At 38.8% G+C, this 144,179-nt stretch overlaps 7 protein-coding genes and 7 long non-coding RNA genes across 15 annotated transcripts in view; 3 read left to right on the top strand and 11 right to left on the bottom strand.

Moving 5' to 3' along the window:
• The window catches only part of LOC116731638 (zinc finger protein OZF-like), a 46,528-nt gene extending 3,747 nt beyond the window's left edge, over positions 1-42,781 (bottom strand). Inside the window, exons 1-3 of the mRNA XM_032581453.1 lie at positions 42,739-42,781; positions 42,197-42,661; positions 20,792-21,091 (exon numbers count right to left, since the gene is read on the bottom strand). Coding sequence (XP_032437344.1) covers positions 20,792-21,091; positions 42,197-42,661; positions 42,739-42,781 — 808 coding nt within the window. The remainder of the gene's footprint in view (positions 1-20,791; positions 21,092-42,196; positions 42,662-42,738) is intronic.
• On the bottom strand, positions 21,384-25,448 carry LOC116731013 (uncharacterized). The gene is made up of 3 exons (XR_004341467.1): positions 25,225-25,448; positions 21,825-21,967; positions 21,384-21,608 (listed from the first exon to the last, which is right to left on the bottom strand). It is a non-coding gene; the product is annotated as an uncharacterized LOC116731013 (long non-coding RNA).
• On the bottom strand, positions 34,745-40,446 carry LOC116730910 (gastrula zinc finger protein XlCGF57.1-like; the record flags this gene model as incomplete). Its single annotated transcript, XM_032580476.1, has 2 exons — positions 40,209-40,446; positions 34,745-36,243 (listed from the first exon to the last, which is right to left on the bottom strand). A coding segment is annotated over exon 2 (1,260 nt), but the record flags the coding sequence as incomplete, so codon positions are not given.
• A 14,882-nt stretch (positions 42,782-57,663) lies between the features above and the next one.
• Positions 57,664-62,329, bottom strand: LOC116731028 (uncharacterized). Its single transcript, XR_004341483.1, has 2 exons — positions 62,278-62,329; positions 57,664-57,848 (listed from the first exon to the last, which is right to left on the bottom strand). It is a non-coding gene; the product is annotated as an uncharacterized LOC116731028 (long non-coding RNA).
• A 6,910-nt stretch (positions 62,330-69,239) lies between these two features.
• Positions 69,240-71,188, bottom strand: LOC116730957 (gastrula zinc finger protein XlCGF8.2DB-like; the record flags this gene model as incomplete). The annotated part of the gene is made up of 1 exon (XM_032580531.1): positions 69,240-71,188. A coding segment is annotated over one exon (1,128 nt), but the record flags the coding sequence as incomplete, so codon positions are not given.
• A 4,933-nt stretch (positions 71,189-76,121) lies between these two features.
• On the top strand, positions 76,122-77,874 carry LOC116731020 (uncharacterized). The gene is made up of 3 exons (XR_004341475.1): positions 76,122-76,734; positions 76,803-76,835; positions 76,899-77,874. It is a non-coding gene; the product is annotated as an uncharacterized LOC116731020 (long non-coding RNA).
• A 1,452-nt stretch (positions 77,875-79,326) lies between these two features.
• LOC116731636 (zinc finger protein 850-like) lies at positions 79,327-90,360 on the bottom strand. The gene is made up of 3 exons (XM_032581452.1): positions 89,180-90,360; positions 81,184-81,257; positions 79,327-80,313 (listed from the first exon to the last, which is right to left on the bottom strand). The coding sequence occupies exons 1-3, from the start codon at positions 90,282-90,284 to the stop codon at positions 79,408-79,410; spliced, it is 2,085 nt and encodes a 694-aa protein (XP_032437343.1). The 5' UTR covers positions 90,285-90,360; the 3' UTR covers positions 79,327-79,407.
• LOC116731058 (uncharacterized) lies at positions 80,520-80,790 on the top strand. Its single transcript, XR_004341516.1, has 2 exons — positions 80,520-80,572; positions 80,657-80,790. It is a non-coding gene; the product is annotated as an uncharacterized LOC116731058 (long non-coding RNA).
• On the bottom strand, positions 81,107-85,915 carry LOC116731057 (uncharacterized). The gene is made up of 2 exons (XR_004341515.1): positions 85,864-85,915; positions 81,107-81,257 (listed from the first exon to the last, which is right to left on the bottom strand). It is a non-coding gene; the product is annotated as an uncharacterized LOC116731057 (long non-coding RNA).
• A 6,418-nt stretch (positions 90,361-96,778) lies between the features above and the next one.
• LOC116731036 (uncharacterized) lies at positions 96,779-97,634 on the top strand. The gene is made up of 2 exons (XR_004341492.1): positions 96,779-97,206; positions 97,375-97,634. It is a non-coding gene; the product is annotated as an uncharacterized LOC116731036 (long non-coding RNA).
• Positions 97,635-97,774: 140 nt separating this feature from the next.
• LOC116731018 (uncharacterized) lies at positions 97,775-100,331 on the bottom strand. The gene is made up of 2 exons (XR_004341472.1): positions 100,278-100,331; positions 97,775-98,233 (listed from the first exon to the last, which is right to left on the bottom strand). It is a non-coding gene; the product is annotated as an uncharacterized LOC116731018 (long non-coding RNA).
• Positions 100,332-105,695: 5,364 nt separating this feature from the next.
• On the bottom strand, positions 105,696-106,894 carry LOC116730962 (gastrula zinc finger protein XlCGF8.2DB-like; the record flags this gene model as incomplete). Its single annotated transcript, XM_032580536.1, has 1 exon — positions 105,696-106,894. A coding segment is annotated over one exon (1,038 nt), but the record flags the coding sequence as incomplete, so codon positions are not given.
• An 8,062-nt stretch (positions 106,895-114,956) lies between these two features.
• LOC116730868 (gastrula zinc finger protein XlCGF8.2DB-like) lies at positions 114,957-121,867 on the bottom strand. Of its 2 annotated transcripts, XM_032580401.1 has the most exons (2): positions 120,928-121,867; positions 114,957-116,070 (listed from the first exon to the last, which is right to left on the bottom strand). In XM_032580401.1, exons 1-2 carry the CDS (start codon positions 121,865-121,867, stop codon positions 115,049-115,051), a joined length of 1,962 nt encoding a protein of 653 aa, XP_032436292.1. In that variant the 3' UTR covers positions 114,957-115,048. The 2 variants fall into 2 exon arrangements, with proteins under 2 accessions (XP_032436292.1, XP_032436293.1); XM_032580402.1 differs by lacking the exon at positions 114,957-116,070 and having other exon boundaries at positions 120,691-121,867.
• Positions 121,868-128,205: 6,338 nt separating this feature from the next.
• LOC116730932 (zinc finger BED domain-containing protein 4-like) lies at positions 128,206-129,943 on the bottom strand. Its single transcript, XM_032580504.1, has 2 exons — positions 129,455-129,943; positions 128,206-129,188 (listed from the first exon to the last, which is right to left on the bottom strand). The coding sequence occupies exons 1-2, from the start codon at positions 129,772-129,774 to the stop codon at positions 128,519-128,521; spliced, it is 990 nt and encodes a 329-aa protein (XP_032436395.1). The 5' UTR covers positions 129,775-129,943; the 3' UTR covers positions 128,206-128,518.
• Between the last annotated feature and the right edge of the window lie 14,236 nt (positions 129,944-144,179).

Here is a 144,179-nt window from a genome sequence, read left to right as displayed (position 1 = left end):
ACTGACTCTCCTTCTGACAGAAATGCCAACAAAAAGGGGCTCTGACAGAAATCCTGGGCCCCATGACAAAAAATGTAATCCGCCCCCCCACACACGCAATTAGTTGTAATAGTCCTTTTGGAATTTCTCGAATCGGAAGCTACAACTGGAAACTAACTTCAGCTTCGTGCAGCCCGTGGTGTCACCGAAGCTGGAAGCTGCAGCTACTAAGCTGTGGCAGGTCCACCGGAAACCGTGGAAGGTTGTGGCAGGAGTCACCGGAAGTGCTGCTACCGCTGCCATGATTTGAACTTTATGAATCTCTCTTTTTTTTTAACCAGAGCAGGAGAGGAAGTAGGAAAAAATGAAAAGTTTTATCTCCGTTACTAGCTTGCCAAACTGGAAAAAATAAACCACAATAGCAATCTTCAAGTTTTTAAAAGAAGGACTTTTTTACCTTCTTTTTAGCAACACTTCACTGCAACAGTGGTTTGTTGATTGGACTTTTATAGGATGTTACTACAATTTATTTATTACAAATTATTATTAAATTTTACACCTACTAACACCACAATTATTTCTCTACTGTTTACTAGCCCTGCGATGCATTAATGTTCATATATTTCCTATTTTCGAATGAAAGTCTCAGGAATTACAAAGACAACTGAGGTCATTGGTTCCATTTTCTCTATTCATAAATAAGACAATTTCACAGCATAATTGAGATTTCTGCGTTCATGTGCAGGTTAACAAAACATTTATAAGGGAAGGAAACCGTTACTAAAATGACCCCCACATAGAAAAGCTTCAGACATTTAGACCTTAACGCTGGTGGTTCCTACCTATTCGGTGTAAGATTATCTGGGGCCTCCGGGAGAAATCCAGCAGTCTGCGATGATCATCCATCTCTTCCTCCAACTTGACGATGATTTCTTTAAACTCTGTGAATGTTTCTTCAGCAGCAGTTAACGGCTCGTTGATAAACTTTTTAGAAAACTCTCCCACATTCGACGAAACAAACCAGACGCCATCTTCTCTTATTTCCGCTTCCTCATCGCCCCTCTTCTTCTTCTTCTTCTACTTTTGATTTTATCGGCAGCTTGTATCCATTATTGGTGCACTACTGCCACCTCTTGGATCTCAATACTTATTCCTCAAATTATATTAATAAGCCGAGTATTTTTTAAAAAGTATTTAAGAAAACAAAACCAAATATCTTTCCTTTTCCTTCATTACTATTTAACTGAGCAACCACATTCTCAGATTTCAATTTTCTATTAAAACCTGTTTCCATATTCAGTAATCTTCTTTGATTCACATATTTTTACTACTAATAAAAACATGTTCAATCGTTTATCCAGCATTACACCAATTACATAAACCAGAAACATCTTACTTAAACTATGACCAGTTCTTATTCTATTTATAATTATCTTCTCTTTCCTGTTTATTCATCTAATTCTCATAATATAAACTGTATTTTGTATCCAAATGTCTTCCATTTTTTTAAATTTGCCCACCTCATTTTCTATAACTTCTTTCTTTTGCCTTCAGATTTAGATCATTTTATTGTCATATCAAAATCTTCTTTTTTAACAGCCTTCTTAGCCAACCTGTCTGATCTTTCATTACCCAAAATATCTACATGAGCAGGACTCCAAAATAATATTACATTTTTGTTTTGTTAGTCTATGATGAATAACCATAACCTAAAATAATATATTTTGGGGATTATTTGTACTTCCGTTTTCAATATACAGTCAACATTGCAGATAATGAATCACTACAAACTATTATTTTATTAAATTAGTATCCTCCACCCTTTCTAAAGCTACTAATGTAGCACATAAATCTACTACATATATACTCACATAATCAGATGTTCTTTATTAAATGTTAATCTTTAATCCAGGAATCACTACTGTAACACTAGAAACTTCAGTTTTTAGAGCTTGTGAACCATCAGTATACAATTACAAATAATCATTATATTTATTCTGTAGTCTATTGTAAAATTCTTGGTAAATATCTGTAATATTTCTTTTCCGAATATCTGATAATCTGATTCACCTGTGTGAATCATCATGTGCTGAGTTAAACAATATTTTTTACTAAAATATTTTCCACAGTTCACACATGAAAAAGGCTTTTCACCCGTATGAGTTCTCATGTGAGCATCAAAAACAGATTTGAAAGTCAAATCACAGATGACACATCAGAATCACCCAAATTTAATTTAATTTTAATTCTATTTAATTTTGAGACTTTGGTTGTTGTTTTTTTTTACTTTATGCATGCAAAAGTTTTAAAAAACTTGCATAATTTACAATAGTATGCTATGCTATATAGAGAGCACAGCAGAGACAGACTTATAAATGGAAACACAAAAACATTACAGATACAGTATAAAATATAATAATAACTAAAACTGCAACAAAGGGATGAATATTTTAGGTTTAACGTGTATCGGTGAGCAATTCCATTAACATTTCAGTCCGGTATTCATATATTTCAATATATTTTAGAGATTCCAAATACAATTACAATTTGGATTTTTAAAAAATGTCAAAAACTGGGGATGATCTTCGCTCTCTTTGCTTACGAATAAAGAATTTTGCCAGACAAAATATCAGATTACAACAGAGTTCTAGATTTTTGTTTTTCTACAATACTTCAAAATTTCACACATCTCTAGAAATAGTTTCCGAAAGTGCAATCAGTTGTTTCTCTTGAGTTTAATGTAAAATTCTTCTAACCCTTCAAAGGATGCTGTTCGTTTGGTTTTTGTTGAACATATAAAGCCAGGATGAACTGATGGCACGTCAAGTCTTATTTTATCTCTTATCCTGGATTCTGTAATCCTACTTTTGTGAATCAGCCTTCTGCTGTTTTCCAATCCTGATTTGGATCATTTCAGTGCAACAAAAAGCAAAGAGAGGAAATCTGTGTGGAGGTGAACTGGTTTTTACAGCACAGTATAAAACAGCAACAGAACCCTCCTCAGTGCAAATCCAGTAATGGGTTTGCACTATGCATTAGTGCATCCATTACTGCACTATGGTTTAAATGTCATTACTCTCTTGAATCCTAAAATCATTCAATATATGATATTATACTTTACCTTTGTAAGCAATATTATGCAACATTTTGCACTAAAATTCAAATATCCCTGCAATATTCTGCAGTAGCATTCAACAAATACTGCATTTCCACAGGAAATGCCAGTGTTGTAGTTTCTTTTTAAGCCATTAAATACATATCTGCATGTGTAGAGATTAAATTAGTTTCAGCATTAAAAGATAGTCATCTTGAATAAGACAGCTGCAGCAAAAAAAAGACAAAAATAATACAAGACAAGATACACTCCAAATTATTGTAGACAATAATCACTTGTACAATCAAGAATAATTTTATTCTTGATTGTACAAGTGAAATGCATTTTAAAAAGTGAGTGAATATTAAATTTTCTGTTCAGTTCAAAGGTATTTTAACTTATTTGAAAAGCTTTTACATAAAGGCTGGTTAATATTTGAAACAAATAACAGCATCAATTTCTATCTAGTTTTGCTTTAAACACATCAAAGATTTTTCTGTATATAAATATTTGAGAATGCAAAGCCATTAAGGAAAAATTATGATTAGTGCACAACAGCACATTATATTTTTGATTATAAATGTATTAAAGTAAATCCCATCGACCCACGTCCATGTCCGGTCAAACTCTCTTAATGTCTCCCATATTGAATGGAGACGCCTTTCAGGGATGCAGAAGGACAACAGCAAATAGATCAACATTTGTGTATCGGAGGCTCCATAGACAGTTTTAAAGCATGAACCTTTGCCAGCAAAAAAAACAAAATATCACTCAAGGAAAAAGTTTCAGGGATGCACATCTCTAAGCATCCAAATGTTCAAGATTCAAAATATCACATTTAATAAATTACACAATTTCTCCATTTTATAGAAAAGAAAGCCCTTCATTCTATAACTTTAGTTTTTATCCAAATTACTTTTATAGTAACTTTAACACAGCTCATACATGAAAAACACTTCTACGGCTTTTCACCAGTGTGACTCCTCATGTGCCAATTAATATGATGTTTTAGACGAAAACACTTTCCACAGATGACACACACAAAAGGCTTTGCACCTGTGTGAATCATCATGTGCTTAGTCAAAACGTGTTTTCTACTAAAACATTTTCCACAGGTCTCGCATGAAAACGGCTTTTCATCCGTATGAGTTGTCATGTGAGCATTGAGAACACATTTGAGAACAAAACGCTTTTCACAAATCCCACACACAAAAGGCTTCTCGCCTGTGTGAATCTTCATGTGCTGAGTTAAATGGCTTTTTAGACGAAAACTTTTTCCACAGGTCCCACATGAGAAGGGGTGTTCACCGGTGTGAATCGTCACGTGCTTAGTTAATTGCGCTTTTTGACGAAAACATTTTCCACAGTTCACACACGAAAAAGGCTTTTCCCCTGTGTGAATCGTCATGTGCTTAGTTAAAAAACTTTTTAGACGAAAACTTTTTCCACAGGACACGCATGAAAACGGCTTGTCACCAGTGTGAATCTTCATGTGATCAGTTAAAGACTGTTTCTTACAAAAACCCTGTCCACAAGTCACACACAGAAAAGGCTTTTCACCAGTGTGACTCCTCATGTGGTCAGTTAAATTCCGTCTTTGAGGAAAGCTTTTACCACAGGTCCCACAGGAAAATGGCTTTTCACCCGTATGAGTTCTCATGTGAACACTGAGAGTAGATCTTAAAGCGAAACGCCTTTCACAAGTCACACACATGAAAGGCTTTTCACCTTTGTGAATCCCAATGTGCTGAGTTAAAAGCTGTTTTCGATGAAAACATTTACCACAGGTCTCACATGAAAACGGCTTTTCGCCTGTGTGAATTATCATGTGCTGAGTTAATTGAGATTCTTCTCTAAAACATTTTTCACAGTTGACACATAAAAACGGTTTTTTACCGGTGTGAATCACCACGTGACAAGTCAAAGTACGTTTGTCACAAAAACATTTGCCACAGGTCCCGCATGAAAATGGCTTTTCACCCGTATGAGATCTCATGTGAACATCGAGAGAATGTTTAACAGTGAAACACTTTCCACAGGTCCCACAGGAAAATGGCTTTTCACCCGTATGAGTTCTCATGTGAACATCGAGAGTAGATCTTGAAGCGAAACGCCTTTCACAAGTTACACACATGAAAGGCTTTTCACCTGTGTGAATTGCAATGTGCTGAGTTAAAAGCTGTTTTTGATGAAAACATTTACCACAGGTCTCACATGAAAATGGCTTTTCACCTGTGTGAGTCCTCATGTGCTGAGTTAATTGAGATTTTACCTTATAACATTTTTCACAGTTCACACATGAAAACGGCCTTTCACCAGTATGAGTTCTCATGTGAGCAACAAAGCCAGATTTGAAAGGAAAACGCTTTTTACAGGTGACGCATGAGAAAGGTTTTCTTCTTTTCCGATCTTGGTTCTCAGCTTCAGCAGCTTCCTGGACGACCACTTTGTCATCTTGGTTAACCTGCAGAGGTCCCAACTCCTCCTTTTCCGGAGTGGAGCTCCTCTCCTGGCTATGAACTTTATGCTCCAAGCAATCTGGACAAGAAAACAGAAAAAAGAGGAATTGTTAACTTTATTGTTGACCTGAATAAACATACCATTTATTAAAGTAAATGATAAAAGACTTTTAGCGTGTCAGACTGAAATGAACAAAACAACGCACTTGAAAACTCAAGAGTGCAGACAGATCATTTGACATTTAGAAAATTATCAGATGACCAGATTTCATAAATTATTTGTTATTTATTATGAAATCATTTAGTGTTCATTAATGATATTTAAAAGTAAATGTTATTTTTAGATATTACTTATTTTTGAGCTATTCTTTATTTTTATTACTTTGAAATATCTTAACATTTATTTTTTGTCCACTGTATATTTTGGGGGTTTATTTGCAGTTTATTTGTATGTTGCCAATTAGTTATTTTATGCATTTCTTTAGAACTGTGGGTCCATTTTCTATAATTACAGGGACTGGCATAAGACCAGCATGCAGTAGGTTGGGCTTGTGGATTTCAACCAGAGACGGAGAGGCAGCAGGAAACAGTGAAAAGTTTGATCTTTGTTATTTGCCTGGAAACTGGGAAAAATAAATCATAAAAACAACCTTCAAGTTTTTTGGACATTGGACTTCTTTTGCGTCACCTTCGGGCAGCAGTGGCTTGTTGACTGGGCTTTTCTAAGATATTATAAGATCTTAGACTAAGTAAACCGATAAATAAATTAAATGTCGATCTAAGACTTTATAAGATGTTTTGACGAACAATCGGCACTACAATTTATTTAATACAAATCATTATTCAATTTTACAACTACCAACACCAATATTATTTTTTATGCTTCTTACTTTACCAGTCTTGCGATGCACTGTTCATAACTCTCCTGTTTTTGAAAACAAGTCTCGGTAGTTACACAAGTGGGAGAGATAAAAAAAAAAAGGAATTACAGCCAGTAGCACAGCTGAGGTATATCTTCTCTATATATAAATAAGCGATTTTCACAGCATTGTTGTGATGTCTGCATTCATTTGTCTGTTAACAAAACATTATACAGGAACAGTTACTAAAAGATAATAACCTATTCTTTTTCCCTGTAGGTGGGATTGAAGGGGTTAAGCCAGGGATGGGCAACTCCAGGCCTCCAGGGCCAGTTTTCTGCAACCTTTAGATGTGTCTCTACTTCAACACACCTGAGTCAAATAATAAGGTCGTTAGCAGAACTTGACTGCACTTAGGAGGTGATTCAGCTGTTGGATTCAAGTGTGTTGGACCAGGGAGACGAATAAGAGATGCATAACATCGGCCCTGGAGGACCAGGATTGCCCAATCCCTGGTTAAGACCTTAAACTGCATCCAAACGCTCAGGTTTCCTACCTATTCGGTGTAAAATTATCTGGGGGGATCGGGAAAAATCCAGCAGTCTGCGCGGATCATCCATCTCTTCCTCCTATTTGACGATTATTTCTTTAAATTGTTATTGTTCCTTCAGTTAGCAGCTTGTTCATAAACTCCTCTAAACTGGATTGAAGTCTTTTTCTTCTTCGTCGTCGTTTTCTTGATGGCTGGCAAAAAACTTTAAGTAGTATTACCGCCACCTACTGATATGGAGTGTAGCTCGTTTGAAGACATTTTTAAAAAACGGGCCGTGGCCCGGTGCGCGACAGGCCATGCGTTTCTCGGCATAACACCGGGTCCAAACGCTGGTGGTTCCTACCTATTCGGTGTAAGATTATCTGGGGCCTCCGGGAGAAATCCAGCAGTCTGCGATGATCATCCATCTCTTCCTCCGACTTGACGATGATTTCTTTAAATAGTCGTCAACAGGAGTTAACTGCTCGTATATAAACTTGTTTAAAGAAACACTCGAAAACTCAGCAAGGCAGACTATACACCATCTTTTCTTTTTCTCCTATTTCTCCTTCCTTCTCTTCTTTTTTGGGGGATTTTATGACTGTCGCCTTTCATATTGTTGCATTACTGTCACCTTCTGGATAATATGATCATCACATCTAAAAATTTCTCATATATTGCTTTGAAGGACGCTTAAATTAAACAAATACAATATTAGTATTGCAGTTCTCTGCAAATCTATTCATCCATCCATTTTCTTTGCACCTTTGTCCCTAGTGGAGCTGGGAGGGGTGCTGGTGTTGGTGCTGGTGTTGGTGCTGGTGTTGGTGCTGGTGTTGGTGCCCATCTCCAGCCAGACATTTCAGGCGAGAGGCGAGGTCACCCCGGATAGGTCGCCAGTGTGTCTGCAAATTCAGGGGTCATATAGTCCTCTGACTCATATTTTCTACATCCTGCAACATGTTTCACTTTTACAGTTTATTTATAACTCCACCAAATAAGAAGAGCAAGAAATTCAAAATCTACACATAATTATTTCTTAAACCTGAGATATTCATCTGCTCCTTGTACACTCATATTTATTCTGACATCTGTATAAATGTAGTGTTGATGCATTATTGCTCAGACTGGAACACTTTTAACTTTTTTATCAACATTAGCTTTTTTTATAGCCTAATTTTGCTGGTTTGGGGGAGTTGCAGGCCATCTGGGGGTCTGTGGCCCTCTTTGGTGACTCTAGGGATGACTTCTAGCGTTTAGAGGAGAGTGCAGTTGTAGCCGCGGTGGTGCTCCTGGGGTTCCACGCTCAGATCTCTGTAGCTCCAATCTTTCATGTCTGTGGCTCCCTACACCCATTATTGAACATTTTATGGAGAAACCTTATTTACACAAGCACACTCACACAGAGATTAGCTTGCAGTGTGTTCAGATACAGTACGTTGGGCTGCAAATGTCAAGCACATTTTGTATGAACCAGTTCCATTCACTTTCCAGTTATGTGCTATTTTTAGTTTGTGGTGAATCTTGGATTTCTTTTAAAGTACAAATGTACACTCAACTATCCTAGTAGATTCTATTTATGATTAAAAAAAAACTACAAAATGTCTCTATTCAACAAGAATAATTCAAATCAATCAAATCAAAAGTCTAATCTTGTGAGAATGTTCTGGAAGGGAGTCCATGTCTGGTCATTACAAAGCACACCATACATGGGGAATACTTCTACGTATGACTCCTCAAATGTTCAGCTATCTGATGTTTTAGATCAATGTTTCTCAAACTTTTTCAGGCTGAGGACCACTTAACCCATTTAGCAAACAGTCAGAGGACTACCTAACCTGACATTTCCCCCACAATCATACATCTTAATATCTGATATCAGCTGCAAGCTGAAATGAAAATATTAGACTCTTAATTCACATATTATTGTTTTCTTTGTTCATCCTAATGAGAAGAGTGGTGCTGTTTGGTAAATGTGACTGGCCACCAGAAAGCCATGAACAGGTCTACTTGTTCATTTTGAATTATTCACTGATTCTGAAAGTGTCTAAACTTTCCAAAGGTGTCAAACAAATGGAAATAAAGAAGTTGTTCTTTACCACCAAGTGTTGTGTGCATTAATAACATTTAGGGCTATTTGTGATTTAGAAGCACAATTAAAGAAAAATAGACTTGAGTTGCTTTGACAGAAACAAAAAACTATTTTCTGCACCATTGAATATTAACCAGTTTCTAGCAATTATATTTATTTACTGTATTTCTTTAATATTTTTCAATTAAATAAAAATAACAATAGCTGTTGACCTATTCATTACAAAGCAAAGTCATAAAAAACAAAGAACAGTTCTGACTAACTGGAGCAATTCCAGCCGCTAACCGTTCAGGGGAATCCAATTGCCAGTGAACGTCACATCAACACTTAGCAGCTGTAACTCGGCTTCGTCTGGTCATATAATATACCTGGAGTTGTTTTCTTTCCATCGGTATCTGCTGCTTTTCTTTTGAGTAACCCGGTTTTAAGCCATTATTTTAAAGACAATCCTTCGGTAAGCTAGCCGTAGCGTCACGGCACGGCAGATAAACAGTTGTTTACATGCAGTACCTCGCGGACCACTGGGGGGCGCCTGCAGAACACCAGTTTGAGAAAGATTGTTTTAGACAAAAACACTTTCCACAGAAAATGGCTTTTCACCAGTATGAATCAACATGTGCTCAGTTGAATAATGTTTTCGACTAAAACTTTTTCCACAGGTCACACATGAAAATGGGTTTAGGGCATCTGGGGGTCTGTGGCCCTCATCTGGAGAGGGTCATTGGTGACTGCGGATGACTTCTACCAGCCGCATATGATGCGTTTAGAGGAGAGTGCAGTTGTTCCAATCTCCTTCATGTTATTACAACTAAGACGAGAGAAAAAGTCATTTATGGAAATCAGTCACACATACTTTGTACAATCAATGAATGAAAATTAGTTTGTGAGGAATCTTGAACTTTCTTTAAAGTACGAATGAATTTCATTTAATTTGAAAATATTTTAAATAGGTACAGTAAGACTGGGTAATATAACTTGAACTAACTGACAGCGTCAGTTTCAATCTCATCTTGCTTTACAGACAAACCTATCACAATTATATTTTGTATAGATTCATTAAAAACAATCACGCATTCCAGTACGTTCCATTTTTTCTTAAAAAAAAACAAACTATAAACGTAACCCCCAAAAAATGTCTCCAGTGTACAGAATAATAAAAGTCAATCCTGCTAGTCCAATCTCATTAGGATGTTCTGGCAGGGAGTCCATGTCCGGTCAGACTCTGTTAACTGTACTAAACACTACTAAAATGAACAATTTTCCCTCAGAATGATAACAGCTCATAGATTCATGTTTCTCTTTTGGATTCTCCACAGATTTTCAGTTTTTAAGAATTTTGCGCTACAGAATATGCCAGCAAAGAAAAAAATTCAGGGTTGCTCATCACTAAGTAGGTGACACAAGTCATACAAGGAAAATACTTCTACAACTTTTCACCTAAGTGGCTCCTCATGTGGAGAGTTAAGTCGTATTTTTGACGATAACTTTTTCCACAGTTCACACATGAAAAAGGCTTTTCACCAGTGTGAATCCTCATGTGCCGAGTTAAATGCTGTTTTTGACGAAATTTTTTTCCACAGATCCCACATGAAAACGGCATTTCATCTGTATGAATTCTCATGTGAACACTGACAGACAATTTGAAAGTGAAACGCTTTCCACAGGTCACACATGAAAACGGCTTTTCACCTGTATGACTCATCATATGCTTACTTAAACTACGTTTTTGACAAAAACTTTTTCCACAGGTCCCACATGAAAACGGCTTTTCACCAGTGTGAATCCTCATGTGCTCAGTTAAACCTTGTTTTTGACTAAAACCTTTTCCACAGTTAACACATGAAAAAGAGTTTTCACCTGTGTGAACCGTCATGTGCTGAGTTAAAAAACGTTTCTGACTAAATTTCTTTCCACAGGTCACGCATGAAAAAGGCATTTCACCTGTATGACTCCTCATGTGGTCAATTAAACTATGTTTTTGACAAAAACCCTTTCCACAGGTCCCACATGAAAACGGCTTTTCACCTGTGTGACTCCTCATGTGCTGGGTTAAACTATGTTTTTGACAAAAACACTTCCCACAGGTCGCACAAGAAAATGGCTTTTCACCGGTGTGAGTCCTCAGATGCTGAGTTAAATCCTGTTTTTGACAAAAACCTTTTCCACAGTTCACACATGAAAATGGCTTTTCACCGGTGTGAATCCTTATGTGCTTAGTTAAATTCTGTTTATGACTAAAACTTTTTCCACAGTTCACACATGAAAACGGCTTTATACCCGTATGAGTTCTCATATGAGGCTCAAAAGCAGATTTGAAAAAGAAACGTTTTTCACAGATGACACATAAGAAAGGTTTTCTTCTTTCCTGATTTTGGTTCTTGGCTTCAGCTGCTTCCTGGAAGATGTCTTGTTTCTTGTTTGGTTCTGATTCAATGTGGTTTGTTTGCTCATCAACAGGAACCACCATGCAGGTATCAGTCTCTTGTTTTAGCTCAAGCTGCTGACTGTAGTAACCTTCTTTCTCATCCACTTTTTTTTGCTGATGTTCTAGTACCTCCTGCTCTTCTTTTATCTGCTGATGTTCTAGAACCTCATGCTCTTCTTTTATCTGCTGATGTTCTAGAACCTCCTGCTCTTCTTTTATCTGCTGATGTTCCAGAACCTCATGCTCTTCTTTAATCTGCAGATTTTCAGGCCATTCCTGATCTTGTTTCACCTGCAGAGGTTCTAACTCGTCCTTGTCCACAGTGAAGCTCCTTTCCTGGTTACATATCTGCTCCTCAGAAACGTTATGTTGCAGGCAATCTGGGCAAGAAAACACAGAAAAACAAAGAATGGTTTACTTTATTAATGTAAATGAGAAAGGAATTTCATTTAGTAGTGAAATCACCAGATAAACTATTGTTCCCCGATTGCACTATTCTGACTGATTGCTGATTACAGATTTTAAAAAGTCTGACCTGCCGATTCCTATTTTGACCGATACATTTTTTATTTGAAATGTTGCTAAATACGGCAAGAAAGTCACTCAATTGGCAACAGTGAGGGGACTATTAACTGCAAATGTGCAGATATGACCTGTGAGCCACTACATTTTTTTATTTGTTATGAAATTATGTATTGTAGGCATTATTGTTATTATTTAAGAGAACATTTTATTATTGTAAAGTTTTTTTCAAGTTATTATTATATTTTACAACTACTATTATTACTATCACTATTTCATGCTGCCTATTTCACTAGTCGTGCACTGCATTGTGTCTACCCTGGCTTGAGAAGTATTCATACCCCTTGAACTTTTCCATATTTTGTCGCATTCTGACCACACACATAAATATATTTCTCTGGAAATGTATGTTTAAGACCAACATAAAAGTAAGGTAAGGTCATTTTATTTATATAGCACATTTTCAGCAACAAGGCATTTCAATGTGCTTTGCATGAATTAGAGGAAATACAGACAAAACAACAACAAAAGCAAAAGAACAACAAAAATACTCTGGAATTTATAAACTAATAGAAGTTTCTCTGGATCTCTTGATAGTTCTAACTAAATGGTTTGATTCCTGTTCTGGGTTGAGTGAAGAATAAAACAAAATGTTCCTCTGGTGGGTTGCTGGATAATAAGAATAAGTGCTCTAGAATTTATAAACTAATAGGAGTTTCTCTGGCTCTCTGGTTTGTTCTAACTAACAAGAATAAGAGTAAGTAGGACGAAATGACAACATTTGGAAGTATCTGGCACATATAGCAAGATAAGGCATAAACATGGAGCGAATGAAAGGCAGTGACAATCAAGAAGTGTGTTTATATGTTGACTTGGAGTGCGAATGCAATTAGTCTGTGAACCCTGTACAGCCAGATCTCCCAGGCAAACGTCTCTGATATGATGGTGTTATCTAAGAGCAAGTCCTTGGAAGTGCTCTGCTCAACAGTCGCACGGATGTCGTCAGGAAAGGAGCAAGGTGGGAAGGAGCATATGGCAAAGATGGGTAGGGAGGGCTCAAAGAAAAAAAAGTGTAAGGTTTCACTGAGAACCAGAGTGCTTGTTTACAACTGTAAAGTAACACTGACCTTGTGAACTTTCACTGAGACATTCAAACACAAGGGCATCAAACTCATTTCATTTTGGGCCATATTAAAAATCTGAATGTGGGACGTACTGTGGTGGTGCAGGGCGGTAGCAAGCCCCACATTTGGAGGCCTTAGTTGATCAAATTTTCTCCAAGAGAAGACTGGGCGCAGGAGACACTCTGTTGTTTTATAACACCTTGATATAGAGGATACTCATGGTTGTCCATAATGTTCTTTATGTGATGAAGAATTCTTTGCACTGTAATTTTCAGAGGGTCCAGAGTATCTGGCTTGTTAGGCAATTTCGATCAATGGAAGAGATGGTCTGAACATCCTCCTTCTATTCCCTCAGTTTTGGTCCTTTATCTGGCTCTCTGTCTCCCTCTGGACACAACCAGAGGGATACACCCTGGATTTATTCATGATAACAGGATTTCTGCTGTTTGGAGCTTGCAAATAACTGGCTTATCCACAAATTTATGACGGACTTGACCAAACTAGTGAACACTCAGAATATTGGTGTGGACAGAGACACAAGTTGGATGTGAGTCTTGCTGAGACTCGCAGCCCAGCTGAGGACTCAAACTCCCTAATGGAATGGAATCGATCTTGAAGACGTTGCCTGACCTAAGACATTCTATATCTGAATGGGCTTTTCCCGTGTTGCCTTGGAAGGGCTGCATATTTCCAATCTCCTTGAAGATATGTAAACATAACGCTCCTTCCCACCTCACCCCCTCCTGTTATCCATGCAGCTGTGGAGCTGAGCGCTCCCAAGGACATTCTTTGATAACATCTGATCTGACTTCTGCCGGGAGGCTGAGCAACATGGTTTCATGGCCCTGTGATGTCACCGCCTTCACTCATGTCTTTGTTTTGTCCTTTGTTTTGTCTGAATGTTGCCATGTGACCTAATGTGTCCTTTTCTCTTTTTATTTTATTTTGTCAGAAACTGTGGAGTACTCACATTTAACCCAGAAAAGGAATTTGAAAAAACTTGGAATCCAGAAAAACTACCTTAGCAACTACTTTTTAGAGTCCTATTCTTGCAAACCAGAAAATTAATTAGACCAGCGCATACATACTTACTTATACTTATCTGCCAACCCTTAATAGGAGTATCTGGTTTATTTACTTTGGATCAACATTTTTAGGTTTTTCTTCGTTTGCTCTGTCTTTTGGTTTGTTATTTTGTTTGTAATTCCTTTTAAATTCCTGTAAAGCACTTTGTATTGCCTTGTTGCCTAAAATGTGGCTAATTGCTGAAAATGAGTGAGGAGAAGAACACAGGGGAACAGGAAATACTGAAGAATAACTTAAAGAGTAATAACTAAGAAATAAACACAACTGGAAACACTAGTTGTGGACTGTCACAAGGAAAACAAGAACGAGAGATCCAGCCACAATAAGTAACATAAAATAATGAAACTAGAATAACCATTAAGGGCTAAACTACAGTGAACTAGGACATAATTGTTAAACAGAAAAAACACAAAATGAAACAAAGTAATAACAGAGGGTCCATTCTATGTAAGTATAGAGACTGGTACAGGACCAGCATGCACTGGGTTTTCACCAGAGCAGGAGAGGAAACTATGGAAAATTTAATCTTTATTATTTGCTAACGGAAAAAACAACATTAAAACAATCTTCATGTTTTTTTGGACATTAAACTTCTTTTACCTACGTACGAAGCATCACCTCAATGCAGCAGTGGTTTGTTGATTGGGCTTTTCTAACATATTTGCTTTGACAAACAGTCGCTACTACAATTTATTTATTACAAATTAAAGGAGGAAAGCCATAAAAAAGGTGATTTTTTTCTCTACATCAATAAGCCATTCTCACAGCGTAGTTGTGATGTTTCCGTTCATTTATCTGATATCAAAACATTCATACAGGAGGGGAACAGTTGCTAAAATGATCCTCATACACAAAGCTTCATACATTTAGACCTTAACCTGCATCCAAACGCTGCTGGTTCCTACCTATTCGGTGTAAGATTATCTGGGGCCTCCGGGAGAAATCCAGCAGTCTGCGATGATCATCCATCTCTTCCTCGGATTTGACGATGATTTCTTAAAAGTCTGTCGATGTTTCTTCAGCAGGATTAACTGATCATTGAGAAACTCGTTAAGACAAAACTCTCAACAGCTCAACAACTTCTTATTTGCGCCATCTTGTTGTTCTTCCTCCTATTCTTCTTCTTTGGGATTTTATGACTGTCGGCATTCACATTGTTGCATTACCGCCCCCTTCTGGATAATAGGAGCGGGTGACGTGTCTTGGCCAAGGACCATCTACTGGGATGAACATAAGGCGGTAAACATGCTAAAGAAAAACTCACAACTTTTAAATGAAACATTACATTTAATTAGTTTCTAAGACATTAGTATAACTTAGATCTATCTAAATACACATAAACCATTTCAATGTAAAAAAACAGTAAAATTTAAGAGAAAGCAGCTCAGCAGGAAAGACCAAAATATTATTACAATTAAGTTGAGAGAATCGGCAAATTATTGTGGTTAAGGTGTCGACGCCTCAAGGCTGCAGGTGTTCCATCTGTGACCTATTTGTCAGAAACTGCCTGAACTTCTTGTCTTTTTCTATTCTTGTATGTTCAAGGAACTCAGCCATAGGCTGTGTGGTCAACTCTGTATAAGAGGAAGCCCTGAGCGACAGAGAACTCAGAGACTCCTTTGACACTCGTGTGTGTTCACTCTTGACGCTCACTGTGTGTTAATGGGATTTTCTCCAATTGCAATTGCTGTAATAAACTTGTACTTTTGCTCTGATGTCTGCCTCCTAGATTGATGTTGCTTTAACAACCCCTTGAACTTTTCCATATTTTGTCACATAATAAATGCATACGTAAATATATTACATTGGAATTTTATGTGAATAACCAACATAAAGTGGGATACAATTGTGAAGTAATACTGATCATGTGAACTTTGACTGGGCCATTCTAACACATGAATATGTTTTGTTTTAAACCATCGCATTGTAGCCCTGACTTCATGTTTAGGGTGGTTGTCGAGCTGGAAGGTGAACCTCCGCTCTGCTGTATTTTTTCCGTTTTCAAATGTCACTCTCTGTAGTTATAAAGAGGGAAAAGACATGAAGAAAAAAAAGCACAACGGAGGTCAGTGGCTCCCAGGCGCGTGCAGAGGGGGGGCTTTGGGGGCCTTGAGTCCCTGCCCCTTTTATCCTTGATGCCCATAGTGCCCTTTTTGAGTTTTTTTTAATTATTATTATTCTTTAATCTGTATGTCAGAAGGCCTGTTTGCGCACCTCAGCAATAATATTTAGCTAAGTATAATAATTTAGTAAAAATAAACTAGTCTGGCTGCCCTCAGTCTAATAATGACTCTCAGAGCCTCCATGTTGTTCAGACTCCGGGTCCATGGTGAGGAGGAGGCAGATCTGTGTCCTCTAACTATCAAATTATGGGCAAGAATATTTTTTCATACACTGGTTTGTGAATAAAACTGCAGGTCTGATGTTGACGTTAGAAAAACTGTTTCTATTTATATTTTTATAATTGTCCTTGTAATAGCAGGACAAAACCCGCCTCGCCCCTAAACTCAGAAATGCTGCAGAGAAACTTCTGACTTTAACTTCATCATTCTGCTAAAGGCCCGGTTCGCTACAGGCAGCTTGAGTCGGTCCACCGACAGATATAAAGAATATCTGTCTTTATATCAGACATCCTGGTATAAGACATGGTACTGACTGTCACCGCGAGTCACGACGCAGCTCACAGCCCCGGTACCACCTGGTACCACCCGGTACCACCTGGTACCACCCGGTACCACCTGGTACCACCCGCTGACTGTTCGCTCTGCTTCTCCTTAACGTTTCTACCAGGTGGGTTAAAGCTGCTGCTGACGGGATCTGGCTGGAGGTTCGCGGCTGTAAATAGAACTTATTGCAGAACCTCAAGTGTTAAAGGAAGATTCGGCCCATTTAGAGTTCATAAAATAAACATCAGAGAAAATATTGTAGCAATAATTAGAACCGCAGCAAAAAGCCAAACATGCCACAATGAAATGAACCAAAATGTCTCCAAAGCATCAGGGGACTGACATGGGGGCCACCTGGGGGATTCCAGGTAGATTCCAGGTAGATTCCAGGTAGATTCAAGAGATGCGCATCGCAGCAGCTGTTCCTCCAGGGCCGGCCCAAGGTAATATGGGGCCTTAGACTGAAACCTCCTCCCTCCGGAACCCGTCCTACTAAGAACCTCAGCATCACTAACATGTTTAAATATAGATAAGGTGAATCTGTGAGAGGGAGACCATGTTTATTGGCAGAGTTTAAAATCAATCACTGATTATTGGTTATTTGCTGTGATGTATTTGTGAACAAACCCAATTCAAACACAAAGATTACACCATATTGTAGCCATGGTAACACAACAATCAAACTATCAAGATGATTCTTTAAACTTTTAAAAAGTAAAATTCCTAACTAAATCCTAAATGTACAATTTATTTTTCTCAGCTGAAAGCTTTAAATAAAATATAATAACATTGTCATTCTCTGTAAATGATGCTACAGGTTTAGATCTGTGGTCTGTGTTACAATTAAACCATTTCTTGGCGGCCCCTGAGTGTCTGGAGGCCCCTGAGTGTCTGGAGGCCCCTGAGTGTCTGGAGGCCCCTAAATGTCTGGAGGCCCCTGAATGGCCCCTACTAGCATCTACTGAGTTTTCTTTGCCTTGATATCTCAGTCCTATAATTCTAGGTCTCAGAGTTGCTAACATCAAACTATTATATAGCGTTAACCCCTTTGAGGTTTTTGGATCTATAAATCAGTCTGCAGCCAGGTTGTTCTAGAGGTTAAATAGATATTATTAGGGCTTCATTAGTAAAATGGCAGCAAATTAGCTTATTTCATAACTTTATAACCTTTGACCTTCGCTCCTCTGGTCTGTTTAACAGCTACAGTCTCAGATCAGCTCAGCCCTCCAGGACTGTCAGCAGCAGAAACAGAAACTTTATACCTGTTGGGGAAAATATAGACTATATTTGCTTTGCATTTCCCCGCATGATGGCAATGATATAGTAGGATCCAATTAGATTCTTGATTAATATGGGTTGTTGCTATGTTGTAGTACAGAGTTTTTGTTCAATGTGCCCCTTTTTTAAATTTGAGCCCCTGCCCCTCCAAAGGTCTCTGCACGGCCCTGCTGGCTCCATTTTCCCTCTACACAAGTATGCTGTTTTCACAATTGTGATGTCGCCGTTCATTTGCTATAAGCAAAATATTTACAGAACATTTACTAAAATGATCCTCATACAGAAAGGTGCAGACATTTAGACCTTAACCTGAAGCCAAACGCTGGTGGTTCCTACCTATTCGGTGTAAGATTATCTGGGGAGTCTGGGAGAAATCCAGCAGTCTGCATTGATCATCCATCTCTTCCTCCGACTTAACGGTGATTTTTTTGAAAGTCTGTGAATGTTTCTTCAGCAGCAGTTAACTGCTTGTAGATAAACTCATTTAACCTGGACTGAAGATATTTCTAGAGAAACTCGGACATTCAAGTCATTGCATTATTGTATGGATTACATGATGATCACATCTAAAGATTTCTCATACACTTGTCTCTGAAAAACGTAAAATCTTTTCATAGTAATAATAGAAGACAGCTGAAGCAGAAAAGAGAAAAATACAACTAAGACAAATGACACACCAAATAATAGGAGACAACAATAATCAACCATACTTTATTACATTTTCTATAAAGTAAAAAAGGTTTTTTTAATTATTATTCATAATGCTTTTACATAGGTAGAAATAGACTGGTTAATATAATTTGAAACAAATAACAGTATCAGTTAAAATCTCATTTTACTTGCTGAACTTACTTCCTCTTTTTCCAGGAAACCTACTCTTCCTGTTTCATGACTCTCTCTGTCTGACTATGATTTCTTATGATTAGACAAAAAAAGTAGAATTAAAGCAAAGTTTGCAGGAGACAAAAACAACACACACAACCAGATTTATTTTATTGACATTCAAGTCTACTGTTGGGGCCTAGATGTCACTTGAGTGATTCATTTTAAAGATAACTTTATTTATTATTACTGTTAAACTTAAATCTCCAGCATGGGGAAGTGGGATGAGCTCGGGTTTTCTTGACAATAGGTAGAATTAGACTGGTTAATATAATTTGAAACAAATAACAGTATCAGTTAAAATCTCATTTTACTTGAAAGTCAAACCTATCAAAGATGTTTTTTTGTTTAAAGATCATTTTGAGAATGCACAACCATTAATGAAAATTTACAGCCCATTTTAGTATTGATTATAAATGTATTAAAGTAAATAACATCCACCCACCCACTCTTTCTCTGTACAGGGTAGAAGAATACAAATCAATCCCTCAAGTCCAATCATGTGAGAATGTTCTGGAAGGGAGTCCATGTCCGGTCAAACTCAGTTAATGCATGAAATAGTCAGTGGGCCCCCAAGCCTCTTCATCTATCAGCATCAGTACTGGCACTCCTCAGGGCTGTGTGCTGAGCCCTCTGCTCTTCATGTTGTACACACACAACATACAGTTTGACATAAACAGTATGTTAATACAATAACATACAGTTTATCATTATTGTTTTTTGATACAGAATATGCAAAAAACCCCCAAAATAAACAAAGCATCTCCACAGGAAAATGTGTCATGGTGGCACATCTCCAAATATCCAAATGTGAACATTTAACAAATACAAAAATGTTAAGGTTTATAGACATGAAACTCCTCCAGTCATTTATTCTAGTTTATAACCAGAACAATTCCATAGTGAACCTCAACATAGGACATGTATGGAAAATACTTCTACAGCTTTTCACCTATGTGACGCCTCAAGTGCTGAGTTAAAATAACTTTGTGACAAAAACATTTTCCACAGGTTACACATGAAAACGGCTTTTCACCAGTGTGAATCATCATGTGCTCAGTTACCTCCCGTTTTCGACGAAAACTTTTTCCACAGGTTACACATGAAAACGGCTTTTCACCAGTGTGAATCATCATGTGCCGAGTTAACTCCGATTTTCGACTAAAACTTTTTCCACAGTTCACACATGAAAACGGCTTTTCACCAGTGTGAATCATCATGTGCTGAGTTAACGCCTGTTTTTGTCTAAAACTTTTTCCACAGTTCACACATGAAAATGGCATTTCACCAGTGTGAATCATCATGTGCCGAGTTAACTCCGATTTTCGACTAAAACTTTTTCCACAGTTCACACATGAAAACGGCTTTTCACCAGTGTGAATCATCATGTGCTCAGTTAACGCCTGTTTTTGTCTGAAACCTTTTCCACAGTTCACACATGAAAATGGCATTTCACCAGTGTGAATCATCATGTGCTCAGTTAAATGCTGTTTTCGACGAAAACTTTTTCCACAGTTCACACATGAAAATGGCTTTTCACCAGTGTGAATCATCATGTGCCGAGTTAACTCCTGTTTTCCACTAAAACGTTTTCCACAGTTCACACATGAAAACGGCTTTTCACCAGTGTGAATCATCATGTGCTGAGTTAAAGTCTGTTTTCGACTAAAACTTTTTCCACAGTTCACACATGAAAATGGCTTTTCACCAGTGTGAATCATCATGTGCTGAGTTAAATCCTGTTTTAGAGTAAACCTTTTTCCACAGTTCACACATGAAAACGGCTTTTCACCAGTGTGAATCATCATGTGCCGAGTTAACTCCCGTTTTCGACTAAAACTTTTTCCACAGTTCACACATGAAAATGGCTTTTCACCTGTATGACTCCTCATGTGGTCAATTAAACTATGTTTTTGACAAAAACCCTTTCCACAGGTCCCACATGAAAACGGCTTTTCACCTGTGTGACTCCTCATGTGCTGGGTTAAACTATGTTTTTGACAAAAACACTTCCCACAGGTCGCACAAGAAAATGGCTTTTCACCGGTGTGAGTCCTCAGATGCTGAGTTAAATCCTGTTTTTGACAAAAACCTTTTCCACAGTTCACACATGAAAATGGCTTTTCACCGGTGTGAATCCTTATGTGCTTAGTTAAATCTTGTTTTTGATAAAAACCTTTACCACAGGTTACACATGAAAATGGCTTTTCACCGGTGTGAATCCTTATGTGCTTAGTTAAATTCTGTTTATGACTAAAACTTTTTCCACAGTTCACACATGAAAACGGCTTTATACCCGTATGAGTTCTCATATGAGGCTCAAAAGCAGATTTGAAAAAGAAACGTTTTTCACAGATGACACATGAGAAAGGTTTTCTTCTTTCCTGATTTTGGTTCTTGGCTTCAGCTGCTTCCTGGAAGATGTCTTGTTTCTTGTTTGGTTCTGATTCAATGTGGTTTGTTTGCTCATCAACAGGAACCACCATGCAGGTATCAGTCTCTTGTTTTAGCTCAAGCTGCTGACTGTAGTAACCTTCTTTCTCATCCACTTTTTTTTGCTGATGTTCTAGTACCTCCTGCTCTTCTTTTATCTGCTGATGTTCTAGAACCTCATGCTCTTCTTTTATCTGCTGATGTTCTAGAACCTCCTGCTCTTCTTTTATCTGCTGATGTTCCAGAACCTCATGCTCTTCTTTTATCTGCTGATGTTCCAGAACCTCCTGCTCTTCTTTTATCTGCTGATGTTCCAGAACCTCCTGCTCTTCTTTTATCTGCTGATGTTCTAGAACTTCCTGCTCTTCTTTTATCTGCTGATGTTCCAGAACCTCATGCTCTTCTTTAATCTGCAGATTTTCAGGCCATTCCTGATCTTGTTTCACCTGCAGAGGTTCTAACTCGTCCTTGTCCACAGTGAAGCTCCTTTCCTGGTTACATATCTGCTCCTCAGAAACGTTATGTTGCAGGCAATCTGGGCAAGAAAACACAGAAAAACAAAGAATGGTTTACTTTATTAAAGTAAATGAGAAAGGAATTTCATGTAGTAGTGAAATCACCAGATAAACTATTGTTCCCCAATTGCACTATTCTGACTGATTGCTGATTACAGATTTTAAAAAGTCTGACCTGCCGATTCCTATTTTGACTGATACATTTTTTATTTGAAATGTTGCTAAATACGGCAAGAAAGTCACTCAATTGGCAACAGTGAGGGGACTATTAACTGCAAATGTGCAGATATGACCTGTGAGCCACTACATTTTTTTATTTGTTATGAAATTATGTATTGTAGGCATTATTGTTATTATTTAAGAGAACATTTTATTATTGTAAAGTTTTTCTCAAGTTATTATTATATTTTACAACTACTATTATTACTATCACTATTTCATGCTGCCTATTTCACTAGTCGTGCACTGCATTGTGTCTACCCTGGCTTGAGAAGTATTCATACCCCTTGAACTTTTCCATATTTTGTCGCATTCTGACCACACACATAAATATATTTCTCTGGAAATGTATGTTTAAGACCAACATAAAAGTAAGGTAAGGTCATTTTATTTATATAGCACATTTTCAGCAACAAGGCATTTCAATGTGCTTTGCATGAATTAGAGGAAATACAGACAAAACAACAACAAAAGCAAAAGAAAAACAAAAATACTCTGGAATTTATAAACTAATATAAGTTTCTCTGGATCTCTTGATAGTTCTAACTAAATGGTTTGATTCCTGTTCTGGGTTGAGTGAAGAATAAAACAAAATGTTCCTCTGGTGGGTTGCTGGATAATAAGAATAAGTGCTCTAGAATTTATAAACTAATAGGAGTTTCTCTGGCTCTCTGGTTTGTTCTAACTAACAAGAATAAGAGTAAGTAGGACGAAATGACAACATTTGGAAGTATCTGGCACATATAGCAAGATAAGGCATAAACATGGAGCGAATGAAAGGCAGTGACAATCAAGAAGTGTGTTTATATGTTGACTTGGAGTGTGAATGCAATTAGTCTGTGAACCCTGTACAGCCAGTTCTCCCAGGCAAACGTCTCTGATATGATGGTGTTATCTAAGAGCAAGTCCTTGGAAGTGCTCTGCTCAACAGTCGCACGGATGTCGTCAGGAAAGGAGCAAGGTGGGAAGGAGCATATGGCAAAGATGGGTAGGGAGGGCTCAAAGAAAAAAAAGTGTAAGGTTTCACTGAGAACCAGAGTGCTTGTTTACAACTGTAAAGTAACACTGACCTTGTGAACTTTCACTGAGACATTCTAACGCAAGGGCATCAAACTCATTTCATTTTGGGCCATATTAAAAATCTGAATGTGGGACGTACTGTGGTGGTACACGGCGGTAGCAAGCCCCACATTTGGAGGCCTTAGTTGATCAAATTTTCTCCAAGAGAAAACTGGGCGCAGGAGACACTCTGTTGTTTTATAACAGCTTGATATAGAGGATGCTCATGGTTGTCCATAATGTTCTTTATGTGATGAAGAATTCTTTGCACTGTAATTTTCAGAGGGTCCAGAGTATCTGGCTTGTTAGCCAATTTCGATCAATGGAAGAGATGGTCTGAACATCCTCCTTCTATTCCCTCAGTTTTGGTCCTTTATCTGGCTCTCTGTCTCCCTCTGGACACAACCAGAGGGATACACCCTGGATTTATTCATGATAACAGGATTTCTGCTGTTTGGAGCTTGCAAATAACTGGCTTATCCACAAATTTATGACGGACTTGACCAAACTAGTGAACACTCAGACTATTGGTGTGGACAGACGCAAGTTGGATGTGAGTCTTGCTGAGACTCGCAGCCCAGCTGAGGACTTAAACTCCCTAAAGGAATGGAATCGATCTTGAAGACGTTGCCTGACCTAAGACATTCTATATCTGAATGGGCTTTTCCCGTGTTGCCTTGGAAGGGCTGCATATTTCCAATCTCCTTGAAGATATGTAAACATAAAGCTGCTTCCCACCTCACCCCCTCCTGTTATCCATGCAGCTGTGGAGCTGAGCGCTCCCAAGGACATTCTTTGATAACATCTGATCTGACTTCTGCCGGGAGGCTGAGCAACGTAGTTTCATGGCCCTGTGATGTCACCGCCTTCACTCATGTCTTTGTTTTGTCCTTTGTTTTGTCTGAATGTTGCCATGTGCCCTAATGTGTCCTTCTCTCTTTTTATGTTATTTTGTCAGAAACTGTGGAGTACTCACTTTTAACCCAGAAGAGGAATTTGAACAAACTTGGAATCCAGAAAAACTACCTTAGCAACTACTTTTTAGAGTCCTATTCTTGCAAACCAGAAAATTAATTAGACCAGCGCATACTTACTTACTTATACTAATCTGCCAACCCTTAACAGGAGTATCTGGCTTATTTACTTTGGATCAACATTTTTAGGTTTTTCTTCATTTGCTCTTTCTTTTGGTTTGTAATTTTGTTTGTAATTCCTTTTAAATTCCTGTAAAGCACTTTGTATTGCCTTTTTGCTTAAAATGTGGCTAATTGCTGAAAATGAGTGAGGAGAAGAACACAGGGGAACAGGAAATACTGAAGAATAACTTGAAGAGTAATAACTAAGAAATAAACACAACTGGAAACACTAGTTGTGGACTGTCACAAGGAAAACAAGAACGAGAGATCCAGCCACAATAAGTAACATAAAATAATGAAACTAGAATAACCATTAAGGGCTAAACTACAGTGAACTAGGACATAATTGTTAAACAGAAAAAACACAAAATGAAACAAAATTCTAACAGAGGGTCCATTTTATGTAAGTATAGAGACTGGTACAGGACCAGCATGCACTGGGTTTTCACCAGAGAAGGGGAGGAAACTATGAAAAATTTGATCTTTATTATTTGCTAACGGAAAAAACAACATTAAAACAATCTTCATGGTTTTTTGCACATTAAACTTCTTTTTCCTACGTACGAAGCATCACCTCAATGCAGCAGTGGTTTGTTGATTGGGCTTTTCTAACATATTTGCTTTGACAAACAGTCGCTACTACAATTTATTTATTACAAATTAAAGGAGGAAAGCCATAAAAAAATGTGATTTTTTCTCTCTAAATCAATAAGCCATTCTCACAGCGTAGTTGTGATGTTTGCGTTCATTTATCTGATATCAAAACATTCATACAGGAGGGGAACAGTTGCTAAAATTATCCTCATACACAAAGCTTCATACATTTAGACATTAACCTGCATCCAAACGCTGCTGGTTCCTACCTATTCGGTGTAAGATTATCTGGGGCCTCCGGGAGAAATCCAGCAGTCTGCGATGATCATCCATCTCTTCCTCGGATTTGACGATGATTTCTTAAAAGTCTGTCGATGTTTCTTCAGCAGGATTAACTGATCATTGAGAAACTCGTTTAGACAAAACTCTCAACAGCTCAACAACTTCTTATTTGCGCCATCTTGTTGTTCTTCCTCCTATTCTTCTTCTTTGGGATTTTATGACTGTCGGCATTCACATTGTTGCATTACCGCCCCCTTCTGGATAATAGGAGCGGGTGACGTGTCTTGGCCAAGGACCATCTACTGGGATGAAACATAAGGCGGTAAACATGCTAAAGAAAAACTCACAACTTTTAAATGAAACATTACATTTAATTAGTTTCTAAGACATTAGTATAACTTAGATCTATCTAAATACACATAAACCATTTCAATGTAAAAAGACAGTAAAATGTAAGAGAAAACAGCTCAGCAGGAAAGACCAAAATATTATTACAATTAAGTTGAGAGAAACGGCAAATTATTGTGGTTAAGGTGTCGACGCCTCAAGGCTGCAGGTGTTCCATCTGTGACCTATTTGTCAGAAACTGCCTGAACTTCTTGTCTTTTTCTATTCTTGTATGTTCAAGGAACTCAGCCATAGGCTGTGTGGTCAACTCTGTATAAGAGGAAGCCCTGAGCGACAGAGAACTCAGAGACTCCTTTGACACTCGTGTGTGTTCACTCTTGACGCTCACTGTGTGTTAATGGGATTTTCTCCAATTGCAATTGCTGTAATAAACTTGTACTTTTGCTCTGATGTCTGCCTCCTAGATTGATGTTGCTTTAACAACCCCTTGAACTTTTCCATATTTTGTCACATAATAAATGCATACGTAAATATATTACATTGGAATTTTATGTGAATAACCAACATAAAGTGGGATACAATTGTGAAGTAATACTGATCATGTGAACTTTGACTGGGCCATTCTAACACATGAATATGTTTTGTTTTAAACCATCGCATTGTAGCCCTGACTTCATGTTTAGGGTGGTTGTCGAGCTGGAAGGTGAACCTCCGCTCTGCTGTATTTTTTCCGTTTTCAAATGTCACTCTCTGTAGTTATAAAGAGGGAAAAGACATGAAGAAAAAAAAGCACAACGGAGGTCAGTGGCTCCCAGGCGCGTGCAGAGGGGGGGCTTTGGGGGCCTTGAGTCCCTGCCCCTTTTATCCTTGATGCCCGTAGTGCCCTTTTTGAGTTTTTTTTTATTATTATTATTCTTTAATCTGTATGTCAGAAGGCCTGTTTGCGCCCCTCAGCAATAATATTTAGCTAAGTATAATAATTTAGTAAAAATAAACTAGTCTGGCTGCCCTCAGTCTAATAATGACTCTCAGAGACTCCATGTTGTTCAGACTCCGGGTCCATGGTGAGGAGGAGGCAGATCTGTGTCCTCTAACTATCAAATTATGGGCAAGAATATTTTTTCATACACTGGTTTGTGAATAAAAACTAGGTCTGATGTTGACGTTAGAAAAACTGTTTCTATTTATATTTTTATAATCGTCCTTGTAATAGCGGGACAAAACCCGCCTCGCCCCTAAACTCAGAAATGCTGCAGAGAAACGTCTGACTTTAACTTCATCATTCTGCTCAAGGCCCGGTTCGCTACAGGCAGCTTGAGTCGGTCCACCGATAGATAGAAAGAATGTCTGTCTTTATATCAGACATCCTGGTATAACACATGGTACTGACTGTCACCGCGAGTCACGACGCAGCTCACAGCCCTGGTACCACCTGGTACCACCTGGTACCACCTGGTACCACCCGCTGACTGTTCGCTCTGCTTCTCCTTAACGTTTCTACTAGGTGGGTTAAAGCTGCTGCTGACGGGATCTGGGCTGGAGGTTCGCGGCTGTAAATAGAACTTATTGCAGAACCTCAAGTGTTAAAGGAAGATTCGGCCCATTTAGAGTTCATAAAATAAACATCAGAGAAAATATTGTAGCAATAATTAGAACCGCAGCAAAAAGCCAAACATGCCACAATGAAATGAATCAAAATGTCTCCAAAGCATCAGGTGACTGACATGGGAGCCACCGGCGGGATTCCAGGTAGATTCAAGAGATGCGCATCGCAGCAGCTGTTCCTCCAGGGCCGGCCCAAGGTAATATGGGGCCTTAGACAGAACCCTCCTCCCCCTGGAACCCGTCCTACTAAGAGCCTCAGCATCACTAACATGTTTAAATATACAGTACGGACCAAAAGTTTGGACACCACTGTGTGTCCAAACTTTTGATCTGTACTCAAAACAGACGAAAAGTTTGGACACACTTTCTCATAGAATTCAATGAGAAGGTGTGTCCAAACGTTTGGTCTGTACTGTAGATAAGGTGAATCTGTGAGAGGGAGACCAGGTTTATTGGCAGAGTTTAAAATCAATCACTGATTATTGGTTATTTGCTGTGATGTATTTGTGAACAAACCCAATTCAAACACAAAGATTACACCATATTGTAGCCATGGTAACACAACAATCAAACTATCAAGATGATTCTTTAAACTTTTAAAAAGTAAATTTCCTAACTAAATCCTAAATGTACTATTTATTTTTCTCAGCTGAAAGCTTTAAATAAAATATAATAACATTGTCATTCTTTATAAATGATGCTACAGGTTTAGATCTGTGGTCTGTGTTACAATTGAACCATTTCTAGGGACCCCTGAGTGTCTGGAGGCCCCTGAGTGTCTGGAGGCCCCTGAATGTCTGGGGGCCCCTGAGTGTCTGGAGGCCCCTGAATTTCTGGAGGCCCCTGAGTGTCTGGAGGCCCCTGAGTGTCTGGAGGCCCCTGAATGTCTGGAGGCCCCTGAGTGTCTGGAGGACCCTGAATTTCTGGAGGCCCCTGAGTGTCTGGAGGACCCTAAATGTCTGGAGGCCCCTGAATCAGTGTTGTATAAAGTACTGAAATCTCAGAGTCAAGTAAAAGTATAAGTACCTCTCCAAAATATGACTTTGGTAAAAGTCCAAGTCACTGACTGAAATGTTACTTGAGTTAAAGTCTTAAAGTATCTGAAACTTCTTGTACTTAAGTATGGAAATTACTGTAAAAATGGATGTACTCAAGTAATGTAATGAAAAGTACAAGTAAAAAGTAAAACAAGGCAAATGCAGTTTGAATGACATTTTTTATATTTTGGTAAACTTGTCAAATACACTTAAAATAATGTACCCAACCAAGTGCAGGCAAAATTAAACCTGCTAATAGATATACCTGCAGGCATCATTTAGTTAAGAAAATTAGGTGCTTTACCTAAAGCACAAGGTTAACTTAACCTGCTTTACAACTGAATCAGCTTCTTAGTAAACCCTCCAGGACAGAAAATACAAAGTTTTTGTAAGCCTTAAGTTTTCCCTTCAAGTAAGGTCAGTGCTGAAAATGAGAAAAATAAATAGTACAGAAAATGCGGCCAACATGAAGAAAAAGAGCTGTTACGATTACTCTACTTCACAAATCAGTGAACCAGTCAATCCTACAGTCAGTAGGTGGTGCACACAACTGGTCATTATGCAAAAGAAAAAAAGAATTGGGAGGGAAATGCAGCTTATTGGCATCTGTAAACCTGGTTTTGAACTTGCATGCCTTTCCTATATTCGTTAAATTTAGTCTAAATTGCTATCGCTATGGCTTCTGTCCCCCCTTGAACAGAGGAGTCTAGGTAGCCTGCTACAGTCAACATTAGGCATCAGCTAAATACACCATGTGTGGAACTGAAACAATGCCAAACAAAGTTCATTTATGGTCAAGATTTCACAATACAGTAGTGCCTAGTGACCAAGCTATAGTTACTGAAACAGGAGGATTATAACCATTTCATAAGACGTTACCTCAATGGTAGGGTGACCAGACGTCCTCTTTTTCCCGGACATGTCCTACTTTTCAGACCTAAAAATCGTCCGGGATTTTGGTCAACTGCCTCAAAACACATTACATAGCTTACAGTGCATTGTGATTACATTGCCACTCCGTTCCACTACTCCATTCCAGGTTTCTTTATATGGCAAATTAATCACGCCCTTCTCCCCAAATCCAATCACGTTGCATTATGTGTGTGAGTGTGTGTAGGAAAAGTAAAGATACCCCCCCCCCCCCCCCCCCCCCCCTCTCATCAAAGCCTAAATTGAGGTATTCAGCTGGATAATGTTCAGGTTGGCACCTTAACACTTGCTTGTCAACCTCTCTGGATGTCCACTCAAGGCATCACAATACCAAATTATTATTTTCTTTGCAGTTGTGAAACGTTTAAAACTTCCCATATTATTTCATTCCTCATAAATCATTTGCTTACTTAAACAAGCCACTCTAAAGAGAAACCTGTTATCTGAATTTAGAAAACTAAAACTACATCAAAATCTTGCCTTATGCGATGATCATGACTTCTCTACTGTCAGACAGACCACAAAACAATCCTCACTCCCTCCTTGCATGAACTTCCTCTCACCTACTTTTCTTTCCAGCTTTTAGATAATTCATTATTTTTCATTTTGTTTACTAAATCATTTATTTATTTATCTATACTCTATATCTTCAAAATCTTCTTTTTATTTTCTTTCTGTATTTGGTTGCTTAAGAGGAAAGGAGATCGGGCTTTTTCTGTTGTTGCTCCTCTTCTATGGAACAATCTACTTTTCCAAATTAGATCTGCCCACAGCCCGGATCATTTTAAATCGCTTCTTAAAACTCATTTTTATTCCTTGGCATTTAATTGAACTAGTGTTTTGATACTCTGTTTTTATTCATTGGTGTTATTGTCATTCTTGTGCAGCACTTTGGTGCAGTTTTATGCCTGTTTTTAAAGTGCTATATAAATAAATTTGACATTGCTTTTTTCTTATAACTCCTACCTGAGCTCCTCCCTGCTCTGCTGCCTGATCTGCTTCACTCTTCTTGCTCTCCTGTTTTATCCTAACGTTTCTGATTGCCTTCTTCTCTCTTTTTAGCTCCTCCATCCACTTTTCTAACTCGCCCATTCCTTCACTACTCATATTTTTTTGATTTGATTTTTGTTTTCTGTCGTACTTCATCCTATAACTCAGTCAGTTTTTTTGAGTGTTTAATTGGCCCTGAAAGTTATATTTTTCTATCAATTTATTTAAATTCTTTACTGAGTTAGGGTTTTGTCTTTCCATAAACTTCCAGTCCTTACACTGGAGTTTATCTTTCGGTGTTAATTGTTATTCCCTTTTCCCATTTTGAGCAATTTAGTCAATTTCGTTCCAGTCTTAAAAACACATAGGGTGGACTCTAAAAGACTGGATAAATTCTTAGCAGGACGGTGATCAATCCCCTGTTGTGGTAATTCCCTCTTCAACCTTTTCAGGTGGGAAATTCTTGCCTACATGCATCCACCAGAGGTTCACCGTTTGCACTCCTGCCGTTTGGTATGAGGACAAATACCTAGTGGTATTTAAATTCCTCCAAGTACTCTCACACTCACACACACACGTGGTATGACGGGTTTTTCAGTTTACGCGGACTCCGCCGTCCTTCTGTTACGGATTTTTCAGTCCGTCTGTTACCAATGAGTGCCTAGGATTCATGGGGTTTTACACCCCAAAGACCCTCAATCGTTCGCTCACTTTTTAATTTAAACGCTACTCACTTGTCCCCCCTTCACGGACGTCCCGTCAGCAGCTGGTTTCCAGCAGGCGGGTCGGAGACACAGTCCTGGAAAAGATGTGAGACTCCAAGGGGCCTGCCGTGGCCACGGTCTTCTGATGTCCGTCTCTCCCGCTGGAAACCGCAGGCGTATCGGACTCCGGCTTCGAAGGAGCAATTTATCCATCCATCCATCTTCTTCCGCTTATCCAGGGTCAGGTCGCGGGGGTAGCAGCTTCAGAAGGAAGGCCCAGACTTCCCTCTCCCCGGCCACTTCTTCCAGCTCTTCCGGGGGAATCCCGAGGCGTTCCCAGGCCAGCCGAGAGACATAGTCCCTCCAGGGTGTCCTGGGTCTTCTCCGGGGCCTCCTCCCGGTGGGACATGCCCGGAACACCTCACCAGGGAGGCGTCCAGGAGGCATCCTGACCAGATGCCCGAGCCTCAACTGGCTCCTCTGGATGTGAAGGAGCAGCGGCTCTACTCTGAGTCCCTCCCGGATGACTGAGCTTCTCACCCTATCTCTAAGGGAGAGCCCAGCCACCCTACGGAGAAAACCCAATTCTGCCGCTTGTATCCGCGATCTCGTTCTTTCGGTCACGACCCAAAGCTCATGACCATAGATGAGGGTGGGAACGTAGATCGACCGGTAAATCGAGAGCTTTGCTTTTTGGCTCAGCTCTCTCTTCACCACGACGGACCGGTACAGCGCCCGCTTGACTGCAGACGCTGCGCCAATCCGCCTGTCAACCTCCCGCTCCCTTCTTCCCCCATTCGTGAACAAGATCCCGAGATACTTGAACTCCTCCACTTGGGGCAGGACAAACCCCCTGACCCGGAGAAGGCACTCTACCCTTTTCCGGCTCAAAAAAATGGCCTCGGATTTGGAGGCACTGATCCTCATCCCGGCCGCAAACCGCTCCAGCGAGAGCTGCAGATCACGATCTGATGAAGCCAAAAGGACCACATCGTCTGCAAAAAGCAGAGATGAGATCCTAGGGCCACCAAAACGGATCCCCTCAACACCTTGGCTGCGCCTAGAAATTCTGTCCATGAAAGTGATGAACAGAATCGGTGACAAAGGGCAGCCCTGGCGGAGTCCAACTCTCACCGAGAACGAGCCTGACTTACTGCCGGCAATGCGGACCAGACTCTGACACCGGTCATACAGGGACCTGACAGCCCATATCAAAGGGCCCGGTACCCCATACTCCCGGAGAACCCCCCACAGGGCTCCCCGAGGGACACAGTCGAACGCCTTCTCCAAGTCCACAAAACACATGTAGACTGGTTGGGCGAACTCCCATGCACCCTCCAGGACCCTGCCGAGGGTGTAGAGCTGGTCCAGTGTTCCACGACCAGGACGAAAACCACACTGCTCTTCCTGAATCCGAGGTTCGACTGTCCGACGGATAGTTTCCAGCAGGCGGGTCGGAGACACAGTCCTGGAAAGGATCTGTGAGACTCCTAGGAGCCTGCGGTGGTCACGGTCTTCTGATGTCCGTTCCTCCCTCTGGAAGCCGCAGATTTCTGCCTCTGCTCTCAAGCTTCATCTGAGTCTTACCCTGCTTTTGTGGTCATTATTTAATGTTATTTCGAAATTAAAATATCCAGGGTGGCACCCAATACCTCAAAGTCCCTGATTGGTACATTTTGATCTCAGTCCTATAATTCTAGGTCTGAGTTGCTAATATCAAACTATTATATAGAGTTAACCCCTTTGAGCTTTGTGATCTATAAATCAGTCTGCAGCCAGGTTGTTCTAGAGGTTAAATAGATTTTATTAGGGCTTCATTAGTAAAATGGCAGCAAATTAGCTTATTTCATAACTTTATAACCTTTGACCTTCTCTCCTCTGGTCTGTTTAACAGCTACAGTCTCAGATCAGATCAGCCCTCCAGGACTGTCAGCAGCAGAAACAGAAACTTTATACCTGTTGGGGAAAATATAGACTATATTTGCTTTGCATTTCCCCGCATGATGGCAATGATATAGTAGGATCCAATTAGATTCTTGATTAATATGGGTTGTTGCTATGTTGTAGTACAGAGTTTTTGTTCAATGTGCCCCTTTTTTAAATTTGAGCCCCTGCCCCTCCAAAGGTCTCTGCACGGCCCTGCTGGCTCCATTTTCCCTCTACACAAGTATGCTGTTTTCACAATTGTGACGTCTCCGTTCATTTGCTATAAGCAAAATATTTACAGAACAGTTACTAAAACGATGCTCAAACAGAAAGGTGCAGACATTTAGACCTTAACTTGAATCCAAACGCTGGTGGTTCCTACCTATGCGACGTCAAGATTATCTGGGGAGTCTGGGAGAAATCCAGCAGTCTGCATTGATCATCCATCTCATCCTCTGACTTAATGGTGATTTTTTTGAAAGTCTGTGAATGTTTCTTCAGCAGCAGTTAACTGCTTGTAGATAAACTCATTTAACCTGGACTGAAGATATTTCTAGAGAAACTCTGACATTCAAGTCATTGCATTATTGTATGGATAACATGATGTTCACATCTAAAGATTTCTCATACACTTGTCTCTGAAAAACGTAAAATCTTTTCATAGTAATAATAGAAGACAGCTGAAGCAGAAAAGAGAAAAATACAACTAAGACAAAAGACACACCAAATAATAGGAGACAACAATAATCAACCATACTTTATTACATTTTCTATAAAGAAAAAAAGTTTTTTTTTAATTATTATTCATAATGCTTTTACATAGGTAGAAATAGACTGGTTAATATAATTTGAAACAAATAACAGTATCAGTTAAAATCTCATTTTACTTGAAAGTCAAACCTATCAAAGATGTTTTTTTGTTTAAAGATCATTTTGAGAATGCACAACCATTAATGAACATTTACAGCACATTGTATTTTTGATTATAAATGTAATAAAGTAAATAATATCCACCCACCCACTCTTTCTCTGTACAGGGTAGAAGAATACAAATCAATCCCTCAAGTCCAATCATGTGAGAATGTTCTGGAAGGGAGTCCATGTCTGGTCAAACTCAGTTAATGCATGAAATAGTCAGTGGGCCCCCAAGCCTCTTCATCTATCAGCATCAGTACTGGCACTCCTCAGGGCTGTGTGCTGAGCAAACTGCTCTTCATGTTGTACACACACAACATGCAGTTTGACATAAACAGTATGTTAATACAATAACATACAGTTTATCATTATTGTTTTTTGATACAGAATATGCAAAAAAAACCCAAAATAAACAAAGCATCTCCACAGGAAAATCTGTCATGGTGGCACATCTCCAAGTATCCAAATGTGAACATTTAACAAATACAAAACTTTTAAGGTTTATAGACATGAAACTCCTCCAGTCATTTATTCTAGTTTATAACCAGAACAATTCCATAGTGAACCTCAACATAGGACATGTATGGAAAATACTTCTACAGCTTTTCACCTATGTGACGCCTCAAGTGCTGAGTTAAATTAACTTTGGAACGAAAACTTTTTCCACAGTTCACACATGAAAACGGCTTTTCACCAGTGTGAATCATCATGTGCCGAGTTAACTCCCGTTGTCGACTAAAACGTTTTCCACAGTTCACACATGAAAACGGCTTTTCACCAGTGTGAATCATCATGTGCTGAGTTAAAGTCTGTTTTTGTCTAAAACTTTTTCCACAGTTCACACATGAAAATGGCTTTTCACCAGTGTGAATCATCATGTGCTTAGTTAAATCCTGTTTTAGAGGAAAACTTTTTCCACAGTTAACACATGAAAACGGCTTTTCACCTGTGTGAATCATCATGTGCCGAGTTAAATGCGGTTTTTGACGAAAACTTTTTCCACAGTTCACACATGAAAATGGCTTTTCACCAGTGTGAATCATCATGTGCTTAGTTAAATCCTGTTTTAGAGGAAAACTTTTTCCACAGTTAACACATGAAAACGGCTTTTCACCTGTGTGAATCATCATGTGCTCAGTTAAATGCAGTTTTCGACGAAAACTTTTTCCACAGTTCACACATGAAAACGGCTTTTCACCAGTGTGAATCATCATGTGCCGAGTTAAATTCGGTGTTTGACGAAAACTTTTTCCACAGTTCACACATGAAAACGGCTTTTCACCAGTGTGAATCATCATGTGCTCAGTTACCTCCCGTTTTTGACAAAAACTTTTTCCACAGTTCACACATGAAAACGGCTTTTCACCAGTGTGAATCATCATGTGCTGAGTTAAATGCGGTTTTCGACGAAAACTTTTTCCACAGTTCACACATGAAAACGGCTTTTCACCAGTGTGAATCATCATGTGCTCAGTTACCTCCCGTTTTTGACCAAAACTTTTTCCACAGTTCACACATGAAAACGGCTTTTCACCAGTGTGAATCATCATGTGCTGAGTTACCTCCCGTTTTCGACTAAAATATTTTCCACAGTTCACACATGAAAATGGCTTTTCACCAGTGTGAATCATCATGTGCTGAGTTAACTCCCGTTTTCGACGAAAACTTTTTCCACAGTTCACACATGAAAACGGCTTTTCACCAGTGTGAATCATCATGTGCTGAGTTAACGCATGTTTTTGTCTAAAACTTTTTCCACAGTTCACACATGAAAATGGCATTTCACCAGTGTGAATCATCATGTGCCGAGTTAACTCCGATTTTTGACTAAAACTTTTTCCACAGTTCACACATGAAAACGGCTTTTCAACAGTGTGAATCATCATGTGCTGAGTTAACGCCTGTTTTTGTCTAAAACTTTTTCCACAGTTCACACATGAAAATGGCTTTTCACCAGTGTGAATCATCATGTGCCGAGTTAACTCCGATTTTCGACTAAAACTTTTTCCACAGTTCACACATGAAAACGGCTTTTCACCAGTGTGAATCATCATGTGCTGAGTTAAATGCGGTTTTCGACGAAAACTTTTTCCACAGTTCACACATGAAAATGGCTTTTCACCAGAGTGAGTTCTCATGTGAGGCTCAAAAGCAGATTTGAAAGTGAAACGTTTTTTACATATGGCACATGAGAAAGGCTTTCTTCTTTCCTGATTTTGGTCCTCAGAATCAGCAGCTTCCTGGAAGATGTCTTGTTTCTTGTTTGCTTCTGATTCAGTGTGGTATGTTGTCTCGGAAATAGGAACCACCATGCTGGTATCTGTCTCTCGTTTTAGCTCAAGCTGCTTATCACCCTGACTGTTGTAATCTTCTTTCTCATCCACTTTTATCTGCTGATGCTCTAGAACCTCCTACTCTTCTTTTATCTGCAGATTTTCAGGCCATTCCTGTTCTTGTTTCACCTGCAGAGGTTCTAACTCGTCCTTGTCCAGAGTGAAGCTCCGCTCCTGGTTACATATCTGCTCCTCAGAAACGTTATGTTGCAGGCAATCTGGGCAAGAAAACACAGAAAAACAAAGAATGGTTTACTTCATTAAAGTAAATGAGAAAGGAACTTCATTTAGTAGTGAAATCACCAGATAAACTATTGTTCCCCGATTGCACTATTCTGACTGATTGCTGATTACAGATTTTAAAAAGTCTGACCTGCCGATTCCTATTTTGACCGATACATTTTTTATTTGAAATGTTGCTAAATACGGCAAGAAAGTCACTCAATTGGCAACAGTGAGGGGACTATTAACTGCAAATGTGCAGATATGACCTGTGAGCCACTACATTTTTTTATTTGTTATGAAATTATGTATTGTAGGCATTATTGTTATTATTTAAGAGAACATTTTATTATTGTAAAGTTTTTTTCAAGTTATTATTATATTTTACAACTACTATTATTACTATCACTATTTCATGCTGACTATTTCACTAGTCGTGCACTGCATTGTGTCTACCCTGGCTTGAGAAGTATTCATACCCCTTGAACTTTTCCATATTTTGTCGCATTCTGACCACATACATAAATATATTTCTCTGGAAATTTATGTTTAAGATCAACATAAAAGTAAGGTAAGGTCATTTTATTTATATAGCACATTTTCAGCAACAAGGTATTTCAATGTGCTTTGCATGAATTAGAGGAAATACAGACAAAACAACAACAACAAAAGCAAAAGAAAAACAAAAATACTCTGGAATTTATAAACTTATAGACGTTTCTCTGGATCTCTTGATAGTTCTAACTAAATGGTTTGATTCCTGTTCTGGGTTGAGTGAATAATAAAACAAAATGTTCCTCTGGTGGGTTGCTGGATAATAAGAATAAGTGCTCTAGAATTTATAAACTAATAGGAGTTTCTCTGGCTCTCTGGTTTGTTCTAACTAACAAGAATAAGAGTAAGTAGGACGAAATGACAACATTGGGAAGGATCTGGCACATATAGCAAGATAAGGCTTAAACATGGAGCGAATGAAAGACAGTGACAATCAAGAAGTGTGTTTATATGTTGATTTGGAGTGTGAATGCAATTAGTCTGTGAACCCTGTACAGCCAGCTCTCCCAGGCAAACGTCTCTGATATGATGGTGTTATCTGGGAGTAGTGATGGACTCTGACCTGAACCTCCAGAGCCACATAAAGACAGTTACAAAGTCGGCCTTCTATCACCTGAAGAACATTTCCAGGATTAAAGGACTAATGTCTCAGCAAAATCTAGAGAAACTCATCCATGCATTCATCTTCAGTCGTATTGATTATTGCGACAGCGTCTTCACAGGTCTGTCCAACAAATCAATCAAACAGCTGCAGTTGATCCAGAATGCTGCTGCTCGCGTTCTCACTAAAACCAGGAAGATAGAGCACATAACACCAGTTTTAAAGTCCCTCCACTGGCTCCCTGTAGCTCAAAGAATAGACTTTAAAATACTGTTGTTAGTTTATAAATCACTGAACGGCTTAGCACCACAATACATTAAAGATCTGCTGTTGTTGTATCAACCTTCCAGACGTCTCAGGTCTTCTGGTTCTGGTCTGCTCTGCATCCCCAGAACCAGAACCAAACGAGGAGAAGCAGCTTTCAGCATCTATGCACCACAAATTTGGAACAAACTTCCAGAAAACTGTAAAGCAGCTGAAACACTGACTTCTTTTAAATCTCAACTGAAAACCCACCTGTTTAGAATTGCATTTGAAATGTAATCAATTACAAATTTATTGATGTAACTTGACTTAATGATTGATTCTATATTGCATTGTGATTCTGTGTTTGTAATGATGTAAAGCACTTTGAAATGTCTTGCTGCTGTAATGTGCTATACAAATAAAATTTGATTGATTGATTGATTATCTAAGAGCAAGTCCTTGGAAGTGCTCTGCTCAACAGTCGCACGGATGTCGTCAGGAAAGGAGCAAGGTGGGAAGGAGTATAAAGTGTAAGGCTTCACCGAGAACCAGAGTGCTTGTTTACAACTGTGAAGTAACACTGACCTTGTGAACTTTCACTAAGACATTCTAACGCAAGGGCATCAAACTCATTTCATTTTGGGCCATATTAAAAATCTGAATGTGGGACGTACTGTGGTGGTACAGGGCGGTAGCAAGCCCCACATTTGGAGGCCTTAGTTGATCAAATTTTCTCCAAGAGAAAACTGGGCGCAGGAGACACTCTGTTGTTTTATAACAGCTTGATATAGAGGATACTCATGGTTGTCCATAATGTTCTTTATGTGATGAAGAATTCTTTGCACTGTAATTTTCAGAGGGTCCAGAGTATCTGGCTTGTTAGCCAATTTCGATCAATGGAAGAGATGGTCTGAACATCCTCCTTCTATTCCCTCAGTGTTGGTCCTTTATCTGGCTCTCTGTCTCCCTCTGGACACAACCAGAGGGATACACCCTGGATTTATTCATGATAACAGGATTTCTGCTGTTTGGAGCTTGCAAATAACTGGCTTATCCACAAATTAATGACGGACTTGACCAAACTAGTGAACACTCAGACTATTGGTGTGGACAGACGCAAGTTGGATGTGAGTCTTGCTGAGACTCGCAGCCCAGCTGAGGACTTAAACTCCCTAAAGGAATGGAATCGATCTTGAAGACGTTGCCTGACCTAAGACATTCTATATCTGAATGGGCTTTTCCCGTGTTGCCTTGGAAGGGCTGCATATTTCCAATCTCCTTGAAGATATGTAAACATAAAGCTGCTTCCCACCTCACCCCCTCCTGTTATCCATGCAGCTGTGGAGCTGAGCGCTCCCAAGGACATTCTTAGATAACATCTGATCTGACTTCTGCCGGGAGGCTGAGCAACGTAGTTTCATGGCCCTGTGATGTCACCGCCTTCACTCATGTCTTTGTTTTGTCTGAATGTTGCCATGTGCCCTAATGTGTCCTTCTCTCTTTTTATGTTATTTTGTCAGAAACTGTGGAGTACTCACTTTTAACCCAGAAAAGGAAATTGAACAAACTTGGAATCCAGAAAAACTACCTTTGCAACTACTTTTTAGAGTCCTATTCTTGCAAACCAGAAAATTAATTAGACCAGCGCATACATACTTACTTACTTATACTAATCTGCCAACCCTTAATAGGAGTATCTGGCTTATTTACTTTGGATCAACATTTTTAGGTTTTTCTTCATTTGCTCTTTCTTTTGGTTTGTAATTTTGTTTGTATTTCCTTTTAAATTCCTGTAAAGCACTTTGTATTGCCTTGTTGCTTAAAATGTGGCTAATTGCTGAAAATGAGTGAGGAGAAGAACACAGGGGAACAGGAAATACTGAAGAATAACTTGAAGAGTAATAACTAAGAAATAAACACAACTGGAAACACTAGTTGTGGACTGTCACAAGGAAAACAAGAACGAGAGATCCAACCACAATAAGTAACATTAAATAATGAAACTAGAATAACCAACTAAACTACAGTGAACTAGGACATAATTGTTAAACAGAAAAAACACAAAATGAAACAAAATCCTAACAGAGCGTCCATTTTATGTAAGTATAGAGACTGGTACAAGACCAGCATGCACTGGGTTTTCACCAGAGCAGGAGAGGAAACTATGGAAAATTTGATCTTTATTATTTGCTAACGGAAAAAACAACATTGAAACAATCTTCATGTTTTTTTGGACATTAAACTTCTTTTTCCTACGTACGAAGCATCACCTGAATGCAGCAGTGGTTTGTTGATTGGGCTTTTCTAACATATTTGCTTTGACAAACAGTCGCTACTACAATTTATTTATTACAAATTAAAGGAGGAAAGCCATAAAAAAATGTGATTTTTTCTCTCTAAATCAATAAGCCATTCTCACAGCGTAGTTGTGATGTTTGCGTTCATTTATCTGATATCAAAACATTCATACAGGAGGGGAACAGTTGCTAAAATGATCCTCATACACAAAGCTTCATACATTTAGACCTTAACCTGCATCCAAACGCTGGTGGTTCCTACCTATTCGGTGTAAGATTATCTGGGGCCTCCGGGAGAAATCCAGCAGTCTGCGATGATCATCCATCTCTTCCTCGGATTTGACGATGATTTCTTAAAAGTCTGTCGATGTTTCTTCAGCAGGATTAACTGATCATTGAGAAACTCGTTTAGACAAAACTCTCAACAGCTCAACAACTTCTTATTTGCGCCATCTTGTTGTTCTTCCTCCTATTCTTCTTCTTTGGGATTTTATGACTGTCGGCATTCACATTGTTGCATTACCGCCCCCTTCTGGATAATAGGAGCGGGTGACGTGTCTTGGCCAAGGACCATCTACTGGGATGAAACATAAGGCGGTAAACATGCTAAAGAAAAACTCACAACTTTTAAATGAAACATTACATTTAATTAGTTTCTAAGACGTTAGTATAACTTAGATCTATCTAAATACACATAAACCATTTCAATGTAAAAAGACAGTAAAATTTAAGAGAAAACAGCTCAGCAGGAAAGACCAAAATATTATTACAATTAAGTTGAGAGAATCGGCAAATTATTGTGGTTAAGGTGTCGACGCCTCAAGGCTGCAGGTGTTCCATCTGTGACCTATTTGTCAGAAACTGCCTGAACTTCTTGTCTTTTTCTATTCTTGTATGTTCAAGGAACTCAGCCATAGGCTGTGTGGTCAACTCTGTATAAGAGGTGAGATACCACCTGGTACCACCCGCTGATATCTCAGTATCTCATTATAATGAGATCTCATTATTTTAAAATAATGATAGTAATAATTTTCTCATTATAGTGAGATAGTATCTCATTATAATGAGATAATTTTTTTTTTTTTTTACAGAGTGGCGGAAACGGGCTTCCATATGTAGATAAACTCATTTAACCTGGACTGAAGATATTTCTAGAGAAACTCGGACATTCAACACAACAGACCATGTGCCGTCCTCCTCTTCTTCTCCCTATTTCTCCTCTTCTGTGGAGTTGTATGACTGTCAGCTTTCAAGTCATTGCATTATTGTATGGATTACATGATGATCACATCTAAAGATTTCTCATACACTTGTCTCTGAAAAACATAAAATCTTTTCATAGTAATAATAGAAGACAGCTGAAGCAGAAAAGAGAAAAATACAACTAAGACAAAAGACACACCAAATAATAGGAGACAATAATAATCAACCATACTTTATTACATTTTCTATAAAGTAAAAAAGCTTTTTTTAAATTATTATTCATAATGCTTTTACATAGGAAGAATTAGACTGGTTAATATAATTTGAAACAAATAACAGTATCAGTTAAAATCTCATTTTACTTGAAAGTCAAACCTATCAAAGATGTTTTTTTGTTTAAAGATCATTTTGAGAATGCACAACCATTAATGAACATTTACAACATATTGTATTTTTGATTATAAATGTATTAAAGTAAATAATATCCACCCACCCACTCTTTCTCTGTACAGGGTAGAAGAATACAAATCAATCGCTCAAGTCCAATCTTGTGAGAATGTTCTGGAAGGGAGTCCATGTCCGGTCAAACTCTGTTAATGCATGAAATAGTCAGTGGGCCCCCAAGCCTCTTCATCTATCAGCATCAGTACTGGCACTCCTCAGGGCTGTGTGCTGAGCCCTCTGCTCTTCATGTTGTACACACATAACATGCAGTTTGACATAAACAGTATGTTAATATACTAACATACAGTTTATCATTATTGTTTTTTGATACAGAATATGCAAAAAAAAAAAAAATAGACAAAGCATCTCCACAGGAAAATGTGTCATGGTGGCACATCTCCAAGTATCCAAATGATCACATTTAACAAATACAAAAATTTTAAGGTTTATAGACATGAAACCCCTCCAGTCATTTATTCTAGTTTATAACCAGAACAATTCCATAGTGAACCTCAACATAGGACATGTGTGGAAAATACTTCTACTGCTTTTCAACAGTGTGAATCCTCATGTGCACCGTTAAACTGACCTTGTGACAAAAACTTTTTCCACAGTTCACACATGAAAACGGCTTTTCACCAGTGTGAGTTCTCATGTGAGGCTCAAAAGCAGATTTGAAAGTGAAACGTTTTTTACATATGGCACATGAGAAAGGTTTTCTTCTTTCCTGATTTTGGTCCTCAGAATCAGCAGCTTCCTGGAAGATGTCTTGTTTCTTATTTGGTTCTGATTCAGTGTGGTATGTTGTCTCGGAAATAGGAACCACCATGCAGGTATCTGTCTCTTGTTTTATCTCAAGCTGCTTATGACCCTGACTGTTGTAATCGTCTTTCTCATCCACTTTCATCTGCTGATGCTCTCGAACCTCCTGCTCTTCTTTTATCTGCAGATTTTCAGGCCATTCCTGATCTTGTTTCACCTGCAGAGGTTCTAACTCGTCCTTGTCCAGAGTGAAGCTCCTCTCCTGGTTACATATCTGCTCCTCATAAAAATTATGTTGCAGGCAATCTGGGCAAGAAAACACAGAAAAACAAAGAATGATTTACTAAAGACCAAAATTCAAAGTAGTGCTACAGTCCTCCTACTTCTTGTCCACGGTCGACAGCGCTCAGCTACTCCTGTTAACATTTTTTATCACTTGTCTAAACTGAATTTTGGCTGAACAAACTCTCACAAAAAACATCACCTGGTCACCATGGTTTTTTCGAGGTATTGTTGGTTCCTAAAACTACAACTTAAATCATTGCTTCATGATTTCATTGTCTTTAAGTCAACTTACCACATTTGCTTTGTTTTAATTTACTACTATAATTCAATTAATTTAAAACAGTTTATTATCCCAATAGGGAATTAAATGTTGTAACTCATGTTTTGCTAAAAATGTGTTGTAGATGCTCATGGCTGTTGACAGGGAAGCATGTTGACATGTCAAATTTTTATGTGAATTTTATTTTGTATGCCTGCTATTTTGAACATCATTTTAAAGACGCAGCTCGAACAAAAATGTCTCATAATTTCACTTCAACTTCTGTTGAAGTAATACAGAAGCTATATTACTTCAGCTTCTCCAGCAGCAATCTGTATTACTTCAACTCTATAGAAGCCTCTGACAGAAGACACTCTGTTGTTTTACAACAGCTTGATATAGAGGATGCTCATGGTTGTCCATAATGTTCTTTATGTGATGAAGGATTCTTTGCACTGTAATTTTCAGAGGGTCCTGAGTATCTGGCTTGTTTGCCAATTTCTTGTTCTGTTTTTCTCCTGTCTTTTTCTACGTGTTTGGAGCCGTTCTTTGCACATCCTCCAAATCTACAAATTATGGATCTGGACAACCGGTCTCTCAATACAATTGATCAAATTTTCTCGACGAGAAGACTGGGCACAGAAGAGCCCTCTTGTCCTGCAGGGACACAACCGGCAGGATTCACGCAGGATTTATTCATGACAACAGGATTTCTGCGGTTTGGAGCTTGCAAATAACCGGCTTATCGACAAATTTGTGACGGACTTGGGCAAACTAGCGAACACTGGACAGAGACGCAAGTTGGATGTGAGTCTTGCTGAGACTCGCAGCCCAGCTGAGGACTCAAACTCCCTAACGGAAAGGACTCAATACAATTGATCAAATTTTCTCCAAGAGAAAACTGGGCGCAGGAGACACTCTGTTGTTTTATAACAGCTTGACATAGAGCGGGGGTCGGCAACCAATGGCTCCGGAGCCACGTGTGGCTCTTTCATCCTTCTGTTGTGGCTCCCAGTGACTTTGGGAAATAGAATATTTTATTAAAATTAAATCATTAAAAAATTATAAATTAAAATCATTTTAAAATAAATTTCTAAATCTGAAGATTACGGTAAACTTGTAACATTAAAACAAAAGTTTTGGACATTTTTAGCACCCAAAATATACGTCATGTCTGCCTATGCGCGACAGGCATTCCTGGCGAACCCCACATGTCTGGCAGACCGCATTTTTTATTTTATTTTTACTGATATTTATTGACTTTTTGATCCTTGCCTGGAAGATACATCATGAATAAATCCAAGAAAAGGAAACAATCTGAAGATGGCAGAACATTTAATGCTACGTGGACAGATCATTTTGCTTTCACCGCTGATGAAACTCATCAGTCTGCTTAATATGTGGCGAAAGACTGGCAAACAACAAGAAGTCAAATGTTGAAAGACATTTCGAGAACAAACACTCTGTCTTTGCTAAAAAATATCCCGAGGGAGAGGAGAGAAAAAAGGCCGTTTCGGAGCTGATGCAGGCTGAAGCGAGCAGGAGTCACTTCAAGAAGTGGATTCAGATGCAAATTCCGCTACATGTGCCAGTTTCGTGGCTACTCAGGAAATAATCAAGCATGGTAAGCCATTTACAGATGGAGATTATCTACAAATATAAATGCATAACTATATATTGTTAAGTGAAATAGTCTTTTTTCTTTAATTCAGGAGGACAGGTGAGATTTGCTCTAATTCCAAAACTACAACACATAGATTCTTCAAACCTAGATTGATTATTCTCAAATAATAGCAGAATATTTAGAACCATGCTTGTGATTTGTGAAACCTTGTTTTGACTTGTGAAACTTCAGTAAAGGGCGATTTTACCACTTTTTTGCATCTGGATCACACTAGAATGTCTCCAATTCCAAAACTACAACACCTAGACTGGATTATTTTAAACTAAAAGCAGAATATTTAAAACTATGTTTCTGATTTGTGAAACTTCAAGACTTTGTTGTTTTTTTGGGGGGGGTTTATCTCTGTCAAAGTAGAACGTTTCTAATTCCAAATCTACAACACATATCTTCAAACCTAAACTAAATTATTCTCAACTAGTAGCAGAATATTTTAATCCATCTTTGGGATTTGTGAAACTTTTTTCTGATTTGTGAAAATCACCACAGTGGCTTGTTGACTGAACTTTTATAAGTTATTTGGTTTGACAAACAATCGCCACTTTATGCTCGACAGAATTATTTTAAGCATCGTCTTAATCATCCCCCTCATGTTTAAAGCTGAACTTTATGTTATCTTGTGGAAAAAAAAATTCTGGATTTTAAACAGAAGTAGTCTGTGGTTTCACTACAGCTAAAGCAGCCAACCCACTTAAATCCTGCCCACACAAATTTAGCAGATTTTACTCAATAAGTTGAAGACTATAGATAGATTTTATTACAGACTCAAAGTCCAAATTACATAAAAAAAAGAAAACAAAATAAAAGACAAAAAAAAGATAAAAGAATAACAAGTACATAAAAAATGGCTACTACCCATCCAGGAGGCAGTCATACCAATGTCTCCAGAGTACAGATGAGTATTTTACTGCACTATATTTAACGCTCGTCAACAGTATGATCATTCTTATTAGACTTGTTTACACGACAACTAAAATTATACATAAGCTTTCTTAAAACAGCCATCAAAGTGATACAAACAGTTCACTGGCACTGGTCCATCTGGGCTTATTTAACAATAGTCTTAATGCATCATTATAACCCACCTTCAATCTTTGAAGACTGGCTTAGAGAGGTCATTCATATAAAAATTTAAACAATATAGGAGATAAAATGCTTCCTTGTCTGACTCCATTGCCGACACCAAAGGATGCAGACACACAGTTGTCCCATTTCACCTGCATAGTTTGATTAGCATACCAGTAGGACAGACATCTTACTGTATATTTGGGCACACTAGCTAGGCACAATTTTAAAAATAGTTTTCTATTTTTTACACGATCAAAAGCCTTAGTGGCGTCTAAAAAACACAGAAAAACTGTAGATGTTTTACTGGTATAGTTAGTCAGTAATTTTTTTAGGCCATATATACACATATCAGTGCCATATTTGGACTTGAACCCAAATTGATTGTCTGTAGACATAATCTTTACAAATTTTGGCAAAAGAATTAGTTAAAAGACTTAGGCACTAGCTAGGGCGATAGGTCTGTAGTTATCAGAGCTGCCGATTTTACCAGCTTTGTTTATAATCATTGGAAGTAGAAGAACATTCATCAAGGTATCAGGAATAAAATCATGAATAATAAAACCAGTGCAACACAAGGCAAGAAGAGGGACGACCCTTGAACTTGCAAATTTCAGATGTTCAGCTGACATAAGATCCATTCCTGTAGATTTATTTACAGACAGTTCTTTAATTGCTTGATAGACCTCGTGTGTTTTGATAGTTTCTACAGTATTAACCGTGTCAACTTGGAACGGTTCACTCTGTACACAGGTGAATAACTTGCTGTAGTGGTGTTGCCAAAAATCTACAATCAAATCAGTCTAATCTGACCTAATTGGCACCTCAAAGGGGATGTGATCAACAGTGGACATATTGTATAAGATATTAAGGTATACCAAAGCAGCATGAGCATCTGCTGTAGTGATACAAAGGTCCAACCAAGACGTAGTATGTCAGGCTTCACTTATATAAGTGTAGATATCAGTTGGCAAAAGTTCTTTACTTGACAATATTAGATTAGATTCTGTACAAAAATGAATCAGGTGTTTAGCAAACAGCGAGTTTTTATCTGAGATGTCTGCATTCATGTCACCCATAACAGCTATGTTATGGTCAGAAATAAAATGACAAATTAGGCCTCTTCATTACAATTTCTTTTTTGGATGTTTTTGTGCTCTAGATTAATTATTACCTGAGTGATTTCTCATGTGAACAGTTAAATGACATTTTTCATTCAAACCAAACAAATCAGACACCAAAAAGGCCTCTTACTTGTGTGAATTACAACATGCTTAAGTAAAACACGTTTTTGCCTGAAACATTTCCCACACGTCACGCATTAAAAAGAGCTTTTCCCCAGTGTGAGTTCTCATATGAGCATCAAAAGAAGATTTGAAAGCAAAACACTTTCCACAGGTCACACATGAAAACAGCTTTTCACCTGTGTGAATCGTCATGTGAAGTGTTAAATGGCGTTTTTGAGTAAAACACTTGCCACAGGTCACACATAAAAACGGCTTTTCACCTGAGTGAATCGTCATGTGCTGAGTTAAATATTGTTTGCAACTAAAACTTTTCCCACAGGTGACACATGAAAAAGACTTTTCTCCTGTGTGAGTTCTCACATGAACATTGAAAGCAGATTTGAAAGCAAAACATTTTCCACAGTTCACACATGAAAATGGCTTTTCACCTGTGTGAATCATCATGTGATTAGTTAAAACGTGTTTTTGGCTAAAAGATTGTCCACAGGTATCACATGAAAAAGGCTTTTCCTCCGTATGAGTTCTCAAATGAGCGTTGAAAGCAGATTTGAAAGTAAATCGCTTTTCACAGATCACACACATGAAAGGCTTTTCACCTGTGTGAATCGTCATGTGCTTAGTTAAAACCTGTTTTTGACTAAAACTTCTACCACAAGTCATACATGAAAATGGCTTTTCACCCGTATGAGTTCTCATGTGAGCCTCAAAAGCAGCTCTGAAAGCAAAACGCTTTTCACAAATGACACATGAGAAAGGTTTTCTTCTTTCCTGATTTTGGTTCTCAGTTTCAGCAGCTTCGTGGAAGATGACTTGGTTCTTCTTTGGTTCCGATTCAGTGTGGTCTGTTTGTTCATAAACAGGAACCATCATTCTGGTATCAGTCTCCTGTTTTAGCTCAAGCTGTTCATCACCCTGACTGTTGTAACCTTCTTTTTCATCCACTTTTATCTGCAGATATTCTAGATCCTCCTTCTCTAATTTTATCTGCTGATATTCTAGATCCTCCTTCTCTAATTTTATCTGCTGATCTTCTGGCTCTTCTTGTTCTTGTTTCACCTGCAGAGGTTCTGACTCCTCCTGGTCCAGAGTGGATCTCCTCTCCTGGTTATAAACGTTACACTGCAGGGAATCTGGAGAAGAAAACAGAGAAAAAGACGAATTAACTTCATTGAAGTAAATGAAAAACTTTCATCATTTAAGAGAGATGTCACCAAACAAAAAACATTAAAAAAAAACACCTGAAAATTTAAGAGCATAGAAAGAGAACAGTTCACATATTCAGTTGAAGTTTGGAGACTTCTCTAATGGCCATGGCTGTCTTCATGTATGAAAGAGTGCGCAACTTTCACACTAAAAATTGGCGCAAGGACAAACAAAAAACCGCGTACAAAACAATTCACATGCATAAAAGCGGGCGCATGAAAATGGCTGCTCATCTTTCCTTTCTACATCCTAATTTGCCAGAAATAGTGTGCAGCCACTGGTCCGCCTTGTCGCCACCCATAAATACATTTGTAAATTAGTTTATATGCCCAGAATACTTCCACCACATGTCCCAGTAACTAAGGCAATAGTCCTTGTTTTTCAGGAGCTCGTAACAATAATAACTACACATTTTATTTAGAACAGGGATGCCCAAAGCCTCGAGGGCCAGCATCCCGCATGTTTTGGTACGCTCCCTGGTTTAACACGCCCGGATCCAATGATGGCTGGTTTTAATGTATTTAGGCGAATTTTGGCGCTTTGTAGTTTGTTATTTTCCACAAAAACGTTTGCGTGGCTGGCGCACATTTTCATGGCAGATAAAAAGTTTGCGTATATTTATACAAACTTTCACGTGCATTCAATTTTATACATGCCAGCTTTTGCATAAAATATGTGTGAAAACACGCTTCATACATTAAAATGATTTATTCCTCATAGTTTTTTAGTTATTATTTATTCTTATTTTAAAATACATTTTATTATGTTTAGGTGGGGTTTTTTTTTGCAGAGTATTACTATATTTATACAAATGTCATAATTTTTTCCTCTGCTTATTTGACTAGATCTGAGTTACAGATCCCGATTATCAGGACTGCTGTAACAGTAACGTTGCACAATCTGAAGGATAATAAAATCAGTCAGTGAAAGTCAGCAATGACGACTGAAGCGCTGCCGTTAACATCCAGATTGTGTTTATTTTTATTTGTTAACAAACCTTTTACAGTTTGTCTTACCATCGTCTTATAAACCTGGTTTACTTTTCTCACAAGTAATAATGAACTTCACACATTAACCTTTTCACTATTCCATCCTTCACTTAGAGGAAGACAGCCACGGTATAGTGCGTCAAAAAGGAAACAACTATTTTAAAGCTTTACTGCATTTGGCTGTACATTAACTGGAATAAGGATTAAAATGTGCATTGATTTTAAATGAATACCAATCAACAGAGAATTACAAGACTTACAAAAAAAAAAACAGAACTTAATTTAACATAGCGTTGTCTCAAATTTGACCTCAATTCTTACACTTTATGAACAAATAACTAACTTTAACCTTTAACTGTAGTCTTATGCTCTGTCCTACATTGAGTCAACAAGCAACTTGCACTGGATATTATTCAAACAAAAGCAAAATAAAACTCCTAAAACCCAAAGTTACTAAAATATCAAGGCCTACTAAGCACCTCATCTTGCGAGACTTTCGCAGCGTGGACTAGCAAACTGACAAATTTACACGTAGCTGAAGTTGGTTTCCGATTCCAGCTTCCGATTCGGGAAATGGCTAAAAGGCGATTCCGCCTAATTTTTCACTACCTTCCACATCTTTAATCGACTCTAGTTTAAAAACTATAACACCGGGCGTGCCGTGGTGGCGTAGGGGAAAGAGCGACCCATATTTGGAGGCCTTGAGTCCTCGTCGCGGGTTCGACTCCCGGACCCGATGTTATTTGCCGCATGTCTTTCCCCCTCTCCTTCCCCGTTTCCTGTCAGCCTATTGTCATATAAGGGACACTAGAGCCCACAAAAGACCACCTGGAGGGGTAAAAAAAAAAAAAACTATAACACCTAGACTCTTCAAATCAGGCCTGGATTATTCTGCTCTAATTGCAAAATACTTATAACCATATTTATAATTTGTGAAACTGCAATTGTTAGGAAAGTTATCCTCCTGTTCATTTACTCATGAGTTTATTTTACAAGTTATGTTTTCATATTATTCTTTTCATACTCTTTTCATTATTACTCTCATATTATTCTTCTTTTTATATTTACTTAACTTCTCTTTCTTTTGTAGTATGTTATTAACTTTGTTTAGGATGTTTGCTTAGAAGCTAAAAACGTTAAACATTCATGTGTTATTAGTTCCATCTGTAACTGATTAGTTGTGGTCAGCCACATGCCCTTATAAGGGCATGTCCATGAGAGGTTCCAGAATGTAAAGACGGTTGGTCAATTCTCTGTGTGACTGTGTGAAAAGAAGCCCAACCTCCTTTTTCTATACAATAAAGAGAAATGCAAAGAAAGAACTGGTAGAATTGAGTCCGGACAGTGTTTGACAGCGATTCGTCGCGTCTGTTCTCAATTCTCCTATTCTGCAGAAAAGAAATCAAAAGAAACCTAATCTCTGTCTCTGGCTGATTCTTTGCAGGTTGTGACAAAATAAACCTATCAGCAATTAAAGGGTCATTTTCACCCTTTTTTCGGTCTCAGTCACACGAGGTAGAAGATAATTTATCTTTTATGGTGCCAGTAATGCTTAAATTAATAGTAAATAATAAAGATATTGTGGTACTCTGATTTAGTGATGTAATTATATTAGTTGTGTTACCACCCCCACGCCACTAGAGGCAGTAGCAAGCCCAAAAAGATGCAACTAAGGAGCAGATTTAGAAATACACCGAAAGCTATATTTTATAGCTGTATTTGTTTTCCGTTTTCAAATGTAAATGTAAATAAACGGAGGTCACTCTGTCCATTTTCTCTCTACATCAATAAGCCATTTTCACAGCGTAATTGTGATTCCTGCGTTCATTTACCGGTTAACAAAACATTTATACGGGAAAAGAACATTTACTAAAATGATCCTCATACAGAAAGGTGCAGACATTTAGACCTTAACCTGCATCCTGTAAAAAAAGAGGTAATTTAACGCTAGCTTTGGACAAAACGTTTGGCTCTTTTCCTCTTTAATTTTCCCGGATCCTCGGCGAGTGGCGGCGTGCTCTAAAGTGAAAGCAACAACAAAGCGTGTTGACGTCACAGATCACAGAGTTTAATCTCATACAAAGCAATCAACAACAAAGCTGCAGAGGAACAGAGATATGCATTTTCTCATAAAAATCAAGACACACAAGGGGAGACAAACAAACACGAAACAAAGACAAACAAACAGCAAAGACGTCTTTGGAGAGAGAGCCAATGCAAAAAAGCAAAAAAGTGGCAACTTTCTGCAAATTTAGTGGTGACACTAAATTTTATACTGAGTGGGTGTTTTTCTATTTAATTTATGCATTCTAGGCGTTCCTCTTGTTGACCAACTGGAAGCTTGGAAACTCCCCTCAATCTACGCAAAGATCAAAAGACCATCTGCCTTCTACCGAGACAAAAGAGCGGATAGCTGGCCCTGACCCCCTGTGGCTCCCACGGTCATTCTGAGTACAGAAGATCCTGAGATAACACCTCACAGATACCTGAGAAATCTAAAGTCTCTGTCTCCCAAGGAAAATGCTAATTTTATGGCTTCGCCTGTGGCCCGGCCTCACAGTGGGGGTCCCATTGAGAGATCTCCCTTAATCTGCATTTGGTTCCTGCGTCTCTGAATGCTTACCCCTCTGGTTTAGTTTTAAATGCTTAACACAAACCTGTTCAAAATAAGAGTGTTCCATATATCTTCTAAGATTAACTGTATTAAGCATTAAAAATAATCATATTTCCTTAACAATCCAAACGCTGGTGGTTCCTACCTATTCGGTGTAAGATTATCTGGGGCCTCCGGGAGAAATCCAGCAGTCTGCGATGATCATCCATCTCTTCCTCCGACTTGACGATGATTTCTTTAAACTCTGTGAATGTTTCTTCAGCAGCAGTTAACGGCTCGTTGATAAACTCGTTTAGAGAAACAGTCGAACATTCAACCAAACAGACCATGCGCCATTTTCTTTGTCTTCTTTGTCTTTGGGATTTTATGACTGTCGTTCATTCATGTCATTGCATTACCGCCACCTTGTGGATCTTACGATCATCACATCTAAAGATTTCTCATACAGTGCCAGTTCTCTTTGAAAGACGTAAAATCTTTTCTTCCACTTTATCTAAATAAAACAAATACAATATTAGTATTCCAGTTTTCCACAAATCCAAAGTTAATATTGTCTTCTGATTCGTATCTCCTACATCCCGCAACATGTTTCACAGTTTCTTCACTCCACCAGATCAGAACCTTTCCTATAGATCCCACCTACTGATTAGCAAGTAGCAAGCAGGCTACCGAACAAAGTCGGTAGCTTACTTGCCTGGGCTGGTTCATCACCACCAATAGGTTACACCTGTTTCGCTTCTCCCATTAAACACAAAGCAAGTCTCGCAATCAGCAGCAGCCACATGGAGGAGGAGACGGAGACCACAACGACTGCAACTACGTCGGACACGGCTCCATGGGAACCACCAGCTGGTGATGAGAGCCCATGGCGTTATTTAAACACAATATACTCTTTCGTGGGTGTTAAAGATTCGTCGTCATGCAGTTTATGTTATTCCTGCCCGAAGATGTGGAAATTCTGTCTTACAAAAACTCCCCGTCCAACTTGAAGAAACACATCGAGGTAACGTCTTATGAAATGGTTATAATCCTCCTGTTGCAGTAACTATAGCTTGGTCACTAGACACTACTGTATTGTGAAATCTTGACCATAAATGAACTTTGTTTGGCATTGTTTCAGTTCCACATGTGGTGTATTTAGCTTAGGCTTAATGTTGACTGTAGCAGGCTACCTAGACTCCTCTGTTCAAGGGGGGACAGAAGCCATAGCGATAGCAATTTAGACTAAATTTAACGAATATAGGAAAGGCATGCAAGTTCAAAACCAGGTTTACAGAGATGACAATAAGCTGCATTTAACTCCCAATTCTTTTTTTCTTTTGCATAATGACCAGTTGTGTTCACCACCTACTGACTGTAGGATTGACTGATTCACTGATTTGTGAAGTAGAGTAATCGTAACAGCTCTTTTTCTTCATGTTGGCCGCATTTTCTGTACTATTTATTTTTCTCATTTTCAGCACTGACCTTACTTGAAGGGAAAACTTAAGGCTTACAAAAACTTTGTATTTTCTGTCCTGGAGGGTATACTAAGAAGCTGGTTCAGTTGTAAAGCAGGTTAAGTTAACCTTGTGCTATAGGTAAAGCACCTAATTTTCTTAACTAAATGATGCCTGCAGGTATATTTATTAGCAGGTTTAATTTTGCCTGCACTTGGTTGTGTACATTATTTTAAGTGTATTTGTTAAGTTTACCAAAATATAAAAAATGTCATTCAAACTGCATTTGCTTTGTTTTACTTTTTACTTGTACTTTTCATTACATTACTTGAGTACATCCATTTTTACAGTAATTTCCATACTTAAGTACAAGAAGTTTCAGATACTTTAAGACTTTAACTCAAGTAACATTTCAGTCAGTGACTTGGGCTTTTACCAAAGTCATATTTTGGAGAGGTACTTATACTTTTACTTGACTCTGAGATTTCAGTACTTTATACAACACTGGAGAAACCTAAAGTCTTTTCATAGTAATAATAGAAAACAGCTGCAGCAGAAAAGAGAAAAATACAACTAAGACCCAAGAAACACTAAATTATTGAAGACAATAATAATCAACCATACTATCTAAAATCAAGAACAATCAATGTATGAAAATTAATTCATAATGTATATTAAAAGTAATTATTTTTCATTTATTCATTAACCTTTTACATAGGTAGAGTTATACTGGTTAATATAATTTGAAACAAATAACAGAATCAGTTACAATGTCATTTTGTTTTAAAGAGAAGCTTAGAGATTATTTGTACATATAAAAAATAAGGATGTAAGCTTATGTGAAATTTTTATCAAGTTTGATGGATTAAAAAGCCCCACCCAAATACACAATCGAGCGTTATGGCATCGGCCATCTGTTGTAATGACGTCATATAAAACCTTATTGTATCGAACATCTGTTTTTAATGTGTAATTTGACCCTTGTTGCGTATTACAGGACATAGATAGCACAGAATTTAACAGTACAAATTCATAACATAGATCAATTTGAAAGTTCATACATTTTAATAGAGCGAGACAAAATTTAGCATAATGCATGTTTTTCTGACTTTACTGGAATCACATATTTAACAAGCAAAAAAAATACTGTCAACTATTTAAAACAAGTAAATAACTTGTTAAATACACCGACAGCCTTGCGGCCACAGCTCCGATAAGCCGCCTCCGCAACGGAGGCACGGAACACGGTCCACTCAGACTCAATGTACCGCATCTCCACCGGAACATGTTCAAAGTTTTGCCGGAGATGGGAGTTAAAGCTCCGTCTCACAGGGGATTCCACCAGACGTTCCCAGCAGACCCTCACAACACGTTTGGGCCTGCCAGGTCTGACCAGCATCCTCCCCCACCACCAGAGCCAACTCACCACCAGGTAGTGGTCAGTGGACAGCTCCGCACCTCTCTTCACCCGAGTGTCCAAGACATGCGGCCGCAGATCTGATGAAAGGGTGACAAAGTCGATCATCGAACTGTGGCCTAGGGTGTCCTGGTGCTAAGTGCACATATGGACACCCTTATGCCTGAACATGGTGTTTGTTATGGACAATCCGTGACGAGCACAAAAGTCCAACAACAGAACACCATTCGAGTTCAGATCGGGGGGGCCCCTCTGGGTCTCACTGTCACTGCCCACGTGAGCGTTAAAGTCCCCAGCAGAACAAGGGACTCCTCAGAAAGAGCACACTCCATTACCCCCTCTAAGGATTCCAAGAAAGGTGGGTAATCCGAACTGTCGTTAAGCACAAATGACAGTCAGGACCCGTCCCCCCACCCGTAGGCAGAGGGAGGTTACCCTCTCATTCACAAGGTGTAAACCCCAACTTACAGGCGCCGAGATGGGGAGCAACAAATATGCCCACTCCTGCCCGACACCTTTCACCATGGGCAACTCCAGAGAGGAAGTATGTCCTGCCCCTCTCAAGGACATTGGTTCCAGAACTAGAGGCAGGCGTCGAGGTGAGACCGACTGCTTCTACCTGGAACCTCTCAACCTCACACACTAGCTCTGGCTCCTTCCCCACCAGAGAGGTGACATTCCAAGTCCCAACAGCCAGCTTCTGCAACCGAGGATTGGACCGCCAGGGCCCCCTCCCTAGACCACCACCCATCACACATTCCACCCGACCCCTTTGGCCCCTCTCACAGGTGGTGGGCCCATCGGAGGGGAGACCCATATCTCCTCTTCAGGCTGAGAACGGCTGGGCTCCAAGGGGGAAGAGCCCAGTCATCAGGCGCTCGCCATCGTACACCCCCTCCAGGCCTGGCTCCAGAGTGGGGCCCGCTGACCCGTGTCCAGGCGAGGGAACACACAGACAAAATGCAAGTGTATAGTCAATGTTAAAAGTACTTATAGCGATTTATCTAGTGCAGAGGATGCCAAAGTGCTTTACATGTTGATGGTGGTAAGCTACATTGTAGCCCCAGCTGCCCTAGGGTAGACTGATAGAAGCTGCTACAGAATCGGCGCCATCGGACTTCTGACTAACAGCAGACAAGGCAGGTTTGGTGCCTTGCTCAAGGACTCAACAATTGAGATGGATGTGGGAAGTTTGAACCAGAAACCCATCAGTTACAGGAACCACAGTGGCTACAACCAGTACAGGTGTAGTGCCACCATCTACTGGGTTCAAGGATCAGGCACAACGTACACTAAAGGAAAACTCAAAACTTTTAATTTTACTTATGCAAATACACATAAAAATGGTTACAACATAAAAAGAGAGAAATCCAAATGCTGCAGTAGAAAAGAGAAAATAATTACAGCTAAAATTAGAGAAGAAAACAAATTATTGAAAATAATCACATTCACTTTGTGCAATCAATGCATGAAAATTAGTTTGTGTGAATCTTGCATTTTCTTTAAAGTACAAATGCATTTTTTTATTTGGAGAGATTTTAATTAGGTAGAGTAATACAAGTTAATATAATTTGAAAGAAATGAAATCAGTTTCAATCTCATTTTACTTTAAAGACAAAACTATCACACATACTTTTCTTGCAGATTTTTTGAAAACACTCAACCATTATATACATTCTATTGTTGATCTAAAAACTACAAAAATAAACCCCACTAACTCTCTATTGTACAGAATAATACAAATCAATCCCTCAAGTCCAATCATATGAGAATGTTCTGGAAAGGAGTCCATGTCCGGTCAAACTCTGTTAATGCATTAAATAGTCAGTGGGCCCCCAAGCCTCTTCATCTATCAGCATCAGTACTGGCACTCCTCAGGGCTGTGTGCTGAGCCCTCTGCTCTTCACGTTGTACACACACAACATACAGTTTGACATAAACAGTAAGTTAATACAATAACATACAGTTTATCATTATTGTTTCTTGATACAGAATATACCAGAAAAACAGAACAAAGCATCTCTGAAGGAAAATGTGTCATGGTTGCACATCTCTAAGTATCCAAATGATCACATTTAACAAATACAACATAGGACATGTATGGAAAATACTTCTACTGCTTTTCAACTGTGTGACGCGTCATGTGCTGAGTTAACTGTTGTTTTTGAATAAAACTCTTCCCACAGTTCCCACATGAAAACGGCTTTTCACCAGTGTGAATCATCATGTGCAGAGTTAAATGCGTTTTTTGACAAAAACTCTTCCCACAGTTCCCACATGAAAACGGCTTTTCGCCAGTGTGAATCATCATGTGCCGAGTTAACCGCTGTTTTCGACTAAAACTTTTTCCACAGTTCCCACATGAAAACGGCTTTTCGCCAGTGTGAAACTTCATGTGCCGAGTTAACTGCTGTTTTCGACTAAAACTTTTTCCACAGTTCCCACATGAAAACGGAATTTCACCACTGTGAATCATCATGTGCCGAGTTATATCCTGTTTTTGACTAAAACTTTTTCCACAGTTCCCACATGAAAACGGCTTTTTACCAGTATGAATCATCATGTGCCGAGTTAAATGCTGTTTTCGAATAAAACTTTTTCCACAGTTCCCACATGAAAACGGCTTTTTACCAGTATGAATCATCATGTGCCGAGTTAAATGCTGTTTTCGAATAAAACTTTTTCCACAGTTCACACATGAAAACGGCTTTTCACCAGTGTGAATCATCATGTGCTCAGTTAACTGCTGTTTTTGAATAAAACCTTTACCACAGTTCCCACATGAGAACAACTTTTCACCAGTATGAATCATCATGTGCTTAGTTAAAACATGTTTATGACTAAAACTTTTTCCACAGTTCACACATGTAAACGGCTTTTCACCCGTATGAGTTCTCATGTGAACAACAACAGATTTTGAAGTCAAACGCTTTTTACAGATGTAACATGAGAAAGGTTTTCTTCTTTCCTGATTTTGGTTCTCAGCTTCAGCAGTTTCCTGGAAGATGTCTTGGTTCCTGTTTGGTTCTGATTCAGTGTGGTCTGTTTGCTCATCAACAGGAACCACCATGCAGGTATCAGTCTCCTGTTTTAATTCAATCTGTTCTTCACCCTGACTGCAGTAAACTTCTTTCTCTTCCACTTTTATCTGCTGGTGTTTTAGATCCTCCTGCTCTTCTTTTATCTGATGATCTTCAGGCTCTTGCTGTTCTTGTTTTACCTGCAGAGGTTCTAACTCCTCCTGGTCCAGAGTGGATCTCCTCTCCTGGTAATAAATGTTACACTTCAGGCAATCTGGACAAGAAAACAGATTAAAAAAGCAATCGTTATTTTATTGAAGTAAATGGGAGAAATCGTTAATCGTTTACGACAGAAATGAAAAAAATGAAAAAACCCACACCGAAAAATTTAAGAGCGTAGACAGAGAGACAGATCAGGCGACAAATCCAGCTGACAATTGGAGAATTCTCAAATGAATGGATATTAAATATTTTTTATTTATTATAAAATTAATAATAGTTGCCAATGTTGTTAATATTTACGAGTAAATTTTATTATTTCAAGATATTACTTAATTTGGAACTATCATTACTTTTATTTGGGTTAAAATGTGATTTTAGTTCACTTTATATTTTTGGGGTTTATTTACAGAGTTTATTTGTAGGTTAATAATTGTTTAGTTTTTGTTGCTTTGTGTTTATTATTTACTTTTGTAAGTTAGACATTAAGAACTGTGGGTCCATTTTCTGTAAGTATAGGGACTGGTATAGGACCAGCATGCACTGGGTTGGGCCTGTGGGTTTTGACCAGAGCAGGAGAGGAAACAATGAAAAGTAGTGATGGTGAGATGCAGCTTCATGAAGCCCTGAGGAACTCCATCCATCTAAAAATTAGTATCAATGCTAAAGAAAGCTGCAATCATATGAGGAGAATGACCAGAATGTTTACTAACATGTACTTGCACCATTCAGTATGATAAAGTAAGTGTATCAGCTGAAATTAGCCAAAATGCTAATGTTAGCATGAATGCTGTCAGTAGCATGTGGGGCATCACTAGCATGTTGTCTGTACTTTACTTACTCCATTCGGTATACTAAACATGGCTAATAAGTAAGAAAATTAGCTAATAGCTTATTTAAGCTAAAAGACTAATGCAGCAAAGATATTAGCAAAGATAATGCAGGCTAACATTATTTCACTGCCGATGGTAGTGCACTAACCTTAGAAGAATATTAAGGCTTTTATTTTGAAATCTTCAGTAAGCTTCATATTAAATGGCCATACTAATTCAATGTGTATTCAATGTGAATGCTGTCAGTAGCATGTGGGGCATCACTATTCAGAGATGCAATGAGTTTATAGCAGTTGTTTCACCATGTCTGTAGTTCTGACATTCTGCCATCACTGTGGTTCTAAAGAGCAGCTCAGAGAGGCAGACAAAATTCTGTCTATTTTGAGTCTAAGCAGCAGTTATTTTGAGGTGTAGAACAATAGGTGCCTGCCATGCAATGCATAGAGATTGCATCCCTATGCATTGCTATGGGCAGGCCCCAAATAGGCAACGTGAAAACAACATGAAGCTTTACAATGAATAAACAAGTTTAAAATGTTTGTGATTCTGATACATAAATTCTGATTAATCTGGTTGTATGAAACAATGGCTGGATCCAAAAGAAAACTAGAAACAAAAAGAAAAGAGGGTTGTGATTGGCTTGTTACTCGCTATGTCACCAGGGACAACGATTTATTACTAAAAAATAAAAACTTTAACTGCTCAGGTTTAGGTGAGTTCTCCGTCTTACCCGCTTCATTACTCAACACATCACTAATGAAAAATTTGATTTATGTTATTTGCTTGTCAAACTGGAAAAAAATAAACTATAAAAGCAATTTTCAAGTTGTTTGGACATTGAACTTATTTTATCTATGTAACCGTTTGGTGTATTAGTTGAAAACGGCGTAAAAATAAAGAAACGGTAAATTCCCACTCATATTGGGCCCATGAATGCACCTTCGCCTATACGTCATTGTGCCCTTTTTCCCCATAGACTATAAATAAACGCCTCATGGACCGCTCTTGCCTATTGTTACTGAAGAGATTTAAGGCGGCCATCTTGGAGCGGTCGACCGTTCCACTCAGCTTTATGTTTAACAGACTCAATGACGTATCAGCGCATTTATCAATCATAACTCGCTAAATACTAAACAGATATTTACCAATTTTTCTGTAAACCTTATTAAAAGGTTAGCAACATTTACAAGGAAATTATTTTAAAGTATTTTTGAATGACTGATATAAGGTTGAGCATATTTAACTATTCTTAGTGGGGAAAACAGAATAGAGTCAGAATAGAATGTGTTGATATTTCTGTATTATGCTTATTTTACAAAGCACACAACCAGTCATAATTTTTGAAATATGTTATTTAATAATATCAATACATATTCATATAAATATACAAACACAAAGTAATGCAATCAGAGAGAAATAAAGATGCTTAAATAATTATAAATGCTGAATAATATGCATTAAACTACACATATTTATATGGACATGTAGGCCTGTCGTGATAAACGATAAATCGATTAATCGTACGATAAATTAAAACTACCGACTTCATTTTAATTATCGGCATTATTGTCTCTTCTGACCTTTTCTCTTTCTGTTGATGACACTGAACAAAAAAAGGCTCAACTCCGGTGCTCTCCACTGATCCTCCCTTCCTCATTTCCTCAGTGTAAAGCCCAGCACACGACACGATCTTAGAGCTGTCAGCCGATTGTCGGCCCATTTTCAAAACCTGACAGACCGCACATTAGCCGACAGAAATCCTAGCTATAACGGTTCCACCGGGTTCGTTCCTGCCATGTGGTGTCCAACAATGGGCACAAAATAATGGCTACAAGTCCAGTGAACTAATTATAAAACCAGGCATTAATCAATGCTTTACTACAATCTACCTGCAATGCATGTGGCTAGTGTCAGCGTAAAGTCCTGACTGAATGAAAATCATTAGAACCTATTTACGTCACGTTAACGAAGAACTGCTGAAAAGTTACCGGGTTTATCAACTGCAGTAGCAATTGCGCTCCAACTCCTCCCCTTGTCATTTCTATATTCTTTGCATGTTGAATAAACATTAATGTTGTTTCCACATATCATCTCCAATGTCCGCTGGACTTCGGGTTGCTTCGTGTCAGCTGTTTGGGATTCCCCTCCGTAATTTCCCCTCAGAAAACATGGAGGAGAATCCGCGCTTTCTGATTGGCTGCCTGTCACATTCAACAGGCTGCATTAAGATCCCAGTTGGTGAAAACCCCTGATTTAGATCGGAGGACGATCTACCGTAACACACCACACAATCTTAGAAAGACCAGCGTTTTAAGATTGTTGTAATGGGAAAAATAGGAGCAAAAAATCTGTAGTGTGAACTATTGCATCAGGTAGTCGATGTGCCCATCTTCTCTATTTAAATCTAATTATTACTGAAGGGCAACATAATATACAGACTTCATAATCTTTTGATTGAATGCAGTATTTATTTCCACTTTGGCTTTATGTTGTTTAGTTTTTATCAAGTACATTTTTTGTTAATGGAGACTGAGAATCCATTTTGTTTTTGGTTGTTTTGTTTATTTTGTTTATCAGCTCCAGTGTTAAATATTCTGTTGAAAATAAAGTGTATCTATCTTTGGCAGGAAATCACATGCATTATTACGTCATTTCCATTAAATCTGTGTAAAAAGGTCTTCAAACAATATTATCATTTATCGCAATAATTTTTTGAGACGATTAATCGCTGAGCAAAATTTGCTATCGTGACAGGCCTATGGACATGTGTATATACATAATATCTATATAGGTTTTATTCATGTTTTCCAGCCGAGGAGGAGATTAAGAGAGATTCAGCAGCTGAGATTCATCAGTGCAGTGAATCCGTCTCTCCTTAAAGACATTCCCCACTTCTTCCTCACATGGTCTTTATGAAACCTTCAAAACAAAAACAGGAGCTATTTTACTTTAGACAGAGTGAAAGAATTTCATATAAATAAGAGTCTTTCCCACTTTGTGTGGAATAATCTAAATCAGTGTTTCCCAATTCCGGTCCTCAGGCCTCCCTGCCCTGCATGTTTTAGGTGTTTCCCTTCTGCTACACACCTGGATTGAATATATGGGTGATCAACAGGTTTCTGCAGCACTTGATGGTCATGCAATCATTTGAATCAGCTACTCTGGAATAGAGGCACATCTAAAACATGCAGAGCAGGGAGGCCTGAGGACCGGAATTGGGAAACGCTGATCTAAATCAATGTTAGGGAAAGAGATCCAAAAAGTGGTGAAATCAACCTTTATTGAAGTTTAACTAATTAGAAAAAGGTTTCACAAATCCCTAACATGGTTCTGAATATTCTGCTGTTAGAGCAGAATAATCCAGCTCAGGTCTGAAGAGTCCAGGTGTTGTAGTTTTTAAACTAGAATCGAATAAGATGCGGAAGCTAGTGAAAAATTAGGTGGAATAACCCTTTAGCCATTTCCCGAATCGGAAACCAACTTCAGCTTCGTGTATATGAGCCATTTTCACAGCGTAATTGTGATTCCTGCGTTCATTTACCGGTTAACAAAACATTTATACGGGAAAAGAACATTTACTAAAATGATCCTCATACAGAAAGGTGCAGACATTTAGACCTTAACCTGCATCCAAACGCTGCTGGTTCCTACCTATTCGGTGTAAGATTATCTGGGGCCTCCGGGAGAAATCCAGCAGTCTGCGATGAACATCCATCTCTTCCTCCGACTTGACGATGATTTCTTTAAACTCTGTGAATGTTTCTTCAGCAGCAGTTAACGGCTCGTTGATAAACTCGTTTAGAGAAACAGTCGAACATTCAACCAAACAGACCATGCGCCATTTTCTTTGTCTTCTTTGTCTTCTTCTTTGGGATTTTATGACTGTCGTTCATTCATGTCATTGCATTACCGCCACCTTGTGGATCTTACGATCATCACATCTAAAGATTTCTCATACAGTGCCAGTTCTCTTTGAAAGACGTAAAATCTTTTCTTCCATTTTATCTAAATAAAACAAATACAATATTAGTATTCCAGTTTTCCACAAATCCAAAGTTAATATTGTCTTCTGATTCGTATCTCCTACATCCCGCAACATGTTTCACAGTTTCTTCACTCCACCAGATCAGAACCTTTCCTATAGTTTCCGTATATCCACAATGATCGCTGCTGCTTTGTTCGGAGTTACCGCTGGTTCCGCCCATCCTGTGGCTTATTGAGAGCCGATCAGCACCGGCTTGTTCATTTAATTGTGTGGTGCTGGTGGTCGAGTGTAAAAGACTTTTAACGGTTTTATCTATTTGAATTTTCTACCGGTATTTAAATAATACTGTAGTTTCTTTCTACTGCACTAGATGGGTTAAATGCTATTACTCTCTTTAATACTGAAATTATTCAATATATGACCTTATATTTTATCTTTGCAAGCATTACTATGTCATATTCAAAGTTTTATGGAGGGATGTTGGATGTAATTTTAAGTTATTCAGTTTAGCTGACAGATTTGCACTGTTTAACTTTTTCCTGCTGCTTCTACTCATTTCATTTCAGCAAGTGTTCTGCAGTTGAACTCAAATGTTTCTACAATTTTCAGCAGTAACATTCAGCACCAACACGACATTTTCACAGGAATGGCAAATGTTCTACTAACTTTCTAAGACACTAATAATATATCTATGTGTAGACAGTAATAATAGAAGACAGCTGTTAGAAAAATTATCTAAGTTCATTTACTTGTGAGTTTATTTGAAAGGTTATGTTTTCATATTATTATTTTGTGTGTTGTTTACTTGACTCCTTTTATTCTGTGATACATTATTAACAATTTTTGGGATGTTTGCCTGGAGGCAAGAGGCGTTTGCACATTCCTGTGTTATCAGCTCCATGTGTAACTGATTAGTTGTGGTCAGCCTCATGCCCTTTTAAGGGCATGGCCACATTAGGTTCCAGAACACCCTGTAGAAAAAGGTCATTGGTCAAATTCTTTGTGTGACTATGTGAAAAAGCCCAACCTCCTTCCTTGTTTTTTCTAATAAAAGAGAAGTGCAGACAAAGAGCTGGGAGAGTTGATCCCAGACAGTGTTTGACAGCGGTTTTCAGTTTTCCTATTCTGTAGAAAATTTGTGTCTCTGGTTGATTCTTTGCAGGTTAGGAACTAAAATAAACCTATCAACAGCTGCAGCAGAAAAGAGAAAAATACAACTAAGACAAAAGAAACTCTAAATTACTGAAGACAATAATAATCAACCATACTTTCTAAAATCAAGATCAATCAATGTATGAATATTAGTTTATAATGAATATTAAAAGTATTTTTTTCATGTTTTCATTAAGCTTTTACATAGGTAGAGTTAAACCGGTTAATATAATTTGAAACAAATAACAGAATCAGTTACAATGTCATTTTGTTTGAAAGAGAAACTTGGAGATTTTTTTGTATCTAGAAAAAATAAGGATGTAAGCTTATGTCAAATTTTTATCACGTTTGATGGATTAAAAAGCCCCACCCAAATAAATAATGGAGCGTTATGGCGTCGGCTATATGTTTTAATGACGTCATATTAAACCTTATCGTATCGAACATCAGTTTTAAATTTATAATTTGACCCTGGTCACACATTGCATATGGAAATATGACGTCAATACCAGTGATGGGATTTTCGTCTCCTTTTCGAGATGCGGCTCTAATGGCTCTTCTTACTGTGGCGAGCCGGTTCTTTCGGCTCTCCATATATATTTTTGACATTATTAATTAATTAATAGCTTAAACCTAATTGTATAATATTTTGTTTCATTATTGACATTGTTAAGCTCTTATGATGAGTAAAAATGCCGCATAACAATGCTTTATAAATAAACCTTTTATTATAACCAATTAAATTATCACAAAATAGCACCACTTCCACAAAAATAACTTAAAATAAATTAAACAGTTAAATATAAATACAAACACCCACCACAATACGAAAAAGTATCAAAGCAGCTTCATAACAGAAAAGGTGCCACAATACAAATATCAAATACATTGCTATTAAATTAAAGTATAAAACTATGAAGGATAAAAAACATGTGAACAACACAAGTTTTGAACCACTAGAGATGAAGAACTCACTGTGTTAAATCACTCAAAGACTTACAGATTGGCGTTGAGAAACACCAGGTGTCTAAGCTTGGCAGGGCTGATCCTGTTCCTTCTCTCAGTTATGATCTGTCCAGTTTTAGAGAAGATCCTCTCTGAGGGGACGGATGTTGCCACTATGCACAGTCTACCTGCCATCACGTGAGAGAGAAGTGGATAGATCAGTGCCTTTGTCTCCCACCAGCTCAGTGGGTCGGCACCGCGCTGGAAAAGAGGCTCCTCAAGGTAGGACCTCACTTCCAGAATAGCATCAGCTGTAGGATTCCTGGTTGCAGTGTCTCCGCTTGCCCGCTCCTCAAAAAACCTCCAAACAGCCGATGCTTGGGGCTCCTCCAGCTCACGTGCTGCTGCTCCCTCCTCTCCTCCATGACCCCCTTGCAGGTGAGATGACTGCCGATACCTTGATGCTGCTGTAGTTATTCTTTGGAGGGCTCCGTCGACTGCTCGGTTGTCATTAAAGGCCACCTTTTTGAAACGGGGGTCGAGGATGGTGGTTTCGGACAGAACTGTGTTGTGCTCCATCCGGTGGAATTTTGTGTCCATGCTTGAACAGAGAGAATTCACCAACTCCTTCATGCTCTCTGTGGTTACTCTGCTCTGGTGCTCTGCTGTCACTCTCTGAAGACCCCTGCACAGTATCAGCATTTTGGAGGCGGTAACATACCTGAAAAAAGAAGCATCAAAATATTATATTTTATATAATATTTATTTATATAGCCTATTTAGCTATATTATTTTAAGTTTTATTTCTAAATTGCTTTACATACTAATAATTTTATTTATTTAGTAGTGTTATTTTCAGCCACTTCTAAACCTGTTTGTCAAATAAATAATTTAACAAATAAAAAAATTACAATGATAATAACATCATAATAAATTTTAATAGGTATCATAGTAATATTATAGTAAAGTTCAATGAGATGATGTTTGAACACTGTACTTCTCTGCGCTGACCTCCACTGTGACCTGGTCCAAGAGCTCCAGGACACTGCAGGCCTCTTGCAGAGCCTCCCACTCCTCTTGGCTGAGAGGAGCCACAGGTGCATTGATCACTGCCAATGTTGCGATAACCGCATCCTTTGATTCAAGCATTCGCTGGATCATATGGAACGTACAATTCCAGCGGGTGACACACTCCTGTTTGAGCTTAAGCTCTGCCATAGACATCTGCCGCTGGGTGGATTTAAGTTTTTGGGTGGCTGCTGTGCTTCGGTGGAAAAATTTCACTATTGCCTTCACTTTGTCCACAGTGGGCTTCATAGCCCTCAGAGCATTTCTCACAAATAGATTAATGGTGTGTGCCAGGCATGGATGGTGTGTCCATTTCAACAGCTGGATGGCTCTTGTAATGTTGGCTGCATTGTCTGTGACACAACACACAACTTTGTTTTCCACCCCCCACTCTCTTGCCACTCGGAGGAGCTCTTCTGCCAGGTTTCCGGATGTGTGCCTGTCACTAAACTCCAAACAGTCCAGCAGAGATGACACCATACTGTAGTTTTCAATGAAATGGCAGGTGACAGACATAAATGATGTGGTGGCGCGGGATGTCCAGCAGTCAGTGGTCAAGCATACAGCTGAGGCTCTCTTCACCCTTTCTTGCAGGGAGGCCCGTGCTGCATCATATAGGCCTGGGATTATTTTCTGTGACAGGGATTTTCGGCTGCGGAGGGCATACATGGGATTGAGGGCATGGCAGTAACTCCTAAATCCGACATCCTCTACAATGGAACAGGGCTGGAAATCACGTGCCACCATCTTGGCAAGCTCCTCATCGATTGCGCTCTGTCTTGCTGGAGTTAGAGACTTCTGCAGGAACTGCTTCATAGAGCTCTGGGTTGTGGATGCAGGAAGGTGGGATCCAGGCTGGGATGTAGGAATGGGGGCAGACATTGTTGCCGAAGGAGCAGTTGATGTTCTTGCACCTGAAGAAGGAGCTGCAGTGGTTGTTGCACTCGCGCTGTCAGAAAGTTGTGGTTCCCTTTCTGGCCTTATTTTGACATTATCTACATGGGTTTGAATGTCTGTGTGTACACATGAGAATGGGAACATGTGATCTTGTCTCTGTGTGCCTGGTCTGTCTGTCAGGTTTGGTCTCTGGCTCCCTCCTCTCTGTGATCACCTTTATATCAAGTTGGGTGAGAGGAGGGGGCCCCTATAAAACTTTTTTCTCACCTTTCTTTTCTCTCCCGCTTTCTTCTCCGTCTCATTACAATTTAATAAAATAAACCCAAAGCAGTTTCTAATAAAGTTTAATGTAATTATATCAGGGGGAAACCATAATGGTCCACTTGTGCAAGTCTTTAGTGCTTAACCTTGGTACTCGACAATGCTGAGTGTCACACTGTCAGACAGGACAAGTTTAATACAAAACACAACAAAAAGACAAAATGCAAGTGTTTAGTCAATGGTAAATGTATGTATAGCGATTTATCTAGTGCAGAGGATGCCAAAGTGCTTTACATGTTGATGGTGGTAAGCTACATTGTAGCCCAGCTGCCCTAGGGCAGACTGACTGAAGCTGCTACACAATGGGAGCCATCGGACTGAAGGTTATCCTGCAATAGTCAGCCCCGCCCACTCCTCACTACTCCCCAGGGCTGCCTACTGACCAGTTCTCCGTCTAACAGGTCCGGAAAATCTCTGAGACCTGGGTATTACCCTAAAAGTACTCTATAAGAGATAATCTATTTAAACTGGTGGCGAAAGTGACTCGTCTAGCTCTAACTACCTCCAATCCAGAAGTTATGACCCTTTACAGTTAAGAAACAATCAGCTGAGTAGCCCTCGCAGCTGCATAATTCCAATAACCACTTCTGTTAACGGTAGCCCACTTTCTAAATCATAACTTGCACTTGGAACCGGCTAGATTATGTTTAGTGACTTAGATGTAAGTCCCAGGGTCATTATTTACTCTCACCAAAGGAAATTATGAAGCCTCCTATTTACTGGAATCATGTACATTAGTTTTACCTTAATTAAAAGAATTGGACAAAGATTAAAGGACTCTATTAATTCCAATGTCCACCAACCTCATTAGAATTTTATAGTATAAATTTATTAAGCAAGCTTAAGCAGGGATATGCGACATACAAATCAATAATCAATCGTATATAGATCAAAAACAGTGTAATAAAATTTACATGCACAATCATACTACCCTGTCTCCTTTCCCTAAGAGTTAAGTCGCATGTTCTGAAATGGAATTTCAAGGAGCAGATTCAACTCATACCCAGATGATGGTGGATCTTTTGGCAACAGGAATTTCTAGCATCCTTGGTCGAGGTCTTTGCCTTGTGTGGAAAAATCCTCCTTAGAAAGGAAACAAAGCAGAACGGGTCCGAATCCTTTTGCGTAACCCAGTTCTTTATCCCTGAGGGACCTTTGTCCTTCCTCCAAGTCTTGTTGTAGAGTTTGAAAGTGCTGGGTTGAGACGAGACCGACGGTCGAATGAGGAACCAGAGATGGGGCGATGGGACCCAGTCCTTTCTTGGTGGTGCGAAGTCCGAGCTCCTCCGTGGTTCTGAAGGGCGGTCCGTAGCTCAAGCTGCTCCTGTAGGTTGTCTCTCCTTCTGCGCCGCTGGACTGGGAACGGCTGGTTCCTCTTTTCGGTCCCTTTTTATACATTTCTCCACCCTGTGTGTGTATGGGAGGATTTGGGCTACGTGACTTTCCTCACATCTGCTGTCTCTCATGAAAAAGCCCCCACATTTCTCAACCTGTTTTTGCTGACCATAGTGGAAAGTCCCGTGCTTCTCCTTTCTCCGTTGCTTCAGCCAAACTCAACACACCAACCATCCTGTGCGCCCTGGCCATCTGTTCAGAACTGCTTGCGACATTTCCTGTTTCAGGACCTCACCCATACATTCCTCTTCTTTCTCTAACTCACTTTTCCATCTGTTACAATCATTAAACACATTTAACCTGTATTAAACCCATTTGAACATTGACTTCAAATTATCACAAGTTTGATCCTTAGTTAATAATTAATCACATCTCTCACTTATTATAATTCATCGACCATAATCGTTTCATAGTTAAATCATTACAGAAATCAAGTTAAATCATTACAGAAATCATTACAGATCATATTTCAGAAAAAGTGCATTTCAGAAGGTTATTATGTGATTATTGGTAGTCAGTTTACTAATTATATTCATTCATATTCAACTTAATTAACTTTTAATCAACTACAAGATTACTTATTCTCTCTCAGGCCTCTATGCACCTTTTCTGCATGCACCCGGAAGGATCTCACACCCTATGCCAGTTTTCTTGACAGGACTTCTGACTAACAGCAGGCAAGGCAGGTTTGGTGCCTTGCTCAAGGACTCAACAACTGAGATGGATGTGGGAAGTTTGAACCGGCAACCCATCAGTTACAGGAACCACAGTGGCTACAACCAGTACAGGTGTAGTACCACCATCTACTGGGTTCAAATATAATGCATAAAATACACTGAAGGAAAACTCAAAACTTTTCATCTTAAATGAAATGTTACATGTTTATTTCTTTCTAAAATACATATAAACATAAAAATAGTTTCAACATAAAGACAGTAATCTTAATGCTTCAGCAGAAAAAAGGCTAAACATTACAGCTAGAACTAGAGAAAAAAGCAAATAATTGAAAATCCACCCACTGTTCCAAACTAAAAGGTAAGATGCCATGATCAACTGCATCAAAAAAACACAGTCACCAGAATCAGTTGCTAAAAGTATATCATTAAAAACTTTAGAAAGAGCTGACTCTGTGCTATGAAATGGTCTAAAACAGGACTGAAAGACCTCTAAAATGTTATGTTCATTAAGATAAGCCATTAGCTGATTATAGACTACCTTCTCAAGAATTTTTGAAATAAAAGGCAGTTTAGAGGTAGGTCTATAATTCACCAGAACAGAAGGATCCAAAATTGGTTTCTTAAGTAGAGGCTGCAAAACTGCATGTTTCAGAATTTTAGGAACAACACCTGAGGACAAGCTGTTATTTACAAGAACAAGGACAGAAGGACCTATAGTAAGAAAAACATCTTTAAATAATTGGGGTGGAATAACATCATCTGGAGAACCAGTTGGCCTTAAGTGACCAACCACCTCCTGCAATAACTGCAAAGTAACACATTCAAAGCTGTAAAACAGCAGAACAACGCACAACGACTGAAAGGTCTTAAGCAGAGGGAATGATCTGGGCCTTAATAGAACCAACTTTCTCATCAAAAACGTGCAAAAAGCTTTCACATACAGTAGGTGAAGTCTCCATAAAACCACTGTGTGGATCATGTATGGAAAATACTTCTATAGCTTTTCACCTGTGTGATGCTTCATGTGGTGAGTTAAACTAACTTTGTAACGAAAACTTTTTCCACAGGTCACACATGAAAATGGCTTTTCACCAGTGTGAATCATCATGTGCTGAGTTAAATTCTGTTTATTAGGAAAACTTTTTCCACAAGTCACACATGAAAATGGCTTTTCACCAGTGTGAATCATCATGTGCTGAGTTAAAGTCTGTTTTTGACTAAAACTTTTTCCACAGCTCACACAAGAAAACGGCTTTTCACCAGTGTGAATCATCATGTGCCGAGTTAAATGCAGTTTTTGAATAAAACTTTTTCCACAAGTCACACATGAAAATGGCTTTTCACCAGTGTGAATCATCATGTGCTGAGATAAATGCTGTTTATGACTAAAACTTTTTCCACAGTTCACACATGAAAACGGCTTTTCACCAGTGTGAATCATCATGTGCTGAGTTAAAGTCTGTTTTTGAGTAAAACTTTTTCCACAGTTCACACATGAAAACGGCTTTTCACCAGTGTGAATCATCATGTGCTGAGTTAAAGTCGGTTTATGACTAAAACTTTTTCCACAGTTCACACATGAAAAAGGCTTTTCACCTGTGTGAATCATCATGTGCTGAGTTAAATGCAGTTTTTGAATAAAACTTTTTCCACAGTTCACACATGAAAACGGCTTTTCACCAGTGTGAATCATCATGTGCTGAGTTAACTGCTGTTTTTGACTAAAACTTTTTCCACAGCTCACACATGAAAACGGCTTTTCACCAGTGTGAATCATCATGTGCTGAGTTAACTGCAGTTTTTGAATAAAACTTTTTCCACAGCTCACACATGAAAACGGCTTTTCACCAGTGTGAATCATCATGTGCTGAGTTAAAGTCTGTTTTTGAGTAAAACTTTTTCCACAGTTCACACATGAAAAAGGCTTTTCACCTGTGTGAATCATCATGTGCTGAGTTAAAGTCGGTTTATGACTAAAACTTTTTCCACAGTTCACACATGAAAAAGGCTTTTCACCAGTGTGAATCATCATGTGCTGAGATAAATGCTGTTTATGACTAAAACTTTTTCCACAGCTCACACAAGAAAACGGCTTTTCACCAGTGTGAATCATCATGTGCCGAGTTAAATGCAGTTTTTGAATAAAACTTTTCCCACAGGTCACACATGTAAACGGCTCTTCACCCGTATGAGTTCTCATATGAGCATCAAAAACAGATTTGAAAGTCAAACGCTTTTCACAGATGACACTTGAGAAAGGTTTTCTTCTTTCCTGATTTTGGTTCTCAGCTTCAGCAGCTTCCTGGAAGATGTCTTGGTTCCTGTTTGGTTCTGATTCAGTGTGGTCTGCTTGCTCATCAACAGGAACCACCATGCAGGTATCAGTCTCCTGTTTTAATTCAATCTGTTCTTCACCCTGACTGCAGTAAACTTCTTTCTCTTCCACTTTTATCTGCTGGTGTTTTAGATCCTCCTGGTCTTCTTTTATCTGATGATCTTCAGGCTCTTCCTGTTCTTGTTTCACCTGCAGAGGTTCCAACTCCTCCTGGTCCAGAGTGGATCTCCTCTCCTGGTTATAAACCTTACACTTCAGGGAATCTGGAAAAGAAAACAGAGAAAAGGAGTAATTGTTACCTTTACTGAAGTAAATAGGAGAAATTGTTCATCATTTAAGACAGAAATGAACAAAAAAAAAAACACCTTGAAAACTCAAGAGCGTAGACAGAGATACAGATCAGTCGATATATCCAGCTGACATTTGGGGAATTCTCAAATTAACGGATATGAAAAAAAATATTTTATTACAAAATTAATTGTAGTAGGGATTATTGTTAATATTTACCTGCAAATTGTATTATTTCAAGATACTATTTATTTTTATTACTTTGAATTATATTGAAATTTTACTTTAGTTCACTTTATATCTTTACGGTTTATTTATAAACATGAGTTTATTTGTAGGTTAATAGCTGTTTAGTTTTTGTTCCTTTGTTATTAACTTTTGTAAGTTAGACATTAAGAACTGTGGGTCCATTTTCTGTAAGTATAGGGACTGGTATAGGACCAGCATGCACTGGGTTGGGCCTGTGGGTTTTGACCAGAGCAGGAGAGGAAACAATGAAAAGTAGTGATGGTGAGATGCAGCTTCATGAAGCCCTGAGGAACTCCATCCAATCATTCGACTCATGAGCCGATGCACCGCGGTGCTTCATTTGCTCTACTGTGACATCAACTGGACAATATATGTAAAATAGAAAATTCCTGAAGAAATTTAACCGGGGCCTGCCAATGTGTGCCCGTCGGTTTGGACCCAGCGTTCTGATGCTAAAAAATAGCATCAATGCTAAAGAAAGCTGCAATCATATGAGGAGAATGACCAGAATGTTTACTAACATGTACTTGCACCATTCAGTATGATAAAGTAAGTGTATCAGCTAAAATTAGCCAAAATGCTAATGTTAGCATGAATGCTGTCAGTAGCATGTGGGGCATCACTAGCATGTTGTCTGTACTTTACTTACTCCATTCGGTATACTAAACATGGCTAATAAGTAAGAAAATTAGCTAATAGCTTATTTAAGCTAAAAGACTAATGCAGCAAAGATATTAGCAAAGATAATGCAGGCTAACATTATTTCACTGCCGATGGTAGTGCACTAACCTTAGAAGAATATTAAGGCTTTTATTTTGAAATCTTCAGTAAGCTTCATATTAAATGGCCATACTAATTCAATGTGTATTCAATGTGAATGCTGTCAGTAGCATGTGGGGCATCACTATTCAGAGATGCAATGAGTTTATAGCAGTTGTTTCACCATGTCTGTAGTTCTGACATTCTGCCATCACTGTGGTTCTAAAGAGCAGCTCAGAGAGGCAGACAAAATTCTGTCTATTTTGAGTCTAAGCAGCAGTTATTTTGAGGTGTAGAACAATAGGTGCCTGCCATGCAATGCATAGAGATTGCATCCCTATGCATTGCTATGGGCAGGCCCCAAATAGGCAACGTGAAAACAACATGAAGCTTTACAATGAATAAACAAGTAAAAAATGTTTGTGATTCTGATACATAAATTCTGATTAATCTGGTTGTATGAAACAATGGCTGGATCCAAAAGAAAACTAGAAACAAATAGAAAAGAGGGTTGTGATTGGCTTGTTACTCGCTATGTCACCAGGGACAACGATTTATTACTAAAAAATAAAAACTTTAACTGCTCAGGTTTAGGTGAGTTCTCTGTCTTACCCGCTTCATTACTCAACACATCACTAATGTAAAGTTTGATCTTTGTTATTTGCTTGTCAAACTGAAAAAATAAACTATAAAAGCAATTTTCAAGTTTTTTGGACATTGAACTTCTTTTACCTTCGTACGAAGCATCACCTCAGTGCAGCAGTGGCTTGTTGACTGAACTTTTATAGGATGTTTGGTTTGACAAACAATCGCCACTACAATTTATTTATTACAAATTATTACATTTTACAGCTACTAACACACTATTGTTGTTTCATGCTGTTTGCTTTACTAACCTTGCGCTGCATTGTTCACATTTCTCCTGTTTTCAAAAGTAAGTTTGATTAGTTAAAGGAGGAAAAGCCATAAAAAGGTCATTTTATTTCTACATCAATAAGCCATTTTCACAGCGTAATTGTGATTCCTGCGTTCATTTACCGGTTAACAAAACATTTATACGGGAAAAGAACATTTACTAAAATGATCCTCATACAGAAAGGTGCAGACATTTAGACCTTAACCTGCATCCAAACGCTGGTGGTTCCTACCTATTCGGTGTAAGATTATCTGGGGCCTCCGGGAGAAATCCAGCAGTCTGCGATGATCATCCATCTCTTCCTCCGACTTGACGATGATTTCTTTAAACTCTGTGAATGTTTCTTCAGCAGCAGTTAACGGCTCGTTGATAAACTCGTTTAAGCTGGACTGAAGATATTTTTAGAGAAACACTCAAACATTCAACCAAACAGACCACGTGCCGTCCTCTTTGTTTTTTGGGGTTTTTTTTCTTCTTCTTGGATTTACTGGCGGTTGGCAACAAACTTTTAGTAGCACTACTGCCTCTTACTGGTATGGAGTGTGGTTCTTGATGGTCTATTTTTACACACATCTAAATATAATTTCTACAAAAAACATACAAATAATAAATAAATAAATAATAATAAATTAATAAATCCTACCTATACATACAACCACCCCCCACAAACACACACACACACACACACACACACACACATATATATATATATATATATATATATATATATATATATATATATATATATATATATATATATATAACGCTGCGTTTTGTTCCAGCAGCAGCATTTGCAAAGCTACTCCAAGACGAACATGTTGAGTCACAATTATTGTATCTAAGTTGAATCTGTTGCATCATTTTATCCATTTAATTGATTAGTTTTATAATTAAGTCGATACTTTTTTCTTTTTTTACTTTGTATTACCATTAGTGTATATATATATATATATATATATATATATATATATATATATATATATATATATATATACATATATATATATATATATATATATATATATATATATATCGACATCGACTCACTGATCCACACCACCAGGATCTACAGCACGGACATTGGGATGTCATTCGGACTAGAGAAGTGTGGTCGGCTGATCACAAAGAGGGGGAAGGTCATCCGCACAGAAGGGGTCTCACTCCCAGAAGGAACAATAGCAGACATAGAGGACAGTTACAAGTACCTAGGTATACCACAAGCAAATGGCAACCTCGATGAGGCCACAAGGAAAGGAGCCACAGCTAAATACCTCCAGCGAATAAGGCAAGTCCTGAGAAGCCAGCTCAATGGCAAGAACAAAATCCGCGCAATAAAGAGCTATGCCCTGCCAGTAATCAGATACCCTGCTGGAATAATTAGCTGGCCAAAGGAGGAGATAAAAGCCACTGATATTAAGACTAGAAAACTACTAACAATGCATGGAGGATTCCATCCCAAATCCAGCACCCTGAGACTATACACGAGCCGCAAGGAAGGAGGCAGAGGACTAGTGAGTGTGAGAACCACAGTCCAGGACGAAACAACTAAGATCCATAAATACATCAGGGACAAAGCCTCAACAGACAATGTGCTCAGTGAATATCTCAGACAACAGGGAACGGAGGTTGAGGTGCCAGAGATACCATCATGGCAGGACAAGCCCCTACATGGGATGTACCACCAGCAAATAACCCAAGTGGCTGATATCAGTAAATCCTACCAATGGCTGGAAAAAGCTGGACTCAAGGACAGCACAGAGGCCCTCATCCTGGCCGCCCAGGAACAGGCCCTAAACACCAGAGCAATAGAGGCCCAGATCTACCACACCAGACAAGACCCAAGGTGTAGGTTGTGCAAGGAGGCCCCTGAGACAGTCCAGCACATAACAGCAGGGTGCAAGATACTGGCAGGGAAAGCGTACATGGAACGACATAACCAAGTTGCAGGCATAGTGTACAGAAACATCTGTGCAGAATATGGACTGGAAACCCCGAGATCAAAGTGGGAAACACCCCCAAAGGTGGCGGAGAACGCCAGAGCTAAGATCCTGTGGGACTTCCAGATCCAGACAGACAAAATGGTAATGGCAAACCAACCAGACATTGTCGTAGTGGATAAACAACAGAGGAAAGCCGTTGTGGTAGATGTAGCAATACCAAGCGACTGCAACATCAGGAAAAAGGAGCACGAGAAACTAGAGAAATACCAGGGCCTCAGGGAGGAACTGGAGAGGGCCTGGAAGGTGAAGACCACAGTGGTGCCTGTGGTCATCGGGGCCCTCGGGGCAGTCACCCCCAAACTGGACCAATGGCTACAACAGATCCCAGGAACAACATCAGACATCTCAGTCCAGAAATGTGCAGTCCTTGGCACAGCCAAGATACTGCGCAGAACCCTCAAGCTCCCAGGCCTCTGGTAGAGGACCCGAGCTCAGAGGATAAGAACCACCCGCGGTGGGTGAGAAGGGAATTTTATTTTATATATATATATATATATATATATATATATATATATATATATATATATATATATATATATACACAATTACACATACTTATACATAACTTTGTATTCTACCATCTATATCATACACATGTTCACAAACACACCTACTATAATCAGATTCTATGAATTAGTTTAGTTTTCTTTAAAAATCGAATAACTATCTGGATATGTTTTCTCCCCAAATTCTTCCGCAAAATATCTAATGAATACATTCAAACTCTCTCCTCATATATCTTCTCTCTCTTTCATATTTATGACATTCTAATACAACATGTTCTATTGTTTCATGTTTCCACCGTAATCACATTTGCCAGTAGTATGCTTTTGAATTTTATAAAGTTTACAATTAAGTCCTGTATGTCCAAATCTTAACCTTGCACCTACAATACTTCTCCTAATTTTGTCAAGATGTGGCAGTATGCCCTGTGGGCTCTGAACGCACCACACAAGTGCCTGAATTTAATTGGTTGTGGCGCTGTCTGTATATACGTAAAGGGCCCTCCATCACCTGGTGGACGTCATCATGTTTTCCTTCCGGTTCAGATCTCGCTGACCCCGCTTACTAATACGCGCTTGAATGATGATGACTCTAATCGCTGATCGATCCTTCTTGTGGTAAGAAGCTTCTCACACCCTTAATGTCTGTTAGCGTAGCTTTAGCTCAGCTTTACCTGTATACCCAGGTGCCTGCCAGAGACACTACACAGAGCTCAGTGGTGAGTGAAAAGCTCATTCTTCTTAAGCCTCCAGATTCTATTTTTGACATGTATGTTTGATAGATGCTGCTGTTTGTCCTCGGCCGGCTGCTTGCCGGTTGTCCTGTTGTTCCGTTCCTGGCTGGCAGGCCGCCTGTTACCTTGGTTATCCGTCGTCGGCTGCCTACCCGTCGCCCTGGTTGTTGGCTTCATGGCCGCCGTCCTGGTCGGGGTAAAACTGGCTCCTGCCCCTCGTCCAGTGTGGCTGATTCGGGCTGGTTTGTGACCAGCTGGTACTGATCCTTCTCTGGTGCCGCTCTGGGCGGCGTGGCGGTTCGACCCAGGACGGGTTCTTAGTTTGGACTATTGCTGCTTGATTTGTCGTGGACTGAACTGTATAATTATGAAATAATGTACAGTTATTTTATAATAACTGTACAATAAATAATATTTTATAATATTTTATAATAACTGTACATTATTCCTGTCCTTTATTTTGACAGGAACGGTCGGCTCGTGGTGTTGGACTTTCCGGGTGGTGGTACTCCTTCTGGTTTGGTGCACGATTTTCTTGTATTCTTCTTGTTTGTTTGGTTTTTGTAGGCCACTACCCTGATTTGCACAGCCATCTTTGAGTTGAGCCATAACTGTTATTTTAATGTGTGTGGTTTTAAATTGGTGTATTTTTTTCGACTAGAATGAAAACAATCATGCAATAAATTAAATTATTGAATTGGGTGAAATTGTCTCAAGCCTCATCTGTAGCGGGCCTGTGTGCCTTAAAGGTAACTTTTTAAGTAGAATTATTGCGACCTTATATTTATTAAATTTATGGTCTTAAATTCAAGTTACCCATTTGGATCACACTGGTACCGCCACAGATTTTCATCTAGAGGGATCCCATAAATCACTCCAATTTTTTTTAATTTCTCCCGTGATTTTTTTTCTCCAATAGTTTTTTTTACAGATATTATCCACATTCAAAGCCTTATTCTTTTGTCCTTCTTTTGTACAAACTACCAATAAGTTTCCATCTCTCAAAATCTTTACCATTTCAACATCTCCAATTTTCTTTCTCTTGACGCCACAATGGGGCTGATGTTATCCTGTTCTTCTACGTTCTTAATTTTTTTTTTAAAGGTTTTATTGGCTCTAGTGGCCTTTATTTGAGTTTATTGACAGGAAAGTGGGTAATGAGAAAAGGGGAAGACATGCGGCAAAGGTCGCCAGGCCGGGAATCGAACCGGCGTCGAGGACTAAGGCCTCCATATGTGGGTTGTGCTTAACCCCTGCGCCACCACAGCACATTCCAGTTCTTAATTTTTTATATTACTTTAAATTCCTCCCTCACAACTTTCCTCCTAACTATCCTTTCTTCTTCTGAACTACTTCCTTCCAGTTCTTGTTTACTACCATGAATATCGCCAATTTACTTTTTCATCTATCTTATTTCTTCCATGTCCTCTCCCTCTTCCTCTCCCCACTGGCCTTCAAAATCCATGTCTTCCTCATTTCCTATCTCCATTTCCAACCGAACCATTCACATACTAGTTTATGCCCAAATCCGCCTTTTCTAAATCCGATATATTTCTGTGTGTTTTGTTTTTCCTGCGCCACTCAAAGTCCTCCTTGTTCCCATCAGTTACAGGAACCACAGTGGCAACAACCACATACACTAAAGGAAAACTCAAAACTTTTCATCTTGAGTGAAATGTTACTTTTATTTCTTTCTAAAATACACAAACATAAAAAGACAGTACTCTAAATTCTTCAGCAGAAAAAAGCTAAATATTACAGGTAAAACAAGAGAAAAAAGAAAATACTTGAAAAAAATCACATGTACTTTGTGCAATCAATGCATGAATATTAGTTTGTGGTGAATCTTGCATTTTCTTTAAAGTACAAATGATTTTTATTTTATTTGAAAAGATTTAAATTAGGTAGAGTAAAATTGGTTAATGTAATTTGAAAGAAATGAAATCAGATTCAATCTCATTTTACTTTAAAGACAAAACTATCAAATGCTTTTCTTGCAGATTTTTTGAAAACATTCAACCATTCTGTACATTCTATTGTTGATTTTAAAAACTTAAAAAAATAAACCCCACTAACTCTCTCTATTGTACAGAATAATACAAATCAATCCCTCAAGTCCAATCATGTGAGAATGTTCTGGAAGGGAGTCCATGTCCGGTCAAACTCTGTTAATGCATGAAATAGTCAGTGGGCCCCCAAGCCTCTTCATCTATCAGCATCAGTACTGGCACTCCTCAGGGCTGTGTGCTGAGCCCTCTGCTCTTCATGTTGTACACACACAACATACAGTTTGACATAAACAGCATTTTAATACAATAACATACAGTTTATCATTATTGTTTTTTGATACAGAATATGCCAAAAAAGACAAAACAAAACATCAATGAAGGAAAATGTGTCATGGTTGCACATCTTCAAGTATCCAAATGATCACATTTAACAAATACAACAAATTTTCAGCTTTATAGACATGAAACCCCTCCAGTCTTTCATTCTAGTTTTAAACCTAATCAGTTCTATAGTGAACCTCAACATAGAACATGTATGGAAAATACTTCTACTGCTTTTCAACTGTGTGACGCCTCAAGTGTTTAGTTAAATTCTGTTTTCGACTAAAACTTTTTCCACAGGTCACACATGAAAACGGCTTTTCACCAGTGTGAATCATCATGTGCCGAGTTAAACACTGTTTTTGACTGAAACGTTTTCCACAGGTCACACATGAAAACGGCTTTTCACCAGTGTGAATCATCATGTGCTGAGTTAAATTCGATTTTTCCCTAAAACTTTTTCCACAGGTCACACATGAAAACGGCTTTTCACCAGTGTGAATCATCATGTGCTGAGTTAAACACTGTTTTTGACTGAAACTTTTTCCACAGGTCACACATGAAAACGGCTTTTCACCAGTGTGAATCATCATGTGCTGAGTTAAACACTGTTTTTGACTGAAACTTTTTCCACAGGTCACACATGAAAACGGCTTTTCACCAGTGTGAATCATCATGTGCTGAGTTAAACACTGTTTTTGACTGAAACTTTTTCCACAGGTCACACATGAAAACGGCTTTTCACCAGTGTGAATCATCATGTGCTGAGTTAAACACTGTTTTTGACTGAAACTTTTTCCACAGGTCACACATGAAAACGGCTTTTCACCAGTGTGAATCATCATGTGCTGAGTTAAACACTGTTTTTGACTGAAACGTTTTCCACAGGTCACACATGAAAACGGCTTTTCACCAGTGTGAATCATCATGTGCTGAGTTAAACACTGTTTTTGACTGAAACGTTTTCCACAGGTCACACATGAAAACGGCTTTTCACCACTGTGAATCATCATGTGCTGAGTTAAATTCTTTTTTTCCCTAAAACTTTTTCCACAGTTCACACATGAAAACGGCTTTTCACCAGTGTGAATCATCATGTGCTGAGTTAAATGCTGTTTTATACTAAAACTTTTTCCACAGGTCACACATGAAAACGGCTTTTCACCAGTGTGAATCATCATATGCCGAGTTAAATGCTGTTTCATACTAAAACGTTTTCCACAGGTCACACATGAAAACGGTTTTCCACCAGTGTGAATCATCATGTGCTGAGTTAAACTCTGTTTTCGATTAAAACTTTTCCCACAGGTCACACATGAAAACGGTTTTCCACCAGTGTGAATCATCATGTGCTCAGTTAAACTCTGTTTTCGATTAAAACTTTTTCCACAGGTCACACATGAAAACGGCTTTTCACTTGTGTGAGTCATCATGTGCCGAGTTAAAGTCGGTTTTATACTAAAACTTTTTCCACAGGTCACACATGAAAACGGCTTTTCACTTGTGTGAGTCATCATATGCCGAGTTAAATGCTGTTTTATACTAAAACTTTTTCCACAGGTCACACATGAAAACGGCTTTTCACCAGTGTGAATCATCATATGCTTAGTTACATCCTGTTTTTGACTAAAACATTTTCCACAGGTCACACATGAAAACGGCTTTTCACCCGTATGAGTTCTCATATGAGTATCAAAAACAGATTTGAAAGTCAAACGCTTTTTACAGATGTCACATGAGAAAGGTTTTCTTCTTTCCTGATTTTGGATCTCAGCTTCAGCAGCTTCCTGGAAGATGACTTGGTTCCTGTTTGGTTCTGATTCAGTGTGGTCTACTTGCTCATCAACAGGAACCACCATGCAGGTATCAGTCTCCTGTTTTAATTCAATCTGTTCTTCACCCTGACTGCAGTAAACGTCTTTCTCTTCCACTTTTATCTGCTGGTGTTTTAGATCCTCCTGCTCTTCTTTTATCTGATGATCTTCTGGCTCTTCCTTTTTTACCTGCAGAGGTTCCAACTCCTCCTGGTCCAGAGTGGATCTCCTCTCCTGGTAATAAATGTCACACTGCAGGCAATCTGGAGAAGAAAACAGAGAAAAAGAGTAATTCTTAACTTTACTGAAGTAAATGGGAGAAATTGTTTATCGTTTAATACAGAAATGAACAAAAAAAAACCTTGAAAATTCAAGAGTGTAGACAGAGATACAGATCAGTTGATATATCCAGCTGACATTTGGAGAATTCTCAAATGATCGGATCTTAAAAATATATTTTATTTATTACAAAATTAATTTTAGTAGGGATTATTGTTCATATTTAACAGTAAATTGTATTATTTCACGATATTTATTTTTATTACTTTTATTTGTATTAAAATTTGATTTTAGTTCACTTTATATTTTTGGGGTTTATTTACAGTTTATTTGTAGGTTAATAATTGTTTAATTTTTGTTGCTTTGTGTTTGTTATTTACTTTTGTAAGTTAGACATTAAGAACTGTGGGTCCATTTTCTGTAAGTATAGGGACTGGTATAGGACCAGCATGCACTGGGTTGGGCCTGTGGGTTTTGACCAGAGCAGGAGAGGAAACAATGAAAAGTAGTGATGGTGAGATGCAGCTTCATGAAGCCCTGAGGAACTCCATCCAATCATTCGACTCATGAGCCGATGCACCGCGGTGCTTCATTTGCTCTACTGTGACATCAACTGGACAATATATGTAAAATTAAATTAAAGAGGCGATACAGCAAGACTATGGTGGATCAACAAGTTACAGAGACTGTGTTTTTATTATTTACCCCAGAAGAGGTAAATAATGAAAACACAGAGGAGAAGAGGAGCGAGTCGGAGAGGCTGAGGAAGAAACCCCAGGAGAAGAGCTCAGCAAGGCTGCACACCCTGAGGAGGAACAGGAACCATTTGTGTTGAATTATGTGTTTCATAATTTAATGTGGTAAAACATTCATGAGACGTTTAATTCAAGCTCTTCAAGTTGCATGTAAACAGGTGATGACATGAATCACATTTCAAGTAAAAATTTATATTTAAAATATTTCAAGTAATAAACATACATGTAATGAAAGATTATACTTTTCAAATAAACATTTTATATGATTAAAGCAAACAATTATATAATCACATTTTGCAGTAAATATTTAATGTAAATAATCAAACCAGATGAGAGAGCCCATCTTTAAACATTTAATGTGTAATTAAACATTTCAGGGTAAACAATAAAGGTGACAAGTAAATGTTATGAAATAGATCACACTTTAAGTAAATATTTGTTGTATAAATATTTGTTGTTTAACATAATTCAGGTAAGAAGTGAACATGTAATGAAATAGATCCTGTCCTAGAATTTTATGTTATTGAAGATTACAGGTAACAAATGTGATGATCATCTGAGGTAATACATCTTACGAACATTTTTTTTTAAATATAAACTTAGTTAAAAAATAAAAAAGGGGTCAAAATGTAATAAAGATGAGTATGCTTCATCTATACAGTCAGTAGAACAATTTCACACTGATTTTGAGTGAATAGGGCAGACGATTTAGAAGCTATTGAAGAAAACATTACTTAATATTAAAATTATTTAAAATATTGAATATGACTTGAAATTTTAATAGTGGATAGTGTGCCTCATGTAATAGCATGAACTATCCCTTTTTTGTACCAGTTGGTCAGAAGGCAAAGCATTTATTTACAGGAGTGTTTGGTTCGGAAATCTGACGGTCCCCGAACCTCTGAGCGCTTGAGGAGGGAGCGGTAGAGAACAGCTGGCCGGAATTAGCGTTCATAAATCGGATCAACCTTGAGCTTATTCCGCGGCGTGCGAAAATCCAATATCCAACTTGAAAACAACTTTGATGCGGTCGGTAACACAATGAAAACGCCGGAATAAAGTTTGTTTTGGTCTGTGGCCTCAAAAGATGGCGCCGAGCGACTGCGCCAGACATCAGTTCCAAAGCTCTATTGTCTCCCCCTGCATGTCTCACTCACAGCTGACAGTTGGCAGAGAGGATTATTTACCATAGCAACGGAACTCAGGAGGCTATTGGCTGCTGCTTAGGACTACAAATACGCATCACTGTAGTTCTAACTATGGCGGAAGACTCAGTTAAAACAGAGGAGGACTGAGCTGCCATTTAGAACGACTTGCTGCTATGGGCCGTATAGAACTGATCTAACCCAAACACTGTTACACATGGGAGAACGTTGGCCCTTTGAAATGAAGCTTACTTAAAATTTCAAAAATAAAAGCATTGACAATTTTTACATCAAGTAATTGCTATTTTGGGCTTTATGTGACTGGTTTAAACAAACCACTGTTAGACATTGGATTGCTGTGGCCATTTAATATGAAGCTTACAGGTTTTTTCAAAATAAAAGTCTCAATATCCCCCTCAAGCATTAGCCTTTTAGCTTATATAAGCTATTAGCTATTTTTCTGACTTATTAGCCATGTTTAGTATACTGAATGGATTAAGTCAATTATAGAAAACATCCTAGTGATGCCCCACATGCTACTGACAGCAATCATGCTAACATTAGCATTTTGGCAAATTTTAGCTGATACACTTACTTTATCATACTGAATGGTGCAAGTTCATGTTAGTGGGTCTCCTCATGCTATTGCTTTCGTTGCAGCTTTCTTTAGCATTGATGCTAATATTCGGCATCAGAAACCTGATGCTGAAACCGACGTGCACACTTTGGCAGGCCCCGGTTAAATTTCTTCAGGAATTTACTAGTTTATTTTTCTTCCGTCAACCGGAATGCGGCTCATACCGCTGCGTGCCCACCCACAAAAGTTGGTTCGGCTCGATGCCGGGAGGGGAGCTTTTACTTGTAGTGGTATTCGGAGTTACGATGGCGACGAAATCATGCGCCAGGGAAACTGACGCTCTCCCAGATTCACTTCCATGTATTTCTGAAAAATTTCAGAGCTCCGCGCACACCATCTTTGCCTCATCACCGCTATTACTGTGAGAGAGCTACAGATATAAATCGCGGTACTACTGGAGACGACAAATAGCCCTCTCATATGCTTCAAACGGTTTTCAAATACATATCACGGATCCCGAACGGGAAGGAATTGTTTGGACTGCAGGACAGTTAGCAGATGATTAATTACCATAGCAACGGAACACAGGAGGGGAGGGCGGCTGATTAGGACTACAAATACGCCATATCTGTAGTTCTAACTAACACTCAGTAAAAACAGAGGGCCTTGCTGCCACTTAGAACTCCTGTCTGTTTTGGCCAGTATATAATTGATTTAACCCAAACACTGTTACTCATAGGATTAGTGTAGCCCTTTAAAATAAAGCTTGCTGAAAATTTCAAAATAAAAGCCTGAATATTTCTCTCAGGTTAGTGCAGAGAGAGCTACAGATATGAATCGCGGTACTATCAGAGAGGAGAAATAGCCCTCTCATATGCTTCAAATGGTTTTTGGATCGGCCTTACGTTTCCCGAACGGGAAGGAGTTGTTTGTCCTTCTTTGTTCAGAAAAACTAACTGCTTCAAACAGATACGATTCTGTCTCTCCCTGTCTGTCTCAGCTGAGCCGCTCATTAGAACTACAATGACTGAAGGTTAGGACTACAACATGGCGGACACTCAGTGCCTACAGAAGAGGTCTGAGCTGAATGTCAGAACTACAACATGGCGGAACTGTCAGTTACTACAGAGGAGGACTGAGCTGGTCTATAGAACTACTTGTGTTTTGGGCTTTTTATAACTGATTTAACCAAATCACTGTTACACATGAGATTAGTTTGGCCCTTTGAAATGAAGCTTACTGAAAAATTCAAAATAAAAGCCTTGACGATTTTTACATCATGTAATTGCTCTTGTTGGCTTTATGTGACTGGTTTAAACAAACCTCTGTTACACATTGGATTAGTGTGGCCATTTAATATGAAGCTTACTGGGGGTTTTTTTCAAAATAAAAAGCCTCAATATCCCAATCAGGTTAGTGCACCGCCGCGCAGCAAGGCGGTTCATTAGCATTTTACCTTAAATAAGCTATTAGCTATTTTTCTTACTTATTAGCCATGTTTAGTACACTGAATGGACTAAGTCAATTACAGATAACATTCTAATGATACCCCAAATGCTACTCACAGCATTTTGGCAAATTTTTGCTTATACACTAATTTTAACATACTGAATGGTGCAAGTACATGTTAGTCAAGATGCTTGTGACTTTCCACATGCTAATGACTACTAGTTAGCTAAGCTTAGCATTGATGCTAATTTTTAACATACTGAATGGTGAACGTTCGTTCAGGTTTTTTAGCATCAGATCGCTGGGTCCAAACCTACGGGCACACTTTGGCAGGCCCCGGTTAAATTTTTTCTAATTACATTTTACAGCTACTAACACATTATTATTGTTTCATGCTGTTTGCTTTACTAATCTTGCGCTGCATTGTTCACATTTCTCCTGTTTTCAAAAGTAAGTTTGATTAGTTATAAGAGGAAAAGCCATAAAAAGGTCATTTTATTTCTACATCAATAAGCCATTTTCACAGCGTAATTGTGATTCCTGCGTTCATTTACCGGTTAACAAAACATTTATACGGGAAAAGAACATTTACTAAAATGATCCTCATACAGAAAGGTGCAGACATTTAGACCTTAACCTGCATCCAAACGCTGGTGGTTCCTACCTATTCGGTGTAAGATTATCTGGGGCCTCCGGGAGAAATCCAGCAGTCTGCGATGATCATCCATCTCTTCCTCCGACTTGACGATGATTTCTTTAAACTCTGTGAATGTTTCTTCAGCAGCAGTTAACGGCTCGTTGATAAACTCGTTTAGAGAAACAGTCGAACATTCAACCAAACAGACCATGCGCCATTTTCTTTGTCTTCTTCTTCTTCTTTGGGATTTTATGACTGTCGTTCATTCATGTCATTGCATTACCGCCACCTTGTGGATCTTACGATCATCACATCTAAAGGTTTCTTATACAGTGCCAGTTCTCTTTGAAAAACCTAAAGTCTTTTCATAGTAATAATAAAAAACAGCTGCAGCAGAAAAGAGAAAAATACAACTAAGACCCAAGAAACACTAAATTATTGAAGACAATAATAATCAACCATACTTTCTAAAATCAAGAACAATCAATGTATGAAAATTAGTTTACAATGTATATTAAAAGTAATTATTTTTCATTTATTCATTAAGCTTTTACATAGGTAGAGTTATACTGGTTAATATATCTTGAAACAAATAACAGAATCAGTTACGATGTCATTTTGTTTTAAAGAGAAGCTTAGAGATTATTTGTACATAGAAAAAATAAGGATGTAAGCTTATGTGAAATAAATAATCGAGCGTTATAGCATCGGCCATCTGTTGTAATGACGTCATATAAAACCTTATCGTATCGAACGTCTGCTTTTAATGTGTAATTTGACCCTTGTTGTGTATTACAGGACATAGATAGCACAGAATTTACCACTACAAATTCATAACATAGATCAATTTGAAAGTTCATACATTTTAGTAGAGCGAAACAAACTTTAGCATAATGCATGTTTTTCTGACTTTACTGGAATCACATATTTAACATGCAAAAAAAAGACTGTCAACTATTTAAAACAAGTAAACAACTTGTTAAATACACCGACAACCTTGCGGCCACAGCTCCGATAAGCTGCCTCCGCAATGGAGGCAGGGAACACGGTCCACTCAGACTCAATGTACCGCATCTCCACCGGAACATGTTCAAAGTTTTGCCGGAGATGGGAGTTAAAGCTCCGTCTCACAGGGGATTCCACCAGACGTTCCCAGCAGACCCTCACAACATGCTTGGGCCTGCCAGATCTGACCAGCATCCTCCCCCACCACCAGAGCCAACTCACCACCAGGTAGTGGTCAGTGGACAGCTATGCACCTCTCTTCACCCGAGTGTCCAAGACATGCGGCCGCAGATCTGATGAAAGAATGACAAAGTCGATCATCGAACTGTGGCCTAGGGTGTCCTGGTGCTAAGTGCACATATGGACACCCTTATGCCTGAACATGGTGTTCGTTATGGACAATCCGGGACGAGCACGAAAGTCCAACAACAGAACACTACTCGAGTTCAGATCGGGGGGGCCCCTCCAGGTCTCACTGTCACTGCCCACGTGAGCGTTGAAGTCCCCCAGCAGAACAAGGGACTCCCCAGAAAGAGCACACTCCATTACCCCCTCTAAGGATTCCAAGAAAGGTGGGTAATCCGAACTGTCGTTAAGCACAAATGACAGTCAGGACCCGTCCCCCCACCAGTAGGCAGAGGGAGGTTACCCTCTCATTCACAAGGTGTAAACCCCAACTTACAGGCGCCGAGATGGGGAGCAACAAGTATGCCCACTCCTGCCCGACACCTTTCACCATGGGCAACTCCAGAGAGGAAGTATGTCCTGCCCCTCTCAAGGAGACTGGTTCCAGAACCAGAGGCATGGGTCGAGGTGAGACCGACTACTTCTACCTGGAACCTCTCAACCTCACACACTAGCTCCGGCTCCTTCCCCACCAGAGAGGTGACATTCCACATCCCAAGAGCCAGCTTCTGCAACCGAGGATCGGACCGCCAGGGCCCCCTCCCTCGGCCACCACCCATCACACATTGCACCCGACCCCTTTGGCCCCTCTCACAGGTGGTGGGCCCATCGGAGGGGAGACCCATATCTCCTCTTCAGGCTGAGAACGGCTGGGCTCCAAGAGGGAAGAGCCCAGTCATCAGGCGCTCGCCATCGTACACCCCCTCCAGGCCTGGCTCCAGAGTGGGGTCCCGGTGACCCGTGTCCAGGCAAGGGAACACACAGACAAAATGCAAGTGTATAGTCAATGGTAAATGTACTTATAGCGATTTATCTAGTGCAGACGATGCCAAAGTGCTTTACATGCTGATGGTGGTAAGCTACATTGTAGCCCAGCTGCCCTAGGGCAGACTGATGGAAGCTGCTACACAATCGGCGCCATCGGACGTCTGACTAACAGCAGGCAAGGCAGGTTTGGTGCCTTGCTCAAGGACTCAATAACTGAGATGGATGTGGGGATTTCGAACCGGCAACCCATCAGTTACAGGAACCACAATGGCTACAACCAGTACAGGTGTAGTGCCAGCATCTACTGGGTTCAAGAATAAGGCACAACATACACTAAAGGAAAACTCAAAACTTTTCATTTTACTTATACAAATACACATAAAAATGGTTACAACATAAAAAGAGAGAAATCCAAATGCTGCAGTAGAAAAGAGAAAATAATTACAGCTAAAATTAGAGAAGAAAACAAATTATTGAAAATAATCACATGCACTTTGTGCAATCAATTCATGAAAATTAGTTTGTGGTGAATCTTGCATTTTCTTTAAAGTACAAAAGCATTTTTTTATTTGAATAGATTTTAATTAGGTAAAACAAGTTAATATAATTTGAAAGAAATTAAATCAGTTTCAATCTCATTTTACTTTAAAGACAAAACTATCACAAATACTTTTCTTGCAGATTTTTTGAAAACACTCAATTATATACATTCTATTGTTGATCTAAAAAACTACAAAAATAAACCCCACTAACTCTCTCTATTGTACAGAATAATACAAATCAATCCCTCAAGTCCAATCATGTGAGAATGTTCTGGAAGGGAGTCCATGTCCGGTCAAACTCTGTTAATGCATGAAATAGTCAGTGGGCCCCCAAGCCTCTTCATCTATCAGCATCAGTACTGGCACTCCTCAGGGCTGTGTGCTGAGCCCTCTGCTCTTCACGTTGTACACACACAACATACAGTTTGACATAAACAGTATTTTAATACAATAACATACAGTTTATCATTATTGTTTTTTGAAAAAGAATATACCAGAAAAACAGAACAAAGCATCTCTGAAGGAAAATGTGTCATGGTTGCACATCTCTAAGTATCCAAATGATCACATTTAACAAATACAACATAGGACATGTATGGAAAATACTTCTACTGCTTTTCAACTGTGACGCGTCATGTGCTGAGTTAACTGTTGTTTTCGAATAAAACTCTTCCCACAGTTCCCACATGAAAATGGCTTTTCACCAGTGTGAATCATCATGTGCTGAGTTAACTGCTGTTTTAAACTAAAACTCTTCCCACAGTTCCCACATAAAAATGGCTTTTTACCAGTGTGAATCATCATGTGCTTAGTTAAAAACCGTTTTCGACTAAAACTTTTTCCACAGTTCCCACATGTAAACGGCTTTTCACCAGTGTGAATCATCATGTGCTGAGTTAACTGCTGTTTTCGAATAAAACTTTTTCCACAGTTCCCACATGTAAACGGCTTTTCACCTGTGTGAATCATCATGTGCTGAGTTAACTGCTGTTTTAAACTAAAACTCTTCCCACAGTTCCCACATAAAAATGGCTTTTTACCAGTGTGAATCATCATGTGCTTAGTTAAAAACCGTTTTCGACTAAAACTTTTTCCACAGTTCCCACATGTAAACGGCTTTTCACCAGTGTGAATCATCATGTGCTGAGTTACCTGCTGTTTTCGAATAAAACTTTTTCCACAGTTCCCACATGTAAACGGCTTTTCACCTGTGTGAATCATCATGTGCTGAGTTAACTGCTGTTTTTGAATAAAACTTTTTCCACAGTTCCCACATGAAAACGGCTTTTCACCAGTGTGAATCATCATGTGCTGAGTTAACTGCTGTTGTTGAATAAAACTTTTTCCACAGTTCCCACATGTAAACGGCTTTTCACCAGTGTGAGTCATCATGTGCTGAGTTAACTGCTGTTTTCGAATAAAACTTTTTCCACAGTTCCCACATGAAAACGGCTTTTCACCAGTGTGAATCATCATGTGCTGAGTTAACTGCTGTTGTTGAATAAAACTTTTTCCACAGTTCCCACATGTAAACGGCTTTTCACCAGTGTGAATCATCATGTGCTGAGTTAAATCCCGTTGGTGACTAAAACCTTTTCTACAGTTCCCACATGAAAACGGCTTTTCACCAGTGTGAATCATCATGTGCCGAGTTAACTGCTGTTTTCGAATAAAACTTTTTCCACAGTTCACACATGAAAACGGCGTATCACCACTGTGAATCATCATGTGCCGAGTTAACTGCTGTTGTTGAATAAAACTTATTCCACAGTTCCCACATGAAAACGGCTTTTCACCAGTATGAATCATCATGTGCTCAGTTAAATGCTGTTTTCGAATAAAACTTTTTCCACAGTTCACACATGAAAACGGCTTTTCACCAGTATGAATAATCATGTGCCGAGTTAAATGCTGTTTTCGAATAAAACTTTTTCCACAGTTCACACATGAAAACGGCTTTTCACCAGTGTGAATCATCATGTGCTCAGTTAACTGCTGTTTTTGAATAAAACCTTTACCACAGTTCCCACATGAAAACGGCTTTTCACCAGTATGAATCATCATGTGCTTAGTTAAAACATGTTTATGACTAAAACTTTTTCCACAGTTCACACATGTAAACGGCTTTTCACCCGTATGAGTTCTCATGTGAACAACAACAGATTTTGAAGTCAAACGCTTTTTACAGATGTCACATGAGAAAGGTTTTCTTCTTTCCTGATTTTGGTTCTCAGCTTCAGCAGCTTCCTGGAAGATGTCTTGGTTCCTGTTTGGTTCTGATTCAGTGTGGTCTGTTTGCTCATCAACAGGAACCACCATGCAGGTATCAGTCTCCTGTTTTAATTCAATCTGTTCTTCACCCTGACTGCAGTAAACTTCTTTCTCTTCCACTTTTATCTGCTGGTGTTTTAGATCCTCCTGCTCTTCTTTTATCTGATGATCTTCTGGCTCTTCCTGTTCTTGTTTCACCTGAAGAGGTTCCAACTCCTCCTGGTCCAGAGTGGATCTCCTCTCCAGGTAATAAATGTTACACTGCAGGCAATCTGGACAAGAAAACAGATTAAAAAAGCAATTGTTATTTTATTGAAGTAAATGGGAGAAATCGTTCATCGTTTACGACAGAAATGAAAAAAATGAAAAAACCCACACCGAAAAATTTAAGAGCGTAGACAGAGAGACAGCTCAGGCGACAAATCCAGCTGACAATTGGAGAATTCTCAAATGAATGGATATTAAATATTTTTTATTTATTATAAAATCAATAATAGTTGCCAATGTTGTTAATATTTACGAGTAAATTTTATTATTTCAAGATATTACTTAATTTGGAACTATCATTACTTTTATTTGTATTAAAATTTGATTTTAGTTCACTTTATATTTTTGGGGTTTATTTACAGAGTTTATTTGTAGGTTAATAATTGTTTAGTTTTTGTTGCTTTGTGTTTGTTATTAACTTTTGTAAGTTAGACATTAAGAACTGTGGGTCCATTTTCTGTAAGTACAGGGACTGGTATAGGACCAGCATGCACTGGGTTGGGCCTGTGGGTTTTGACCAGAGCAGGAGAGGAAACAATGAAAAGTAGTGATGGTGAGATGCAGCTTCATGAAGCCCTGAGGAACTCCATCCATCTAAAAATTAGTATCAATGCTAAAGAAAGCTGCAATCATATGAGGAGAATGACCAGAATGTTTACTAACATGTACTTGCACCATTCAGTATGATAAAGTAAGTGTATCAGCTAAAATTAGCCAAAATGCTAATGTTAGCATGAATGCTGTCAGTAGCATGTGGGGCATCACTATCATGTTGTCCGTACTTTACTTACTCCATTCGGTATACTAAACATGGCTAATAAGTAAGAAAATTAGCTAATAGCTTATTTAAGCTAAAAGACTAATGCAGCAAAGATATTAGCAAAGATAATGCAGGCTAACATTATTTCACTGCCGATGGTAGTGCACTAACCTTAGAAGAATATTAAGGCTTTTATTTTGAAATCTTCAGTAAGCTTCATATTAAATGGCCGTACTAATTCAATGTGTATTCAATGTGAATGCTGTCAGTAGCATGTGGGGCATCACTATTCAGAGATGCAATGAGTTTATAGCAGTTGTTTCACCATGTCTGTAGTTCTGACATTCTGCCATCACTGTGGTTCTAAAGAGCAGCTCAGAGAGGCAGACAAAATTCTGTCTATTTTGAGTCTAAGCAGCAGTTATTTTGAGGTGTAGAACAATAGGTGCCTGCCATGCAATGCATAGAGATTGCATCCCTATGCATTGCTATGGGCAGGCCCCAAATAGGCAACGTGAAAACAACATGAAGCTTTACAATGAATAAACAAGTAAAAGATGTTTGTGATTCTGATACATAAATTCTGATTAATCTGGTTGTATGAAACAATGGCTGGATCCAAAAGAAACTAGAAACAAATAGAAAAGAGGGTTGTGATTGGCTTGTTACTCGCTATGTCACCAGGGACAACGATTTATTACTAAAAAATAAAAACTATAACTGCTCAGGTTTAGGTGAGTTCTCTGTCTTACCCGCTTCATTACTCGACACATCACTAATGTAAAGTTTGATCTTTGTTATTTGCTTGTTAAACTGGAAAAAATAAACTATAAAAGCAATTTTCTAGTTTTTTGGACATTGAACTTCTTTTACCTTCGTACGAAGCATCACCTCAGTGCAGCAGTGGCTTGTTGACTGAACTTTTATAGGATGTTTGGTTTGACAAACAATCGCCACTACAATTTATTTATTACAAATTATTACATTTTACAGCTACTAACACATTATTATTGTTTCATGCTGTTTGCTTTACTAACCTTGCGCTGCATTGTTCACATTTCTCCTGTTTTCAAAAGTAAGTTTGATTAGTTAAAGGAGGAAAAGCCATAAAAAGGTCATTTTATTTCTACATCAATAAGCCATTTTCACAGCGTAATTGTGATTCCTGCGTTCATTTACCGGTTAACAAAAATTTATACGGGAAAAGAACATTTACTAAAATGATCCTCATACAGAAAGGTGCAGACATTTAGACCTTAACCTGCATCCAAACGCTGGTGGTTCCTACCTATTCGGTGTAAGATTATCTGGGGCCTCCGGGAGAAATCCAGCAGTCTGCGATGATCATCCATCTCTTCCTCCGACTTGACGATGATTTCTTTAAACTCTGTGAATGTTTCTTCAGCAGCAGTTAACGGCTCGTTGATAAACTCGTTTAGAGAAACAGTCGAACATTCAACCAAACAGACCATGCGCCATTTTCTTTGTCTTCTTCTTCTTCTTTGGGATTTTATGACTGTCGTTCATTCATGTCATTGCATTACCGCCACCTTGTGGATCTTACGATCATCACATCTAAAGGTTTCTTATACAGTGCCAGTTCTCTTTGAAAAACCTAAAGTATTTTCATAGTAATAATAGAAAACAGCTGCAGCAGAAAAGAGAAAAATACAACTAAGACCCAAGAAACACTAAATTATTGAAGACAATAATAATCAACCATACTTTCTAAAATCAAGAACAATCAATGTATGAAAATTAGTTTATAATGAATATTAAAAGTAATTATTTTTCATGTTTTCATTATGCTTTAACATAGGTAGAGCTATACTGGTTAATATAATTTGAAACAAATAACAGAATCAGTTACAATGTCATTTTGTTTTAAAGAGAAGCTTAGAGATTATTTGTACATAGAAAAAATAAGGATGTAAGCTTATGTGAAATTTTTATCAAGTTTGATGGATTAAAAAGCCCCACCTAAATAAATAATCGAGCGTTATGGCATCGGCTATATGTTTTAATGACGTCATATAAAACCTTATCGTATCGAACATCAGTTTTTAATGTGTAATTTGACCCTTGTTGTGTATTACAGGACATAGATAGCACAGAATTTAACAGTACAAATTCATAACATAGATCAATTTGAAAGTTCATACATTTTAGTAGAGAGAAAAAAACTTTAGCATAATGCATGTTTTTCTGACTTTACTGGAATCACATATTTAACAAGCAAAAAAAGACTGTCAACGATTTTAAACAAGTAAATAACTTGTTAAATACACCGACAACCTTGCGGCCACAGCTCCGATAAGCCGCCTCCGCAATGGAGGCACGAAACACGGTCCACTTAGACTCAATGTACCGCATCTCCACCTGAACATGTTCAAAGTTTTGCCGGAGATGGGAGTTAAAGCTCCGACTCGCAGGGGATTCCACCAGACGTTCCCAGCAGACCCTCACAACACGTTTGGGCCTGCCAGATCTGACCAGCATCCTCCCCCACCACCAGAGCCAACTCACCACCAGGTAGTGGTCAGTGGACAGCTCCGCACCTCTCTTCACCCGAGTGTCCAAGACATGCGGCCGCAGATCCGATGAAAGGATGACAAAGTCGATCATCGAACTGTGGCCTAGGGTGGCCTCTCAACCTCACACACTAGCTCCAGCTCCTTCCCCACCAGAGAGGTGACATTCCACGTCCCAAGAACCAGCTTCTGCAACCGAGGATTGGACCGCCAGGGCACCCTCCCTCGCCAGGGCACCCTCCCTCGGCAGGCGTCCATCACTGATGGATGCCTGCCGAGGGAGTGCAGTGTGTGATGGACTATCACACACTGCACCCGACCCATTTTGCCCCTCTCACATGTGATGGGCCCATGGGAGGGGGGACCCATGTCTCCTCTTTGGGCTGAGCCCGGCCGGGCTCCATGGATAAAAGCGCAGTCACCAGGCACTCGCCATTGTATCCCCCCTACAGGCCTGGCTCCAGGTGCAAACAGCGATGGATTAGTATTCACCATTCAGCCACATCCACATGCTGCTGCCAGCCAGTGTTGAGAGAAGGATTTACCATCATGTTGTTCTACTTCATTAAACACAGGTTGAAATCTGCATGAACCGCCAAGTAAAGGGAAGAAAAAGAGTGGGAAAACACTGACTTCCTGTTGAAAGGGGTAGGGGTTGTGGTGATGTCACTAATTGGCCATGTGAATGTGATGAGCTCTGGTCTGTGATGATACAAATGAAGTTTGATGCACCTGGGAGCTTATGTGGGGATGTTATTCCACCTTGATATTAGATGACGTCAGATTATGAAGACATAGGATTGTCAGGGATCCAACCAGGATCATTCATGCCAAGTTTGGTGCCAATTGACCTTTTTAAGTGAAAGTCATAACGTTATGTTTGCATTGGCGAGTACGCCAAATTCGCCAATCTACCACGCCAGCTGAACATATACAAAAAGTGAATTTTTTTGATAACTTTTAAGGCCCCACTCATTACCTGTATCCTGGCCAAGAATGAAGCCAATAGGTTGTGTTAAAAAAGAGGATAATTTAATGTTAACTTTGGACAAAACGTTTGGCTCTTTCCTCCTTAATTTCCCCGAGTCCTCAGCGAGTGGCGGCGGCGTGCACTAAAGTGAAACAACAACAAAGCGCTTTGACGTCACAGATCACAGAGTTTAATCTCATACAAAGCAATCAACAACAAAGCTGCAGAGGAACAGAGATATGCATTTTTTCTCATAAATATAAAGACAGAAAAGACAGACAACCACAAAACAAAGACGAACAAAAAGCAAAGATGCGTCTTTTGAGAGAGCCGATGCAAAAAGGCAAAATGGTGGCCGCTCTCTGTATTTTTTCTCCTGACACCTAATCTTATACTAAGGGGGTGTTTTTTCTATTTAATTTATGCACTCAAGGCGTTCCTCCTGTTGACCAACTGGAAACTCCCTTAAGCACTCAGAGAAACTTGGAACTCCCCCTGATCTACGCAAAGATCAAAGGGCCATCTGTCTTCTAGCGAGACAAAGAAGCAAACCGCTGGCCCTGACCCCCCGTGGCTCCCACGGTCATTCTGAGTACAGAACAACCTGAGATACAATCTCACAGATACCTGTGAAATCTAAAGTCTCTCTGCCCTGCCAGGAATGCTAATTTTATGGCCTCCTATGGCCCGGCCTCACAGTGGGGAGGCTCCTGCCTGTCTGAATGCCTGCTCATCTGCTCAATCCCAAATGCTCAACAGAAAACTGTTCCAAATAAGAGTGCTGAATATACCTTTTACACATGTCGTGAGATTAACTGTATTAAGCACTAAAAATAATCATTTTTCCTTAACAATTGAAATCCATAGGAGGAGTTTGTTAAAGTTTGACTTGAATAAAAGTGAAAAATGGCCAAAATTTGCCCCTTGACCCAAAATGGCTGCCTCCCCGTGTAATTTAGGAGGTACCTCTAAGAGACGTTGCAATTATGCTATGCACAGGCTTCCTCTGTGCATAGTAGCACAGAGGAAGCCTCTCCAAAGAATCATAAAATCTGCCCAGAGGACTATCGACTACTCTCTGCCTTCTCTCAAGGAACTCCACAGGTCCGTTGCCTCAGGAAAGCCAAGAACATTTTAAAACTCCTCACACCCAGGTTACAATTTGTTCCAACTGGCTGCAGATAGAGGAGCATTAAAACAAAGACAAACAGACTGAAGATCAGTTTATACTCAGTAGCCATAAGAGCATTAAATGCCACCTAGTACAATTTATCACCCAATTTTGTTATAATCCATGTCATTTTATTGAACGGTTTATATAACAACAATACAGTTTGTCATTATTGTTGCTACAGAATATGCCAGAAAAAAAACAAAGCATCTCTCAAGGAAATTGCTTCACATCTCTACGTATCCTAATGTCAAGATGCTTTATAGACATGAAATCTCTCCAGTCTTTAATTCTAGTTTTTAACCAAATCAATTTAATAGTGAAGCTCAACATAGGACACACATGTAAAACACTTCTACGGCTTGTAGCCTCTGTGAGTCCTCATGTGCCGAGTTAAATGCTGTTTTTGAAGAAAACTTTTTCCACAGCACACACAAGAAAACAGCTTTTCACCAGTGTGAATCCTCATGTGCCGAATTAAATTCTGTTTTTGAAGAAAACCTTTTCCACAGTTTCCACATGAAAAAGGCTTTTCACCAGTATGAATCATCATGTGCCGAGTTAAATGCTGTTTTTGAAGAAAACTTTTTCCACAGCTCACACAAGAAAAGAGCTTTTCACCAGTGTGAGTCATGATGTGCCGAATTAAATTCTGTTTTCGAATAAAACTTTTTCTACAGGTCACACATGAAAATGGCCTTTTAACAGTATGAATCATCATATGCTCAGTTAAATGCTGTTTTTGAAGAAAACTTTTTCCACAGCTCACACAAGAAAACAGCTTTTCACCAGTGTGAGTCATGATGTGCCGAATTAAATTCTGTTTTCGAATAAAACTTTTTCTACAGGTCACACATGAAAACGGCTTTTCACCAGTATGAATCATCATGTGCTTAGTTAAATTTTGTTTTTCAATAAAACTTTTTCCACAGGTCACGCATGTAAACGGCTTTTCACCAGTATGAATCATCATGTGCTTAGTTAAATTTTGTTTTTCAATAAAACTTTTCCCACAGGTCACACATGAAAACGGCTTTTCACCGGTGTGAGTCATGATGTGCCGAATTAAATTCTGTTTTCGAATAAAACTTTTTCTACAGTTCACACATGAAAATGGTTTTCCACCAGTGTGAGTCATGATGTGCCGAGTTAAACTCTGTTTTTGAATAAAACTTTTCCCACAGGTCACACATGAAAACGGCTTTTCACCAGTGTGAATCATCACATGACGAGTTAAATCATGTTTTCGAATAAAACGTTTCCCACAGGTACAACATGTAAACGGCTCCTCACCCGTATGAGTTCTCATATGAGCATCAAAAACAGAATTGAAAGTCAAACGCTTTTCACAGATGACACTTGAGAAAGGTTTTCTTCTTTCCTGATTTTGGTTCTCAGCTTCAGCAGCTTCCTGGAAGATGTCTTGGTTCCTGTTTGGTTCTGATTCAGTGTGGTCTGTTTGCTCATCAACAGGAACCACCATGCAGGTATCAGTCTCCTGTTTTAATTCAATCTGTTCTTCACCCTGACTGCAGTAAACTTCTTTCTCTTCCAATTTTATCTGTTGGTGTTTTAGATCCTCCTGCTCTTCTTTTATCTGATGATCTTCTGGCTCTTGCTGTTCTTGTTTCACCTGCAGAGGTTCCAACTCCTCCTGGTCCAGAGTGGATCTCCTCTCCAGGTAATAAATGTTACACTGCAGGCAATCTGGACAAGAAAACAGATTAAAAAAGCAATTGTTATTTTATTGAAGTAAATGGGAGAAATCGTTCATCGTTTACGACAGAAATGAAAAAAATGAAAAAACCCACACCGAAAAATTTAAGAGCGTAGACAGAGAGACAGATCAGGCGACAAATCCAGCTGACAATTGGAGAATTCTCAAATGAACGGATATTAAATATTTTTTATTTATTATAAAATTAATAATAGTTGCCAATGTTGTTAATATTTATGAGTAAATTTAATTATTTCAAGATATTACTTAATTTGGAACTATCATTACTTTTATTTGGGTTAAAATGTGATTTTAGTTCACTTTATATTTTTGGGGTTTATTTACAGAGTTTATTTGTAGGTTAATAATTGTTTACTTTTTGTTGCTTTGTGTTTGTTATTTACTTTTGTAAGTTAGACATTAAGAACTGTGGGTCCATTTTCTGTAAGTATAGGGACTGGTATAGGACCAGCATGCACTGGGTTGGGCCTGTGGGTTTTGACCAGAGCAGGAGAGGAAACAATGAAAAGTAGTGATGGTGAGATGCAGCTTCATGAAGCCCTGAGGAACTCCATCCATCTAAAAATTAGTATCAATGCTAAAGAAAGCTGCAATCATATGAGGAGAATGACCAGAATGTTTACTAACATGTACTTGCACCATTCAGTATAATAAAGTAAGTGTATCAGCTAAAATTAGCCAAAATGCTAATGTTAGCATGAATGCTGTCAGTAGCATGTGGGGCATCACTATCATGTTGTCCGTACTTTACTTACTCCATTCGGTATACTAAACATGGCTAATAAGTAAGAAAATTAGCTAATAGCTTATTTAAGCTAAAAGACTAATGCAGCAAAGATATTAGCAAAGATAATGCAGGCTAACATTATTTCACTGCCGATGGTAGTGCACTAACCTTAGAAGAATATTAAGGCTTTTATTTTGAAATCTTCAGTAAGCTTCATATTAAATGGCCGTACTAATTCAATGTGTATTCAATGTGAATGCTGTCAGTAGCATGTGGGGCATCACTATTCAGAGATGCAATGAGTTTATAGCAGTTGTTTCACCATGTCTGTAGTTCTGACATTCTGCCATCACTGTGGTTCTAAAGAGCAGCTCAGAGAGGCAGACAAAATTCTGTCTATTTTGAGTCTAAGCAGCAGTTATTTTGAGGTGTAGAACAATAGGTGCCTGCCATGCAATGCATAGAGATTGCATCCCTATGCATTGCTATGGGCAGGCCCCAAATAGGCAACGTGAAAACAACATGAAGCTTTACAATGAATAAACAAGTAAAAGATGTTTGTGATTCTGATACATAAATTCTGATTAATCTGGTTGTATGAAACAATGGCTGGATCCAAAAGAAAACTAGAAACAAAAAGAAAAGAGGGTTGTGATTGGCTTGTTACTCGCTATGTCACCAGGGACAACGATTTATTACTAAAAAATAAAAACTTTAACTGCTCAGGTTTAGGTGAGTTCTCTGTCTTACCCGCTTCATTACTCGACACATCACTAATGTAAAGTTTGATCTTTGTTATTTGCTTGTCAAACTGAAAAAATAAACTATAAAAGCAATTTTCAAGTTGTTTGGACATTGAACTTCTTTTACCTTCGTACGAAGCATCACCTCAGTGCAGCAGTGGCTTGTTGACTGAACTTTTATAGGATGTTTGGTTTGACAAATAATCGCCACTATAATTTATTTATTACAAATTATTACATTTTACAGCTACTAACACACTATTATTGTTTCATGCTGTTTGCTTTACTAACCTTGCGCTGCATTGTTCACATTTCTCCTGTTTTCAAAAGTAAGTTTGATTAGTTAAAGGAGGAAAAGCCATAAAAAGGTCATTTTATTTCTACATCAATAAGCCATTTTCACAGCGTAATTGTGATTCCTGCGTTCATTTACCGGTTAACAAAACATTTATACGGGAAAAGAACATTTACTAAAATGATCCTCATACAGAAAGGTGCAGACATTTAGACCTTAACCTGCATCCAAACGCTGGTGGTTCCTACCTATTCGGTGTAAGATTATCTGGGGCCTCCGGGAGAAATCCAGCAGTCTGCGATGATCATCCATCTCTTCCTCCGACTTGACGATGATTTCTTTAAACTCTGTGAATGTTTCTTCAGCAGCAGTTAACGGCTCGTTGATAAACTCGTTTAGAGAAACAGTCGAACATTCAACCAAACAGACCATGCGCCATTTTCTTTGTGTTCTTCTTCTTCTTCTTTGGGATTTTATGACTGTCGTTCATTCATGTCATCGCATTACCGCCACCTTGTGGATCTTACGATCATCACATCTAAAGATTTCTCATACAGTGCCAGTTCTCTTTGAAAGACGTAAAATCTTTTCTTCCATTTTATCTAAATAAAACAAATACAATATTAGTATTCCAGTTTTCCACAAATCCAAAGTTAATATTGTCTTCTGATTCGTATCTCCTACATCCCGCAACATGTTTCACAGTTTCTTCACTCCACCAGATCAGAACCTTTCCTATAGTTTCCGTATATCCACAATGATCGCTGCTGCTTTGTTCGGAGTTACCGCTGGTTCCGCCCATCCTGTGGCTTATTGAGAGCCGATCAGCACCGGCTTGTTCATTTAACCCTCCTGTTATGTTCGTTTCTAGGGTACAGCAAAAATGTTCGTGGGTCAATTTGAACCGGGGAGTGTTTAATCATGCTATAGTGTCAGAAACCAAAAAAAATCCTCCAAAACATATTTATATCTGATTATTAACTCCAATACTAATCATTTCAATCAATATTTGTGCAATGGTGTCTTTTTATTTCTCAGCAATTAAGGATCAATAACATCAACCCACTCATTTACTCATTTGGACATAAAAAATGGAATTTACATTTTTTATGTCCACTGATAAAAAACCTAGACACAAAAAAACTATAGTTTCCTTGAAATTGATCTTTGGTGAACCATTTTATATTACACTTTTTTTTAAATGGGTGGTCTTTATAATTGAATTTGAGACACACATACTGTTCTTAGTCAAATTGTCCCGCTGATTAAAATCAAGAGAAATGAGTCATGCAGAGAATATTTATGTTTTCCTCCACTTCTGCTGAGTGTCACTCAGTGTGGGTGGAGTTTATCCACGGGAACAGAAAAGATTCCCATCAAAAGTTGTGTGAATGTAGTGGTTATAAAACTGTTTTAGACAACCAAAAGGGAAAACAAGATCCAGTGATCTGCGATCGATTATTTTGGTCTTTCAAGTTCAGTGCTACAGACAGATACAGTAAAAGGTAGCCTAAGTTTAATGAAGTTTAAAAACAATGTATTTTTCTTTAATGTTACTTTTCCGGCTATGTTTGGTTATAATTCTTGAAAAGTTCAACCTTTTAGATTTTAAGTTATGAGGGTTTAATCATTCGGGTTTCGATTGGTTTTGTCTGATCGGATGTAGGGGAACGCGACGCTTCTGCTCCTCCATTACATCACTGGAGACGAAAGCAGTGACATCGTGTCCGTGTTTTCATTATTCCCCTACTGATAGAGTTCTTACTCATAAGGGGCGTAACATGAACACCTGCTTTCTCGCAGTTTCCTAGTGAAGTAAAGAGAGTAGTGAGAAAGTGGGCTTGTGTGAGTGGGGGTGTGCAGGTATGTGTGTGGTGGGGTGTGTGTGTGTGTGTGGTGGGGTGTGTTTGTGTGTTTTTGTGTGTGTGTGTGTGTGTGGTGAAATATGGTTCATAGCTGCAAGGAAACATATAGAATTGGACATTTTTAAAAATCTTATCTTGCACTTTAACCTGACTGCCGGGTCAAATTGACCCGAACAGTACCTATGTGTAAAGTAGATGTAGGGGTTGGTACAAATGTGTAAAATGAATAGATTTTCAATTTATATGTAGAGTGCACCTATTAAGACAAATAGAAAAAGTTTCATGCAAAAAAAATACTTGCAACTATTAAAAAAAAATAATTAAACTTTAAAACGGGTCAATTTGACCTGGAACTTAACAGGAGGGTTAAATGTGCGGTGCTGGTGGTCGAGTGTGAAGGACTTTTAACGGGTTTTTCTACTTGAATTTTCTACTGGTATTTTAATAATAGTTTGTATGTATTTCTTTGTTAGCTCTCAGGATTGAAGGTGGTGCGTTTGGCCCAGATGGTGGCGCCCCCTGTTGCTGTGGCTGTCCCGTCATCAACATAAATCGATGGAGGGAAATCCAACGAGTGTTTGTGACGTCACAGTGTTTGGTGATTCTTTGCTCGGTTCTTTGATTCTTTGCCAGGTGGCGTTGTTGGCAACAAACTAAATAATTGTGTATTTTTACCATCGATTGCCTCACTAATATTTATGTTGGATAAATTGTATTTTTAGTAATTATCAAATATTCGTTGTATCATGTAGCCTTTGTAGTTACATTTAGATAATGTTACTTATATGCTTTTTCTCTTTTTCTTTTATTTTTAGTATAAGTAATGTTTCTGTGTTTTAAATAATTTTGATTCCTTCCTGTGACTTCCTTGAGAAAGAGGGCAGTGAAGCCTTCCTGGAAGATAGCGGAGACAACTCTTCTAGCAGAGTTTATTGCCCAGCAATAAATTCTGCTCTCTTGTGTTATATACAACGTGTCCTACTCGACGCCGTGTCTGGTACTTGACTGGAGCAAGAAGGATCTAGAGTGTAGATAACATGTGTCTAGATAGTGAATGTCATTAGCGCTGCAACCATGTGATAAATTGTTTTACCCTCCCTTTGAGAAGTTGCAAGCGCCAGATGTACGAGGGTTTCTGAAAGTAATAAAAAGAGAGGAGCGGGCAAATGTGTTTCAGAGCGGTAGGAGATTTGTAACTGAAAGCACATCTCTGTCCGTTCTCCTCGCGAGTATAAAAGAATCTAACTCTCTTGTCTTTCCTGTGTTTGTTTAAATTGTCTCTAATAGGTATTTAGACCTGACAATTTATTTAGCTAATGTTAGCTTATACACTCTTTCTTCTGCACTAGATGGGTTAAATGCTATTACTCTCTTTAATACTGAAATTATTCAATATATGACCTTATACTTTACCTTTGCAAGCATTTCTGTGCAACATTTAAAGTTATAAGCAGGGATGTTGGTACTGATTTTAAATTATTCAGTTTAGCTGACAGGTTTGCACTGTTTAACTTTTTCCTGCTGCTTCTACTCATTTCATTTCAGCAAGTCTTCTGCAGTTGAACTCAAATGTTTCTACAATTTTCAGCATTAACATTCAGCACTAACACGACATTTTCACAGGAAAGGCAAATGTTCTACTTACTTTCTAAGACACTAATAATATAACTATGTGTGGAGGTTAAATTAGTTCCAGCATTAGAAACATGGTGATCTATAATAGAAAACAGCTGCAGCAGAAAAGAGAAAAAAACAACTAAGACAAAAGGCAACAAATTATTGAAGAAAATATTCAACCATATTTTCTACAATCAAGAAAAATCTATGCATGAAAACCAGGTTGTACCAGGTTAGGATTGGCTTTTTTACTTATCACTTGGCGGCGGGGATGTTTATGGACCTGTGAGGGGCTGCTTCCTTTTTCACAGTTGGTGCGTTGGCTTTTCTGTAGCATCCTTCCTACTGGTGGTGTAGTCGGCGAGTTGAGAGGCTTGTGTTTTTGGCTTATTTGTGTATGAAGTGGTGAAAGTGCTTGTGTTGGCTGGTGTTTGCATTTTGATTGGCCCCTTTTTTTGGGTCTGGTATCGTTTGCTGTCTGTCTGTCTTGGTGTTGGTATGGGGTGTAATTTATTGCTTTGCTAGCCTATCTGTGGACACAGCCTGGTGCTGGGCTGGGATTCAGGGCTGTGGGTGGTATTCTTGTTCTGGATATTGCGCTGAGCTGGCTGGTCGGTCCATTTCTTGGATTGGGGTTCTTTCAGTCAACCCGGTGCGCTGTATGTCTGCTGGATCTTCTTCATTGGGACTAGGTGGATCCTTTGGTTGGCAGGCTGGGTTTGTGACTTGGGATAGGGATTTGGTTTGAATGATTCCTAAGCTGGTGGTCCTGTTTCTGGTTTGAATGTCTGTGTGTACACATGAGAATAGGAACATGTGATCTTGTCTCTGTGTGCCTGGTCTGTCTGTCAGGTTTGGTCTCTGGCTCCCTCCTCTCTGTGATCACCTTTATATCAAGTTGGGTGAGAGGAGGGGGCCCCTATAAAACTTTTTTCTCACCTTTCTTTTCTCTCCCGCTTTCTTCTCCGTCTCATTACAATTTAATTATATAAACCCAAAGCAGTTTCTAAGAAAGTTTCATGTAATTATATCAGGGGGAAGCCATAATGGTCCACTTATGCAAGTCTTTAGGGCTTAACCTTGGTACTCGACAATGCTGAGTGTCACACTGTCAGACAGGACAAGTTTAATACAAAACACAACAAAAAGACAAAATGCAAGTGTTTAGTCAATGGTAAATGTATGTATAGCGATTTATCTAGTGCAGAGGATGCCAAAGTGCTTTACATGTTGATGGTGGTAAGCTACATTGTAGCCCAGCTGCCCTAGGGCAGATTGACAGAAGCTGCTACACAATGGGCGCCATCGGACTTCTGACTAAGGGCAGGCAAGGCAGGTTTGGTGCCTTGCTCAAGGACTCAACAACTGAGATGGATGTGGGAAGTTTGAACCGGCAACCCATCAGTTACAGGAACCACAGTGGCTACAACCAGTATAGCTGTAGTACCACCATCTACTGGGTTCAAGTATGAGGCATAACGTACACTAAAGAAAAACTCAAAACTTTAATGTTAAATGAAATGTTACACGTTTATTTCTTTCTAAAATACATATAAACATAAAAATAGTTTCAACATTAAAATACAGTAATCTAAATGCTGCAGCAGAACAGATTAAAATATTACAGCTAAAATAAGAGAAAAAAGCAAAATATTAAAAATAATTACATGTACTTTGTGCAATCAATGCATGAAAATTAGTTTGCGGTGAATTTTGCATTTCTTTAAAGTACAAATGATTTTTTTTTATTTGAATAGATTTTAATTAGGTAGAGTAAAACTGGTTAACATAATTTGAAAGAAATGAAATCAGATTCAATCTCATTTTACATTAAACACAAAATTAAAACAAATACTGTTTTGTAGATTTTTTTTAAAACACTCAACCATTATATACATTCTATTGTTGATTTAAAAAACTACAAAAATAAACCCCACTCACTCTCTATGGTACAGAATAATACAAATCAATCCCTCAAGTCCAATCATGTGAGAATGTTCTGGAAGGGAGTCCATGTCCGGTCAAACTCTGTTAATGCATGAAATAGTCAGTGGGCCCCCAAGCCTCTTCATCTATCAGCATCAGTACTGGCACTCCTCAGGGCTGTGTGCTGAGCCCTCTGCTCTTCACGTTGTACACACACAACATACAGTTTGACATAAACAGTATGTTAGTACAATAACATACAGTTTATCATTATTGTTTATTGATACAGAATATACCAGAAAAATAAAACATCAATGAAGGAAAATGTGTCATGGTTGAACATCTCTAAGTATCCAAATGTGAAGATCAAAATGATCACATTTAACAAATACAACATAGGACATTTAGGGAACATACTTCTACAGCTTTTCAACTGTGTGACGCATCATGTGCTTAGTTAAACACTGTTTATGACTAAAACTTTTTAAACAGGTCACACATGAAAACGGCTTTTCACCAGTGTGAATCCTCATGTGCTGAATTAAACTTTGTTTTTGACAAAAACCTTTTCCACAATTTCCACATGAAAACGGCTTTTCACCAGTGTGAATCATCATGTGCCGAGTTAAATCCTGTTTTCGAATAAAACTTTTTCCACAGGTCACACATGAAAACGGCTTCTCACCAGTGTGAATCATCATGTGACGAGTTAATTCCTGTTTTTGACGAAAACTCTTTCCACAGGGCACGCATGAAAATGGCTTTTCACCAGTGTGAATCATCATGTGCTGAGTTAAAGTCAGTTTTTGACTAAAGCTTTTTCCACAGATCACACATGAAAATGGTTTTTCACCAGTGTGAATTCTCATGTGCTGAGTTAAAGCCGGTTTTTGACTAAAGCTTTTTCCACAGATCACGCATGAAAACGGATTTTCACCAGTGTGAATCATCATGTGCGTAGTTAAAATAGATTTTTGATTAAAACATTTTCCACAGTTCACACATGAAAACGGCTTTTCACCAGTGTGAATTCTCATGTGCTGAGTTAAATGCTGTTTTAGACTAAAACTTTTTCCACAGTTCACACATGAAAACGGCTTTTCACCAGTGTGAATTCTCATGTGCTGAGTTAAATCCTGTTTTTGAATAAAACTTTTTCCACAGTTCACACATGAAAACGGCTTTTCACCAGTGTGAATCATCATATGCGTAGTTAAAATAGATTTTTGAATAAAACATTTTCCACAATTCACACATGAAAACGGCTTTTCACCTGTGTGAATTCTCATGTGCTGAGTTAAAACCTGTTTTAGACTAAAACTTTTTCCACAGTTCACACATGAAAACGGCTTTTCACCAGTGTGAATCATCATATGCTTAGTTACATCCTGTTTTTGACTAAAACATTTTCCACAGGTCACACATGAAAACGGCTTTTCACCCGTATGAGTTCTCATGTGAGCATCAAAAACAGATTTGAAAGCAAAACGCCTCTTACAGATGACACATGAGAAAGGTTTTCTTCTTTCCTGATTTTGGTTCTCAGCTTCCTGGAAGATGTTTTGGTTCCTGTTTGGTTCTGATTCACTGTGGTCTGTTTGCTCATCAACAGGAACCACCATGCAGGTATCAGTCTCCTGTTTTAATTCAATCTGTTCTTCATCCTGACTGCAGTAAACTTCTTTCTCTTCCACTTTTATCTGATGATTTTCAGGCTCTTCCTGTTCTTGTTTCACCTGCAGAGGTTCTAACTCCTCCTGGTCCAGAGTGGATCTCCTCTCCTGGTTATAAACGTTACACTTCAGGGAATCTGGAGAAGAAAACAGAGAAAAAGAGTAATTGTTAACTTTACTGAAGTAAATAGGAGAAATTGTTTATCGTTTAAGACAGAAATGAACAAAAAACACCTAAAAATTCAAGAGCGTAGACAGAGATACAGATCAGTCGATATATCCAGCTGACATTTGGGGAATTCTCAAATTAACGGATATGAAAAAAAATATTTTATTACAAAATTAATTGTAGTAGGGATTATTGTTAATATTTACCTGCAAATTGTATTATTTCAAGATACTATTTATTTTTATTACTTTGAATTATATTGAAATTTTACTTTAGTTCACTTTATATCTTTATGGTTTATTTATAAACATGAGTTTATTTGTAGGTTAATAATTGTTTAGTTTTTGTTCCTTTGTTATTAACTTTTCTAAGTTAGACATTAAGAACTGTGGGTCCATTTTCTGTAAGTATAGGGACTGGTATAGGACCAGCATGCACTGGGTTGGGCCTGTGGGTTTTGACCAGAGCAGGAGAGGAAACAATGAAAAGTAGTGATGGTGAGATGCAGCTTCATGAAGCCCTGAGGAACTCCATCCAATCATTCGACTCATGAGCCGATGCACCGCGGTGCTTCATTTGCTCTACTGTGACATCAACTGGACAATATATGTAAAATAGGCAACGTGAAAACAACATGAAGCTTTACAATGAATAAACAAGTTTAAAATGTTTGTGATTCTGATACATAAATTCTGATTAATCTGGTTGTATGAAACAATGGCTGGATCCAAAAGAAAACTAGAAACAAAAAGAAAAGAGGGTTGTGATTGGCTTGTTACTCGCTATGTCACCAGGGACAACGATTTATTACTAAAAAATAAAAAGTTTAACTGCTCAGGTTTAGGTGAGTTCTCTGTCTTACCCGCTTCATTACTCAACACATCACTAATGTAAAGTTTGATCTTTGTTATTTGCTTGTCAAACTGGAAAAAAATAAACTATAAAAGCAATTTTCAAGTTGTTTGGACATTGAACTTATTTTATCTATGTAACCGTTTGGTGTATTAGTTGAAAACGGCGTAAAAATAAAGAAACGGTAAATTCCCACTCATATTGGGCCCATGAATGCACCTTTGCCCATAGTCATTGTGCCCTTTTTCCCCATAGACTATAAATAAACGCCTCATGGACCGCTCTTGCCTATTGTTACTGAAGAGATTTAAGGCGGCCATCTTGGAGCGGTCGACCGTTCCACTCAGCTTTATGTTTAACAGACTCAATACGTATCAGCGCATTTATCAATCATAACTCGCTAAATACTAAACAGATATTTACCAATTTTTCTGTAAACCTTATTAAAAGGTTAGCAATATTTACAAGGAAATTATTTTAAAGTATTTTTGAATGACTGATATAAGGTTGAGCATATTTAACTATTCTTAGTGGGGAAAACAGAATAGAGTCAGAATAGAATGTGTTGATATTTCTGTATTATGATTATTTTACAAAGCACACAACCAGTCATAATTTTTGAAATATGTTATTTAATAATATCAATACATATTCATATAAATATACAAACACAAAATAATGCAATCAGAGAGAAATAAAGATGCTTAAATAATTATAAATGCTGAATAATATGCATTAAACTACACATATTTATATGGACATGTAGGCCTGTCGTGATAAACGATAAATCAATTAATCGTACGATAAATTAAAACTACCGACTTCATTTTAATTATCGGCATTATCGTCTCTTCTGACCTTTTCTCTTTCTGTTGATGACACTGAACGAAAAAAGGCTCAACTCCGGTGCTCTCCACTGATCCTCCCTTCCTCATTTCCTCAGTGTAAAGCCCAGCGCACACGACACGATCTTAGAGCTGTCAGCCGATTGTCGGCCCATTTTCAAAACCTGACAGACCGCACATTAGCCGACAGAAATCCTAGCTATAACGGTTCCACCGGGTTCGTTCCTGCCATGTGGTGTCCAACAATGGGCACAAAATAATGGCTACAAGTCCAGTGAACTAATTTTAAAACCAGGCATTAATCAATGCTTTACTACAATCTACCTGCAATGCATGTGGCTAGTGTCAGCGTAAAGTCCTGACTGAATGAAAATCATTAGAACCTATTTACGTCACGTTAACGAAGAACTGCTGAAAAGTTACCGGGTTTATCAACTGCAGTAGCAATTGCGCTCCAACTCCTCCCCTTGTCATTTCTATATTCTTTGCATGTTGAATAAACATTAATGTTGTTTCCACATATCATCTCCAATGTCCGCTGGACTTCGGGTTGCTTCGTGTCAGCTGTTTGGGATTCCCCTCCGTAATTTCCCTTCAGAAAACATGGAGGAGAATCCGCGCTTTCTGATTGGCTGCCTGTCACATTCAACAGGCTGCATTAAGATCCCAGTTGGTGAAAACCCCTGATTTAGATCGGAGGACGATCTACCGTAACACACCACACAATCTTAGAAAGACCAGTGTTTTAAGATTGTTGTAATGGGAAAAATAGGAGCAAAAAATCTGTAGTGTGAACTATTGCATCAGGTAGTCGATGTGCCCATCTTCTCTATTTAAATCTAATTATTACTGAAGGGCAACATAATATACAGACTTCATAATCTTTTGATTGAATGCAGTATTTATTTACACTTTGGCTTTATGTTGTTTAGTTTTTATCAAGTACATTTTTTGTTAATGGAGACTGAGAATCCATTTTGTTTTTGGTTGTTTTGTTTATTTTGTTTATCAGCTCCAGTGTTAAATATTCTGTTGAAAATAAAGTGTATCTATCTTTGGCAGGAAATCACATGCATTATTACGTCATTTCCATTAAATCTGTGTAAAAAGGTCTTCAAACAATATTATCGTTTATCGCAATAATTTTTTGAGATGATTAATCGCTGAGCAAAATTTGCTATCGTGACAGGCCTATGGACATGTGTATATACATAATATCTATATAGGTTTTATTCATGTTTTCCAGCCGAGGAGGAGATTAAGAGAGATTCAGCAGCTGAGATTCATCAGTGCAGTGAATCCGTCTCTCCTTAAAGACATTCCCCACTTCTTCCTCACATGGTCTTTATGAAACCTTCAAAACAAAAACAGGAGCTATTTTACTTTAGACAGAGTGAAAGAATTTCATATAAATAAGAGTCTTTCCCACTTTGTGTGGAATAATCTAAATCAGTGTTTCCCAATTCCGGTCCTCAGGCCTCCCTGCCCTGCATGTTTTAGGTGTTTCCCTTCTGCTACACACCTGGATTGAATATATGGGTGATCAACAGGTTTCTGCAGCACTTGATGGTCATGCAATCATTTGAATCAGCTACTCTGGAATAGAGGCACATCTAAAACATGCAGAGCAGGGAGGCCTGAGGACCGGAATTGGGAAACGCTGATCTAAATCAATGTTAGGGAAAGAGATCCAAAAAGTGGTGAAATCAACCTTTATTGAAGTTTAACTAATTAGAAAAAGGTTTCACAAATCCCTAACATGGTTCTGAATATTCTGCTGTTAGAGCAGAATAATCCAGTTCAGGTCTGAAGAGTCCAGGTGTTGTAGTTTTTAAACTAGAATCGAATAAGATGCGGAAGCTAGTGAAAAATTAGGTGGAATAACCCTTTAGCCATTTCCCGAATCGGAAACCAACTTCAGCTTCGTGTATATGAGCCATTTTCACAGCGTAATTGTGATTCCTGCGTTCATTTACCGGTTAACAAAACATTTATACGGGAAAAGAACATTTACTAAAATGATCCTCATACAGAAAGGTGCAGACATTTAGACCTTAACCTGCATCCAAACGCTGCTGGTTCCTACCTATTCGGTGTAAGATTATCTGGGGCCTCCGGGAGAAATCCAGCAGTCTGCGATGATCATCCATCTCTTCCTCCGACTTGACGATGATTTCTTTAAACTCTGTGAATGTTTCTTCAGCAGCAGTTAACGGCTCGTTGATAAACTCGTTTAGAGAAACAGTCGAACATTCAACCAAACAGACCATGCGCCATTTTCTTTGTCTTCTTCTTCTTCTTTGGGATTTTATGACTGTCGTTTATTCATGTCATTGCATTACCGCCACCTTGTGGATCTTACGATCATCACATCTAAAGATTTCTTATACAGTGCCAGTCTTTTCATAGTAATAATAAAAAACAGCTGCAGCAGAAAAGAGAAAAATACAACTAAGACCCAAGAAACACTAAATTATTGAAGACAATAATAATCAACCATACTTTCTAAAATCAAGAACAATCAATGTATGAAAATTAGTTTATAATGTATATTAAAAGTAATTATTTTTCATTTATTCATTAAGCTTTTACATAGGTAGAGTTATACTGGTTAATATATCTTGAAACAAATAACAGAATCAGTTACGATGTCTTTTTGTTTTAAAGAGAAGCTTAGAGATTATTTGTACATAGAAAAAATAAGGATGTAAGCTTATGTGAAATAAATAATCGAGCGTTATGGCATCGGCCATCTGTTGTAACGACGTCATATAAAACCTTATCGTATCGAACATCTGTTTTTAATGTGTAATTTGACCCTTGTTGCGTATTACAAAACATAGATAGCACAGAATTTACCAGTACAAATTCATAACATAGATCAATTTGAAAGTTCATACATTTTAGTAGAGCGAAACAAACTTTAGCATAATGCATGTTTTTCTGACTTTACTGGAATCACATATTTAACATGCAAAAAAAAGACTGTCAACAATTTTAAACAAGTAAATAACTTGTTAAATACACCGACAGCCTTGTGGCCACAGCTCCGATAAGCTGCCTCCGCAATGGAGGCACGGAACACGGTCCACTCAGACTCAATGTACCGCATCTCCACCGGAACATGTTCAAAGTTTTGCCGGAGATGGGAGTTAAAGCTCCATCTCACAGGGGATTCCACCAGACGTTCCCAGCAGACCCTCACAACATGCTTGGGCCTGCCAGGTCTGACCGGCATCCTCCCCCACCACCGGAGCCAACTCACCACCAGGTAGTGGTCAGTGGACAGCTCCGCACCTCTCTTCACCCGAGTGTCCAAGACATGCGGCCGCAGATCTGATGAAAGGATGACAAAGTCGATCATCGAACTGTGGCCTAGGGTGTCCTGGTGCTAAGTGCACATATGGACACCCTTATGCCTGAACATGGTGTTCGTTATGGACAATCCGGGACGAGCACGAAAGTCCAACAACAGAACACTACTCGAGTTCAGATCGGGGGGGCCCCTCCAGGTCTCACTGTCACTGCCCACGTGAGCGTTGAAGTCCCCCAGCAGAACAAGGGACTCCTCAGAAAGAGCACACTCCATTACCCCCTCTAAGGATTCCAAGAAAGGTGGGTAATCCGAACTGTCGTTAAGCACAAATGACAGTCAGGACCCGTCCCCCCACCAGTAGGCAGAGGGAGGTTACCCTCTCATTCACAAGGTGTAAACCCCAACTTACAGGCGCCGAGATGGGGAGCAACAAGTATGCCCACTCCTGCCCGACACCTTTCACCATGGGCAACTCCAGAGAGGAAGTATGTCCTGCCCCTCTCAAGGAGACTGGTTCCAGAACCAGAGGCATGGGTCGAGGTGAGACCGACTGCTTCTACCTGGAACCTCTCAACCTCACACACTAGCTCTGGCTCCTTCCCCACCAGAGAGGTGACATTCCACATCCCAAGAGCCAGCTTCTGCAACCGAGGATCGGACCGCCAGGGCCCCTCCCTCGGCCACCACCCATCACACATTGCACCAGACTCCTTTGGCCCCTCTCACAGGTGGTGGGCCCATCGGAGGGGAGACCCATGTCTCCTCTTCAGGCTGAGAACGGCTGGGCTCCAAGAGGGAAGAGCCCAGTCATCAGGCGCTCGCCATCGTACACCCCCTCCAGGCCTGGCTCCAGAGTGGGGTCCCGGTGACCCGTGTCCAGGCAAGGGAACACACAGACAAAATGCAAGTGTATAGTCAATGGTAAATGTACTTATAGCGATTTATCTAGTGCAGAGGATGCCAAAGTGCTTTACATGCTGATGGTGGTAAGCTACATTGTAGCCCAGCTGCCCTAGGGCAGACTGATAGAAGCTGCTACACAATCGGCGCCATCGGACGTCTGACTAACAGCAGGCAAGGCAGGTTTGGTGCCTTGCTCAAGGACTCAACTGAGATGGATGTGGGGATTTCGAACCGGCAACCCATCAGTTACAGGAACCACAATGGCTACAACCAGTACAGGTGTAGTGTAGGGGTTGAACGACTACATATTTTTTTAAGGTCGACTACATCATGATAATAGTCGAGTCGATGTCGACTAGTCGCGGTGACGTCATAGTGACGTAAGCGCAAAAACCCTTCACAACTACTTGGAGGCTTTATTAGCTATTTTCACGGCAAATATTGACACCCCCCCCCCCCCCCACACACACACTCTCGCCTTCTCCTGCTTTTACTAAGCCTATTATGGAGATTCTTCGTGAGCAGCGGGGAAAAGTTTGTTGCACAAAGTCGGGTCTGACTTTTTTTTTCTAAACACCGGCTGATGCTGATGATCTCTGGATAGTTACTATAGGAGTCAAATGATCACACTGACTACATGGTGCTTTTGGAACATCACAAGCCAAACTTGTTATGAACGGATCCCGTTTGGTTACAGCTGAATTCAACGAAACCACCTGCTTCTCCTCCGCCTGATGCGCGGCAGGAAGCTCTGCTGACTCAGCAGATTGAACGATTTAAGATATTTTCTAGTCAATGTCAACATGATAAAAGTCGAGTCGATGTCGAGTTGACTAGTCGTTGTGACTAGTCAACTGTAAAAACTCGCGAGACGTCCTAGAGTCGACTAGTCGACTAATTGGTTCAACCCCTAGTGTAGTGCCACCATCAACAGGGTTCAAATAAAAAACATAACATACACTAAAGGAAAACTCAAAACTTTTAATTTTACTTATACAAATACACATAAAAATGGTTACAACATAAAAAGAGAGAAATCTAAATGATGCAGCAGAAAAGAGAAAATAATTACAGCTAAAATTAGAGAAGAAAACAAATTATTGAAAATAATCACATGCACTTTGTGCAATCAATGCATGAAAATTAGTTTGTGGTGAATCTTGCATTTTCTTTAAAGTACAAAAGCATTTTTTTATTTGAATAGATTTTAATTAGGTAAAACAAGTTAATATAATTTGAAAGAAATTAAATCAGTTTCAATCTCATTTTACTTTAAAGACAAAACTATCACAAATACTTTTCTTGCAGATTTTTTGAAAACAATCATATACATTCTATTGTTGATCTAAAATACTACAACAATAAACTCCACATACTCTCTATGGTACAGAATAATACAAATCAATCCCTCAAGTCCAATCATGTGAGAATGTTCTGGAAGGGAGTCCATGTCCGGTCAAACTCTGTTAATGCATGAAATAGTCAGTGGGCCCCCAAGCCTCTTCATCTATCAGCATCAGTACTGGCACTCCTCAGGGCTGTGTGCTGAGCCCTCTGCTTTTCATGTTGTACACACACAACATACAGTTTGACATAAACAGTAAGTTAATACAATAACATACAGTTTATCATTATTGTTTTTTGATACAGAATATACCAGAAAAACAAAACAAAGCATCAATGAAGGAAAATGTGTCATGGTTGCACATCTCCAAGTATCCAAATGATCACATTTAACAAATACAACAATTTTCAGCTTTATAGACATGAAACCCCTCCAGTCTTTCATTCTAGTTTTAAACCAAATCAGTTCTATAGTGAACCTCAACATAGGACATGTATGAAAAATACTTCTACTGCTTTTCACCTGTGTGACGCCTCAAGTGCCGAGTTAAATACAGTTTTTGACTAAATTTTTTTCCACACGTAACGCATGAAAACGGCTTTTCACTAGTGTGAATCATCATGTGCTGAGATAAATACTGTTTTTGACTAAATTTTTTTCCACAAGTAACACATGAAAACGGCTTTTCACCAGTGTGAATCATCATGTGCTGAGTTAAAACCTGTTTTTGACTAAAACTTTTTCCACAGTTCACACATGAAAACGGCTTTTCACCAGTGTGAATCGTCATGTGTTTAGTTAATAGCTCTTTTCGACTAAAACTTTTTCCACAGTTCACACATGAAAACGGCTTTTCACCAGTGTGAATCATCATGTGCTGAGTTAAAACCTGTTTTTGACTAAAACTTTTTCCACAGTTCACACAAGAAAACGGCTTTTCACCAGTGTGGACCATCATGTGTTGAGTTAATGGCTGTTTTCGACTAAATCTTTTTCCACAGTTCACACAAGAAAACGGCTTTTCACCAGTGTGAATCATCATGTGGTGAGTTAACTGCTGTTTATGACTAAAACTTTTTTCACAGTTCACACATGAAAACGGCTTTTCACCAGTGTGAATCCTCATGTGACCAATTAAATTATTTTTTTCCCTAAAACGGTTTCCACAGTTCACACATGAAAACGGCTTTTCACCAGTGTGAATCCTCATGTGACCAATTAAATTATTTTTTTCCCTAAAACTTTTTCCACAGGTCACACATGAAAACGGCTTTTCACCTGTGTGAGTCATCATATGGTGAGTTGAACTCTGTTTTGTACTAAAACTTTTTCCACAGGTCACACATGAAAACGGCTTTTCACCAGTGTGAATCCTCATGTGACCAATTAAATTCTTTTTTTCCCTAAAACTTTTTCCACAGTTCACACATGAAAACGGCTTTTCACCAGTGTGAATCCTGATGTGACAAATTAAATTCTTATTTTCCCTAAAACTTTTTCCACAGGTCACACATGAAAACGGCTTTTCACCTGTGTGAATCATCATGTGCAGAGTTAAATTCTGTTTTCGACTAAAACTTTTTCCACAGGTCACACATGAAAATGGCTTTTCACCCATATGAGTTCTCATGTGAGCATCAAAAACAGATTTGAAAGCCATACGCTTTTTACAGATGTCACATGAGAAAGGTTTTCTTCTTTCCTGATTTTGGTTCTCAGCTTCAGCAGTTTCCTGGAAGATGACTTGGTTCCTGTTTGGTTCTGATTCAGTGTGGTCTGTTTGCTCATCAACAGGAACCACCATGCAGGTATCAGTCTCCTGTTTTAATTCAATCTGTTCTTCAGCCTGACTGCAGTAAACTCCTTTCTCTTCCACTTTTATCTGATGATTTTCTGGCTCTTCCTGTTCTTGTTTCACCTGCACAGGTTCTAACTCCTCCTGGTCCAGAGTGGATCTCCTCTCCTGGTTATAAACGTTACACTTCAGGGAATCTGGAGAAGAAAACAGAGAAAAAGAGTAATTGTTAACTTTACTGAAGTAAATAGGAGAAATTGTTTATCGTTTAAGACAGAAATGAACAAAAAACACCTAAAAATTCAGGAGCGTAGACAGAGATACAGATCAGTCGATATATCCAGCTGACATTTGGGGAATTCTCAAATTAACGGATATGAAAAAAATATTTTATTTATTACAAAATTAATTGTAGTAGGGATTATTGTTAATATTTACCTGCAAATTGTATTATTTCAAGATACTATTTATTTTTATTACTTTGAATTATATTGAAATTTTACTTTAGTCCACTTTATATCTTTATGGTTCATTTATAAACATGAGTTTATTTGTAGGTTAATAATTGTTTAGTTTTCGTTGCTTTGTGTTTGTTATTTACTTTTGTAAGTTAGACATTAAGAACTGTGGGTCCATTTTCTGTAAGTATAGGGACTGGTATAGGACCAGCATGCACTGGGTTGGGCCTGTGGGTTTTGACCAGAGCAGGAGAGGAAACAATGAAAAGTAGTGATGGTGAGATGCAGCTTCATGAAGCCCTGAGGAACTCCATCCAATCATTCGACTCATGAGCCGATGCACCGCGGTGCTTCATTTGCTCTACTGTGACATCAACTGGACAATATATGTAAAATAGGCAACGTGAAAACAACATGAAGCTTTACAATGAATAAACAAGTTTAAAATGTTTGTGATTCTGATACATAAATTCTGATTAATCTGGTTGTATGAAACAATGGCTGGATCCAAAAAAAAACTAGAAACAAAAAGAAAAGAGGGTTGTGATTGGCTTGTTACTCGCTATGTCACCAGGGACAACGATTTATTACTAAAAAATAAAAACTTTAACTGTTCAGGTTTAGGTGAGTTCTCTGTCTTACCCGCTTCATTACTCAACACATCACTAATGTAAAGTTTGATCTTTGTTATTTGCTTGTCAAACTGAAAAAATAAACTATAAAAGCAATTTTCAAGTTTTTTGGACATTGAACTTCTTTTACCTTCGTACGAAGCATCACCTCAGTGCAGCAGTGGCTTGTTGACTGAACTTTTATAGGATGTTTGGTTTGACAAACAATCGCCACTACAATTTATTTATTACAAATTATTACATTTTACAGCTACTAACACACTATTATTGTTTCATGCTGTTTGCTTTACTAACCTTGCGCTGCATTGTTCACATTTCTCCTGTTTTCAAAAGTAAGTTTGATTAGTTAAAGGAGGAAAAGCCATAAAAGGTCATTTTATTTCTACATCAATAAGCCATTTTCACAGCGTAATTGTGTTTCCTGCGTTCATTTACCGGTTAACAAAACATTTATACGGGAAAAGAACATTTACTAAAATGATCCTCATACAGAAAGGTGCAGACATTTAGACCTTAACCTGCATCCAAACGCTGCTGGTTCCTACCTATTCGGTGTAAGATTATCTGGGGCCTCCGGGAGAAATCCAGCAGTCTGCGATGATCATCCATCTCTTCCTCCGACTTGACGATGATTTCTTTAAACTCTGTGAATGTTTCTTCAGCAGCAGTTAACGGCTCGTTGATAAACTCGTTTAGAGAAACAGTCGAACATTCAACCAAACAGACCACGTGCCATCCTCTTTGTCTTCTTCTTCTTCTTCTTTGGGATTTTATGACTGTCGTTCATTCATGTCATTGCATTACCGCCACCTTGTGGATCTTACGATCATCACATCTAAAGATTTCTTATACAGTGCCAGTTCTCTTTGAAAGACGTAAAGTCTTTTCATAGTAATAATAAAAAACAGCTGCAGCAGAAAAGAGAAAAATATAACTAAGACCCAAGAAACACTAAATTATTGAAGACAATAATAATCAACCATACTTTCTAAAATCAAGAACAATCAATGTATGAAAATTAGTTTATAATGTATATTAAAAGTAATTATTTTTCATTTATTCAGTAAGCTTTTATTTAGGTAGAGTTATACTGGTTAATATAACTTGAAACAAATAACAGAATCAGTTACAATGTCATTTTGTTTTAAAGAGAAGCTTAGAGATTATTTGTACATAGAAAAAATAAGGATGTAAGCTTATGTGAAATTTTTATCGAGTTTGATGGATTAAAAAGCCCCACCCAAATACACAATCAAGCGTTATGGCATCGGCTATATGTTTTAATGACGTCATATAAAACCTTATCGTATCGAACATCTGTTTTTAATGTGTAATTTGACCCTTGTTGCGTATTACAGGACATAGATAGCACAGAATTTAACAGTACAAATTCATAACTTAGATCAATTTGAAAGTTCATACATTTTAGTAGAGCGAGACAAAATTTAGCATAATGCATGTTTTTCTGACTTTACTGGAGTCACATATTTAACAAGCAAAAAAAGACTGTCAACTATTTAAAACAAGTAAATAACTTGTTAAATACACCGACAACCTTGCGGCCACAGCTCCGATAAGCCGCCTCCGCAATGGAGGCACGGAACACCGTCCACTCAGACTCAATGTACCGCATCTCCACCGGAACATGTTCAAAGTTTTGCCGGAGATGGGAGTTAAAGCTCCGTCTCACAGGGGATTCCACCAGACGTTCCCAGCAGACCCTCACAACACGTTTGGGCCTGCCAGGTCTGACCGGCATCCTCCCCCACCACCGGAGCCAACTCACCACCAGGTAGTGGTCAGTGGACAGCTCCGCACCTCTCTTCACCCGAGTGTTCAAGACATGCGGCCGCAGATCTGATGAAACGACGACAAAGTTGATCATCGAACTGTGGCCTAGGGTGGCCTCTCAACCTCACACACTAGCTCCGGCTCCTTCCCCACCAGAGAGGTGACATTCCACATCCCAAGAGCCAGCTTCTGCAACCGAGGATCGGACTGCCAGGGCCCCCTCCCTCGGCCGCCACCCATCACACATTCCACCCAAGACCTTTGGCCCCTCTCACAGGTGGTGGGCCCATGGGAGGGGAGACCCATGTCTCCTCTTCAAGCTGAGAACGGCTGGGCTCCAAGGGTAAGAGCCCAGTCATCAGGCGCTCGCCATCGTACACCCCCTCCAGGCCTGGCTCCAGAGTGGGGTACCGGTGACCCGTGTCCAGGCAAGGGAACACACAGACAAAATGCAAGTGTATAGTCAATGGTAAATGTACTTATAGCGATTTATCTAGTGCAGAGGATGCCAAAGTGCTTTACATGCTGATGGTGGTAAGCTACATTGTAGCCCAGCTGCCCTAGGGCAGACTGACAGAAGCTGCTACACAATGGGCACCATCGGACTTCTGACTAACAGCAGGCAAGGCAGGTTTGGTGCCTTGCTCAAGGACTCAACAACTGAGATGGATGTGGGGATTTCAAACCGGCAACCCACCAGTTACAGGAACCACAGTGGCTACAACCAGTACAGGTGTAGTGCCACCATCTACTGGGTTCAAATAAAAAACATAACATACACTAAAGGAAAACTCAAAACTTTTAATTTTACTTATATAAATACACATAAAAATGGTTACAACATAAAAAGAGAGAAATCTAAATGCTGCAGCAGAAAAGAGAAAATAATTACAGCTAAAATTAGAGAAGAAAACAAATTATTGAAAATAATCACATGTACTTTGTGCAATCAATGCATGAAAATTAGTTTGTGGTGAATCTTGCATTTTCTTTAAAGTACAAATGCATTTTTTTATTTGAAGAGATTTTAATTAGGTAGAGTAAAACAAGTTAATATAATTTGAAAGAAATGAAATCAGATTCAATCTCATTTTACATTAAACACAAAATTAACACAAATACTGTTTTGTAGAATTTTTTTTAAAACACTCAACCATTATATACATTCTATTGTTGATTTAAAAAACTACAAAAATAAACCCCACTCACTCTCTATGGTACAGAATAATACAAATCAATCCCTCAAGTCCAATCATGTGAGAATGTTCTGGAAGGGAGTCCATGTCCGGTCAAACTCTGTTAATGCATGAAATAGTCAGTGGGCCCCCAAGCCTCTTCATCTATCAGCATCAGTACTGGCACTCCTCAGGGCTGTGTGCTGAGCCCTCTGCTCTTCACGTTGTACACACACAACATACAGTTTGACATAAACAGTATGTTAATACAATAACATACAGTTTATCATTATTGTTTATTGATACAGAATATACCAGAAAAATAAAACATCAATGAAGGAAAATGTGTCATGGTTGAACATCTCTAAGTATCCAAATATGAAGATCAAAATGATCACATTTAACAAATACAACATAGGACATTTATGGAACATACTTCTACAGCTTTTCAACTGTGTGACGCGTCATGTGCTGAGTTAAACACTGTTTATGACTAAAACTTTTTAAACAGGTCACACATGAAAACGGCTTTTCACCAGTGTGAATCCTCATGTGCTGAGTTAAATCCTGTTTTCGAATAAAACTTTTTCCACAGGTCACACATGAAAACGGCTTCTCACCAGTGTGAATCATCATGTGACGAGTTAATTCCTGTTTTTGACGAAAACTCTTTCCACAGGTCACGCATGAAAATGGCTTTTCACCAGTGTGAATCATCATGTGCTGAGTTAAAGCCGGTTTTTGACTAAAGCTTTTTCCACATTTCACACATGAAAATGGCTTTTCACCAGTGTGAATCATCATGTGCTGAGTTAAAGCCGGTTTTTGACTAAAGCTTTTTCCACAGATCACGCATGAAAACGGATTTTCACCAGTGTGAATCATCATGTGCTTAGTTAAAATAGATTTTTGATTAAAACATTTTCCACAGTTCACACATGAAAATGGCTTTTCACCTGTGTGAATTCTCATGTGCTGAGTTAAATGCTGTTTTAGACTAAAACTTTTTCCACAGTTCACACATGAAAACGGCTTTTCACCTGTGTGAATTCTCATGTGCTGAGTTAAATCCTGTTTTTGAATAAAACTTTTTCCACAGTTCACACATGAAAACGGCTTTTCACCTGTGTGAATTCTCATGTGCTGAGTTAAATCCTGTTTTTGAATAAAACTTTTTCCACAGTTCACACATGAAAATGGCTTTTCACCAGTGTGAATCATCATGTGCTGAGTTAAAACCTGTTTTCGACTAAAACTTTTTCCACAGTTCACACATGAAAAAGGCTTTTCACCAGTGTGAATCATCATGTGCTGAGTTAAATGCTGTTTTAGACAAAAACTTTTTCCACAGTTCACACATGAAAACGGCTTTTCACCAGTGTGAATCATCATATGCTGAGTTAAATTAGATTTTTGACTAAAACTCTTTCCACAAGTCACACATGTAAACGGCTTTACACCCGTATGAGTTCTCATGTGAGCATCAAAAACAGATTTGAAAGCAAAACGCCTCTTACAGATGACACATGAGAAAGGTTTTCTTCTTTCCTGATTTTGGTTCTCAGCTTCCTGGAAGATGTCTTGGTTCCTGTTTGGTTCTGATTCATTGTGGTCTGTTTGCTCATCAACAGGAACCAACATGCAGGTATCAGTCTCCTGTTTTAATTCAATCTGTTCTTCACCTTCACTGCAGTAAACTTCTTTCTCTTCCACTTTTATCTGATGATTTTCAGGCTCTTCCTGTTCTTGTTTCACCTGCACAGGTTCTAACTCCTCCTGGTCCAGAGTGGATCTCCTCTCCTGGTTATAAACGTTACACTTCAGGGAATCTGGAGAAGAAAACAGAGAAAAAGAGTAATTGTTAACTTTACTGAAGTAAATAGGAGAAATTGTTTATCGTTTAAGACAGAAATGAACAAAAAACACCTAAAAATTCAAGAGCGTAGACAGAGATACAGATCAGTCGATATATCCAGCTGACATTTGGGGAATTCTCAAATTAACGGATATGAAAAAAATATTTTATTACAAAATTAATTGTAGTAGGGATTATTGTTAATATTTACCTGCAAATTGTATTATTTCAAGATACTATTTATTTTTATTACTTTGAATTATATTGAAATTTTACTTTAGTTCACTTTATATCTTTATGGTTTATTTATAAACATGAGTTTATTTGTAGGTTAATAATTGTTTAGTTTTTGTTCCTTTGTTATTAACTTTTCTAAGTTAGACATTAAGAACTGTGGGTCCATTTTCTGTAAGTATAGGGACTGGTATAGGACCAGCATGCACTGGGTTGGGCCTGTGGGTTTTGACCAGAGCAGGAGAGGAAACAATGAAAAGTAGTGATGGTGAGATGCAGCTTCATGAAGCCCTGAGGAACTCCATCCAATCATTCGACTCATGAGCCGATGCACCGCGGTGCTTCATTTGCTCTACTGTGACATCAACTGGACAATATATGTAAAATAGGCAACGTGAAAACAACACGAAGCTTTACAATGAATAAACAAGTTTAAAATGTTTGTGATTCTGATACATAAATTCTGATTAATCTGGTTGTATGAAACAATGGCTGGATCCAAAAGAAAACTAGAAACAAAAAGAAAAGAGGGTTGTGATTGGCTTGTTACTCGCTATGTCACCAGGGACAACGATTTATTACTAAAAAATAAAAACTTTAACTGCTCAGGTTTAGGTGAGTTCTCCGTCTTACCCGCTTCATTACTCAACACATCACTAATGAAAAATTTGATTTATGTTATTTGCTTGTCAAACTGGAAAAAAATAAACTATAAAAGCAATTTTCAAGTTGTTTGGACATTGAACTTATTTTATCTATGTAACCGTTTGGTGTATTAGTTGAAAACGGCGTAAAAATAAAGAAACGGTAAATTCCCACTCATATTGGGCCCATGAATGCACCTTCGCCTATACGTCATTGTGCCCTTTTTCCCCATAGACTATAAATAAACGCCTCATGGACCGCTCTTGCCTATTGTTACTGAAGAGATTTAAGGCGGCCATCTTGGAGCGGTCGACCGTTCCACTCAGCTTTATGTTTAACAGACTCAATGACGTATCAGCGCATTTATCAATCATAACTCGCTAAATACTAAACAGATATTTACCAATTTTTCTGTAAACCTTATTAAAAGGTTAGCAACATTTACAAGGAAATTATTTGAAAGTATTTTTGAATGACTGATATAAGGTTGAGCATATTTAACTATTCTTAGTGGGGAAAACAGAATAGAGTCAGAATAGAATGTGTTGATATTTCTGTATTATGATTATTTTACAAAGCACACAACCAGTCATAATTTTTGAAATATGTTATTTAATAATATCAATACATATTCATATAAATATACAAACACAAAGTAATGCAATCAGAGAGAAATAAAGATGCTTAAATAATTATAAATGCTGAATAATATGCATTAAACTACACATATTTATATGGACATGTAGGCCTGTCGTGATAAACGATAAATCGATTAATCGTACGATAAATTAAAACTACCGACTTCATTTTAATTATCGGCATTATCGTCTCTTCTGACCTTTTCTCTTTCTGTTGATGACACTGAACAAAAAAAGGCTCAACTCCGGTGCTCTCCACTGATCCTCCCTTCCTCATTTCCTCAGTGTAAAGCCCAGCGCACACGACACGATCTTAGAGCTGTCAGCCGATTGTCGGCCCATTTTCAAAACCTGACAGACCGCACATTAGCCGACAGAAATCCTAGCTATAACGGTTCCACCGGGTTCGTTCCTGCCATGTGGTGTCCAACAATGGGCACAAAATAATGGCTACAAGTCCAGTGAACTAATTTTAAAACCAGGCATTAATCAATGCTTTACTACAATCTACCTGCAATGCATGTGGCCAGTGTCAGCGTAAAGTCCTGACTGAATGAAAATCATTAGAACCTATTTACGTCACGTTAACGAAGAACTGCTGAAAAGTTACCGGGTTTATCAACTGCAGTAGCAATTGCGCTCCAACTCCTCCTCTTGTCATTTCTATATTCTTTGCATGTTGAATAAACATTAATGTTGTTTCCACATATCATCTCCAATGTCCGCTGGACTTCGGGTTGCTTCGTGTCAGCTGTTTGGGATTCCCCTCCGTAATTTCCCCTCAGAAAACATGGAGGAGAATCCGCGCTTTCTGATTGGCTGCCTGTCACATTCAACAGGCTGCATTAAGATCCCAGTTGGTGAAAACCCCTGATTTAGATCGGAGGACGATCTACCGTAACACACCACACAATCTTAGAAAGACCAGCGTTTTAAGATTGTTGTAATGGGAAAAATAGGAGCAAAAAATCTGTAGTGTGAACTATTGCATCAGGTAGTCGATGTGCCCATCTTCTCTATTTAAATCTAATTATTACTGAAGGGCAACATAATATACAGACTTCATAATCTTTTGATTGAATGCAGTATTTATTTCCACTTTGGCTTTATGTTGTTTAGTTTTTATCAAGTACATTTTTTGTTAATGGAGACTGAGAATCCATTTTGTTTTTGGTTGTTTTGTTTATTTTGTTTATCAGCTCCAGTGTTTAATATTCTGTTGAAAATAAAGTGTATCTATCTTTGGCAGGAAATCACATGCATTATTACGTCATTTCCATTAAATCTGTGTAAAAAGGTCTTCAAACAATATTATCATTTATCGCAATAATTTTTTGAGACGATTAATCGCTGAGCAAAATTTGCTATCGTGACAGGCCTATGGACATGTGTATATACATAATATCTATATAGGTTTTATTCATGTTTTCCAGCCGAGGAGGAGATTAAGAGAGATTCAGCAGCTGAGATTCATCAGTGCAGTGAATCCGTCTCTCCTTAAAGACATTCCCCACTTCTTCCTCACATGGTCTTTATGAAACCTTCAAAACAAAAACAGGAGCTATTTTACTTTAGACAGAGTGAAAGAATTTCATATAAATAAGAGTCTTTCCCACTTTGTGTGGAATAATCTAAATCAGTGTTTCCCAATTCCGGTCCTCAGGCCTCCCTGCCCTGCATGTTTTAGGTGTTTCCCTTCTGCTACACACCTGGATTGAATATATGGGTGATCAACAGGTTTCTGCAGCACTTGATGGTCATGCAATCATTTGAATCAGCTACTCTGGAATAGAGGCACATCTAAAACATGCAGAGCAGGGAGGCCTGAGGACCGGAATTGGGAAACGCTGATCTAAATCAATGTTAGGGAAAGAGATCCAAAAAGTGGTGAAATCAACCTTTATTGAAGTTTAACTAATTAGAAAAAGGTTTCACAAATCCCTAACATGGTTCTGAATATTCTGCTGTTAGAGCAGAATAATCCAGCTCAGGTCTGAAGAGTCCAGGTGTTGTAGTTTTTAAACTAGAATCGAATAAGATGCGGAAGCTAGTGAAAAATTAGGTGGAATAACCCTTTAGCCATTTCCCGAATCGGAAACCAACTTCAGCTTCGTGTATATGAGCCATTTTCACAGCGTAATTCTGATGTCTGCGTTCATTTACCGGTTAACAAAACATTTATACGGGAAAAGAACATTTACTAAAATGATCCTCATACAGAAAGGTGCAGACATTTAGACCTTAACCTGCATCCAAACGCTGGTGGTTCCTACCTATTCGGTGTAAGATTATCTGGGGCCTCCGGGAGAAATCCAGCAGTCTGCGATGATCATCCATCTCTTCCTCCGACTTGACGATGATTTCTTTAAACTCTGTGAATGTTTCTTCAGCAGCAGTTAACGGCTCGTTGATAAACTCGTTTAGAGAAACAGTCGAACATTCAACCAAACAGACCATGCGCCATTTTCTTTGTCTTCTTTGTCTTCTTCTTTGGGATTTTATGACTGTCGTTCATTCATGTCATCGCATTACCGCCACCTTGTGGATCTTACAATCATCACATCTAAAGATTTCTCGTACAGTGCCAGTTCTCTTTGAAAAACGTAAAATCTTTTCTTCCACTTTATCTAAATAAAACAAATACAATATTAGTATTCCAGTTTTCCACAAATCCAAAGTTAATATTGTCTTCTGATTCGTATCTCCTACATCCCGCAACATGTTTCACAGTTTCTTCACTCCACCAGATCAGAACCTTTCCTATAGTTTCCGTATATCCACAATGATCGCTGCTGCTTTGTTCGGAGTTACCGCTGGTTCCGCCCATCCTGTGGCTTATTGAGAGCCGATCAGCACCGGCTTGTTCACTGAATTGTGCGGTGCTGGTGGTCGAGTGTAAAAGACTTTTAACGGTTTTATCTATTTGAATTTTCTACCGGTATTTAAATAATACTGTAGTTTCTTTCTACTGCACTAGATGGGTTAAATGCTATTACTCTCTTTAATACTGAAATTATTCAATATATGACCTTATATTTTATCTTTGCAAGCATTACTATGTCATATTCAAAGTTTTATGGAGGGATGTTGGATGTAATTTTAAGTTATTCAGTTTAGCTGACAGGTTTGCACTGTTTAACTTTTTCCTGCTGCTTCTACTCATTTCATTTCAGCAAGTGTTCTGCAGTTGAACTCAAATGTTTCTACAATTTTCAGCAGTAACATTCAGCACCAACACGACATTTTCACAGGAAAGGCAAATGTTCTACTAACTTTCTAAGACACTAATAATATATCTATGTGTAGACAGTAATAATAGAAGACAGCTGTTAGAAAAATTATCTAAGTTCATTTACTTGTGAGTTTATTTGAAAGGTTATGTTTTCATATTATTATTTTGTGTGTTGTTTACTTGACTCCTTTTATTCTGTGATACATTATTAACAATTTTTGGGATGTTTGCCTGGAGGCAAGAGGCGTTTGCACATTCCTGTGTTATCAGCTCCATGTGTAACTGATTAGTTGTGGTCAGCCTCATGCCCTTTTAAGGGCATGGCCACATTAGGTTCCAGAACACCCTGTAGAAAAAGGTCATTGGTCAAATTCTTTGTGTGACTATGTGAAAAAGCCCAACCTCCTTCCTTGTTTTTTCTAATAAAAGAGAAGTGCAGACAAAGAGCTGGGAGAGTTGATCCCAGACAGTGTTTGACAGCGGTTTTCAGTTTTCCTATTCTGTAGAAAATTTGTGTCTCTGGTTGATTCTTTGCATGTTAGGAACTAAAATAAACCTATCAACAGCTGCAGCAGAAAAGAGAAAAATACAACTAAGACAAAAGAAACTCTAAAGTACTGAAGACAATAATAATCAACCATACTTTCTAAAATCAAGATCAATCAATGTATGAATATTAGTTTATAGTTAATATTAAAAGTATTTTTTTCATGTTTTCATTAAGCTTTTACATAGGTAGAGTTAAACTGGTTAATATAATTTGAAACAAATAACAGAATCAGTTACAATGTCATTTTGTTTTAAAGAGAAACTTGGAGATTTTTTTGTATCTAGAAAAAATAAGGATGTAAGCTTATGTCAAAATTTTATCACGTTTGATGGATTAAAAAGCCCCACCCAAATAAATAATGGAGCGTTATGGCGTCGGCTATATGTTTTAATGACGTCATATTAAACCTTATCGTATCGAACATCAGTTTTAAATTTATAATTTGACCCTGGTCACACATTGCATATGGAAATATGACGTCAATACCAGTGATGGGATTTTCGTCTCCTTTTCGAGATGCGGCTCTAATGGCTCTTCTTACTGTGGCGAGCCGGTTCTTTCGGCTCTCCATATATATTTTTGACATTATTAATTAATTAATAGCTTAAACCTAATTGTATAATATTTTGTTTCATTATTGACATTGTTAAGCTCTTATGATGAGTAAAAATGCCGCATAACAATGCTTTATAAATAACCCTTTTATTATAACCAATTAAATTATCACAAAATAGCACCACTTCCACAAAAATAACTTAAAATAAATTAAACAGTTAAATATAAATACAAACACCCACCACAATACGAAAAAGTATCAAAGCAGCTTCATAACAGAAAAGGTGCCACAATACAAATATCAAATACATTGCTATTAAATTAAAGTATAAAACTATGAAGGATAAAAAACATGTGAACAACACAAGTTTTGAACCACTAGAGATGAAGAACTCACTGTGTTAAATCACTCAAAGACTTACAGATTGGCGTTGAGAAACACCAGGTGTCTAAGCTTGGCAGGGCTGATCCTGTTCCTTCTCTCAGTTATGATCTGTCCAGTTTTAGAGAAGATCCTCTCTGAGGGGACGGATGTTGCCACTATGCACAGTCTACCTGCCATCACGTGAGAGAGAAGTGGATAGATCAGTGCCTTTGTCTCCCACCAGCTCAGTGGGTCGGCACCGCGCTGGAAAAGAGGCTCCTCAAGGTAGGACCTCACTTCCAGAATAGCATCAGCTGTAGGATTCCTGGTTGCAGTGTCTCCGCTTGCCCGCTCCTCAAAAAACCTCCAAACAGCCGATGCTTGGGGCTCCTCCAGCTCACGTGCTGCTGCTCCCTCCTCTCCTCCATGACCCCCTTGCAGGTGAGATGACTGCCGATACCTTGATGCTGCTGTAGTTATTCTTTGGAGGGCTCCGTCGACTGCTCGGTTGTCATTAAAGGCCACCTTTTTGAAACGGGGGTCGAGGATGGTGGTTTCGGACAGAACTGTGTTGTGCTCCATCCGGTGGAATTTTGTGTCCATGCTTGAACAGAGAGAATTCACCAACTCCTTCACGCTCTCTGTGGTTACTCTGCTCTGGTGCTCTGCTGTCACTCTCTGAAGACCCCTGCACAGTATCAGCATTTTGGAGCCGGTAACATACCTGAAAAAAGAAGCATCAACATATTATATTTTATATAATATTTATTTATATAGCCTATTTAGCTATATTATTTTAAGTTTCATTTCTAAATTGCTTTACATACTAATAATTTTATTTGTTTAGTAGTATTATTTTCAGCCACTTCTAAACCTGTTTGTCAAATAAATAATTTAACAAATAAAAAAATTATAATGATAATAACATCATAATAAATTTTAATAGGTATCATAGTAATATTATAGTAAAGTTCAATGAGATGACACTACCTCTCTGCGCTGATCTCCACTGTGACCTGGTCCAAGGGCTCCAGGACACTGCAGGCCTCTTGCAGAGCCTCCCACTCCTCTTGGCTGAGAGGAGCCACAGGTGCATTGATCACTGCCAATGTTGCGATAACCGCATCCTTTGATTCAAGCATTCGCTGGATCATATGGAACGTACAATTCCAGCGGGTGACACACTCCTGTTTGAGCTTAAGCTCTGCCATAGACATCTGCCGCTGGGTGGATTTAAGTTTTTGGGTGGCTGCTGTGCTTCGGTGGAAAAATTCCACTATTGCCTTCACTTTGTCCACAGTGGGCTTCATAGCCCTCAGAGCATTTCTCACAAATAGATTAATGGTGTGTGCCAGGCATGGACGGTGTGTCCATTTCAACAGCTGGATGGCTCTTGTAATGTTGGCTGCATTGTCTGTGACACAACACACAACTTTGTTTTCCACCCCCCACTCTCTTGCCACTCGGAGGAGCTCTTCTGCCAGGTATCTGGATGTGTGCCTGTCACTAAACTCCAAACAGTCCAGCAGAGATGACACCATACTGTAGTTTTCAATGAAATGGCAGGTGACAGACATAAATGATGTGGTGGCGCGGGATGTCCAGCAGTCAGTGGTCAAGCATGCAGCTGAGGCTCTCTTCACCCTTTCTTGCAGGGAGGCCCGTGCTGCATCATATAGGCCTGGGATTATTTTCTGTGACAGGGTTCTTCGGCTGGGGAGGGCATACATGGGATTGAGGGCATGGCAGTAACTCCTAAATCCGACATCCTCTACAATGGAAAAGGGCTGGAAATCACGTGCCACCATCTTGGCAAGCTCCTCATCGATTGCGCTCTGTCTTGCTGGAGTTAGAGACTTCTGCAGGAACTGCTTCATAGAGCTCTGGGTTGTGGATGCAGGAAGGTGGGATCCAGGCTGGGATGTAGGAATGGGGGCAGACATTGTTGCCGAAGGAGCAGTTGATGTTCTTGCACCTGAAGAAGGAGCTGCAGTGGTTGTTGCACTCGCGCTGTCAGAAAGTTGTGGTTCCCTTTCTGGCCTTATTTTGACATTATCTACATGGGTTTGAATGTCTGGGTGTACACATGAGAATGGGAACATGTGATCTTGTCTCTGTGTGCCTGGTCTGTCTGTCAGGTTTGGTCTCTGGCTCCCTCCTCTCTGTGATCACCTTTATATCAAGTTGGGTGAGAGGAGGGGGCCCCTATAAAACTTTTTTCTCACCTTTCTTTTCTCTCCCGCTTTCTTCTCCGTCTCATTACAATTTAATAAAATAAACCCAAAGCAGTTTCTAATAAAGTTTCATGTAATTATATCAGGGGGAAGCCATAATGGTCCACTTGTGCAAGTCTTTAGGGCTTAACCTTGGTACTCGACAATGCTGAGTGTCACACTGTCAGATAGGACAAGTTTAATACAAAACACAACAAAAAGACAAAATGCAAGTGTTTAGTCAATGGTAAATGTATGTATAGCGATTTATCTAGTGCAGAGGATGCCAAAGTGCTTTACATGTTGATGGTGGTAAGCTACATTGTAGCCCAGCTGCCCTAGGGCAGACTGACAGAAGCTGCTACACAATCGGCGCCATCGGACTTCTGACTAACAGCAGGCAAGGCAGGTTTGGTGCCTTGCTCAAGGACTCAACAACTGAGATGGATGTGGGAAGTTTGAACCGGCAACCTATCAGTTACAGGAACCACAGTGGCTACAACCAGTACAGGTGTAGTACCACCATCTACTGGGTTCAAATATAAGGCACAACATACACTGAAGGAAAACTCAAAACTTTTCATCTTAAATGAAATGTTACATGTTTATTTCTTTCTAAAATACATATAAACATAAAAATAGTTTCAACATAAAGACAGTAATCTTAATGCTTCAGCAGAAAAAAGGCTAAACATTACAGCTAGAACTAGAGAAAAAAGCAAATAATTGAAAATCCACCCACTGTTCCAAACTAAAAGGTAAGATGCCATGATCAACTGCATCAAAAAAAACACAGTCACCAGAATCAGTTGCTAAAAGTATATCATTAAAAACTTTAGAAAGAGCTGACTCTGTGCTATGAAATGGTCTAAAACAGGACTGAAAGACCTCTAAAATGTTATGTTCATTAAGATAAGCCATTAGCTGATTATAGACTACCTTCTCAAGAATTTTTGAAATAAAAGGCAGTTTAGAGATAGGTCTATAATTCACCAGAACAGAAGGATCCAAAATTGGTTTCTTAAGTAGAGGCTGCAAAACTGCATGTTTCAGAATTTTAGGAACAACACCTGAGGACAAGCTGTTATTTACAAGAACAAGGACAGAAGGACCTATAGTAAGAAAAACATCTTTAAATAATTGGGGTGGAATAACATCATCTGGAGAACCAGTTGGCCTTAAGTGACCAACCACCTCCTGCAATAACTGCAAAGTAACACATTCAAAGCTGTAAAACAGCAGAACAACGCACAACGACTGAAAGGTCATAAGCAGAGGGAATTATCTGGGCCTTAATAGAACCAACTTTCTCATCAAAAACGTGCAAAAAGCTTTCACATACAGTAGCTGAAGTCTCCATAAAACCACTGTGTGGATCATGTATGGAAAATACTTCTATAGCTTTTCACCTGTGTGATGCTTCATGTGGTGAGTTAAACTAACTTTGTAACGAAAACTTTTTCCACAGGTCACACATGAAAATGGCTTTTCACCAGAGTGAATCATCATGTGCTGAGTTAAATTCTGTTTATTAGGAAAACTTTTTCCACAAGTCACACATGAAAATGGCTTTTCACCAGTGTGAATCATCATGTGCTGAGTTAAAGTCTGTTTTTGACTAAAACTTTTTCCACAGCTCACACAAGAAAACGGCTTTTCACCAGTGTGAATCATCATGTGCTGAGTTAAATGCAGTTTTTGAATAAAACCTTTTCCACAGTTCACACATGAAAATGGCTTTTCACCAGTGTGAATCATCATGTGCCGAGTTAAATGCAGTTTTTGAATAAAACTTTTTCCACAAGTCACACATGAAAATGGCTTTTCACCAGTGTGAATCATCATGTGCTGAGATAAATGCTGTTTATGACTAAAACTTTTTCCACAAGTCACACATGAAAACGACTTTTCACCAGTGTGAATCATCATGTGCTGAGTTAAAGTCTGTTTTTGAGTAAAACTTTTTCCACAGTTCACACATGAAAACGGCTTTTCACCAGTGTGAATCATCATGTGCTGAGTTAAAGTCGGTTTATGACTAAAACTTTTTCCACAGTTCACACATGAAAAAGGCTTTTCACCTGTGTGAATCATCATGTGCTGAGTTAAATGCAGTTTTTGAATAAAACTTTTTCCACAGTTCACACATGAAAACGGCTTTTCACCAGTGTGAATCATCATGTGCTGAGTTAACTGCTGTTTTTGACTAAAACTTTTTCCACAGCTCACACATGAAAACGGCTTTTCACCAGTGTGAATCATCATGTGCTGAGTTAAAGTCTGTTTTTGAGTAAAACTTTTTCCACAGTTCACACATGAAAAAGGCTTTTCACCTGTGTGAATCATCATGTGCTGAGATAAATGCTGTTTATGACTAAAACTTTTTCCACAGTTCACACATGAAAACGGCTTTTCACCAGTGTGAATCATCATGTGCTGAGTTAAATGCAGTTTTTGAATAAAACTTTTTCCACAGTTCACACATGAAAACGGCTTTTCACCAGTGTGAATCATCATGTGCTGAGTTAACTGCTGTTTTTGACTAAAACTTTTTCCACAGCTCACACATGAAAACGGCTTTTCACCAGTGTGAATCATCATGTGCTGAGTTAACTGCAGTTTTTGAATAAAACTTTTTCCACAGCTCACACATGAAAACGGCTTTTCACCAGTGTGAATCATCATGTGCTGAGTTAAAGTCTGTTTTTGAGTAAAACTTTTTCCACAGTTCACACATGAAAACGGCTTTTCACCAGTGTGAATCATCATGTGCTGAGTTAAAGTCGGTTTATGACTAAAACTTTTTCCACAGTTCACACATGAAAAAGGCTTTTCACCAGTGTGAATCATCATGTGCTGAGATAAATGCTGTTTATGACTAAAACTTTTTCCACAGCTCACACAAGAAAACGGCTTTTCACCAGTGTGAATCATCATGTGCCGAGTTAAATGCAGTTTTTGAATAAAACGTTTCCCACAGGTCACACATGTAAACGGCTCTTCACCCGTATGAGTTCTCATATGAGCATCAAAAACAGATTTGAAAGTCAAACGCTTTTCACAGATGACACTTGAGAAAGGTTTTCTTCTTTCCTGATTTTGGTTCTCAGCTTCAGCAGCTTCCTGGAAGATGTCTTGGTTCCTGTTTGGTTCTGATTCAGTGTGGTCTGCTTGCTCATCAACAGGAACCACCATGCAGGTATCAGTCTCCTGTTTTAATTCAATCTGTTCTTCACCCTGACTGCAGTAAACTTCTTTCTCTTCCACTTTTATCTGCTGGTGTTTTAGATCCTCCTGCTCTTCTTTTATCTGATGATCTTCAGGCTCTTCCTGTCCTTGTTTCACCTGCACAGGTTCTAACTCCTCCTGGTCCAGAGTGGATCTCCTCTCCTGGTTATAAACCTTACACTTCAGGGAATCTGGAAAAGAAAACAGAGAAAAAGAGTAATTGTTAACTTTACTGAAGTAAATAGGAGAAATTGTTCATCGTTTAAGACAGAAATGAACAAAAAAAAAACACCTTGAAAACTCAAGAGCGTAGACAGAGATACAGATCAGTCGATATATCCAGCTGACATTTGGGGAATTCTCAAATTAACGGATATGAAAAAAAATATTTTATTACAAAATTAATTGTAGTAGGGATTATTGTTAATATTTACCTGCAAATTGTATTATTTCAAAATACTATTTATTTTTATTACTTTGAATTATATTGAAATTTTACTTTAGTCCACTTTATATCTTTATGGTTTATTTATAAACATGAGTTTATTTGTAGGTTAATAGCTGTTTAGTTTTTGTTCCTTTGTTATTAACTTTTCTAAGTTAGACATTAAGAACTGTGGATCCATTTTCTGTAAGTATAGGGACTGGTATAGGACCAGCATGCACTGGGTTGGGCCTGTGGGTTTTGACCAGAGCAGGAGAGGAAACAATGAAAAGTAGTGATGGTGAGATGCAGCTTCATGAAGCCCTGAGGAACTCCATCCAATCATTCGACTCATGAGCCGATGCACCGCGGTGCTTCATTTGCTCTACTGTGACATCAACTGGACAATATATGTAAAATAGGCAACGTGAAAACAACATGAAGCTTTACAATGAATAAACAAGTTTAAAATGTTTGTGATTCTGATACATAAATTCTGATTAATCTGGTTGTATGAAACAATGGCTGGATCCAAAAGAAACTAGAAACAAATAGAAAAGAGGGTTGTGGGCGTGCCGTGGTGGCATAGGGGTTAGCGCGACCCACATTTGGAGGCCTCAAGTCCTCGACGCGGCTGTCGCGGGTTCGACTCCCGGACCCGGCGACATTTACCGCATGTCTTCCCCCCTCTCCCTCCCCCTTTCCTGTCAGCCTACTTCATGAAAAAGGGACACTAGAGCCCACAAAAAGACCCCCTGGAGGGGTTACAAAAAAAAAAAAAAAAAAAAAAAAAAAAAAGAAAAGAGGGTTGTGATTGGCTTGTTACTCGCTATGTCACCAGGGACAACGATTTATTACTAAAAAATAAAAACTTTAACTGCTCAGGTTTAGGTGAGTTCTCTGTCTTACCCGCTTCATTACTCAACACATCACTAATGAAAAATTTGATCTTTGTTATTTGCTTGTCAAACTGGAAAAAAATAAACTATAAAAGCAATTTTCAAGTTGTTTGGACATTGAACTTCTTTTATCTATGTAACTGTTTGGTGTATTAGTTGAAAACGGCGTAAAAATAAAGAAACTGTAAATTCCCACTCATATTGGGCCCATGAATGCACCTTTGCCCATAGTCATTGTGCCCTTTTTCCCCATAAACTATAAATAAACGCCTCATGGACCGCTCTTGCCTATTGTTACTGAAGAGATTTAAGGCGGCCATCTTGGAGTGGTCGACCGTTCCACTCAGCTTTATGTTTAACAGACTCAATGACGTATCAGCGCATTTATCAATCATAACTCGCTAAATACTAAACAGATATTCACCAATTTTTCTGTAAACCTTAATAAAAGGTTAGCAACATTTACAAGGAAATAATTTTTAAAGTATTTTTGAATGACTGATATAAGGTTGAGCATATTTAACTATTCTTAGTGGGGAAAACAGAATAGAGTCAGAATAGAATGTGTTGATATTTCTGTATTATGATTATTTTACAAAGCACACAACCAGTCATAATTTTTGAAATATGTTATTTAGTAATATCAATAAATATTTATATAAATATACAAACACAAAATGGCTTGTTGACTGAACTTTTATAGGATGTTTGGTTTGACAAACAATCGCCACTACAATTTATTTATTACAAATTATTACATTTTACAGCTACTAACACACTATTATTGTTTCATGCTGTTTGCTTTACTAACCTTGCGCTGCATTGTTCACATTTCTCCTGTTTTCAAAAGTAAGTTTGATTAGTTAAAGGAGGAAAAGCCATAAAAGGTCATTTTATTTCTACATCAATAAGCCATTTTCACAGCGTAATTGTGATTCCTGCGTTCATTTACCGGTTAACAAAACATTTATACGGGAAAAGAACATTTACTAAAAGGATCCTCATACAGAAAGGTGCAGATATTTAGACCTTAACCTGCATCCAAACGCTGGTGGTTCCTACCTATTCGGTGTAAGATTATCTGGGGCCTCCGGGAGAAATCCAGCAGTCTGCGATGATCATCCATCTCTTCCTCCGACTTGACGATGATTTCTTTAAACTCTGTGAATGTTTCTTCAGCAGCAGTTAACGGCTCGTTGATAAACTCGTTTAGAGAAACAGTCGAACATTCAACAAAACAGACCATGCGCCATTTTCTTTGTCTTCTTCTTCTTCTTCTTCTTTTTGTTTTTAATGGCGGTTGGCAAGCAACTTAATGGTGTGCATTACCGCCACCACTGGTATGGAGTGTGGATCAGGACGCAACTAAAAAAAAAACAACAACAAAAAAAACACTAAATCCTTTCTATCAGTTTAGTTTTCTTAAGAAATTTTATGAAATAACATAAATATTCAGAGGAAGAGGAATATCCCAAAATATCTGGAATTTTTAACTGTAACTTATTCTTTAGAAGCCTATATTCTAATTTCCTTCTCTCCTCGGAGTACTTTGGACATAACAATAAAACATGTTCTACTGTCTCTTCTTGAAGACAAAGATCACAATTACCTGATGGATGTTTCCCCATTTTAAATATTGTACTGTTTAAACCTGTATGACCAAAACGTAATCTGGATATAATGTTTTCTTCTTTTCTACTTCTTTCTGTTGCCCTCATTGCACCAACTGTCCTTTGAATACAATAAAGCCATCTACCAGTTCTTTCTTCTTCCCACTGCTTCTGCCATCTTCCCTTAACCTTTTGTCTTATAATAGATTTTACTTCCTCTTTACTAAAAGGAATCAGTATCTCAATGGAGCTGTTTTTTGAAGCTTGTTTTGCATAATTGTCTGTCAACTCATTTCCTGTTATTCCTATATGCGATGGAACCCATGTAAAAATGACAATTAATCCCATGGCCTGAATTCTATAAAGTATTAACTGAATCTCAAATAAAAGGTCTGGCCTACTATTAGACTGATTATGTTTAATTGAATATAATGATGAACTTGAATCAGAACAAATTAAACTTCTCAGAGGACGAACCTCTTCAATCCACCCTAATGCCAGAATTATTCCCATCATTTCCCCTGTAAACACTGAGACGTCATCAGAAATCCTCTTACATTTTTTAATACTAAATCCTGGAACGATAAACGACACCCCATTGTTGCTACCTAAACTTTTAGATGCATCTGTATACACTTGAACATAATCAAAGTATTTATTTTGTATATATGCTTGCACTGAGAATGATTCTGAAATATTTCCTTTTTCCCTCTTCTCCAACAAAGATAAATCCACAATGATTTCATGAAACAGAGATGGATGGACCGGTGACAATGGAACTGTTTCACTCATTTTTATAGATGATAAATCAAAATCTTTTATGTCCCTCTCTATCTCCCAACCAAAGGATCTTAAATTCTTTTTCCCCTTTTCCCAGCTAGGTTTTAAAATTTCTTGACATGGATGGTTTTCATACTGACCCTTTAAATAACTCCAGTAAGATAATCTTAACTGTAATCTTCTGAGGTAAAGTGGTATTTCCCCCATTTCAACTAACAAAGCAGAGATCGGAGTTGTTCTGATGGCTCCTGTACACAACCTCAAGGCTTGATACTGAATAATGTCTAATTTTTTAAGTAGTGTTTCTGATGCTGATCCAAAGGCCAGGCTACCATAATCTAATACAGATCTTATTAAACCCGTATATATTATTTTCAATGCTTTTCTCTCAGCGCCCCACTCTCTTCCCACCAAACACCTCATAATATTTAAAACTCTCTTACATTTATCCACTACTTTTTGAATATGTCTACTCCAAGTAAGTTTTTCATCCATCCACAAACCCAAAAATTTAAACTCATTTACTCTTTCTAAATCATGTTTATACAAATACAATTTTAAATCATTAGATACTTTCTTTCTAGTGAAAAATAAGGTCTTTGTTTTATCTATTGAAATTTTAAAACCCCAATTATATGACCACTCTTCTATACTATATATTGCTTCTTGTAATTTCTTAACTATAAATTTCAAATTCTTACCTCTCTTCCAAATTGCTCCATCATCAGCAAATAATGAACAACCCATACCACTCTCCAAATTGTCAAACATATCATTAATCATAATAGAGAAAAACAAAGGACTCACAATACTTCCTTGAGGAGTTCCATTTTCAACAAAATATTTTTCTGACAACTGTTGACCTATTCTTACTTGTATAGATCTATTATGTAAAAAAATCTTTTATCCAATTAAACATTGACCCTCTAACCCCCATTTTCCTTAATTTAATAAAAAATCCTTCTTTCCACATCATATCATAGGCTTTCTCTATGTCAAAGAAAACCGCCACCACACTCTCCTTATTAACTTGCCCTTTTCTGATTTCATGTTCTAAACACAAAATAGGGTCCATAGTACTTCTACCTTTCCTAAATCCACTTTGAAATTTTGACAGATACCCCTTCTTCTCCACAAAATAACTCAATCTTTCATTTATCATTCTTTCCATTATTTTGCATATATGTGAAGTTAACGCAATAGGTCTATAACTTGTAGGATTTGACTTCTCTTTCCCTGGTTTTAAGATTGGAACTATAATTGCTTCCTTCCATGCCACAGGTAAATAACCCCCTTCCCATATCTTATTACAGAAATCTAATAATATCTTTTTAGATGAAATACTAAGTTTTTTAATCATAATATAAGAAATATTGTCTTTTCCTGGAGAAGAATTTTTTGTTTTCCTTAAAGCGTTGTTTAATTCAAATAATGAAAAGGAATTATTCAATAGATCATTATATTCTGTATCTACTTCTAACAGGTTAATATTTTCCTTAATAATAGAAACTCTTTTTCTTATTTCTTCTGTATTTAAATTATTGCTACTATGAATTTCAACAAATTTCCTAGCCATCATATTTGCCTTCTCCTCCTCATTTAGAGCCATTTCATCTCCATTCTTAAGAACTGGATATCCATATTCACTTCTAATTCCATTCATTCGTTTAATCATTCCCCAAATTTTTGAAATCTTTGTTTCCCTTCCTACTGTATTACAGAAATTTCCCCAATAAACCTTTTTAGCGCTTTTTACCATTCTTTTAACCAGAGCTTGTGACTTTTTATATCCCAGCAAATTCTCAAAATTCTGATTTCTCTTTAACAACCTAAAGGCTTTATTTCTGGATTTAATTGCCAAATCACATTCCTTTGTCCACCATGGTACTATTTTTTTCTTATACTTTCCTTTTTTCCTTTGAATTGTTCCATGTGCTGCTCCTGAAATAGCTTCACAAATAGAAGAGTTTACACTATCTATATCCAAATCAAAATTAACCTTTAGCAGTTTTTCATCACTTATTATTTTATATTTTTCCCAATCAACATTTCTAAATATCCATCTTTCTATATTTCTATTATCATCTTTCCCTATTTCTAAACCGATTTCAATCACAATAGGATAATGTTCACTTCCTAATGTAGATTCCTTTAAAACTTTCCAATTACTAATCCCGGCAAAATTCACTGATACTAGAGTTAGATCTAGTGCTGACTCATTTCCATTTCTAATATCAATTCTTGTCCCTTCTCCATCATTAATACAAACCAATTGCTTCTTATCCATTAATTGTTCTACCACTTCTCCATTTGCATCATTTTTATGACCCCACACAGTGCTATAGGCATTAAAATCTCCACAACAAATTAGATTTCTACCTAGACTTTTAAACATATCCTCCATTTGATCTAAATTCAGTTTTTTACATGGATTATAAAAATTTAATATCTTAATATATTCCTTATTAATCCAGATTTCCACAGATATCCATTCTAAAGATGATCCTTTATCTACAAACCTATACTGAATCCCTTGCTTAACAAATATTACACAACCTCCTCCACTTTCTTGCTTCATATCCCTTCTAATGCTATCATATCCTGCTATCACAAAATCTAGCTCTGGTTTAAGCCATGTTTCCTGAACACAAATAATATCTGGTTTAATTTCCAAACAGTTTATATAACCTTTAAATTCTTGACCATTTGCTATTAGACTTCTTGCATTCCATTGTAAGATAATCATTACATTCTTCCTCCACCTTGTTTTCCATCTATTTCAAGCCTTTTATTTATTAGTTCCCAAGATAAATCCTTCACATCTAAAAATTTTTCTGCACCTTTCACTATAATTTTAATTTTTTCTGTTTTCTGTTTTACTTGATCAGTACAGTTGATTACATATGCCATGAATAATATTAATTTATCCATTGTGATTTCCATTCCAGATTGTGAAATCTTACTGGGCTCAGCCCTAATGCTAGACATTACTTGTTGATTTTCCTGAACCGCTCTTTTCTCTTGAATACTTTTTGTTGCCTCTGCATAAGTGATGTTTTTAATTGTTCTCAGCTGTTGAATTTCTGCTGCCTTTTTCCTTGCCTCGCAACCTCCATACGCTACATTATGCTGACCACCACAGTTACAACATTTCATTTGTACATCCACTCCACATTCATCATATCGATGATCTCCTCCACATTTGGCACATCTTTGCTTCCCTTTACACACTGCTGCAATATGACCATACCTTTGGCATTTAAAACAGCGCAAAGGGGGAGGGACATATGGTCTCACAGGAAAACTCATGAATCCAATTTTAACCTTATCAGGAAGGACTTCTCCTTGAAACTCCAAAAGAATCGATAGACTCTCCATTTTCTCTCCATTCACATGCTTCAACAATCTTTTCAATCTTCGGACTTCTCCCCCCTGTATGTTCTTTTTGAGTCTTTCTAAATCCTCCTCCAGCGGAATACCAGTGATAACACCACGTGATACTCTATTTTCTCCAACAATTACTTTCTCACCAACTACTTTTTTGCAAATGTTGTCAATCTTCAAGCATTTATTCTTTTGGTCTTCAGATTTGCATTTTATCAACATGTTTCCATCTCGTAATGTTTTAACAAACTCTACCTCTCCTATTTTCTTTTTTATTTCTCTTGAAACTTGTATTGGACTTAAGTTAATATTCATATCCTCCTTCCTAAATTTAAGAATTACCTTAAATTCTTCGTTTGTTACTTTCTTCCTAACCACTCTATTTTCCTCATCTGAGCTGCACTCTTCCAAAGTTCGCTTACTATTCTGGCTACCAATTACTCTATCCTCTTTCAAAACTTTCTCTTTACCTCTACCTCTTCCTCTTCCTACCGGAGTCCAATCGTCAAAATCCATATCATCATCCTCACCACCTCCATCTGCCTTAGTTGTCATCCTAATCCAGTCACAAACCAGTTTATGCCCGGAATCCGCCTTCTCCGACGCTGCCAAACAAGGCCTTCTTTGTCTTCTTCTTCTTCTTTGGGATTTTATGACTGTCGTTCATTCATGTCATTGCATTACCGCCACCTTGTGGATCTTATGATCATCACATCTAAAGATTTCTTATACAGTGCCAGTTCTCTTTGAAAAACCTAAAGTCTTTTCATAGTAATAATAGAAAACAGCTGCAGCAGAAAAGAGAAAAATACAACTAAGACCCAAGAAACACTAAATTATTGAAGACAATAATAATCAACCATACTTTCTAAAATCAAGAACAATCATCCATCCATCCATCCATCCATCCATCCATCCATCCATCTTCTTCCGCTTATCCGAGGTCGGGTCGCGGGGGTAGCAGCTTCAGAAGGGAGGCCCAGACTTCCCTCTCCCCGGCCACTTCTTCCACCTCTTCCGGGGGAATCCCGAGGCGTTCCCAGGCCAGCCGAGAGACATAGTCCCTCCAGCGTGTCCTGGGTCTTCCCTGGGGCCTCCTCCCGGTGGGACGTGCCCGGAAAACCTCACCAGGGAGGCGTCCAGGAGGCATCCTGACCAGATGCCCGAGCCACCTCAACTGGCTCCTCTCGATGTGAAGGAGCAGCGGCTCTACTCTGAGTCCCTCCCGGATGACTGAGCTTCTCACCCTATCTCTAAGGGAGAGCCCAGCCACCCTACGGAGAAAACCCATTTCGGCCGCTTGTATCCGCGATCTCATTCTTTCGGTCATGACCCAAAGCTCATGACCATAGATGAGGGTGGGAACGTAGATCGACCGGTAAATCGAGAGCTTCGCTTTTTGGCTCAGCTCTCTCTTCACCACGACGGACCGGTACAGCGCCTGCTTAACGGCAGACGCTGCGCCAATCCGCCTGTCGACCTCCCGCTCCCTTCTTCCCCCATTCGTGAACAAGATCCCGAGATACTTGAACTCCTCCACTTGGGGCAGGACACCCCCCCTGACCCGGAGAAGGCACTCTACCCTTTTCCGGCTCAAGACCATGGCCTCGGATTTGGAGGCACTGATCCCCATCCCGGCCGCTTCACACTCGGCTGCGAACCGCTCCAGCGAGAGCTGCAGATCACGATCTGATGAAGCCAAAAGGACCACATCGTCTGCAAAAAGCAGAGATGAGATTCTAAGGCCACCAAATTGGATCCCCTCAACACCTTGGCTGCGCCTAGAAATTCTGTCCATGAAAGTGATGAACAGAATCGGTGACAAAGGGCAGCCCTGGCGGAGTCCAACTCTCACCGGAAACGAGCCCGACTTACTGCCGGCAATGCGGACCAGACTCTGACACCGGTCATACAGGGACCTGACAGCCCGTATCAAAGGGCCCGGTACCCCATACTCCCGGAGAACCCCCCACAGGGCTCCCCGAGGGACACGGTCGAACGCCTTCTCCAAGTCCACAAAACACATGTAGACTGGTTGGGCGAACTCCCATGCACCCTCCAGGACCCTGTCGAGGGTGTAGAGCTGGTCCAGTGTTCCACGACCAGGACGAAAACCACTCTGCTCTTCCTGAATCCGAGGTTCGACTATCCGACAGAGCCTCCTCTCCAGGACCCCTGAATAGACCTTGCCAGGGAGGCTTAAGAGTGTGACCCCTCTGTAATTGGAGCACACCCTCCGGTCCCCCATTTTGAACTGGGGGACCACCACCCCAGTCTGCCAATCCAGGGGAACTGCCCCCGATGTCCATGCAATATTGCAGAGTCGCGTCAACCAACACAACCCTACAACATCCAGAGCCTTAAGGAACTCCGGGCGGATCTCATCCACCCTCGGGGACTTGCCACCGAAGAACTTTTTAACCACCTCGGCGACCTCGTCCCCAGAGATTGGAGAGCCCGACCCAGAATCCCCAGGCTCCGCTTCCTCAATGGAAGGCATGTTGGTGGGATTGAGGAGGTCTTCGAAGCACTCTGCCCACTGGCCCACAACGTCCCGAGTAGAGGTCAGCAGCACACCATCCCCACTATAAACAGTGTTGGTGCTGCACCGCTTCCCCCCCCTGAGACGCCGGATGGTGGACCAGAATCGCCTCGAAGCCGTACGGAAATCTTTCTCCATGGTCTCTCCAAACTCCTCCCACGCCCGAGTTTTTGCCTCAGCAACCACCCGAGCCGCATGCCGCTTCGCCCGCCGGTACCCATCAGCTGCTTCCGGAGTCCCACAGGCCAAAAAGGCCCGATAGGACTCCTTCTTCAGCCTGATGGCATCCCTCACCGAAGGTGTCCACCAACGGGTTCGAGGGTTGTCGCCGCGACAGGCACCGACAACCTTGCGGCCACAGCTCCGATCGGCTGCCTCGACAATGGAGGCATGGAACGCGGTCCACTCAGACTCCATGTCCCCCACCTCCACCGGGACATGTTCGAAGTTTTGCCGGAGATGGGAGTTAAAGCTCCGTCTCACAGGGGATTCCGCCAGACGTTCCCAGCAGACCCTCACAACACGTTTGGGCCTGCCAGGTCTGACCGGCTTTCTCCCCGACCACCGGAGCCAACTCACCACCAGGTAGTGGTCAGTGGACAGCTCCGCACCTCTCTTCACCCGAGTGTCCAAGA

This window comes from Xiphophorus hellerii, chromosome 13 (assembly GCF_003331165.1).
Source record: "Xiphophorus hellerii strain 12219 chromosome 13, Xiphophorus_hellerii-4.1, whole genome shotgun sequence".
In the NCBI taxonomy this organism is placed as follows: Eukaryota; Metazoa; Chordata; class Actinopteri; order Cyprinodontiformes; family Poeciliidae; genus Xiphophorus; species Xiphophorus hellerii.
This window is presented reverse-complemented; position numbering and strand designations above follow the sequence as displayed.

Excerpts from the sequence above, each read along its gene's own strand:
- LOC116731636 (XM_032581452.1), bottom strand. The coding sequence starts at position 90,284 with ATGATGATTCACAGTGGTGATACGCCGTTTTCATGTGTGAACTGTGGA. Across the intron at positions 81,258-89,179 it reads TCAGCACATGACGCGTCACA|ATTGCCTGCAGTGTGACATT; the intron begins GTTGAAAAGCAG and ends TTTCTTCTCCAG. Across the intron at positions 80,314-81,183 it reads AGGAGTTGGAACCTCTGCAG|AAAAGTTTTAGTATAAAACA; the intron begins GTAAAAAAGGAA and ends GTGACCTGTGGA.
- LOC116730868 (XM_032580401.1), bottom strand. The coding sequence starts at position 121,867 with ATGAGAACTCATACGGGTGTAAAGCCGTTTACATGTGTGACTTGTGGA. Across the intron at positions 116,071-120,927 it reads GCACATGAGGATTCACACTG|GTGAAAAGCCGTTTTCATGT; the intron begins GTGAAAAGCCGT and ends TGATTCACACAG.
- LOC116730932 (XM_032580504.1), bottom strand. The coding sequence starts at position 129,774 with ATGAAGCCCACTGTGGACAAAGTGAAGGCAATAGTGGAATTTTTCCAC. Across the intron at positions 129,189-129,454 it reads GTGGAGATCAGCGCAGAGAG|GTATGTTACCGGCTCCAAAA; the intron begins GTAGTGTCATCT and ends TTCTTTTTTCAG.